This window comes from Amphiprion ocellaris, chromosome 8 (genome assembly GCF_022539595.1).
Source record: "Amphiprion ocellaris isolate individual 3 ecotype Okinawa chromosome 8, ASM2253959v1, whole genome shotgun sequence".
Taxonomy (NCBI): domain Eukaryota; kingdom Metazoa; phylum Chordata; class Actinopteri; family Pomacentridae; genus Amphiprion; species Amphiprion ocellaris.
The window spans coordinates 742,210-886,388 of record NC_072773.1 but is presented as its reverse complement, the minus strand read 5'-3'; the positions used below and the strand labels follow the sequence as shown (position 1 = coordinate 886,388).

Below are 144,179 nucleotides of genomic sequence, written 5' to 3'. Positions count from 1 at the left end.
TAAAACTTTTAGTTCCTGGATAGAAAACAGTGTTTGGGTGGAATAAACCTTTAGAACTAGAACTCCTTCATGTTCATGATGTTGCACGCCAGCAGGTGGCGCTGTTGGGACAAACTAAGGTCCGGTCAGTTTGGTTCTGAGGTCTCTGCTGAGTATTGGAGATATTAGAGAATCCAATCAGACGCCTCCGTTACATCACTACGTGTCATTTCCTGCTGAGGTTCCGACGGGTTCTGTTCTGGTTCCAGTGCAGGTATCGGCAGAACCGGCTGCTTCATCGCCGGCAGCATCGGCTGCCAGCAGCTCAGAGACAGCGGCCAGGTGGACGTCCTGGAGACGGTCTGTCAGCTGAGGCTGGACAGGTGAGTGTTTACCTGCCAAGCTGCTGCACAGGAAGTCTACACTGAGGCGTAACTGGTTCTGTCCTGCAGGGGCGGGATGATCCAGACCACCGAGCAGTACCAGTTCCTCTACTCCACTCTGGCCCAGTACAGCCGCCAACTGCAGCACCAGCAGGTACTGGAACCGCTTCAGTCCAAACCGCAACCAAACTAACCGAAAAGCAACTAAAAATCACCCAAACTAACTGAAAATCAACCAAACTTTAACCAATCTTCAGTCAGTCTTAAACTTAACTTCAAATAAACTAAACTTTAACCAAACTTCACCCAAATTGTGACCGAAAATCAACCAAACAACATTCAAACTTAAAATAAACTTTAACCAAAACTCAACCAATCTTCAACCAAACTTTAATCAAAGTTCAACCAAACTGTAATTGAAAATCAGTCTTCAACTAAACTTCAACTGAAGTTTAACTGAACTTTAACCAAAACTCAACCAAACTTTAATGAAACATCAACCAATCTTCAGTCTTCAACTAAATTTCAACTAAACTTCAACTGAACTGTAATCAAACTTTAACCAAACTTCAACCAAACTGTAACAGAAAATCAACCAAACATCAACCAATCTTCAATCAATCTTCAACCAAACTTCAACCAAAAAATAACCAGACTTTAACCAAGAATCAACCGAACTAACCAACTTTACCAACTTCAACCAAACTTTAACCAACCTTTAACCACCCTTTAACCAACCTTTAACCACTCTTTAACCAACCTTTAAAGAACCTTAAACCAACCTTTAATCAACCTTTAACCAACCTTTAACCACTCTTTAACCAACCTTTAAAGAACCTTAAACCAACCTTTAATCAACCTTTAACCAACCTTTAACCACTCTTTAACCAACCTTTAACCAACCTTAAACCAACCTTTAACCAACCTTTAACCACCCTTTAACCAACCTTTAACCAACCTTTAATCAACCTTTAACCAACCTTTAACCAGACTTTAACCAACCTTTAACCAACCTTTAACCAAATTTTAACCAACTTTTAACCAACCTTTAACCAGACTTTAACCAACCTTTAACCAACCTTTAACCAAATTTTAACCAACTTTTAACCAACCTTTAACCAGACTTTAACCAACCTTTAACCAACCTTTAACCAAATTTTAACCAACTTTTAACCAACCTTTAACCCGACTTTAACCAACCTATAACCAGCCTTTAACCAAACTTTAACCAACTTTTAACCAACCTTTAACCAACCTTTAACCACTCTTTAACCAAACTTTAACCAAACTTATCCAAACTTTAACCAACCTTTAACCACCCTCCCTCCAGTCTGGTCCTAGTAAACATTCTTATGTGATCCCAGAACTCTGTCGGTTCTCAGCAGGGTCTGAATATTGTATAAATGTCATTAAATAGCTGTTAAATCGAGTTTTATCTTCATCAGGACCAGAACCAGAACCAGCCCACCACACCCCCACAGAACCAGCAGAACCCAGAGGACCAGGTCAGTGTTCATCTGCAGAACCTCCAGCTGGACAGCAGACAGAGCAGGAGGAACTGATGAGAACCAGAACCTGAACCACCAGCAGCATCTTCAGAGACATCATCAGAACCTGAACACCAGCAGCACAACCCACAGAACCGACGGAGGAACCGCAGGGGGAACCGGCAGCATCAAGAGCCCCAGAACTGTGGAGAACCTGAGGATGTTCCACCGCAGAGAGAGAGAGAATGTGACGAGAACGTTCCTCCCAGTGTTCTGATCGGATCAGTTCAATAAAACAGGAAAGTTCTGCCTCCAGTCGTGGTGATTTCTCAACACATTTAGATGATTTATTTGGTTTAAAGGAACAAAGTTGATCAGTTTAGAGATGACTTCCTGTCAAAGACTCTCAGAGTCGATTCAGACAGGAAGTCAGGAGGTTCTTAGTTTCCTCGTGAAGGTTCAGAGATCAGCTGTTCACCAGGCAACAACCAGAAAGTTCAGAATATGAAAAAGACTGATTCCAAAGGAGAACACAAACATGTTGTGTGTCTTTGTGGTTGTTTTGTGTTACATTATGGTTGTTTGTGTTATTTTTTGCTTTTTGTGTTATATTGGTTGTTTTGTGTTACATTTTGCTTTTTGTGTTATATTGGTTGTTTTGTGTTACATTTTGGTTGTTTTGTGTTATTTTTTGGTTCTTTTGTGTTGTTTTTTGGTTGTTTTGTGTTATGTTTTGGTTGTTTTGTGTTATATTGTGGTTGTTTTGTGTTATTTTTTGTTTTTTGTGTTGTATTTGGTTCTTTTGTGTTGTTTTATGGTTGTTTTGTGTTATATTTGGTTGTTTTGTGTTATATTTTGGTTGTTTTGTGTCATTTTTGTGTCATATTTTGATTGTTTTGTGACTAATATTGGTTGTTTTGTGTTATATTTTTGTTGTTTGTGCTATATTTTGGTTGTTTTGTGTTATATTGTGGTTGTTTTGTGTTATTTTTTGTTTTTGTCTTGTATTTGGTTGTTTTATGTTATATTTTGGTTGTTTTGTGGTATTTTTGTTATATTTGAGTTGTTTTGTGAATAATGTTAGTTGTTTTGCGTTATATTTGGTTGTTTTTTATATTGTGGTTGTTTTGTGTTATATTTGGTTGTTTTGTGTTATTTTTTCGTTTTTTTGTGTTATTTTTTCGTTTTTTTGTGTTATTTTTTGGTCATTTGGTGTCTGTGTGGGATTTTTTTGTCTTCCATTTGTGGTTTTGTGTTTTGATTTGTCATTTTTTGTCATCGTTGTTCATTTTTGCTGCTTCATTTGTCTCTTATTCTGACAATCTTGTGTGACTTTGGGGACATTATTTATTCTACTTTGTGTAATTGTGATCACGTTGTGTATCTGTGGATATTTTGTGTCTTTTAAAAATAAGAACGATGGATGTTAAGATAAAAATCTTTTAGTTTCAGATAAGTGAAGTTTGAAATGAGTCGTTGGGTGTCTCTGTGGGAACAAACTAAACCATTTCTAGATTCTTTGTGATATTTGTCGGTTGAAGTCAACACACTGTGAGTTTTGCGTTTCTTCCTGCTGTGCAGCGGCGCCTCCTGCTGGCTGGAAGGACAAACTTCTCCAAAGACACAAAAACATGGGAAAGGAAAACAGAAGGAATCAAAAAACAGAAGAAGAAACATCAGGAGGAAGAGTTTGTCTCTTTGTGGTGTTTTAGTTCGTCTGTTTGTGGTCATTTTATGTCTCATTTTGTTTGTTTTGTTTCTCATCTTGTTTGTTTTTTCTCATTGTGTTTGTTTTGTCTCATTTTCTTTGTTTTTCATCTTGTTTGTTTTGTTTCTCATCTTGTTTGTTTTTTCTCATCTTGTTTGTTTTGTGTCTCATTTTGTTAGTTTTTTCTCATTTTCTTTGTTTTGTCTCATTTGTTTGTTTTTGGTCTCATTTTGTTTGTTTTGTCTCATTTTGTTTGTTTTCTCATTTTGTTTGTTTTGTCACATTTTGTTTATTGTGTGTCTCATTTTGTTTGTTTGGTGTCTTGTTTTGTTTATTTCTGTCTCCTGCTGGTTGTAATAAACTCGTTGGTGTTGTCGGTGCAGAGCTGCAGGTTGTTTTAATCAGAGTGAACAGCAGAGGTCAGTGTTTCCGTCAGTCTGCAGTATTTATTCTGGGAGTTTCCTCTTTTCTCTGCTGTTCTCTGCTTCATACGTGATCCCAGACATGATCCAGACATGAACCCCACCCAGAACACCGAACATGGAACACGGAACACGGACTGGAGGTTCTACGGTTCATAATCCTGATTCAGTCCAGTGTCTGAACATATTAAAATATTAAACTAAACTTACACTGAAAAATCACTGATTTTATTCACTCTATGATTCCTCTCTGTCTCTTTGTGTTTTATTTATTTATTATTATTTAATGACCTGTTGTCATTTTGGGTCTGGTTCTATTCATAATGTATCTTATTTTGGTAATTTTGTCCTTTTATTTACATTATTTTGTGTCTCTGTCATCATTTTGGGTCTTATTCTTGCTGTTCTGTGTCTCTTTGTGGTTGTTTTATGTCTTACTTCGGTTCAGTTTTGTCTCATTTTCATCATTTTCTCTCTTATTTTGGTCATTGTGTTTTATATATTTTAATTTTCTAAATATATTTTTATGGTTGTTTGTGTCTCATGTTGGTCAGCTTGAGTAGATTTGATTATTTGTGTCTGTGGTTGTTTTATGTCAAATTTTGTCATATTTTCATTTATTTGTGCGTCATTTTTATCCTTTTGTGTTTTATTTTGGTCATGTGTCAATTTGTGTTTCTTTGTGTTTTTTAGGTTATGTTGCGTCTCTTAGTTGTCATTTTTATGTATTTGTGTCTCATTTTGGACATTTTTTGTCTGTGTATTTTCATGTTGTGCCTCATTTTCTGGTTGTTTTGTCTCATTTTGATACATTTCTGTCTTATTTTGGTATTATGTAATTTTTTTTCACTTTTCTTTAGTCATTTTTGTGTATTTTGTGGTTAGTGTCCAACTCGATCCACTTATCCCTGTAAAACCAAAGCATAGAAAAATATGAGCAAAAATAACATATAAATAATTAAGAATATATATGTTGTATGTAATATGTATATGTTTTGTTTTTCATTTTGTTTGCTTTGTTTCTCATTTTGTTTGTTTTTTTCTCATTTTGTTTGTTTTTGGTCTCATTTTGTTTGTTTTGTTTCTCTTTTTGTTAGTTTTTTTCTCATTTTGTTAGTTGTATGTCTCATTTTATTTGTTTTTGTCTCATTTTGTTTGTGTTTGGTCTCATTTTGTTTGTTTTGTTTCTCATTTTGTTTTTTGTCTCATTTTGTCAGTTATGTCTCATTTTATTTGTTTTTTGTCTCATTTTGTTTGTTTTTGGTCTCATTTTGTTTGTTTTGTTTCTCATTTTGTTTTTTGTCCCATTTTGGGGCTGTGGCTCAGGTGGTAGAGCGGGTCGTCCAATGATCGAAAGGTCGGCGGTTCGATTCCCGCTCTGTCCTAGTCATGTGCTGTTGTGTCCTTGGGCAAGACACTTTACCCACCTGGCCTCCAGTGCTGCTACTCACACTGGAGGATGAATGCGTGTGAATGCTGGTGGTGGTCGGAGGGGCCGTAGGCGCAGATTGTCAGCCACGCTTCCGTCAGTCTGCCCCAGGGCAGCTTTGGCTACAAACGTAGTTTACCACCGCTGAGTGAGAATGTGTGAGTGAATGAATAATGGATTCATTGTGAAGCGCTTTGAGTGCCTTGAAAAGCGCTATATAAATCTAATCCATTATTATTATTATTATTATTATTATGATTTCTTCATTTTTTGTCTCATTTTCTTCGTTTTTTGCCTCATTTTCTTCGTTTTTTGCCTCATTTTCTTCGTTTTTTGTCTCATTTTGTCTATTTTCACACTTTCTCATTCATTGAATTCACTCTTAGAATTACACTGCTGAGGCTTACACTTTGTATGAGCATAATGTTATTATTTTTCCCCCGGGTGTTTTATTGTGAAGGGCTGCTTCGGAAGCGCTGCGCTGCATTGCGGAACTTTAACGGCGCTGTGTTCGGAAAAGGCGTAAACATCCCGCAAACATTAGCGCCTGAAAACAGCGACTCATTGCGCCTCTCTGCGGTTCATGTAAAGCCTGTCGGTGCCGTCGCCAGTCCCGGTACCGTCCGCAGTGGTCGCAGTGAGCGTCGGCAGAGCAGCAGCAGCAGCGTCGGGGCGTTAGCCAGCCAGCTAGTTAGCATTAGCCTTAGCTTTAGCACCAGCTACGGACCGGAACCATGATAGCGCTCATCAACAAGCTGCTGGACTGGTTCAAGGCGCTGTTCTGGAAGGAGGAGATGGAGCTCACCCTGGTGGGGCTCCAGTACTCCGGGAAGACCACCTTCGTCAACGTGATAGCGGTAAGAGGCGCCCTCCGCCGGCTAGCAGCTGTCAATTAGTCGCTCCATTGTTGTCCGCCGCCGGGGCTCCGGCTCGGTTCCGGTCTCATCCGAACCTCCGCTGAACGTGACGGTTAAACGGCCTCACACCTGCCCCGGTGGACGTTTGACCTCCACGGTCAGTGTCCCAGACAGAAGGCCGCCTCCCGGGTCTGGACCGCCATCAGAGGCCGGAGAGCGGAGCTGCGGGTCCGCTGATGGAGGTCCGGTCCTCGGTCAGAGTGACCTTCCACCGCCCGGGGAGCAGCACCGAGGGCCGGTAGAGAGGAAATCTGGTCATTTAGTGGCTCTTAGTGGGGTGGTTTTCTGTGTATTTTGTGGTCATTAATGTCTCTGCAGTCAATTAGTGGTTTTTTTTGTCAGTTTTAGTTGTTGTTTTGTGTGTTTTTTAAGACTTAAATGATTAAATTCAGGTGTTCCAGCAGCTGGATGTTCAACAAAAGGGTAAACAATAAGACAACAGTGAATATCAGAGGATAAAGTGAAGGTAGAATGAAATAAAACAAAGTGAAATAATTAAAGAAAATATAAAATTATAGAAAATATAGAAACAATAAACACAATATACATGACTGACAGTATTTTTTTATTTTTTAAGAATACGTTTTTTTATGACACTTAGTGGTGGTTCTCTGTTTTTTGTGCTTATTTTGTGTCTCTGTGGTTGTTTATTGTTTTTTTATCGACAGTTTGGCTGTTTTGTGCCATTTTGTGGTCATTTTCTGTATTTTTATGATCATTCTGAGGTTCTTAGTGGTTGTTTTGTGGACATTTTTCACTAAATTCAGGTGTTCCAGCAGCTGGATGTTCAATAAAGAGGTAAACAATAAGAAAACATAGAATATTGGGGTATAAAATGAAGGTAGGGACGGTAACTGAAAGGGTTAGATAAAAGATTAAAATATAAAAAATATACTGTAGAAAAAAATAAACACAATATACAAGACTGACAGTATTTTTTTATTTTTAGGAATAAGGTTTTTTGTGACTCGCGGTGGTGGTTTTCTGTGTTTTATTGTGGTCAATAGTGTCTCTGCAGTCATTTAGTGGTTTTTTTGTCATGAGTGTGACTCTTTTTGTGGTCGTTTTATGTATTTTATGATCATTTTGTGTAAATTTGATCAGTTTCAGTTGTTGTTTTGTGTTTTTTTTAGACTTAAATGACTAAATTCAGGTGTTCTAGCAGCTGGATGTTCAATAAAGGGGTAAACAACAAGACAACAGTGAATTTTAAGGTGGAAATGAAGGTAGAATGAAATAAAATAAGAGAAGAACATGGAAAATATATCAAAAAATCAACAGAATGTACAAGAGTGACTTTTTTTCATTTTTTTTAAATATACAGAAATGTGCAAATGAACAGAATTCTTTTTTGTGATCATTTTGTGTATTTTTTGTGGTCATTTAGTGCAAATTTGGTCATTTTGTGTCTCCGATTGGACGTTTTGTGTGTTTTTTGTTTGTTTTTCGTGTCTCTGCAGTCGTTTTTTGTTCACTTCGTATCTCAGATCCGACTGATTATCGGCTGTTAGTAGTAAGAGATTTCATTCCTATAAAACCTCCAGACTGAGCCGATTTTATCGAGTGTTTTCAGTGTGATTCTCATTCACACATCAATGTCCATAATGTGGTTTGATTTCTATGAACATAAAATGAACGAGACAGACGTTGTCGCTGAGCCCAGGATGTAGTGATGGTGCCCCTGGATAAAAATATGGAGTCGAAATACTAAATATTAATATTAAAATATACTAATACTAAATAAAAAAAAGTAAGTTTTTAATCTCTGAAGCTGAAGTCAGTTAATCTACACGACCAAATAATTTGTAGATAATTCAAAAAAGATAAATTAATATGAAACGCAATATAAGGAAGTAAAAACTAAAAATAAACAGAATATTCTTCACTCTGATAGAAAATGATTATTTATGAGCTGGATTTCTGTCAAACATCCAGTAACAGCTGATTAACGGTAAATTCTTCACAGTTTTATGGATTTTTTTGTGGCTTAAAGTCACAGTTTGGAGTGAATCTATTAAATCATTATTAGTAGTTCTGAAATAAAATCTCATGAGGATTTGGTGTGTTGCTCAGTGATGAACAATGTTAAATCTGTGATGCATTAAAAATGATAAAGGCTCATTTCTCATCTTGTTTGTTTGGTTTCATGTTTAAAAGATGTTAAGGGGTGTTTTTCTGTGTCTCAGTCTGGACAGTTCAGTGAAGACATGATTCCTACAGTCGGGTTCAACATGAGGAAGATCACCAAAGGAAACGTCACCATCAAGGTCAGTTCAGTTCAGATAAATTATTCAGAAACACCAGAATAACGTCACGTGGATTCAGAAATAGATGCTGATTTGCTGCTGTTCTCTCTAGAACACAGTTTCAGACTGAATATTTAGGATTTAAACAGTTCAAAGAAGTTTCCTTTACCACTCCTTACTGTTTTTATTTTAGCTCACTTATCTTAGTTTTGCTATTAACTGCATTTATTTTTGTGTTGTTGTCAGTTTTTCTGAGCAAAATGTGGCACAAGAATTTCTCAGGATTAATAAACTTCCATCTCATCTTTTTTGCATATTCACAACAATATGTGGAGTTGAAATGTGTATTTTTATTGACGTAGTTAAAAATGTCAAACTCCCATGACGCCCTCAGCAGCTCATCCACCGCTCCACGACCAGGACAGGGTCCACATTTCTCCTCCAATCCATCAGAGCCTCCCTTCCAGCCCCTGAGGGTAAACTTTCCTGGGGAGGCTGAGAAGTGTGATACCCCAGTAGTTGGAGCACACTCTCTGGTTCCCCTTGTTGAAGATGGGAACCACCATCCTGGTCTGCCACTCCACAAGCACCCGATGCCCATGCAACATTGAAGAGACGCATCAGCCATGACAGTCCAACAATGTCCAGAGCCTTCAGCATCTCAGGGCGGATCTCGTCCACACCTGGCGCTACTGAGGAGCTTCTTAACTACCTCAGCAACCTCTGCCATGGATAAGGTTGAAGATTCCCCCGAGTCTTGAGGCTCTGCCTCCTCCACAGAGGATGTGTTTACCAGGTTCAGGAGTTGCTCAAAGTGCTCTTTCCACCTCCCAACGCCCTGGCGGCTTCCGCCACCACTGGTGTCCACCAGTGGGTTCTTGGGTTACCACTGTGACAGGCCCCAGTGACCTTCAGGCCATAGCTCCTAACAGCTGCTTCTGCAATGGAGGCTTTGAACATGGACCACTCAGATTCCATGTCCCCAACCTCCCCCAGAATGCAGGAGAAACTCTACTGGAGGTGGGAGTTGAAAACCCCACAGACAGGGTCCTCCGCCAGATGTTCCCAGTTCACCCTCACTGCACGTTTGGGTTTACCAGGTCTGTCTGGTAGTCTTCCCTTCCATTGGATCCAACTCACCACCAGGTGGTGATCAGCTGACAGCTCTGCTTCTCTTTTCACCAGAGTGTCCGAGACATACGACCACAGGTCTGATGATACGACTATGAAGCCAATCATCAACCTTTGGTCTAAGATGCTCTGGTTCCAGGTACACTTACGAGAACCTTCCGCTCCAACATGGTGTTTGTTATGTCTAGTCTATGGCTAGCACAGAAGTCCAATAACAAAACGCTGCTTGGGTTCAGATGAGGCCGTTCGTCCCAATCACCTCCTCCAGGTTTCTCCATCTTCGCCCGCGTGAGCGTTGAAGGCCCCCAAAAGAACTATGGAGTCCCCAGGTGGTCCCCCCTTCCAGGAACTACCCAGAGACTCCAAGAAGGTTGAAGGCGGCTGGGCTCAGCCTTAGAGATAGGGGGAGAAGCTCAGACATCTGGAGGGAGCTCGGAGTTGAGCTGCTGATCCTTCACCTCTAAAGGAACCAGTTGAGGAGGTTTGGACATCTGATTCAGATCCTCCAGGGAGACTTCCATGGAGGTTTTCTGAACATGTCCTCCTGGGAGGAGACCCCAGGGTAGACCCAGAACCCTCTGGAGGGATTATATATCTCATCTGGCCTGGGAACACCCAGGAAGAGCTGGAAAGGGTTGCTGGGAGGAGGAACGTCTGGAATGACCTGCTTCAACCCAACCTCGGACAAAAGAAACAAAATGGGAGGATAAATGTTTTAGTTTCAGGTAATAAAATCAGTTTTTTGTCCTTTTTCTTTGTTTATCTTTAGCTCTGGGACATCGGCGGTCAGCCTCGGTTCAGGAGTATGTGGGAACGTTACTGTCGAGGAGTCAGCGCCATCGTGTGAGTTTCCCAAACCACTGTTTCATGTTTTCTTGGTGTTTTCATGTTATTGTCATGTTGTTTTCCTGATGTTTTCATGGTGTTTCCTCCTGTTGCAGGTACATGGTGGATGCAGCAGATCCGGAGAAGATCGAAGCCTCTAAGAATGAACTCCACAACCTGCTGGACAAGCCTCAGCTGCAGGGAATCCCTGTAAGAACACAAACCTGAGTGTTGTTATTAACCAGCAGCTAATTTAACGATAATTAATCGCTTCAGGTCTGTTTCTGAAGACTATAAATGCTCTAAGTGAATATATTTTCCTGTCAGTGACTCTGAGCTGCACTTTATCACTCTGAAACGCTAAAATTCATAAAAACATAAAACTCAACATTAGAGGTCCACCAATATGGGATTTTCAAAGGCCAATACCAATTTTTAAAAAAAAATTTCAGCCGATGCCTGATATCTAAAGCCGATTGTAGAAGCCGATTTTTAAGGCCGATATCCCTTTTTTTTTTTTTTTTTTAAAAAGCACATCGATTACAAAAGGCAATTTAAACACTAAAAGTATATACATGTATATATTACAAATTAAATACACTAGTAGAACTCTAACATTTATTGAACACAAAAAGTGAAAAAGTACAATAACATAAAAAAAATACTTAAAGTTTACAAAAAATACAATTGAAAAGTAACCTGAAAGTGGTTAGGGTTAGGCTTGTTGTTGCCTGGCTCACTCGCTCCGCTCATGCTCCGCTCTCTGAGTGCCGGGGGTCCTTCTAAGGGAAAAGCGGTCGCGGCAGCTGCCCGTACGGGTGACTGATCACAAATTGGCTTTTTATTTGTAAATATCGGCCTATGGCCGATATTGAAAAAAGTCCATATATCGGCCCAAAATATCGGCCAGCCGATGTATCGGTCTACCTCTACTCAACATTCAGTCACTCACAGAGAATCATCAGTAGACGGATCAATGAAAACAAGTCGCTTCTTAGAGTTGATTTAAATCTGAAACTCTGAACAGAACCCAGACCAGGTTAGCTTCACACCATCGGTTACCATGGTGATACAGCTTCACAGCATCGGTTACCATGGTGATCTGGGAGGGACAAACAGAGCCTCCTCAGTTACAGTGAAGGTTTAACCTGGTTTATGATCTCAGAACCTCCACCTTTATATCTGTTATGTTAGAAACTACTCAGAACCAGAGGCTAACATTTAAACTGAACCAGCTGATGTTTGCTCCTCAGGTTCTGGTTCTGGGGAACAAGAGGGACCTGTCAGGAGCTCTGGATGAGAAGGAGCTCATAGAGAGGATGTGAGTCCAACAACACCACAGTTCTGTTCAACTTTAGCTGCTGTTTACTTCCTGTTTCACCGTCTGACTTTTTCTGAACAGGAACCTGTCGGCCATCCAGGACAGAGAGATCTGCTGCTACTCCATCTCCTGCAAGGAGAAAGACAACATCGGTAACACACACACACACACACACACACACACACACACACACACACACACACACACACACACAGACACACACACACACACACACACACACAAGCTATCAAAAAGTTGAAACCAGCCTAAACCTGAAGATGGAACAGTTAAAAACTGTCAGACTCAGCTGGTTAAGAGTCCTCAAACTTTGTTCAAAATGACTCAAATTTTGTCCCAAATGACTCCAATTTTGTCCCAAATTTTGTCCCAAATGACTCAAACTCTGTTCAAAATGACTCAAACTTTGTCCAAAATTGACACGCAGTTCCTCCTGTTACTCCACAGACTGACTTTGCTCTTCGACAGAAAGAAACAAGTCATTTATTAGACTCATTTCCTTGTTTATGGCGCTAAGTTTTACCACTAAACTCACCACTAGCCTCACTTTAGCCTCAGCTCCAGTTTAATCTTCAGCTCCAGTTTAATCTTCAGCTGCAGTTTAATCTTCAGCTCCAGTTTAATCCTCAGCTGCAGTTTAATCCTCAGCTGCAGTTTAATCCTCAGCTGCAGTTTAATCCTCAGCTGCAGTTTAATCTTCAGCTCCAGTTTAATCTTCAGCTCCAGTTTAATCCTCAGCTCCACTTTAATCCTCAGATCTAGTTTAATCTTCAGGTGCAGTTTAATCCTCAGCTCCAGTTTAATCCTCAGCTGCAATTTAATCCTCAGCTGCAGTTTAATCCTCAGCTGCAGTTTAATCCTCAGCTGCAGTTTAATCCTCAGCTGCAGTTTAATCCTCAGCTCCAGTTTAATCCTCAGCTCCAGTTTAATCCTCAGCTGCAGTTTAATCCTCAGCTCCACATCATTCCAGAGCTTTCTTCTCTCTCTGCAGACATCACCCTCCAGTGGTTGATCCAACACTCCCGGACTAAGAGGAGTTCCTGAGAAATGACGTCAGAACAGGCCACGCCCACTGTCCCCCTAATGCCCCCCCCACCCCCACCCCCCCACAGATGCACTGATACTAAATCAGTTTGATCAGAAACCAAAGACTTGCAGACCTCACAGCAGATTTTAAATACAGAACACACAGAACTGAAGATAATTTATCAATAATTTATTGTCATCATTAAACAACAGTTTCTCTTCTATGAACTTTCTTGAAGCAGAAATCAGGTTTTTGAACTCAGACCAGCCTCCAACATGCAGGGTTTTATGAAAGTAGTCTCAATATTTCCACCTTAATGTGATCAGAAAGGATCAGCTGCTGTATCTATGGAGGTTCCAGCAGAGTTAAAGCAGAAAGAATGTTTGTCCAACCTGAAAAATGTGACTGAAAGTAGTTGGACATCTTGTTCCAGGGTCCTTGACTTACATGGGAATTCTGTTCCTACGGTGCAACGTAACGTGACGTAAGTCGGAACTCATTTAAGTACCTCTGTCGTCACCGAAAATCATGATCTAGGACGCGACGACGTATTCATCCGCTCCGCTCGCCAAATAGTTCCCGCACGAAATTAGTTTTAACGTCACAAACGCCGTATGTCAGAATGATGGAGCAAGACTTTCTTAATAAATTTATGTCAGATGGTGACGTAACCAAGAAACACCATAAGTCGAGGACGTCGTAAACCGAGGACCTGCTGTAATTTAGATCTTTGACGTATTCGGACAAACTGAACCTTTTTCTATCCGACTCTGTGGCTTATTATCAGTGTGTAGAGGTCGTTGATTCAACCAGTTTCTGTCTGATAGATGGTGTCATTCTAGAAACTTGTTTTAAAAATATAACACGCTTTTCAAACCTGCCAGCAGGGTTTGGGTTCATATAATAACCTGATTATCTCCTGTTTCTGTTATTTTACCTGCATGGAGGAAGTTTAATCCAAAGCAGTAAAATGATAGAAGATTAAAAATGATTACATTTATTAACTTGGGTTTCATTTATCGAAGTAGAACAGACATTTTTGTTCATCAAAGGTTCAGGAATTACAGGAAAATAGAGATTTCTGTCTGGTGTTGTGGATATTTTCCCTTAAAGAAGAACTGCTTGCTGTTCGTTCTTCTCTTTCCTGAAATCTGCCCTTCCATAGACGGAGTTCTAGCAGCTGGATGTCGTCATTCTTTCACTAAACCGGCTCTCAAACATTAAAACATCCTGCAGGTGTTTTTCCAGGAGCAGCTTTTAGCAGAAACTCTTATTTCCTGATATTTTCAGTTCATCACTGACTCTAAACCGACTCTAAACTGAAAACACTTAAGTAGAAAACACCTAAAATCTCCTGAAACATTCTTAGAAGATTCCTAAAATCTTCAGAAACATCGTTAGAAGATACCTAAAATCTCCAGAAACATAGTTAGAAGATACCTAAAATCTCCAGAAACATAAACCAAGCTCCTGCTGAGTGTAACTGAAATAATAAACCGGACCGATGAGTCCAGAATCGTTGGTATCGGTGCATCTCCACGGATCCACACAGCAGCTTCCAGGAGAAATGATCTTTATCTGCTGTCCAGAACTTTTATTCATCCAGAAACCTGCGAGAATCTTTTTCCTTTAACGGAGGTAAAAACCCACCGTTGGCATCGTTAGCATCGTTAGCTGCTGTGTGGTCCGTGCTGGTTTCCCATGATCCTCATCTCTCCTCTCCCTCCATCCATAGTTTCACTTTCTCTACTCCTTCCTGTCTGTCGTAAACTGCTCGTCCTCCGACTGTTTCCTATTTTCTTAATTTTAAATGTTCTCTCTCTTCCTGGTCGCCAAGCCCCGCCCCCTCGCCATCTCTCTGTCTCTCTCCGGCCGAGCGAGGGATTAAGAACCTTTTTATTGCACTGTTTTGATTTTTGTTTTTGTAAGATATTAATAATGAGAATAATGTTAATAATCTTCTTATTGTGACATAACCGGCCGTACAGGAAGTGGTACTTCACCTGCAGAAGGTTTCTGTTCATATCTCTGTAATAAGAAGCTTTTAATTTCTTTTATATTTTTATTTTATATTGTTCTTCTGTTGACTTGGTAAGTCTAACCAGTGTTTCTGCTCTGTCGCTGCTGATTGGACCGGAGGTGTCATGTGACCTCAGTGACCTCATCTGTTTCAGTTTTTTAATTTAAAATGTGTTGGTTTTAAAAGTTTTCATGTTTTCTTCTTGACACGTTTCCATGATTTATGACGACATGAACGACGGCGTATTTATGAGAGAGATAAAAGAAATGATAACATAAATTGAAGTTTTTTTAAACTAGTTTTATTTAAGTTTCCTGTAATTTATCAGATGGTCAGAAATTAAAGGAAAATTCAGCGATTAACACAGAAAAATGGCCTCATAAATATCTGTGTCTGTGGTCGCCAGTATTTAAATTTTAGATAATAGAAAATTTATTTAATAGTGTAATGAAATTATCGTTTTGATTTAAAATAAAACTCCATTTAGCGACAAACACTAATAACCTGTAAACACCAAGAATTGAGCTGAAATCAGCAGAAAAATATGTGCAAATAAACTTAACTTGCTGCTTTTTAATTTAATTACATCCAGTTTGTTTTTCCATTTCTGAAAGCAGGACTTGAAAGAATCCTGCCAATAATTTTAAGTTTTATTTTTATTACAAATGACCTAAAATTGGGCCGATTCTAAAATTAAATGCAAACATTTGGATTCTGATTTTAAAATTTACCTGTCATATGGCATTAATTTAATTTTTGAAACATAATGATTTTTTTTGTCCATATTAATGTTGACGGCCATAAACCCACCAAATGTTCTGCTTTTGGCTGTAGGAGTGAACATGAGAGTCTTCATGCACTCACACTTGCCCAAAATTACTTCATAATTGTCCAGAAGGACTCAAAACTAATCCAAAATTAATTAAAATGTGTTCAGAATGACTTAAATTTTGTCCACAATGACTCAAAGATGGTCCAAAATAATTGATATTTGTCCATAATGACTCAAAACCAGCTGCAAGAGTGAACATGACTCCAAAATGACCCACAGCTGCTCCGAAATGAATTAAAAACACGTTCGAAATGACTCAAAATTTGTCCCAAATGACAAAAAAATTGTCCGAAATGAAAATATGTCCAAAATAACTGGAATTTGTCCGAAATTACTCAAACGTACCTGCGAGACTGAATACGACAGTCTTCTTATGAACATATTTCTGTTATTTATTGGTGCTTCTTTGCTTTATGCTAATGATGAAAGAGAAGGTTTGTGTTTTGTTTTTTTTTACTTAAACCTTCAGCAAAACCTTCAACATAAATAATAAACTCATAAATATTCTGGTCTCTTAAAAACCTCTCTCAGAAATACTCGAGTCTCAAACCGTAGCACCGAATCATTGTTAGCATTAATGTGTTAGCATTACCATGTTAGCGTGCTAATGTCCTGGTCAGATCTGTGGACTCACATCACATCCTGGTCCCGACAGCAGCCAATCAGATGGCAGAACAAACAGGAAATGAAGGAGCGTCACCTGTTTGTACGTTGTTCCGTACTGAGCTCGTTTAGGTTCTGAGTGGTCAAACCTTCAGCGGTGCATCATGGGAGATTTATTCTGCACAAATTCTGCTTCACTGTCGGGACAAACAGAGCTAAAGAGGTTCGAGGCCTTCGTTAAACGCCCGATCAAAAGGTTTAGCCAGGAGCGGTCTGAACTTCAGAAGATGTTCCTCCTCAGCCAGCATCATCATTTAGCCTGTTTAGAATATTTCCACAACCTTTAGGTTCCCAGAAACCATGTTCAGAGGAACCACCAGTGATGTACAGGTGTGTTAAAGTTTGATCACCTGAGTTGGAGAAAGATTGAGGTTCCAGAAATAGAAGATCACAGTCTCGAAAACACAAGTTCAACATTCAAATAATCCTTCAGTCTATAAGTAGAGTTCTTTAAAATGCTTTTATTGATTCCCAGCTCCCAAATACTCCGGTTCTAATTCAACAATGTGAAACTATACCTACTAAGAACTTGGACTAAACCTGTTAGATTGGACCAATGAGACTGAAGAGTGAAAAAATTGAACCCCGAACAACGCGAGATCAAACTCAGAAGGAAGTGAGATTAAACTCCTACAAACCAAACTGTTAAGAACACAAGATTTAAACCCCAACAAGGGAGAACTAAACTAAAACAAGACGAGATTAAACCTTTAGAACCAGATCAGAGCTCCAACAAGGCAAATTTAATCTCCCAAGAGTGAGACTCTGAACCTTCAAAAACCTGAAAAAACATGAGATTGAACTTGTGAGAACACAAAGTTTAACCTCCAACAGAGTAAAAGTAAACTTGTAGGAACCAAGATGAAATCCCTAAAACGCAAGATCAAACTGGTAGGAACCAAGACTGAAGCCCCAACGGAACCGGATCAAATGAGAGATCAAACGCCCAACAATGTGAGACTGAACTTGTGAGGACACAGACTTGAACCTCCAGCAGATCAAAAACAAACTTGTAAGATGCAAGATGAACCTGAACAAGGCAAAGGAACTGAAACCCCCAAAATATGAGATCAAACTTGTAGGAACCAAAAGGCTCCCTAAAATGTGAGATTAAGCTTTCAAAAATGCAGGTTTTAACCGCTGAGGATGTGAGATGAAACCCTCCAGAAGATGCTTGAATCTTCTCTGGTTAGCGAAGGTTCCACACCAAACGCCTGTTCTCAGTGCCAAACTCTAAACAGAACCGTACGTGGTTCTAAGTCTGAAGCTCAGCTCTGTTGATCCCGACAATGAAAATCTGCTTTTATCTTCATAATCACTTTGAACCGTGAATCTGAAGCAGCTGGTGAAGGCCTGAAGGTTCCTGAAGATCCTGAAGGTTCCTGATGAAACAACAACAAGCACAACCGACTAAATGTCTGTAAACCAACAGCTCTGGAACGTTCAGACCTTCAGAGGATCGGTTCTCCAGCTGCTTCGGCGTTCAGGTTCTGGTGTTTTCTGAACCAACGAGGAGTCGTTGTCCACTCGAGATCTTCTGATCAGCCAGAAAAGTGATTATTAGTTATTGATGACGTCAGACAGGATGAAGTGCAGGGAGGACTTCAGGAACACATTATGTTGGAACCTGGTGTCCTGGAAAGACCTGAAGTCCTCCTGAAGGTCTGCTCTGGTTGGTTCTGGTCTCTTCTGTTGGCATGCTGAGGGCAGGGATTGTATATCTGTGGAACCTGATGAAGTAAATGGAAACTTTGGTGCAACTTTACCAAAAAATGGCCTTAATCCAGTGTGTCAACCTGAGTATTAACCTGCGGAAAAGTACTGCAAGTACTTCAAACAATGCAATAAAGTAGTTCAAGTGTCGACATTGTGCTCTAACATGGTGTTCTAGATGAGGTGGGATCGCATGGAGCTTACAGTACTTTTCTTACGGGTCGTACATTGGAATATGGTCATTGAGATACGAAGCCTGACCTGTTACGTTTGAAGGTGGATGATGAAGACCTGAGGTCCTGCAGGTACAAACTGAAGCTGTGCAGGATCCTTAACGGTCGTCCTGTGCAGTTAAATTCTCATCAGAAAGTCGTTAACTTGAGTTTCTGGCAGAATTGGCAGCAAAAAAAAGGCAAAATCCAGATGGAACGAGCAGCATCTGCAGCCTCTTAAATGACCAAACAGTCGAATCAACACTGAACCTTCAAACCTTCACTAAGGAGGGTTGGTGTTGATTTCTAATAACCAGACTGGAGGCTACTTCCTGTAGCACTTGAAAAATAACTCTGGAAACAGACCAGCGTCAGTTTAAGGTTTCCAGAGCTTTTGACCACATCGCCAGAGTATCTGCAGCCTTTGAGGAGTCTTAGAAAGTCACAAAAGTCTTAAGAGGTCTTCAGTTCTGAGATTTGATACCAACATGATTTAAAGTTGCAGCGTTAAATGTCAAATCAGTTGGTTTTACGTCCTACAGAGTCTTAATTTTTAGACAGAACCTCCTGGACCGTCACAACAGCGACTCTTCAACTCATTTTCCAGTTTGTGAAAGAAGATGTTGGAAAGTTTCCGCATGTGGCCACGAAATGTCCCCACATGCGGCTCGTTTATTAGGTTGTCCAAACAGAACTTCCTGTGTTGTGACACATGAAGGTTGGATCATTTCAGGTCTGAAGACGAGTAACGTTTCTAAAGTTATAATGGCTAGTAGATGGGTGAAAACGTGGCTGAAAGCTTCATAGGTTCTGGTTCCGTCTGGGTTTTCCTGCTGCTGGTTCTGTCGGCGGCTGCAGGATGAACTCGGTCAGACAGCGTCAGTCTGAACCTGTTTGTACATTATTGTTTGATTCAGTTGATATAATGTGTTTTAATAGAAACATGCTTGTGTATGATACTAATTAAATACTATGGAGAAACGAAGTGCTGGTGTGGTCTTTACTTCTGTGTAGTGCTTAGAGCAGGAGGAGATCCAGGTTTGTTTTGGTCGGAACCAAACCAAAGACTGGATATACTCCTGTATATATAAGTACATGTACATTTTTATTTTTTAAAACATTAACCATTTTATCAGTAAAATGTCCATAAACTCCCTTTGCTTCAGCTCGGTGATGTCTACAGATGTCTGTTAATACATAAATATTCAGTTTACTCTCAAATACAACAAAAAGTCTCCAGCATTCAGGTTCTTTATAGAAACTCAGCATCAGACTGTAGCTGCAGTGTTTCTGATCAGACAGCAGGGGGCAGCAAACACTCACAGATTAGTGGAACCAGAGTGGTGGTGTGATGTTTATAGGTTTAGCTTTAGGAGAATCCTTTGATTAGTTTGAGGTCATTATTTGGCCTCAATAGTTTCTCAGAACTTCCTCAATAGTTCCCCAGTAGTTTCTCAGTACTTTCCCAGTAGTTCAATTCAATTTTATTTATATAACGCCAATTACAGTCAGATTGTCTCGAGATGCTTTACAGAACCCACATGCCTGACGCCCAGAGCAGCCCTAAGGCGACACTGGCAAGGAAAACACTCTTTTAACAGGGAAAAAACCTTGAGCAGAACCCGGCTCTAATGTGGGGGGACCCATCTGCTGCTGGAAGGAGGGTTGAGAGGGACAGAAGAGGTAGAGGGATAGAGGTAGAGGGTTACAGTTGGTGGGAGAACAACCACAGATCTGAAGCATCCAGCTCTGGGACCAGGGACACTTGGAGAAAGGACACAGGGAGAAACAGAGTGAGTGTAATGCAATAATGGTATATATATTAAATATAATGGTAGATAGAGAAGGGCTCAGTGCATCAAGAGAGGTTCCCCAGCAGCCTAGGCCTATAGCAGCATAACTAGGGGCAAACTAAAGGGACGTAAAGAGGGGAAGTCAGTTGTGCAAATGAAAACACCAGCTCACCCCGTCAGGGTCCCCCAGTCAGTCCTAACTATAAGAGTTGTCAAAAAGGAAGGTTTTAAGCCTGGTCTTAAAAATAGAGAGGGTGTCCGCCTCCAGAACCCAAACTGGGAGCTGGTTCCACAGGAGAGGAGCTGATAACTGAAGGCTCTGCCTCACATTCTACTTTTAGAGATTCTGGGAAAAACAAGTAAGCCTGCAGTCTGAGAGCGAAGAGTTCTGCTAGGATAATATGGTACTATCAGGTCTTTAAGATATGATGGAGATTGGTTGTTAAGAGCTTTATGTGTCAGAAGAAGGATTTTGAATTCTATTCTAGATTTAACAGGAAGCCAATGAAGAGAAACCAGCATAGGAGAAATATGATCTCTCTTGCTAACTCTCGTCAGTATTCTGGCTGCAGCGTTTTGGATCAGCTGTAGATATTTCAGAGAGCTATTGGGACAACCTGATAATAAGGAATTACAGTAGTCAAGCCTAGAAGTAACAAATGCATGGACTAGTTTTTCTGCATCACTCTGAGACACGATGTTCCTGATTTTTACAATATTTCTCAGGTGGAAAAAGGAAGTCCTACAGATTTGTTTTATGTGCGAGTTAAGGACATGTCCTGGTTAAAGATAACACCGAGGTTCCTCACAGTAGTACTGGAGGCCAATGTAATGCCATCCAGAGGAACTATATGCTTTGAAAGCAATTTTCTAAGATGTTTGGGGCCAAATACAATGACTTCAGTCTTGTCTGAATTTAGTAGTAAGAAATTATAGGTCATCCAGGTCTTTATGTCCTTAAGACAATCTTGCAGTCTTGCTAGCTGATTAGTTTCATTTGGCTTCATAGATAAATACAATTGAGTGTCGTCAGCATAACAATGGAAATTAATACAGTGCTTCCTTATAATATTGCCTAAGGGAAGCATGTATAATGTGAACAGTATTGGTCCTAAGACAGAACCCTGAGGAACTCCATGATTAACCCTAGTATGCTCAGAAGAGTCATTGTTGACATGCACAAACTGGAACCTGTCTGATAAGTAGGATTTAAACCAGTCCAGTGCTGTCCCTTTAATGCCAATAGAATGTTCTAGTCGCTGTAATAAAAGTTTGTGGTCGATTGTATCGAATGCTGCACTAAGGTCCAACAAAATAAGTATAGAGACCAGTCCATTATCTGACGCTATGAGAAGGTCATTAGTAACTTTCACCAGAGCTGTTTCTGTGCTATGATGCACTCTGAAGCCTGACTGAAACTCTTCAAACAAGCTATTCCTTTGTAAATGTTCACATCATTGATTTGCAACTGTTCTTTCCAGAATTTTAGAGAGAAATGGGAGGTTGGAAATTGGTCTATAGTTGGCTAAAACATCTGGATCTAGAGTGGGCTTTTTAAATAAAGGTTTGATTACAGCAACCTTAAAAGCCTGTGGTACATAGCCTGTTACTAGAGAGAGATTAATCAGATCTAACATTGAGGAATTAATTAAAGGTAAAGCCTCCTTGAACAGTCTAGTTGGGATAGGATCTAAAAGACATGTGGATGGTTTGGATGTAGAAACTATTGAAATGAGTTCAGCGAGATACATGGGAGTGAAAAATTCTAAATATCCATCTGGTCTTACAGCCAATTCTAAAGTATCTGTACTCGATGATACATCTGTGACATTTGCAGGAAGGGCCAGATTAATTTTTTCTCTAATCGTAATAATTTTATTTGTAAAGAAGCTCATGAAGTCGTTACTGCTCAAAGCTAAAGGAATACAAGGTTCAACAGAGCTCTGACTCTTTGTCAGCCTGGCTACAGTGCTGAAGAGAAACCTGGGGTTGTTCTTGTTTTCCTCTATTAAAGATGAATAATATGTTGTCCTGGCATTACCAAGAGCTTTTTTATAAATTACTAGACTATTTTTCCAAGCTACATAAACTTCTTCTAAATTAGTGGAGTACCACTTCTTTTCCAGCTTTCGGGACGCCTGCTTTAAAGTCCGCAGCTGGGAATTATACCAAGGAGCAGGTCCTCTCTGAGACAGAACTTTCTTTTTTACAGATGCAACACTATCAAGTGTTGTACGCAGTGAGGCTGCAGCATTATTAACAATATAATCCACTTCTGTGGGGGTAAAATTATAATATTTCCCTTCCATTATATCAGTAAGTGGTGCTGGACTAAATAGAGAGGGTATTATTTCCTTAAATTTAGTCACCGAATTGTCAGACAGACATCTACTGTAATGATATTTATTCTTAACTCCTATACAATCTATTGTTGTAAATTGAAATGTTACCATAAAATGGTCAGAAAGAAGAGGGTTCCGGGGAAATACTGTTAACTGTTCGATTTCTATGCCACAAGTCAGAACGAGGTCAAGGGTGTGATTAAAACTATGAGTTGGTTTCTTTACATGTTGAGAAAACCCAATTGAGTCTAATATTGAATTAAAAGCAGTCGTAAGGCTGTCACTGTCCACGTCAACACGAATGTTAAAGTCACCCACAATAATGACTTTATCTGAGCTGAGCACTAAATCAGATAAAAAGTCTGAGAATTGAGATAAAACTCAGAGTAAGGAGCAGGAGGACGATATACAACAACAAATAAAACTGGTTTCTGAGCTTTTAAATCTGGATGAGAGAGACTGAGAGTAAGATTTTCAAATGAACTGTAACTGGGTTTAGGTCTCTGGTTCATTTTTAAGCTAGAGAGGTAAATTGCTGCCACTCCTCCTCCTCGGCCAGTGATTCGAGGAACATGACAGTTAGTATGACTAGTAGGAGTTGATTCATTTAGACTAACATATTCTTCCTGCTGCAACCAGGTTTCAGTCAAACAGAACAAATCAATCTGGTGATCAGTTATCAAATCATTTACTAACAGAGATTTAGACGAGAGAGATCTAATATTTAACAGACCACATTTAATTATCCTGTTTCTTCGCTCAGTTGAAATAGTATTCATTTTTATTAGATTTTTATGGTTACTATGTCTTTTGTTTATATTTGAATTGTTTAATTTATTGAACTTTGGTGGTCGGGGGACAGACACAGTCTCAATAAAGCTAACTGAAGGGTGACAGCTGAGAGGAAACTGCAGAGAGGTGTGGAAGACTACAACTCTGTATCCTGGTCTGAACTCTGGGTTGTCATGCTTTAGGAGTTCTAATAAAATCAGCCATATTTCTAGAAATGAGAGCTGCACCAGCCAAAGTGGGATGGATGCCGTCTCTCCTAATCAGACCAGGTTTTCCCCAGAAAGAGCTCCAATTGTCTATAAAGCCAACGTCGTTTGCAGTACACCACGTAGACGACCAGCGGCGAAATGACGACATGTGGCTAAACATATCATCGCTGGTCAGATCAGGCAGGGGTCCAGAGAAAACTACGAAGTCCGACATGGTTTTGCCAAAGTTACACATCGATGCCACACTAACTTTGGTGACCTCCGATTGGCGTAACCGGGTGTCATTACCGCCGACGTGAATAACAATCTAGTTTCTCAGTACTTTCCCAATACTTTCCCAGTGGTTTCTCAGTACTTTCCCAGTAGTTTCCCAGTAGTTTTAGTACTACTGTTAGTTTAATTCTACTGTTATTCCTGTACTTCTGTTTAATGAAAGGAGTTACAGGTGTGTTGTCATTTGAACATATTGCACAGAACCAAGTGTAGGGACTGAAAAGTTAGTTTTCATCCATGAAACTGGTCTAGAACGGTGTTCAAAACCAACCTAAAAACCAGTCCAAAACCCAGTCCAAATCCAGGCAACAACCAGTCCAAATCCAGGCAACAACCAGTCCAAAACCAGTCTAAAACAAATCTAAAACCCAGTCCAAATCCAGCCAACAATCAAGTCCATAACCAGTTGAAAACCAGTCTAAAGACCAAGTCTGAAACCACCTGAGGACCACGTGAGATCAGATATTTCAGATCCTGACAGAAGTCCCTCCTGAATCAGCTGAAGGTCCTGAACCACTGACAGTCAGTGTTAGTTTAGTGTGCGGTTGTGTTTAGTGTGTGGTTGTGTTTAGTGTGTGGTTGTGTGTAGTGTGTGGTTGTGTTTAGTGTGTGGTTGTGTTGCGTTAAGAGGACGGGACAGAACCTGGAGATCAGAGGTCCTCAGTCTGATACTGAACTCTGGTTCACTCTGGTTGGGGGTAGGGGTAGGAGTAGGGGCATGGGTTAGGGGGTAGGGATAGATGTAGGGGCATGGGTTAGGGGGTAGGGGTAGGAGTAGGGGCATGGGTTCGGGGTAGGAGTAGGGGGTAGAGGTAGGAGTAGGGGCATGGGTTAGGGAGTAGGGGGTAGGAGTAGGGGCATGGGTTAGGGTCTAGGGGTTGGGCTAGGGGGTAGGGGTAGGAGTAGGGGCATGGGTTAGGGTGTAGGGGTTCGGCTCGGGGGTAGGGGGTAGGAGTGGGGGTAAGGGTAGGGGTAGAGGGTAGGAGTAGGGTGGGTTAGGGTGTAGGGGTTCGGCTAGGGGGTAGGGGGTAGGAGTAGGGGGTATGGGTTAGGGGGTAGGGGTCGGGTTAGGGCGTGGGGGGTAAGGGTAGGGGTAGAGGGTAGGAGTAGGGTGGGTTAGGGTCAGGTTTGGGGTTTGGGGTTCTGGACTGAAGCTTCAGCAGAACCAGAGGGATGTTGTTGTTCAGAACCAGAACAGAACCTGGAGCTCAGAGGTTCTCAGAGACTCAAAAGCAAATGGACAAAAAATGGAGGAAAAAGCCAATCATGTGGTCAGCAGGCTGTAACGTGATGGAACTGATAAAACCTGGTTTATCTCGTCCATCCTCCCTCCCTCTCTCTCTCTCTCTGTGTGTGTGTTAGTGTGTGTCTGTGTGTGTTTCTACTTTATACCAATCAACAAAGAACCAGGCATCAGTGTTTCCTGTCTGCAGTGCAAAGTGGTCCAACCAGTGTGTGTGTGTGTGTGTGTGTGTGTGTGTGTGTGTGTGTGTGTGTGTGTGTGTGTGTGTGTGTGTGTGCAGCCAATCAGAGTTAACCTAACTCTCCATCGGGACCTCGAGCTTGTTGCCGTGACGACCATATCCCCCCTCCTCCTCCTCAGTCCTTTTCCTCGTCAGTTTTCCCACCGAACAAAACGGACATTGTGCTGCTGGTCTTGGGAGTGTGCGTCTGTGCGTGTGTGCGTGTGTGTGAGTGAGTGAGTGAGAGACATTCAGGTCAGATTAGTTTGTGTTCATTGAGTTTGTGCTCAGACACACACACACACACTCTTGTCCATTCAGCTGATAAGAGGTTTGAGTCGCACAAACACACACTTGTAGTGAAGAAGTTCTTCACGAGTCGGTTTCACACGGTGGGTGAGAGTTTCAGCGCTTCATCGCTACAGATGGATCAACAGGAAAATGGACTTTATACACAGTTTAACGATAAAGTCAGGTTTCTGTTTTTATATACTGTAGTTACAGTCATGAACTAAAGTTTCCTCCATCATAAAATTCATGTTTATCATCAGTCAGTAGTTTCCAGTGACTCCTAGAACTCTGAATTCATGATGGAATCATTGAAACATGAATCTTTGTCACTGAAACAATTATGAATTTTGGTTCTTTATAGATTTCTTAAAGGTTTTCTGGAAATATGGCAAAATCTGTTGGGTCTAAAATATACAAACAACTTTAATGACCAGTTCTGTCGGTGTATTAAGTTGTGTTCATCTAGTTTTCTTAGCTTCGTGGCTTAACTTCTCCTGAGTGATTCCAGTCGACTACAGCTGCTGACTCCTCTGAACCAGTTTAAATAGAACCATTAGATCCACTCATTATATTCAAACTCTACAGGGGGAAAGTCTGAGCAGCTCAGCAAAGATCTGAAGAAGAAAATCATTGACTGGAACTCAAAAGTAGCCTAAGTTGATGTTAAAAAAAAAAAAAAAAAAAGCCCCAAATTGGCTCAAAAACGGCCTAAACTGACTGAAGAGATGTCTGCATGGACATAAATTCACTCACCAATTGTCCAAAAGAACTAAAACATGTCTTAAGTTAATAAAGACTTTCTGAAAAACTGTTAAGTCGACTCAAAATTACTCAAAGCTGCACCAAGGTGTCTGAAAACATTTTGATAATGATTCAAAACCTGCCCAAATTGACTCAAAATTAGACCAAAGTGGCTGCAAATGTATCTAAAAATATTCATAAGTTGCCTGAGATGATGTCAAAAACATCCAAACTGACTGATGATGTCTACATGGACTCATAAATTCACTCAATTGTCCAAATTGACTAAAATGTGTAGAAATTTTAAAAACTTGCCCGAATTGATGCAAAAACAGTTAAAGTTGATTCAAAATTTGTCCAAATTTATGCAAAACTATTCCAGAGTGACTGAAAACATCTAGAATGACTCTATAACTGAACAAATTGACGCTAAAATTGTCCAGATTGACTCCAGAATTGTGCAAAGTGACTGGAAATATGTCTAATCGTTCAGGTCAGAAAGTCACTTGGAGCCATTTCAAAGCAGCTTCAGATCCTAAATCATCTGTTTGTCAGAATAAAGTTCATGGTCCAGTTGTGTTACTGCCACCATCAGGAAGAAAACACAAACTATCACCTGCTGCTGAGAGACCATTGGTCAGGATGGTCAAGAGTCAACCAAGAATCATGAAAAAGCAGGTCTGAATGAATGAGAAGCTGCTGGAACACAGCTGTCAGTGTCCACAGGGTTTTACATCAACATGAGCTCAGAGGATCCATGAAGAAGGAAGTTCTTCCTCTAGAAGCAGAACCTTAAAGCTCCACTCAAGTCTGCTGCTGATCACATGGACAAAGAAAAGACCTTCTGGAGGAAAGTTCTGTGGTCAGATGGAACAAAAACTGAAGGTGAAGCTTTTAACCCCAAGAACACCAAACCTACCACCAAGCATGGAGGTGGCAGTATCATGCTCTGGGGCTTTCTAGAAGAGCTTCTGGACTGGTTTCAGACTGCATGTTGGACTGGTTCTGGACTTTCTTGGGACTGGTTTATGTTTGGTTCCAGTCTTGGTTCTACTGGTTTTGGATGTGATTTAAAGTTGGTTTAGGGTTTATTTGACTCTGGATCTGGTCCTGGATGAGGACTGATTTCAGACTGTCTTGGACTCTTTTAGGAGCAGTTTAGGTTTGGTTTTGGTCCTGATTTTGTACTGTCTTTAGACCTTTTAGGACTGGTTTCAGACTATCTTGGGTGGGTTTTTTTTTTTAACCCTAAGAACACCAAACCTACCATCAAGCATGGTGGTGGCAGCATCATGCTCTGTGGAACTGGAGCTTTACACAAAGTAAATAATGAAGAAGGAGGATCACCTCCACATTCTTCAGGAGAACCTAAAACCATCAGCAGAAGGTTGATCTTGGACACAGTTGGATGTTTCAACAAGACAATGAGCCCAAACACACATCAGACGTGGTAAAGAAATGGTTCCATCAGGCTAGAATGAAGGTTCTAGACTGGTCTCCCCAAAGTCCTGACTCAGACCCATCAAGAACCTGAAGAACCAAGACAGAAAGACCACAAATGTAGTGGAACTGCACCAGAATTGGTGCAGTTCCACTACATTTGTCATCTTTCTGACCCAGACTTCAGCCAGTTTAATTCATACTATAATGCTTGTTTTATGCTTTCCATGTCTGTGAGGTCCGTGTGACTCTGCATGGAAAAACGTTACGTCATTTTCGCAGCCACGCCCCCTCCAGCGGCCCTTCTCACGCAGAAAATTTCCGCGTTGTGCACCTCCAAATTTTTCTAACTACGCGGACGGAGCTGCACGAAAAACATGGCGGAGGACCAGGACCTACTCGTAGCTGAAGTCTATAAATACGTGCACTTATACAGTTCATCACACAGAGATCACCGTGGTAACCGTGTCATGAACAATTCATGGTGTGAAATGAAAACTAACTGCTGAAATGCTTTTATTTGGTAAAATGCCGTGTTGTAAGTGGTGTAAACCATGGCAAAGTTCCTCTACTCTAGTTTAGTACCAGAGTAGACCAGGTAGACCAGGTGTTTGCGATACACTGCCCCCTGCAGTTTGGGAGCAGATGCTGCACGGAATATAAACGCACACACGTTCTCTAGAGCGGATTTTTGTGTGGCTGATTTCCGCGCGGCTCGTTCATACGGAACGTATAACCCAGCCTTAATGATGCTACCACCTCCATGCCTGATGGTATGTATAGAGTCCAGAGGAGTCAAAGATAAACAAGAAGCTCGCAGATTTAGTCATATTTCCAGAAGACCTTTAATAAATCTGTGAAAGAACCAAAACACATGATTGTTTTTACTGTGACAAAGATATGAGGTTGTTTGTCATTTTGTGTCCCGTTTTTGTTGCTTTGTGTCTCATTTTTGTTGTTTTCTCTCATTTTTGTCGTTTTCTGTCTCATTTTTGTTGTTTTGTGTCTCGTTTTTGTTGTTTTGTGTCTTGTTTTTGTTGTTTTGTGTCTCTTTTATGTCATTTTGTGTCTCGTTTTTGTCGTCTTGTGTTATGTCATTTTGTGTCTCTTTTTTGTTGTTTTCTGTCTTATTTTTGTTGTTTTGTGTCATTCAGTGATTTAATCACAGACGTTATCGTTGGGTGTTAAAACGTCTTAACGCTGCAGAAACAGTCGACAGGATTGATGGACAGTTGGAGGAGGCCTAACCCTCCGTCAGGATGGATGTGGGGCTCGAACCTGTGACCTTCCGGTTACGTAAGTGCGGCTGCAGTTGGTTCCCATCCAGTCTGTCCGGAGACGCCGCTGCATGACCAATGGAGGTCTAGTCGCCTCAGTGGCCTTCATTAGCGAACAGAGGCGGTCTGTTCGGCAGGAGGCTCTCATCCCTGCTAATGAGAACAAACCACGTTCTCCTGAAACACTCTGTTCCTCCAGCCACCCATCAATCTCCAACACTCGCCTTTCAGCTCCTCTTCCTCCAGCCGTCGCCTTTTAAAGAGGCGCTTCAACCACGTTACAAAAAGTTTAGCACCTCCAGGCCTCCTGCCAGCTCCTCACACTGCAAAATCTCCAAATCTGACCAAGTCTGTTTGTGTTATTTTAGTCAAAATGTCTCGTCCCACTTGATTCAAGATAAATTCTCTTAACAGGAGACATTTCATCAGATGGAGGGACTTGTTTTAAGACAGTGCATCTTAAATGTCTTGTTAAGTCAAACAATATGGAAATTATCTCGTTTTGAGTTGAATTTTAGAATAAAACTCAAAATAAGTTTAACCCTCGTGTCGTCCTGCGGGTCAAACTGACCCATTTTAAAGTTTAAAAATGTGCTTAAAAAATATATGTATTTTCACAGTGAAACTTCTGATGTCCACATTTTCAACATTTTTGGGAAATCTTTGAACATTTGTTGGTGGGAAAAAAGAAATGCTAAAAATGTTTCTTAAGAACATTCACATAAAAATCAACCAAAATCCAGTGAATTTTGATGGATTTTGGTTGATTTTTACGTGAATGTTCTTAAAGAAAATATTAGAAGTTTTACTGATATATATGGAATCACTTTAGATATTTTTAGGATTTTTTGGAAGATTTTTACTCATTTTTTGAAAATATTTACAAGAATTTTCTTGCCAAATTTGGGGAATTTTTTAAAATAAAACTTTTAAGGGAAACTTTTAAGGAATTCTTGGAATTTTCTTTCCAAAGGTTTTGCAAATTTTCAGAAATTTGTGGAATTTTTTATTGATTTTTCAGATTTTTTTCAGACAAGGAAACAATATTTTTTAGTGCCTGTAAATGAAGACAACAGGAGGGTTAAAACATCTCAGATTAGGAGGTTACATGAAAGTGAAAATCTATTTTTGAGTGAAAAACTACAATTTTTGTGTTTTTTTTTTTTGGCATATCTGGCTTATTTTAAGACACTTAAGCTTGACAATCCTGGTAAAAAATAGAGCTTAAAATAAATTTTCCCAGCTAATTTTAAGATCTCAATATTCTAAATATCGTATCTTATTTCTAGAAATCTTACCAAGTCATTTTTCACTTGTTCGACTGGCAGATTTTTCACTTATTTCAATCTTTTTTTTTTTCTTGTTTTGAGAGGGACATTTTTTCCAGTGCATCGCCATGCTCCGCAGCTTCTGGCTGAATTTTAATAAGTCTGGCAGCGGACGACTGTTTCCATCCGCTGTGATGTTAATATTAGCAGCTTTAACAGCAGGTGGAGCTAATTGTCCAGTTAATTAACATCTGAAGAGGAGAACCAGAATCACTGACCTGCTGGACGGTTTCATGAACCGGATCACGTCACTGATTCAAGGATCATTCAGACCTGGAGGATGTTTAACCTCCAGTAATCCATTTATTCAAGCCAAAAACATCAGCAGTGTGTAAATGTGGAGAAAAGAATGTTTATATTATTTTAAACACCAAATAAGTCTGGAGTTCCCCTAAAATGTCGTTTTTCTCATGGAACGTGTCCCACATGTTAGCTGAACCTGTTGATGACGTCTTTGTTGTTTTGTGTCTCGTTTTTGTCATTTTATGTCTTGTTTTTGTCATTTTTTGTCTCGTTTTTGTCGTGTTTCATTTTTCTTGTTTTGTGTCTTGTTTTTATCATTTTGTGTCTTGTTTTTGTCGTTTTCTGTCTCGTTTTTGTCTTTTGTGTCTCATTTTTGTCACTTTATATCTTGTTTTTATCATTTTTGTCTCGTTTTTGTCTTTTGTGTCTCATTTTTGTTGTTTGTGTCTTGTTTTTATCATTTTGTGTCTTGTTTTTATCATTTTGTCTTGTTTTTGTCATTTTGTGTCTTCTGTTTGTTATTTTGTGTCTCGTTTTTGTGATTTTGTGTCTCATTTTTGTCGTTTTGTATTGTTTTTGCCTTTTGTGTCTTGTTCTTGTGTTTTTTTGTCATTTTTGTCATTTTCTTTCTTGTTTTTATTGTTTTGTGTCTTGTTTTTTTCATTTTTGTCTTGTTTTTGTCATTTTCTGTCTCATTTTTGTCTTTTGTGTCTTGTTTTTGTCATTTTTTGTCGTTTTCTGTCTCGTTTTTTCCTTTTGTGTCTTGTTTTTGTCATTTTTTGTCTTGTTTTTGTCTTTTTTTGTTATTTTATATCTTGTTTTTGTCTTTTTTTGTTATTTTATGTCTTGTTTTTGTCGTCTACAGAAACTAGACACGGAAAAGGCAAACATTCCCTATCAGCAGCTGACTGGTGACAGTAGAACTAATGAAATGTTCTTTCTTCTCTCAGGGCTCCACGCTGTGCAGCTTTGTTCTACTGAAGCCTCAAAGGGAAAGCATACTTATTCATTTTAGAACTTTTTATGACGGATCTTTCTATTCCATGTGCAATTCCAGTGAGAATAATATAAAACATCTTGTTTCATACATGGGACATATCTGTGCATTCATTTATTGTTGTAGATCATGTCTCACTTGTAGTCACTTCTTTCGTTTTCCAGTTTTCAAGCTGGCAGAACCAGGCTCAGGGAGGCAGACGATGAGGTTAAAGGAGGACGAACAGGAACACACTCCTGAGTTTTTATAGAACTCAACCAATGAAAAGTGGATTTGGGCCTAAAGTTATCTGTAACCAAGGATGTGGCTGCTGTAACTGACAAGTAGACTGGTTTAGACTGGTTTAGACTGATTTAGGACTGGTTTTAGATTGGTTTAGACTGGTTTTGGACTTGGTTGTAGACTGGTGTAGGACTAGTTGTAGACTGGCTTTGGTTATGTGGATTTGTTTAGGACTTGGTTATGTCAGTGTTCTCTGGTTTGTATATTTTGGTCCTTATATGTAATATTTTGGTCTTTATATGTTGTATTGTGGTCTTTATATGTTGTATTGTGGTAGATTTAAGGTTTGGCTGACACTAAAACCTGCTCCTGTAGCCGAATGAAGCTAAAACTAGCTTCCAACCAGTGAAACCAGTTTGTAGGTTTTATCTCCATCTGACTGTTTGGGCTGGAAACATATTTTCCTCACAGCCCTTTAAATTTGTAAATCCCTCGGCGGGTTGCCGGGGGTAACCAGGCAGAGAGGGGAGAGTGAAGAGACTCACACTGATTAGAAAAGAGTTTCTAAATTAACAGAGCGAGTGTGTGCCGGTCTCCAATGGCGACAGGACAGTAGTGAGGACATTGATATGCAGAGCGGCAGCAGCAGGAAAATCCTCTCCTCAGAGAGATTCCTTTAAATGTAACCAACACAAAGAGCCTTGAGTTCCTCAACATCAGGTTCCCAGTTCAGTCTGAGAACCTTCAGAACTCCACAGAGTCAAAGTCTCATTAAACGTATGAAGGACGTCAATGAATTCAGCTGGATCATAAATCATGAGCAGGTGTTTATTATCAGTAATATTATCTGGAATGATCTGATCTCTGAACAGTTTTTCTTCACTGTGGTTCATTTTAAAGTCCTGCAGCTCTGTGGAACCAGAACATCATGAAGAAGGAGAGAAGTCAGAGACGTCTTCTGTTAGTAGAACTCAGATGAAATCCAGAATATACATAAATCAACTCCAAAGTTGATTAAAATAACTAAGTCCTGTCTAAAATGACAAAAATGTGCCCAAACCGACATAAAACTGGTCTAAAGGGACGTACAGATTGTTCAAAATTACTCCAAACATTTTGTCAAAAAATTTAGATAAAGTTGTCTTAAATGATATGAAATGAGTCTAAAATGACTAATAGATGGTCCGAAACAACTCAAGATTAGTTTAAAATGAAATGTATCCAAAATGACACTTAGTTGTTTAAAAGTTTAGTTTAATATGGAAAAAAGTGAAACAAAACAAGACAAAAATAAAAGAACTACAAGGTGACTGTGAGGTTTTGGGGTTCAGAGGGTCAAACATCTCTTGAATACTTGTGGACATTTGGCAACATGAGCTTGGCTTGGTTCCGCCTGCTAGAACCTTCCCTGTGGAACGTCTCTCAAGGTCGTTTTCAGGGCAGAAGAACAGTTCCTGCTGTAGCGTGGGTATTTCTGAGCGGTCCTGGTAAAGTGTTGAGCTTGTCGCTGATCCGTTAAATTTTAAAAGACGATAAAAACGGGATTATATAGATTCTTAAGATCCTCATCCAGCAGCAGTCTCCTCTGAAACGCTGGCAAGAACTCAGCCTCCTCATCGTCCCATTCAGGCCTTCAGGTTTCCATTGCGGTGTAAAATCCAACAGCTTCAGCTCTGCAAACCAACAGCAGCTACTGGACATAACTCCACCTCTACGTACAGAACAATGGAGGCTTGTTCTTGTGGAATATATGGAGAACTTCAGACGCGTTATCAGGTTTAACTATCAACACTTTAGGAATTGGAAATGAAGCTTGATTGTAAAATGGGGTAGAAACATGTCAAAGGTAGTTTTTCAACAAGACATAATACAAGGTGAGATCAAGAAGTTCAGTTCTGTAGTTATAAAAAGCTGTAGTCCAACCTGAGGAACGTCTGTCTGCCATCTTCATTAAGGCAAAGTCTCATCCAGGTCATGGTGCTTCAGTAGAAACCAACTGGACTTCTCTGGTACGTTCTTGAAGACATCTTCAAACAACGTCTTCAGAGTTGTTTTGATTTAAATTCATGTAGGACCACCTTAAAGGAAGCATCCTTGTGCAGTGCTGCTGTCACTAACCTGAATGGTGCTTCAATCAGGTGAGAGAAAAACCACCAAGTCGCTCCTCTCCACCTAACCTGCTCACCAGATTTCACTTCTTTCTCAAACTTAAATTCAAGTCGAAGAGGCACCATCCAAACAGAAAGAACCTCTAGGGAGCGTTAAAGAGTTACAGGAGCTCTGGGAGCAGAGCACCACTGCACAAGGACACTTCCTTTAAGGTGATCTTGGTTGTAGACTGGTTTGGACTGGTTTTAATCAGTGTTCTCTGGTTTGCATATTTTGGTCTTCCCATCACCAACACTGGGTCATGTGTTATATTTTGGTAGATTGAAGGTTTGACTGAATTCATTTAAATCAAAACAACTGAACTTGAAACCAACTGGACGTCTGTGGTAGGTTCTTGAAGACATTTCACCTCTCGGATGGTTGGTTTCTACTGAAGCTCCCATGATCACCATGACCTGGATGACTGAGAATCTACAGATGTCTCTAAACTTGTTTATCAGGCATCATGACGTTGTGTGGATTCATCTTAGTCACGCATTTTACTTCCTGTTTTCAGAGTCACACGGTTATTTTTCAACAGCTGCTTGAAAGTTCTCGGTGAGAATCCGATGCGTTACGTAGGACTGAAGAAGTTTCTCAGAATGTTGATGTTATAGTGAAACTCTTTGTTAGATGACATTCAAACACAGACAGCAGCTGTATTTAATATGAGTAGTCACAAGAAAACAAATGAACTGAAGCCAACGTGGGAATAAAACGTTTATTTTTTGTTGCAGGATGAAAACTGATTCAATGAAAGATACAACTGGTTCTTATTTCAACTGGTTCACTTGAATAACAAACCTCCTACATCCCCCCAGTCGTGTTTTAGCCTCCCAGCTAATGTATGCTAATGAGCTCCATCACCAAACTTTGCTTTCCAGCTTCAACTGCTCACTTTTTCAGAAAATCCAGAAATTTGTATGAAATGACTCAAACCCAGTTCAGCCTCCTTCCATCAAACATCAAACCTGTTTTACTGTAGAGCAGCTGGATTTTACAGATTCATCCAAACTTAACGTCCTGATTTATGTTCAAAATGAACGTTCAGATAATGAGTTTGTTTTATTGTTTCCTGTTTACCAAAGATGAGAGTTTAACAGATTAAATCAGATCAGATCAGCAGATCAAGAGAATCTGGAATCAATAAAATACTGAAAACATGAAACAACATCTTCTCGTTTTCAAGAAGCCGAGTTATTGATCAGTGGCTCCAGGAAATAGAAATCAGTTGTGTTTTTAAGCATATTTTGTCTTTTTCATTCTAAAAAATGTTTACCCACAAACTTCTTGATGCATTCAAATGGTTTACTTTTTCGGTTGAAGATATTCATCCAGCTACAGACTGAACTAATATCCAGAGAAATACTCCAGAAACCTCCTGACTTTACTGCTAGCTGATGTGAACAATGACACCATGTAGCGTAAACAGCTAGCATTAGCCCCCAGTGCATCATCATCTTAAACTCTTTCATCCTGTTGATGGACATTGGATGTTTGATCTGTTGGGTGAAACCTAGACCTGAATCAAGACCTTCTACATCTCATAAAGTGATTGATTTTGTTCTCGACGTTCTGACCTGAGCGGCGATTTGCTGCTTTGATGTGTCTTTCTGGTCGACTCACCACAGTCTTTGTCCTCTCTGAAGGTCTCAGTTGCAGCGATTCTCAATGTCATTCACCACCTGTTGTGGGTTCTGGTCTGAGAAGTCCTTCAGCTGGTGCCCCTCTGAGACCAGAACCAGGTTGGAGTTGAATGACACCGAGGACCACAACAGAACCAGGCCAAAGCGTTTTCAATGACATGATCTGCTCGATTCCTCTGAAACAGAGTCATTGCCAAATTAATTTACCCCTGGGTTGCATCTAGTAGAAGCTTCCACCCTCATGAGCCGAGACATTCTGGTCATCTGTTGGAGGTCCTTCATGCCTCCATAAAATCAGCTCTGAAAACCAACACAAAGACAGGATGTCCTTAACCCTCCTGTTGTCCTCATTTACCAAAAAATATTGTTTCCTTGTCTGAAAAAATCCAAAAAACAAGCAAAAAAAATCCCCAAATTTCTGAAAATTTGCAAAACCTTCAGGAAGAAAATCCCAATAATTCCTTAAAAGTTTCCCTTAAAAGTTTTTTTTTTAAGTCCCCCAAATTTGGCAAGAAAATTCTTGTAAATATTTTCAAAAAATGAGTAAAAATCTTTCCAGAAAATCCTAAAAATATCAAAAAAAAAAACTTCTAATATTTTCTTTAAGAACATTCACAAAAAAATCAACCAAAATCCAGCAAAATTTGCTGGATTTTGGTTGATTTTTATGTGAACGTTCTTAAGAAACATTTTTAACATTTCTTTTTTTCCACCAAAAAATGTTCAAAGATTTTCCAAAAATGTTGAAAATGTGGACATCAGAAGTTTCACTGTGAAAATATTTTTTTCCACATTTTCAAACTTCAAAACGGGTCAGTTTGAACTGCAGGACGACACGAGGGTTAAAGTCCTGGAAGTTACCGATTGAAGCCGTTGAGGATCTGAGTTCTTCTTGTTCCAACGCTGACGCTGCTTCTTGGTTTGTCCTCACCAGGAACTCAAGCCAAATGTCCAGTGGTGTTTTGATCTTTATGGAAATGTTTCACGTCATCACATCCAACATGTTGGCACCAAAAACTGACTGTTCGCTTCCTGTTTATATATCCAGACCCTCACCTCGGTCACCTATTAGCAGTTGTAGTATCTGATGTGTTACTTATCATATGGAACTTGGGAGGTATGGTCTATTACAATGGAATGCGTTCTCCTTTTAGAAGGGACCCTTATTAGGGTACCTATGTCCAAGATATTGAGTGACAGGGCTCTTGGGTCTAGGAGAAAGATTGACAGGGCCCTCTGTTTGCTATTTTGGTCTTTTAGCTGAAACTATTTGTTGTGACTGCATATTTGCCCTCCTTGTTTAGAGCATATAAAAGGGACCTCCAGTTGGGGTTCGGAGAGGTTCGTTTGGCTGAATTCTCCCAGACTGTCTTTGACTGATGCTGTTCTTCTTTATAATAAACATATTATTGAGTAAGTCAGTGTCAACAGACGTTTCTTCCTAACCTGCACATCACAAACATCAGAGAAACTATGACACAGTCATAATGTCTTGGCTCATGGACGGCACGGTAAACTTGGGTAAATTTGGGTAAATTTGTGTAAATTTGTTCGTCTGGATTTTAGTCTAAAGTGATCGTCCTGTTCAGCTCGATGATTAAAGATTGGACCTCTTGGTTTGTTGGAGCTGCAGTCAGTCGATGCAGGAAGCACCAGTCTGGATGTTCTCAGTGTGGACTGGAGGTTAGTGGGACTAGTTTCTACAGTCTGTCGGTGCAGACTCTGGGCTGAGGAGACAATAAGGCACAGTCGGCTCTGACTCGCTGTAATTTAACACTGTGACATCGAACATTACAAAGGCATGGTTGTGACATAAAATACAAGCTAGCTGGCTTCCCTTCATACAAAGATGTCATTAGTCGTACATCTAGCATTAAAAAAGCTACATTCATATCTTCAGTTGCTTTGTTTGTTCTAGTTGATCGACAGTCTGAGTGTGTTAAAGACATTAATCCTCTTAAAACTACAGTTTAAACGTCCTGTACATGGAGACCTCCTCAGTGTCGAGGGTTCGAGTCCTGTTAGCCTCCCGTCACTGCTTCAACACTTTCTTTATCTTTAGAAACATCGTTTTAGGATGGATTAGTAGCTTCATCAAGCACCGCATCCTTCACAGAACCACAGAAACCTTCGACAACGCCCTGATTTTCCTTCACACTGGTTCAAACGTTCATGTTTCAGCTGCACACAACAACCAGAGTCTGCTGGTCAAACATCGCTTCAAGTCAGAGACAGAAATAACCTCACCTGAATCCTTCTTCTGCTAATTAGTCACTGATGGATTCACCACAGATCTAAAGAATTAATAGAAGAAGCAAGACGGTGGATTGGTTTATGTATCTATAAACTTTTAACATCCTGTTGCCAAAGTTTACTTCAACAACAAGGACATGTTAGAAAACGTTTGGTTTGGGGATGTTTGTCATTATTTTCCTCTTTAAACTAATGTGGTTCTTATTTATTTTTGGTGGAGATGTTCAGAACGGTTCTAGATCCAAATCAAAATCTGAAACAAACCAGTTCTGGTAAAAAAAAAAAAGAACTCTAGATAGTCTAGAAGCACAGGAACTTTAATTATTTAGCCCCGCAGACGACAAATCAGTTCTCAAAGTTTATTATTATTTTAAAAGGCTGTTTATAACCTGCATCTCTTTATTGCGCTTCAGAAATCCAGGACTAGATGCACCAATGAGGTCCAGACAGAAATCTACTATAAGGTCCACCTGGACATTATTTAGTGTTGTCACATGAAGAAACTGTTGTAAAACAGCTGTCAGGGAATCAATTTCCTGAATCTTCTCAGGATTTTAGTTTTGTGGTAGAATATCATACTTGTTTTCCACCACTGTGGTTCGAGTGCCGGATGATCTCAGAACAGTTCTTTGTGTTGTGAAAGCCAGAAGATTTATCTGTCGCTCAGGAAAACTGATTCCACAGTGGATCAACTGACCACGACCAAGCTTTGTAAGATCCATTGATGTCAGGGTGAAATTATCATGAAGAAGATCTACTTTCTTCTAATTTTGCTGTTTCTGTGTTCTGAGGAATTAATTTGTGTTTCTGTTTTAAATAGAGCTCTGACTGGATCTTAAATCATCCTGCAGGTACCATGAAGATCCTCAGCCAGGTTCATGGAGGTTATTTCTGTCTCATTCACTTCACACAATGTTTGTTAGCCCAGAAATAGGTCGATGCAGGGCTGAGCTGTCGCGGTGCAACAGTCAAACTCACCAGCAAATTGTAACATAAAAACTCATTTTAAGATGTTTTCCATGTTTTAAACACACAGAACACGAGTTTGGCTAAAGATCAGCCCCACATCAAGCCTACTTCTTATTGAAGTAGCGTCCAACAGCAGCAGCCAACCCTCCTCCACCCGACTCGTCTTGCATTGAAACGGTTGCCCTAAGTTCACTTGATTTACATTTCCATTGAACACATAAAAACACTGAGCTTCACAGCTTCATCTAAGGAAGAAAGAGGACGTCCGGGGTTTTCCATCTACTCTGCATCCCGAGCAGGAGGTCTAGGAGATGAGTCTGTCCAGAGAGTCCTGGAACCGCCTCCTGCTCTACAACAGCTGGATGTGCAAGAACAGCAACTCTTCTAACTTCTAGAGATTAAACAGGAAGTCCTGCACAGACTGAAGGGAAACACTGAGTCCACATCGTACAAACACAGGTCTGAAAGAAAGAAAGGAAGAAAGAAAGAAAGAAAGAAGATCCTGAGGTGTTCAGGAGGAGAAGGAGATGGACAGAGAGGAGATGCTATCGTTGGAGGAAAGGAACTGATGTGTTAATGAGAACTAAGAGAAGGAGAAGATTCATGGCTCTAGCTGGAGATGGACAAGATGGCCGACGTGTCTTTAGCCTTGTCAAAGAAGATGGACGTCTCATTGGCTGCCTTCAGTTTGACCTGGGCGGAGCCTGGCGAGCCCTGAGCCGTGGTTGGCTGACACTCCTGGCAGCAGCAGCAGCAGCAGTCCATGAAGGCCTGACCGAGAGCCTGAAACAGACGGAAACAAGACCTTTAACTGCATCCATCCATCCAACAACAAGTTCCAGAGGGGTTGAGGAAGTCAGATGAGTTAAACTGGACTAGTCATCTACAGAACCATCAACACCCACAGAACAGAACTTTCTCTAGTTGAAATGTTGAAGAAACCTCTGAAGTCCTGCTCCTCACTGGATCAGTCAACAGTTTCCTGATGAGTTTATTGATCCTAATCACTAGTTTAATGACTCTTCAGTACAGCTGAGTGCTTATTTTGGAAGTCATGGTCCCATTTAGAGGAACATAGACGATAAAATAGGAGATGTTCTAAGGTTTAGGGACTCACTTTTTGGTTTAAAAGACCAATACGTCCAAATACCAAACTCAAGGCCTAAAAACGGTGATTTACAAACATCACTGGTGTCACAGCGATGCATCTATCGTCCAGAGCAGCTGATTACAGAAACACTTTTCCCTGACTAAACGTTCCACCAGAAAACTGAAGGTCAGGAGCTTCTTATTATTTCTCTCTGGTTGGGTTGAATCAGAACATTTACCTCACAGGAGGAAGCTGGATTCTTACACGAATATTTGAGATGATGATTTTCCTAGAATTTATCATTAGAAGCTTCAAGCTGAACAGTTTTGCTCGAACCAATCAGCATCCTGGGAGGAACTGTTGGGTGTTTTAGTTGGGATGGATGGTTGGTTTATCCCATCATCTGAAAGTAGCTGCTGCTTTCTAAACCATCTATAAACCTGCTGCATGAGGCTTTCAGTCCATTTGACTGTAAAATCTTTAATCATCTTTCACCTGCATGATGTGAATGAAATCATGTTTGTCTTTTAAGACCCCAGTGAGGTGAACATAGAAGTTTAGTTTTGCCTGAGGTAATTATTCCTGTTCATCTGGATTTATTAAAGATCATCACTGACCTGAAGATGATTTCTGGCTTCAGCTGTTGGACCAAGTGGACGTCATGTAAAGTTACAGCTGGTTTAAAACTAAATATCTGAGTCTGTTGTTCCAGTGAGAAGATACACCATCATTCAGAAGTTTAGGGTCACTTTGAAAAGTCCTTATTTATGAAAGAAAATCATTTTTTTTCAATGAAGATAACATGAAATTAATGATAAATCCAGTGTAGACATTGTTAATGTGGTAAATGACTATTGTAGCTGGAAACAGTTGATTTTTAATGGAATATCTCCATAGAGGTACAGAGGAACATTTCCAGCAACCATCACTCCTGTGTTCTAATGCTACATTGTGTTAGCTAATGGTGTTGAAAGGCTCATTGATGATTAGAAAACCCTTGTGCAGTTATGTTAGCACATGGATAAAAGTGGTAGTTTTCATGGAAAACATGAAATAGTCTGGATGATCCCAAACTTTTGAGTGTTGATATATAGACTGTAGATTTTTAGTTAGAAAAATCAACATGAACACAGTCTGGGAGTGTTTTGCAACCCAAAACTTTACCAAGAATCTAGTCTACTATCCTGAACTTTACCAAAAACTAGAGACTGACTCGTACTTCCTGCCAGTGTTGGTCTTCAGATGAAGACGTTCTGGTTGGACCTACCTTACACAGACACAGCAGCAACACCGGTGTCACCGACGACTTGAAGAACAGCAGGAAGTGATGTAACAGCGCCAGCATGGCGGCGGTGTCCTCGGAGACGGTGATGTGCGTGTAGGCCAGCGTGATGTTGCACACGTGTTCGGGCAGAGCGCACATGCCGTAGACCACGGCCAGCGCCAGCAGCGTGCAGTTCAGCTGACGCTCCACCGCCTGGTGCTGCTGCCGCTTCTGATTGGACGAGCGGTCGTCGTGGCTACGCTGCTTCTTCTGGGCGGAGCTGGAGTCACTGTTGACGTTGCGGGTGGCCATCTGGCAGAGGATGGTGAAGAGGACAGGGAGGCAGAAGTAGCAGCCGAAACACCACCACATCCGGCCCTGGAGACACAAACAGGAAGTTCAACAGACTCACATGGAAACCGGGTTCCCTCTGGAGGAACCCAAGAACCTTTTCCTTTAAAAATGACAGTGAATGAAGATGAAAATCAAACAACATGGTGGATGGTGTGTCTTAGCTGCAGCTTTTCGCTGCTGTTACAAAATTAAAATAATGTTGGGATTAAATGCTTTTTATGATTTCAAACTACTGTATTACTGTGTGACTGAACTCATGGAACCAAATGGACTCAGTAGATTTCCATGATTTAACTTTGACCATGAAAATATAAGAAGTTTGTTCTGAAACTGGCTGCTCAGAAACTGATAAAACCACTGTGAAACAAACGTCGTGTAACTCATGCTAATGTAACATGTTCATGTGCCTGTAGAAAAGCTAAACTGTTTCTTTATGGTGTCGTTTGCCCAGACTGTGTTCATGTTGATTCCTTGTGCAAGTCTTAAATTTCCCTCAGGATTAATAAAGTATCCATCCATCCATCCATCCATCCATCCATCCATCCATCCATCCATCCATCCAGTGCTTTTTACTCCACCCATCACACTGCTTGATTCTTGGAGTCTTTGTCTTTTTATCTTTCTGCTATGTGTCACATGTTTACACCCTGAGAGAAACAACATTTCAATCCCGTCTACTTCCTGTACATGTGGAAGAACTGACAATAAAGTTGACTTCCTGGTAATGTGAGCAACATGAACTTCCTGTAGAACCCTGTAGAACCTCCTTCAGGAACAGAGAGTCACTAAAGAGAGAACTGGGATCCATGTTTGAAGCACTCAGTGGAGTTCATATCCTGATTAATTTCTGAATTTATTTCATTTACCTACTTAGTTTCATCAGCCAAACAGGTTCAGGTTCAAGGCTCTCAAAGAATTCACTGCATCCTGATACCATCAGCTCTGGTTGGAGGTCATTAACCTCCTCAGAAGTCTTTGTCATGGTGTCCGTTGCTGCTAAACTCATCCAGGTCCTGGAGATCGTAGGAGCTTCAGGAGAAACCAACTGGACTTCTCTGGAAGACATTTCTAGAAACATCTTCCAGAGAAAGTCCGGTTGTTTTCACCTGAAGCTCCTGTGACTAAAAGGTGGTGTAGACAGCTTTGTGTCTCTTTGTGGCCTTTTTGTGTCTTTTTTTGGTCGTTTTGTGTCTTTTTGTGTTTCTTTTGTGTCTCTGTGGTCTTTTTGTGGCTCTTTGTGCTCGTTTTGTGTGTCTTGGGGCCTTTTTTGTGTCTTTTTTTGGTCATTTTGTGACTCTTTGTGGTCGTTTTATGTCTTTTTGTGGTTGTTTTGTGTCTGTGGTAATTTTGTGTCTTTTTGTGTTTTTTTGTCTCTCTTTGTGGTCGCTTTGTGTCTTTTTGTGTTTCTTTTGTGTCTCTGGCCTTTTTGTGTCTCTTTGTGGTCATTTTGCGTCTCTTTGTGTTTCTTTTGTGTCTCTGTGGCCTTTTGTGGCTCTTTGTGGTCTTTTTGTCTTTTCATGGTCAAATTGTGTCTCTTTGTGGTCATTTTGTGTCTCTGTGGTCGTTTTGTGTCTCTTTGTGGTCGTTCTGTGTCTCTTTGTGGTCGTTCTGTGTCTCTTTGTGGTTGTTCTGTGTCTTTTTGTGGTCGTTTTGTGTCTCTTTGTATTCGTTTTGTGAGTTGTGTTGTTCAGTCTCACCTGGTGGTACCTGAGCAGCAGCGAGTGCAGGGAGTCGGGCAGGTAAAGGGATAACGGTGAGGATGGTGTGATGGTGCAGGAGTCCACCAGCCGACCGGTGGACGGTGAGACGGCCTGGCTGAGCTGCCAGAGGAAGATCTCTGGACTGGACAGCAGCAGGGCAGCCAGCCAAACCAGCAGCAGCTTCAGCAGCACCGAGCGGCAGCGTTCCACCCGCCGAGCCTTCGGCTGCGATGAAGACGTGGCGGCGTGGAAACGATCGATGCCGAGAGCACAGAGGGTGAAGGAGGCGATGCCCAGAGACACGACCTGAAAGGAAGAGGACCAAGACGTCTGTCAGTGAGTAATGGAGGAGATGTTCATAGCAAAGACCTAATCTAAAGATGTCATTTCTGGTGCTGCTGGTCCGAATGCTTTCACCCAACCAAAGTCTCATTGGTCCGATCATCTCTGGTGTCTTTAATATGGACTGAAATGCTCCATTAGCACCCTCCAAGATCCCATTTTTTGACAGCAAGAGGAACTCAAGGTCCTGAAGGTTTGCTAACTTCAAACAACATCAGTTTTTATGCAGACGACACCCATTTTTATTTTAGCTGAGATTTTTTTCCTGTTGAACTGGAGACATCAAAGAATGGATGGCTGTTGCATTTTTACTTTTAAAGCCATAAAACGGACATATTTCTAACTGATGCGGATGCTACTGAGTCGAAAATCACAAAAAGCTTTTGAACACATCATTTTTGAAAGTACTTTAATAAGTTGTCACTGAACGCATCATTTTCACAGATACTTTAGTATGTTGGTCACTGAACGCATCATTTTCGAAGCTACTTTAGTATGTTGGTCAGTGAACACATCATTTTTGAAGATACACTATATTTCCAAAAGTATTTGCTCACCTGCCTTGACTGGCATATGAACATAAGTGACATCCCGTTCCTAATCCATAGGGTTCAGTATGACGTCGGTCCACCCTTTGCAGCTAGAACAGCTTCAACTCTTCTGGGAAGGCTGTCCACAAGGTTTAGGAGTGTGTTTATGGGAATTTTTGACCATTCTTCCAGAAGCACATTTGTGAGGTCACACACTGATGTTGGACCAGAAGGTCTGGCTCTCAGTCTCCACTCTAATTCATCCCAAAGGTGTTCTATGGGGTTGAGGTCAGGACTCTGTGCAGGCCAGTCAAGTTCATCCACACCAGACTCTGTCATCCATGTCTTTATGGACCTTGCTTTGTGCACTGGTGCACAGTCATGTTGGAAGAGGAAGGGACCAGCTCCAAACTGTTCCCACAAAGTTGGGAGCATGGGATTGTCCAAAATGTCTTGGTATGCTGAAGCATTCAGAGTTCCTTTCACTGGAACTAAGGGGCCAAGCCCAGCTCCTGAAAAACAAGCCCACACCATAATCCCCCCTCCACCAAACTTTACACTTGGCACAATGCAGTCCGACAAGTATGGTTCTCCTGGCAACCGCCACACCCAGACTCGTCCATCAGATTGCCAGATGGAGAAGCGTGATTGGTCACTCCAGAGAAGGCGTCTCCACTGCTCTAGAGTCCAGTGGTGGCTGCTTTACACCACTGCATCCCACGCTTTGCATTGCACTTGGTGATGTATGGCTTGGATGCAGCTGCTGGGCCATGGAAACCCATTCCATGAAGCTCTCTGCTGAAGCACTGTTCTGGAGCTAATCTGAAGCCACATGAAGTTTGAAGGTCTGTAGTGATTGACTCTGCAGAAAGTTGGCCACCTCTTGGCACTATGCTCCTCAGCATCCACTGACCCCGCTCCGTCAGTTTACGTGTCCTACCACTTGGTGGCAGAGTTGCTGTCGTTCCTACACACTTCCACTTTCTTATAATACAGCTGACAGTTGACTCTGGAATATTTAGGAGCCAGGAAATGTCACGACTGGATTTGTTGCACAGGTGGCATCCTATCACAGTTCCACGCTGGAATTCACGGAGCTCCTGAGAGCGACCCATTCTTTCACAAATGTTTGTAAAAGCAGTCTGCATGCCTAGGTGCTTGATTTTAGACACCTGTGGACATGGAAGTGATTGGAACACCTGAGTCTGATTATTTGGATGGGTGAGCGAATACTTTTGGCAATATAGTGTACTTTCATTAGGTGGTCAGTGAACGCCTCCAGGATTCCATTATTTTTGACAGCAAGAGGAACTCAAGGTCCTGAAGGTTTGCTAACTTCAAACCACCTCAGTTTTTATGCAGACGACACCCATTTCTATTTTAGCTGAGATTTACTTCCTTTTCAACGGCACTGAAGACATCAAAAAATGGATGGCTGTTGTATTTTTGCTTTTAAAGCCATATAATCTGATATATTTTTAACTGATGCTGATGTTACCGAGTCGAAAATCACAAAAAGCTTTTGAACACAAACAATAACAAACAGATGGTGTTCATGTTGACAGGAGGAAAATTTCACATCAGCAGACTTCCAGGATTGATCCATTATTTTAATAATTATTACAACCTCATGTCAGCGTTGATACGATTCACCTGAATCATCTCTCTTTGTTTGTTATTGTGCTTTTAGGGAGCGATGGACTTTTCTTTGCTGACAGAAAATCAGTAGCCAGCAGGAGGAGGTCTGGGTGGATGGACAGGTCAGCTAAACACTGAATTCCTGTATAAAACCGTGTCTTTTAACTGTTTTATACTAAACCTCAATCTTTCTGTACATCTATACAAGTTAGAGGTTTCATTTATGGTCTGAAAGATGAGATCTGGTCTTGATCTTAGGTGAACCAATCATTGCTGCATTTTATCAATCAGCAGACACCAGATTTAAAACTGGGTTTAAAAAAATAGGTGGAATCTAAACAGGTTCATCTTTACATTATTTTAGTCTGAAGTATTTTCACTCGCTGACTGTTTAATTTAAAAAGAAACAAGTCCAAAACTTCACATTTTGTTGCTAAAACCAGCAAATATTTAGCATATTAGCTTTAAGCATGTTTACACATTGATCTACAACTAAAATAAAAACTGTCAGTTAATATTATTTTATGGAAGTTTAATCACAATCTTTAATATCCAGCACTCAGCGGAGTATGTGTATATATATATATATATATATATATATATATATATATATATATATATATATATATATATATATATATACATATATATATATATATATATATATATATATATATATATATATATATATATATATATATATATATATATATGTATATACATACACATATATATATATATATACATCACCATTGCTGGTTATTCTCTGGATGAACCAATCAGCTGTTTGGTTCTAAAATATCAGAAAATAATGAAAAATGGGGATCAGAGTTTCCTCAGATGTCTGTTTAGTCCAAAGAGCTTCAGCTTAACGTCAGAGAGGAAAGAACCAGAAAATATTGACTGAATGAGCTGAAATCACAGAATTTAGAATCTGTTTTTTTTTACTGACTCAAACTGATGAAGTGTTTATCTAAACAGACGTTGATTAGTTCAGTAGGTAGCAACTAATAGATTGTTGTTGATGGACAGAAACACTGAGAGCTTTCAAATCCACAAACACATCTTCAAGTTTGTTCCTGTCGAAGCATAAAAACGGCAGCAACAACTTTAATAAAGTTAATATGAGAACAAACATGAGATTAAATGAAGAACCATTGAGTTAATGATGAACACTGATAGTTAAAAACAAACGAGGTTACTACCTGGTTAGTAGCTAACTAGATGAAGATCCGCAGGTTGACTTTAACACCAGTAACCTGAAGGATTCCTCTTTAATTTAAACATTTTTATTTCTAGTTTTAGTTCCCTGTTTGTGCACAACTTTATTTTGAAAGGATCCGTATGAACAAAGTTTATATTAATATCTCTGGAGTCCATCAGCCTCAGTTCTTCCTCTGGTTCCTCTAAAAGTTCAATATTAACAAACCATCACTGTCCTAAAGACGCTCCAACGTCTGACCAAAAGAAACAAAACAGTCCGGTTCCAGATCTGACAATGTCTTTGTTTTGATTTGGACATAGAGGTGCATCTTGGGAAACTGAATAAAATCTGTTTTAGCAGACAATGTATCTTTATATCCAGATTGTCAGAGACTTCTAGAACCCAGAAACATCTTCAGAACAGTTTAATGAGCATTTGGTGTTTTACACTGAAGTAACCATCGGTGGAGAACCTTTTCCTGGAGTAAACGGGTCAGTGAACGCATCATTTTTTTAAAGATACTTTGGTAAGTTGGTCAGTGAATGCATCATTTTTTTTTTAAAGATACTTTAGTAGGTTGGTCAGTGAATGCATCTTTTTTTAAAGATACTTTGGTAAGTTGGTCAGTGAATGCATCCTTTTTTGGAGATACTTTAGTAGGTTGGTCAGTGAACGCATCACTTGAAGATACTTTCATAAGTTGATCAGTGAATGCGTCATTTTTTGAAGCTGTTTAGATGTCGGTCAGTAAACGCATCATCAGACTTAGACTTTATTCATCCACAAGGGAAATTTTGTTGTCACAGTAGCTCAGAACAGTAATCTTAAATAGACCAGAGAAGTAGAATTATACAATAGTAGGATATAATAAAGAATAGACTAATTAGTAAAAAGTAAAAACAGAATACCGGTAGTTACTATCCATATAGAAAAATATGGAATATGTACACATTTACAAAATAGAAGAATTAGGAATAATATTAGGAATTTACACTATGTACAATATGGAACAGGTAACTATAATGCAGTGCCAGTTTACACACGAGTATAGACATAAATGAGTGAGTTATCTATCTATCACAGAGTGGGGAGTTATTGTACAGCTGTATAGAGTATGGTATGAATGTGCTCCTGTAGCTCACTGTGACAGCGCAGCTGGAAGAGTCTGTTGGAGAAGGAGCTCCTTTGCCTCTCTACAGTCCGGTGGAGTGGGTGAGCAGGATTGTCCATGATGGAGAGCAGTTTGTCCAGTGTCCTCCTGTCCCTCACTGTCACAAATGTCTCCAGCTGACAGCCAACCACCTGTCCAGCTTTACGGATCAGTTTGTTAATCCGAGAAATTGAAGCTATTTAGTAAGTTGGTCAGTGAACGCATCACTTTTTGAAGCTATTTAGTAAGTTGGTCAGTGAACGCATCATTTTTTGAAGATACCTTAGTAAGTTGGTCAATGAATGCATCATTTTTTGAAGATATTTTAGTAAGTTGGTCAGTGAACGCATCATTTCTTAAAGATACTTTAGTAAGCTGGTCAGTGAATGCATCATTTTTGAAGATACTTTGGTAAGTTGGTCAGTGAACGCATCACTTTTTGGAGCTATTTAGTAAGTTGTTCAGTGAACGCATCATTTTTTGAAGCTATTTAGTAAGTTGGTCAGTGAACGCATCATTTTTTGAAGCTGTTTCGTAAGTTGGTCAGTGAACGCATCATTTTTTGAAGATACTTTAGTAAGTTGGTCAGTGAACGCATCGTTTTTTGGAGACACTTTGGTAAGTTGGTCAGTGAATGTATCATTTTTTTGAAGATACTTTAGTAAGTTGGTCAGTGAACGCATTGTTTTTTGAAGCTATTTAGTAAGTTGGTCAGTGAACGCATCATTTTCTGAAGATATTTTAGTATGTTGATCAGTGAACGCCTCCAGGATTCCATTGTTTTATCTCCTGTTCTTCTCCAGATCGTTCTTCTTCTCTCCATCATTCTGTTGATAAACCCTCTCTGGTCATTACATCCTGACTGATCCTGCAGCACCACCATCTGGACTAACTTCCTGTTCACTCAAAAACGTTCATCATGTCTTCTTATTGATGCAGTGGTTTTGAGTGATGTTGATTATCTGGACAGGTTCGGTGATACTGTCCAGCTAATCATCATCTATCTGTGCACTTTATGTCTGAACAGAAGAACTCAAAACTTCCTGTTTTCACTAAAACAGATTCATGGTCCTCAGAGGATCAAGGTCTCCTTCAGGACCAAACCTGAGTCTTAAATCAACACAATCTTATTTAAACAACAAGCCCCACCCACCTCCATATAAGGCACCATGCGGCAGGTGATGTCACCAAGGATCCTCCTATGGGAGAGCTGGTTGAGGACCACCACAGGAAGACACAGCACCAGGACCAGGAAGTCCCAGAAAGCCATGCTGGCCAGCAGGTAGTTCCAGGCGGACCTCATGTAGTAGTTGTTCCAGACGACGCACATGACGGCCATGTTCCCGACCACGCCCACCGCCAGCACCAGGCCGGCCAGGAACAGCACGGCGTAGGCCGCATACGAGCCGTCGGCCAGCGGGTAGAACGGGTTGAAGAGTCCCGGGGCCTCATGGTCGGAGACGTTGCCGCGGATGTCGTCTTCACTTCCTGAAGCCACTCTGGTCCCGTTGCTGAACTCGGTGACCTGCGGCGCCGTGACCCAGTCGTTCTCGAAGGAGTGGCTGAAGGTGGACTGCTGCTCGTCCTCGTCGGCGCCGCGGCTCAACCGGCGGTGGCGGTCCACGTCCAGGTCCAGCATCTCAGGGACGGAGAGACTCTGCTCGGCATCCCGGGTTTTCTTCCAAAGAGGTTCCAGTTTGGCGTCCGGCTGACCGACGCTCTTCGCCTCTGTGAAGAACATCAGAGACAGCAGCAGAAACAAACCCAGAGACCAGGACATGGTGCAGAACTTCTTCTGGAAGGTTCCTGTCAGACCAGAACCTCTCGGGGTCAGACCAGAACCTCTCGGGATCAGACCAGAACCTCTCAGGGTCAGACCAGAACCTCTCAGGGTCAGACCAGAACCTCTCAGGGTAAATCCCAGCAGCGAAGACAGAAGGTCCCAGAAGTCCAGAACAAAATGATCTGCTGGACGTTAGCAACGTTCCCGTCACTTTTCAGCTAAACTGATCTCGGACCAGTGGTTCGGTTCATTCAACAATTCCAGTAAAAATGTTCAGATTACCTTCAAAGCTGCAGAATTTTACCAGAATGTGAAGCAAAGTTTAGGAGAGTTCCCAGATGGAGCAGACAGCCTGATGTTTGAGGACATCCAGTCCTGGAGGTCTGTGGTCCAGACAGATAAAGTTCTTCTGTTTCCTCTTCAGAGTTCCTCTTCAGATCAGCCTCCTCCCGTCCATTAGTAGTCCACACAGGTCGGAGCTCCAGAGGAGGACCAGAGGGGGCGGCAGGGCAAGGCTCCGTGTCCGTGTCGGGGCTGCTGTGTCTGGGCTGCGGGCGGCAGAGCGACTGGGCGTCCGTCCTGGAGGGTCTCTGGGAACCAGCAGCCCTCTGCTGCACGGCCCAATGGAGCTTTTGTCTGGAAGCACAACGACACACACACACACACACACACACACACACACACACACACACACACACACACACACACACACACACACACACACACACACACACACACACACACACACACACACACACAGTTTTGATAACCTCAGAGCTGCTGCTGCCCCCTGCTGCACATTTAAACTCACTGAAACATTTAATCTGTTGGTTTTCTTTATTATTCATAGAACTTCAACTGCTATAAAATCAGTGTCGACATATTTTATTCCATTAAAATACCACTATGTCTAAGTATGTATAGTTTTAAGGGTTTATTACGTCCAAACTACTTCATCTTGTCCAAATACTTTGACGTTTTAAAGTTTATTCCATCCAAATACTGCTTTCTGTCTAAGAACTTATAGTTTTAAAGGATTATCCTATCCAAAATATTACTATCTGTCCAAAAATGTATAGTTTTACATTTCTTTTTCAACTAAAAATACTACTTTTTGTTTGAGTACTTGTACCAAATTACTATTTTGTCTAGGTACTTTCTGAGTACTTACAGTTTTGAAGGTTATTCAATGCAAATAGCATTTTATCATTTACAGTGTATGGATTTAAAGATTTTATTCCACTCAGAATACTGCTTTCTTTCCAAGTACTTATAATTTTAAAGGATTATTTCACCCAATATACTAGATTTTGTCCAAATACTTTGACTTTTTAAGGTTAATTCCACTGAAAATGCTATCAAAAAAAATCTACTAAAAATACTACTTTCTGTCCAAGTACTTGTAGTTTTAAAGGTTCATTCTACCCAAATTACTACTTTATCTAAGTACTTTTAGTTTTAAAGGTTGATTACATCCAAAATACAAGCTTCTTTCCAAATATTCACAGTTTTGAAGGCTTATTCTGTGCAAATAGTATAACTCACAGGTTATGAATTTAAAGTTTTTTTCCACCCAAAGTACAACTTTTTTCCCAAGTATTTAGAGTTTTTTAAAGATTTATTCTACACCAAAAATTACATTTTGTCCAAATACTTTGACTTTTTAAGATTTATTCCATCCAAATACTGCTATCTGTCTAAGAACTTGTAGTTTTATAGTTTTATTCTACCACAAACTGTATCTCATTCTTTATTTTCAGAGTCTGTCGGCTAGAATGTTTTCTGGTGAAGAAAGAAAAACAAAGGAGATGTCGTCTACAGCTGTGGACTCAGATGGAGTTTAATGTTTTTATGATGCAGTTCATCTTTCTGCCAGCAGAGGTCGCTGCTGTTTACATCAGTGGAACTGAAGAACTGACCTCCAGGTTTTAGATGGAAGAAGAATCAGTTTGTGTCTCTGGAGCCTGAAAACAGCTTAGAAAGGAGTCAGCAGCTGTAGTTAACTCCAGTTAACCAACATAAATAAACTACAGGCTTCTTAAAACAGACTCTAGGGGGCGCCAGCATCTTTATTCTAGATGTTTAAAGATCTGAACCACTGCAGAATAAAGTCCTGAAGCTCAGAACATCATGAAGAAGAAACTCAGAGACGTAAGAAGGATGGAAACCAGAACGAAGAAACTTTTCTTTCATTATTTATTTTACAAAAATATAAAACTCTGGAGCTAATGGAAGATTTTCCACATTTACAGCCTCTGAAAACTCTGAGAAACTGTTTCTGTTTTCATGATTCACGTATGAACACAGGAACACGTGTTTTCCGTCCAGCTCAGGTCTGATGCCGGACGTCTCTGAGCTCCAGAGATTTAGTTGGATTTGAGGGAAGAAGGAATTTCACGGTTTGTTGTTTCAGTCTGTCGACCTTATAAGGCCTCAGCAACCCGACCGTCCACGATTCCTTTTATAGCAGCAGGACGAGTCCAGACTCACCTGATCACTGCTGTGTGAAGAAGAAGAAGAAGAAGAAGAAGAAGAAGAAGAAGAAGAAGAAGAAGAGGCTGCTTCAGTGTTCCAGCAACTCGACCAACAGAGAGAACCTCAGACTTCTGATCTTTATTTACTGTTAAAGTATGAATTAAAAGCTTAAATATTCACCAAATCTGTCGTAGAAACATCAGTAGATCCAGGAGAAACCAACCGGATTCTCTGGGAGGTTCTGGAAGATGTTTCACCTCTGAAGAAACATCTTCCAGAAGCTCTCAGACATCTGTTTGGTTTCTTCTTAAACAGTCAGATTCAGTGAATCTTTAAACTTTTAATTCTTGAAATCTGGAAGTTAAAACTTCTTTATTTCTGAGCTGACCGACACGTTTCCCTTTGACAGTAAATACACCACGCTACACCAGACAGTGAATGCATCACTTTTAAAGATACTTTAGTACGTTGGTCAGTGAACGCATCACTGCTTAGAGGACTTGATGATGCTAATGCTAGCAGGTTTAGCAACAGTTAAAGACAATGAGATAATTTTAATGTTTTAACAAAATAACTGAAATGTTTGTTTATTTGTTTCATTTCTCTGCTGAACAGAACTCCATCCACCGCTATGATCCGATGCTAACAGCTAACAGCTAACAGCGACTGTAGCCTGAAGTCCTGCTCTGCTGATGGTCAGCTGATGTTCTGATGTTTTTCGTTCCAGTTCTGGACCTCGTCGGGTCGAGAACCTCCAGAGATCGAAGCTTCACATGGAAACTCTGGTCCTCGTTAGACTTTTAGATTTCGACAGCTGCTGCCTGCGGCTAAATCTGGCCGACCCACATCAACACACAGATACACACACATTAACACACATCAACACACACACACACTAATACACATCAATACACACATACAGATACACACACATCAACACGCACTGATCCCCTCAGATCAGCTTCATGTCCTCAAACCAGAACTCTCAAGTTAAAGTTACTTCGTTTAAAACTGTTCAGGTTTAACTTTCTATTTTAAAGTCGTTTTCTTCCATTTTCTCGTCAACTCATCAGATAAACATAAATATCAGATCCAGATCTGACAGGTTTTTATTGTTTTGTTATTTTTATTAATGCTTCTTATGTCCCTTCATCCAGAAAGATCATTTCCCATAATTATTTTGAAGGAACATGTTGTCACTTCCTTTATTTAACTGTGGTTGGTTTAAAGAAATATAAAGTAACATCAGAGCCGTTTTCATTTTTTAAAGATGCTTCATGATATTCTCAGTGCTTCTTGTTCCCCTTTAACAGAATACTAATGAGTTGCAGTCCGGCCATTCTACACTCTACCATCCATCTACACAAGAATGGTAGGATGTAGAATGGTCTGACTTTAAGGAACCCAGAAGTTTAACATCCTGTGGTGGGACACTGGTGGCTAATGCTCTGACTGTCAGACCATTCTACACAGACGAATGGTAGACTGATTGGACTGTCTGGAACCAGGAACTTAACATCCTAAGGTGGGACGCCGGCAGCTAATAAGGGCTACAGCTAATGTTTGACAGCTAAGGCTCTGACTGTCAGACCATTCTACCATTCATTTGTGTAGGATGATAGAATGTAGAATGGTCTGACAGTCAGATGGTTGAGTCTGAATGTAGAATGTAGAATGGTCTGACTATGTGAAAAACCAGGAACTTATGCTCTAACTGTCTGATTGATTCTGACTCAACCATCTGACAGTCAGACCATTCATCTGTGTTGGATGGTAGACTGTAGAATGGTCCAACTGTGAGAAACCAGGAACTTTAGCATCCTGTGGTGGACGCTGGTGGCTAGTAAGTCATACTGTCAGGCCATTCTGCCTTTCATCTGTGTAGGATAGTAGAATGTAAAATGGTCTGACAGTGACAGAAACCAGGGCCGTTAAAAGCCTGTTGTGGGACGCCGGCTACTAATGCTCTGACTGTCAGACCATTCTACACAGATGAATGGTAGAATAGTCTGACTTTCTGGAAACAGGAACCAGGAACTGAACATCCTGTGGTGGGATGTTGGCAGCTAATAAGGCCTACAGCTAATGGTTGACAGCTAATGCTCTCTCAGACCATTCTACACAGATGAAAGGAAGGATGGTCTGACTGTCAGACCATTCTTCATCTGTGTAAGATAGTAGAATGTACATTTGTCTAACTATGGGAAAAACGAGGAACTGAACATCCTGTGGTGGGACGCCGGCGGCTAATAAGACCTACAGCTAATGATTGACAGCTAATGCTCTGACAGTCAGACTATTTTACAGCCGGACCATTCATCTGTGTAGAATGGTGTGACTGTGTGAGAAACCAGGAAGCAGAAACTTTGACATTCTGTGGTGCACACCGGCGGCTAATAAGGTCTACAACTAATGGCTGACAGTTAATACTCTGACTGTCAGACCCTTCTACATTCCACTATCCTATACAGATGAATGGTAGACTATAGAATGGTCTGACAGTGAGAAACCAGGACCTTTCTTATTCTGTGATGGGACGCCGGTAACTAATAAGGTCTACAGCTAATGGTTGACAGCTAATGCTCTGACAGTCAGACCATTCTACCATTCCTCTGTGTAGGATAGTAGAATGTAGAATGGTCTAACTATAGGAGAAACCAGGAACTTTAGCATCCTGTGGTGGGAGATAATAAGGTCTACAGCTAATGGTCTGACAGTCAGACCATTCTACACAGATGGATGGTAGACTGTAGAATGATCTAACTGTAGAATGGTCTGACTGTAGAATGGTAGAATGTAGAATGGTAGACTGTAGAATGGTCTGACAGTGACAGGAACCAGGAACTTTAGCATCCTGCAGTGGACGCCGGTGGCTAATGTCTGTGAGTTGACAGAAGACAAAACCAGAAGGTGTTTCTTTTCTCAGACTTCCTTTCTGAGATTTTAGTGAATCAGCTGAAGGTTTTTCCGAGTGTTTCAGCATCTCAAACACGTATTACGTCGACGTTCTTTAATTTCCTCATCGATCTGAACTCAACTCTGCTGGAATCTAAAGCTGAACTCTGCTGTTTGTTTTCTGTTTCTTTTCCACCGGAGGAAATTTTTATGCTTCACATAAAAAAAAACAAACAAACGTGTTCTTCTTTTCCCGTCGCCATGGAAACCACGGACCCCCGAGTTCCCGCTGTCACCGTGGCGACCAACCAGAACCTCCTGTTGTAAATCTGTTCCTCTGTTGACCTGTTGATCTGCTAGAAGACCAGAACCGTTCCTCTGTTAACCTGTTTCCTATGTGTAGTTTTACATTTAGCTGGTGTAGTACTCTGTAGTACTGTGTAGTACTGTATAGTACTGGGTATGGAGGACTGAAAGTACCAAAATACTACGTAAATGATTACAGAAAGGTGATGTCATCGACTGATGCCCCAGAAACATGTAAAGAAATACAGAAAAATGCTCAAATAAAATGCTAAATTAATTAAAAATTAGATGAGAAAGTATCATTTAATGCCTATATTTATGATTTATGTTGTTTGGAACACATTTACCAGCTTATTACTGTATTTACTGAGTTATTTATTGAGTGATTTGTACATTTATTGTATTATTTGTGTATTTATTGAGTTATTATTGTAGTTATTTGCATATTTATTGAGTTATTTGTGTACTTATTGTATTATTTGTGTATTTATTGAGTTATTTCTGTATTTATTGAGTTATTTCTGTATTTATTTTTTTAATTTATTTTTTGATTTTATTATCCCTTATTAATCCCACGAGGGGAAATTCTGATTTTTGCATCTCTCCCCAATTGGGGGAGTCAGAGCGATGGGTCAGCCGCAGTACAGCGCCCCCTGGAGCAGGAAGAGTTAAAGGCCTTCAAGGGCCCAACAGTGGCCGCATCGGGGCTTGAACCTCTGACCTTCTGATCAGTAGTCCAGAGACTTAACCGTTGCGCCACCACTGCCCCATTTATTGAGTTATTTGTGTATTTATTGAGTTATTTGTGTATTTATTGTGTATTTATCGTGTTATTTGTGTATTTATTGTGTATTTATTGTGTTTAATCCATCCGTCTGAACAGCTGCTGGCATTTCCGTCGTTTTTAGAAAACTGTGGTTTCACTGAAAAAACCATAAACTTCCTGAACTCAGCGCTTCTGCTTTCAGAGAAAACAGTTTAAATGTTGTCTTAGAGCAGAAAATAATAAAAAATAACGTTTATTAATCTGATATGAAGTCTGACCTGAGATCAGATTTAAAGTTTCACAGCTTCAAAGACCAAAATATATACACTTCAGAGAAAAATGTCTGTAATTTTACTTCCAGTAATGTTTGATCTGTATCGTTTTGTCTCATGTTTGTAGTTTTGTGGCCTATTTGAGTTGTTTTGCTTCGTTTCTGACTGTTTCATGTCTTGTTTTTTTGCAGTTTTCTGTTGTTTTTGTTGTTTTATTTAGTTTTTTGGACATTTCGTCTCACTTTTGTGTCTCTTTGTGATAATTTCGTGTCTTTGTTTTTTCTCTACATATTATAAATATTTTTGTCATTTTGCGTCTTTTTGTGACAGTTTTATCTCCTCATCCTGTAGATGTTTTTCTGTCTCCATGTTTCCTCTCTACTCTGCTCATCATCAGTAGATGTTCCACCATGCCGGATGGATCTCCAACAACCTGATCCTCTGGTACGGTGGCCGAGAGGTGCAAACCAAATTTACATAATGCAAAACACTTTTACAACCTCCAAGACAAATTTACAAGCGACAAAACACTTTTACAAGTTCGAAAACACTTTTACAAGTCCGAAAACACTTTTACAAAGCCAAATGTAACCGGAAAGGGAATGTCCCAACTCCGGGTTTGAACCGGAAGTGACAACGAGGAGCGGCTAATGCAACTTTTGGTTGTTGTTGATGGTGAACCAAGCGAGCGGGTGATGTTTTGCCCGTTTTGTGGGGAACATATGAACCGATTGACGCGGTTTTGTTTTTCGTGTGGACGGTCTTTAGAGTGTTTAAATGGCGCAGATCAGACCGACAGAGTGCATTAGCCGCTCCTCGTCGTCACTTCCGCTTCAGCCCCGGAGTTGGGACATTCCCTTTCCGATTACATTTGGCTTTGTAAAAGTGTTTTCGGACTTGTAAAAGTGTTTTCGGACTTGTAAAAGTGTTTTCGAACTTGTAAAAGTGTTTTGTCGCTTGTAAATTTGTCTTGGAGGTTGTAAAAGTGTTTTGCATTATGTAAAAGTGTTTTTAGATTTGTAAAAGTGTTTTCGAACTTGTAAAAGTGTTTTGTCGCTTGTAAATTTGTCTTGGAGGTTGTAAAAGTGTTTTGCATTATGTAAATTTGGTTTGCACCTCTCGGCCACCGTACTCTGGTCACTGTTTCTGCTGTATTTATTTGATTGGCTTTCCTCTCCAGAACCATCAGAAAGTTAAACCTGAGAATTTTTCAGTGTTCCTGGATACAGAATGTTTCCTTCTCAGACTCATGATGAACCTGATGACCTTCATGTAGCCGAGGATGTAAAACGGATCTAAGGAACCGACTCACTGTTGAAGTGAACTTCCAGGAAACTTTAACTTGGTTCTGCTTCTGAGAGGTTCTGGTCTGGAGCTTCGTTTAGAACCTGGTTCGTCGGGTTGGGGTTCTGGTGGAGGAGTCGAGATCCTTAAAGGTTCAAACCCAAAGACCAAAACCAGCTGAAAAACTGATCCAGACCAGGATAACCAGTCCAGAACTGTACTTGATGAGGTCCAGAACTATTCTAGACAAAGTCCAGAACTATTCTAGATGAGGTCCAGAACTATTCTAGACGAAGTCCAGAACTATTGTAGATGAAGTTCAAAAGTATTCTAGACGAAGTCCAGAACTATTCTACATGAAGTCCAGAACTATTCTAGATGAGGTCCAGAACTATTCTAGATGAAGTCTAGAACTATTCTAGATGAGGTCCAGAACTATTCTAAACGAACTCTAGAACTATTCTAGACGAGGTCCAGAACTATTCTAGATGAGGTCCAGAACTATTCTAGATGAGGTCCAGAACTATTCTAAACGAACTCTAGAACTATTCTAGATGAGGTCCAGAACTATTCTAGATGAGGTCCAGAACTATTCTAAATGAAGTCTAGAACTATTCTAGACGAACTCTAGAACTATTCTAGACGAGGTCCAGAACTATTCTAGACGAGGTCCAGAACTATTCTAGATGATGTCCAGAACTATTCTAGATGAAGTCTAGAACTTTTCTAGATGAGGTCCAGAACTATTCTTGATGAGGTCCAAAACTGAGTGCACAGCCTAGTCCAGAACCAGTTCTAAACCCAGTCCAGGACCAAAGGTTCTTGGTTCCAGGTTGAAGGTGTTTGTGGTCTTTATGATGGTTCAGAGTTCTGATGTTGGAGATTAGGTCAGAACCTGTAGAACTTCATGAACATGGAGTTGCAGCATTCAGGTGTTTTAGATGTCTTCAGGTGTTTCAGGTCTTTCAGGTCTTTAGATGTTTAGGTGTCTTCAGTAGTCTTCAGTAGTCTTCAGATGTCTTCAGATGTCTTCTGGAGTCTCGTGTCTCTGAACTTGTTGCTCGTTGGAGGAGCTCTGCGGGGGGCAGTGCGCATGCTCCGTGGGCATGTTGGAGCAGCTTTCATGTGTCGGTCTGAACACCTCCGCTCACTTCCTGCTTTTAACCCGCGGTGTTCGGAGGGAGGAGCCGAGCCGAGTCGAGCGGAGTGAGAGCAGCTCCGGAGAAGGTCCGACCTGCAGGACGGTCCCGGTCCCGTTTCTGCCTCCTGCTGAGAGCCCGTCCGGATCCGCCCGGCGGGTCCCTGAACGCACCACCTGAATGTGACAGGAGTCGGGCTGAACTTTGAGCGGCTCTCTGACGCCCTGAGGCCGGGGAGGGAGCCTCCTGTCCGGCCGCCGCTGCACCGACGCCCCGCTGAGCAGCTCCGGGACCGGCAGCATGTCGGACTCCGCGTCCAGCTTCCTGCACATCGGAGACATCGTGTCTCTGTACGCCGAGGGGTCCGTGAACGGATTCATCAGCACCCTGGGGTGAGTCCGAACCGGAGATCCACCTTAAATCAGCTGGTTCAGGTTTAATAAAGATCATCCACATTACTGATCTGAACTGATCAAAGTCCATCAATAAGAAAAATTTAACTGGTTTTAACGTCAAATAATTAAAAAGAAGAGAAGAAAAAGATGACAATTAAAAGTGTGAAAAGTTTCCCAACTGATTAGAAAATAATAAAAGTAGCAGAAATATTCAGTGTTCAGGAATGATTCAATAAAACCTCAAACATGTTGAATAAAGGAGCGTTTAATTCCAGTTTAACGAGTTTATCAGCAGCTTTAACTGATCACTTAATAATAAATCAATGAAATCATCAGACTGGTAATTATTTATGATTTATTCATGGTTTCTGTTAGTTTTAAAGCAGAAATTAGGAACAAAATCAAAGATCTGCATTAAAGAAGAGTCATTTTGCTGCTTTTCAAACTAAATATTTCAGGTTCTGGACATTAGAGCGTCACGTTTTAGTAAATTTATTATGTTTTATCAACCAAACGACTAGAATTAATAGAAATATTTGCTGTTTGTTAAAGGTTCTTTTCACCGCATCGATCAGATAGAAGTTTAGAATCAGAAGGAAAATAAAGTTTAACAGATAAATAAATAGAAATAGAAAAGATTCTGATGACAAATATCATTAATAAATACAGAATTACTTACAAAGGACTCCGTTTTATTACGTCTAACCTCCAGATGTTTGAAAAAGACTCATTAGAAGTGAGTTTAATTAGAAGAAAAATCCAAATAATTAAGTGACTGAAAAGTATAAATATTAAATCTGAGGTTTGAAGTATAAATAAATTAAAAAAACTGAATGAAGAGTCAGATAAATAAACAGGAACAGAAATAAATGAGTTTAGGTTGAATATAAACCAACTTAAACACCAACAGAGACCAAAGTAAAAGAACAAATCAGCTGTAAAATGATCAATAATGTTCAAAAATAAAGTTTAATATTTAAAACTCTGTTTCAGAACGACATCTATCAGCTGATTTAACCCAGAAAGGCAGGAATTAAACCAACATTTCTGTAAAATGAGATGTTTTAAGAATAATAATCAAATTAATTCAGATTTAATTACATCTGAAACTCAAAAACTTTGATAAAAAATCAACAAAAACTCAAACTGAGCTGCTGGAGTCCAACAGATGAAATAATTAGAATATTTTTTAATGATGTTAATGTGAATTAATATTCATTTAAGTAAACTGGAGCTTTGCAGCCAAAAGAAGCTTCATTTTCATGTTTTTTAGGATCGGATGATGACAGAATGTTGTAGAGGTCAACTTTTATGTCATTTTGGAGCTTTTTTATGTTTAAATGTAAAATTAACAAGGAGCTAAACGCTAAAACATTCTTTGTTCATTGTTTGATCATCAGAGTCAGTAAAAAACAAAACTGACCTGTTTTAAATTTTGAAAACATGGGAAAAAAAAATTTCACAGTGAAACTTCTGATGTCCACATTTTCAACATTTTGGGAAATTTTTGAACATTTTTTGGTGGAAAAAAAAGAAATATATATAAAAAAAAGTGAATTTCGCTAGGATTTTTTGACTGTTCTTAAAGAAAATATTAGAAGTTTTACTGATATATATGGAATCACTATAGATATTTTTTAAGGATTTTTTTTTGGAAAATTTGTACTTATTTTTAAAAAATATTTACAAGAATTTTCTTGACAAATTTTGGGGATTTTCTTAAAATAAAACTTTTAAGGAATTATTGGAATTTTCTTCCTGAAGGTTTTGCAAATTTGGGGAATTTTTTTGCTGAATTTTTGGATTTTTTTCGAGGAAACAATATTTTTTGGTGCCCGTAAATGAGGAGGCTTAAACGTTGTCTTTAATTCATTAAAATATTCTGTTTGTGACTCAAACTGTCGCTACATTAAAGTTTTCTATTGAAAAAAATGCTAAGAACAAACATTTTTCTGCAGGTTTGAACTACAAATGTTAGCGAACAGGAGCCAAAACTACACTGTAACAAATTGCTGTAAAAATACAGCATATTTTGTACAGTAATATACCGTTCTTTGTAAATACAGCTGAATACTGTAAATTCACATGTTTTTCAAGAACAAAACATTAACAGCAAGCTACCGTACAATCTTACAGCAGATTACAGTATTTTTCTGGTTTGGGTTGATTTGAGTGACTGTTGCTGCAGTCCGACTGTTACTCGTCTCAGCAAGTCTTCCTGCACATCACCACATTTAGCAAACAGCCAACACAAAGAAGTGACGAAATAGGTTTAAAATAGTATGTATCAGTGATTTTACTCATTTCTGAGGGAAGATGTGGAGAAAAGGAAGAACTGAGGACGACGATTTTCAGCCCTCAGACCTGCAGGGACCATCTGTAGCTGATCCATCCTGCTCCTGTTCACTGAACAAGGTAACTGTGATTATTAAAAAGTCAGCCTTACTTTTAATTCTGTCAGTCTATTTTATGTTTTATTCTTTGACAGTAACATAAATATAGCCAGTTAGTTACTGCTTGGTGTTAGCCACGAGTCGCTAGCATGAATGCTAACGTTTCCCACACTGTTAGCTAGCTAGCTAGCATGAATGCTAACGTTTCCCACACTGTTAGCTAGCTAGCTAGCTAGCATACTCTCCTTTGGCTGCAGAGTGGACAAAACTTTGGGTCTTTCTTTTAAACCAGACCAGGAAAATGAATTTCTAAGCAACCAGATCCAGCTAGGTTAAGCTATCTATCTCTGTCTTTTGTGTAATTTTCCATTAAATATCCAATGTGATGCTCCACTGATCTGTTATCAGATCTCCACATGTACTTGTCTGCATTCCACCATTTGGGTAATTTCAAGTTTTAAAAAGGTTTGTAGGATGTGTCATGTTGCTTTTCTCTCCACTTAGGAAAGGTAAACTTGCTTGTTATGCAAACGGCTGCAAAAATTTGATTTAAATGTGTATTGAACTAAACAGCTGTTTTAAGTGGAACCCTCTGTTTTGCTTAATAATTTGAGTTTCCTGTTTATTTTTGTTTGTATGTTTTTTTTGGATGAATGTGACAGAGTTCCATATTATGTTCAAGGGATCTTTGCCTACACACCTAATATATTCTTTCTTTGTCATTTCGTTGTAGACACTTTCTTGTTATTAACCCTGAGAGGGGAACAAAGGGCAGCCAGGAGAAGGTGATGTTCAAGAGGTCAGGAAGCTGTTCCAGAAAAAGGCATCTACTGTAAATCCACATGTAGCCTCCTTTATAAAAAGACTGATGGACTCTGAGTGGAACTTCATGTAAACCCACAACACCTCTCCACACAGGACCTCACTTTCACAAAGCAAAAGCCCCGTCTGCAACCAGATGTTCATGTTGTCATTTTAAGGTAACAAGTCTCAGTATTGTGTTGGGTTCAGTATAAAATACTTCAGTTCCAGGTTTGTTCCTTGGCTAGGTATTTATTGAACATGATTATGAGTTATGAAAGACTGATTCTGAAGGCAGGGTTCCTGAAATATTATATGCAATTTTTAAACAGATTGTTGACAACCTGTTAAACATCATTAACTGTTTTTATAGATTTTATTTTACAAGACTTGAATTACTTGACATTTGTTAGCTGCTGAATGTGTTCAATCAAACTCAGTGTACCTGAACTAGAACATGCACAATGGGAACCTGTTCACCATGAGGAAATCATTGTATGTTACTAAAATTGAATGGGTTAGATAGGTCAGTTTTTGAACTATGTTTGATACAGAGTTGGCTTTAATAAAAGCTTAATGTTGAAAAGTCATCTCTTGTCTGAGCCATTTCTATGCTATGCTATTTCCTGGGGCTTTCATTTTGAAAGCCCCAGGAAATAGCTCTCTAAACAGCATAATACCGTAATATTTTTTACAGTAAAAAACTGTTGTTGTAGAATACGGTAGGATTACTGTAAAATAACAGTGCGCTGCTGGCAACTTTAGCTGCCAGCTCTTTACTGTAAATTTACAGGGAAATTTCTTAGAGTGTAGCGTTAGCATGGCTAAATCACTGTTAATACAAAAGCAGCTAATGGAACAGAAGCTAGCATTAACTAAGCTAACCTACTAGCATCCAGTTAACTAATGAGCTACATAGCTAACATAGCATTAACAAGCTAAGGTAACAGCTAGAATTAGCCATAGGAGCTCAGATTAGCAAAGATTGATATATTTCTTTTAATAACTCTTTTAAATGAGTAACAGATGTTTATCCGTTCAGCTAACCAGTTACTAGTTGAGTTGGTTCAGATCTACTAGCAGGTTTAAGCTACATCCAGCTAACACCGTCTAAAACTAGCATCACATCGGCAGCGCTAAACAACTGTTCAACCAAAATTAGCGTAACTTGAACCGACAGTAACATTAACATTTAGTGATAACCAAACCAGCTAACGAGGTAAGATACACAGATAACATAGCATTAGCATGCTAATCCAAGAGCAGTGAAATGTTAGCCAACAGAAGTTAAACATATTAGGTCTGATTGCAGCTAAATAAGCTAATTAAGCTAATTACAGTATCAGGACAAAGTTCTAGATGACTACAAGTAAAGGTTGAGTTCAGATCTGTGGCTAATAGCGGCTAACAGTGGCTAGTAACGGCTAATAACAGCTAACAGCGGCTCGTAGCAGCTAATTGCGGCTAATAGCAGCTAGTAGTGGCAAATACTGAAGTAAACAGTCAAGTTTTAGAGCAGCTACTGAAATAATCAGCATCTCAAGCCTGAACATCAGCAGCTACAGACATGGATTATTGATGATTGATTGATTTAACCAGAACATTCTGACTTGTACTACAGTTTCATGACAAATCCATCAGTTTAAGGAGTTAAATTATAGTGATACTTGTTGTTTCTGGAGCTAAAATGGTCCAAATCAGCTTGTTCTTACCAAAAAATCTTCAAGTTTTTCTGACTTCTAACTTTGTAAAATAAATATTCTGGAATTTCAGAAAAAAAAATTATAAAAACCATTTTCTCACCTTTCAGTAGCGCTAACAGCTAACAGCTAACAGCTAACAGCTAGCAGCTATCTGCTAATCAGGTTGTAGAGTAAATCCTGTCAGGCTGATGTTGGAGGTTTTAACAGTCAGCAGCTATAAATGAGGATTTGTTGACATCAGAGTTTAATGAGTATTTTGGATCAGAACCAAATTTTTCTTTTTAGATTTTAGCGTCTTAACCCTTCTGTTGTCCTCATTTACGGGCCCCCAAAAATATTGTTTCCTTGTCTGAAAAAAATCCAAAAATTTAGCAAAAAAATTCCCCAAATTTCTGAAAATTTGCAAAACCTTCAGGAAGAAAATTCCAATAATTTCTTAAAAGTTTCCCTTATTTTGGTTGATGTTTTGTGAATGTACTTGAGAAACATTTTTAACATTTCTTTTTTTTCACCAAAAAACGTTCAAAAATTTCCCAAAAATGTTGAAAATGTGGACATCAGAAGTTTCACTGTGAAATTTTTTTTTTCCATGTTTTCCAACTTTAAAATGGGTCAATTCTGACCCGCAGGACAACACGAGGGTTAAACAACCAGTTTGCTGCTTTTCTTTGTAATATTTTATGAATGGGATATTAGTTCCTGTCCTCTCAGTTCAGCATTTTGTTTTTTCTTAGTGATGTTTTATGAACCAAACAACTAATCTTTGAATCAAAAATACAGTGTAACTGGCAGATTAATGAATAATGAAGAATATTCGCTGGTTTCAGTCTCATGTTTTACTACTAAAGGAGCCGGCATCTCCTCAGTGATGTTTTTGTCAGACTTTTAAGATTTTCTTGATGATTTTTATGCTGTTAATGAAGACTGAGCTGCTTCTTTACAGCATCAGATGTTGTTATTCCTCTGAGCTGCAGTTCTTCTGAAGCTTCTGTCGGTTTCTCTCTGATGTTTTGTCTGGAAGTCGAGTCGGTCGTAGGAATTTCTGGGCCTCAGCTGACGAACAAAACAACCAAACATCAGCCGATATCTCAGCCTGACCCGACACGCCCGAGGCTTCGGTTTGACAGGAAACATTCACTTAGTTAACGTCTTTATTCAGCCTCAGAGCTCTGTCCCCCCTCAGAGCTCCCTCAGAGCGCCCCCTACAGGCTTTACTGAGGGATTTTTATCTTTTGTGGTAGGAAGACAAATCGCTCTGCAGCACAGAATCTTTAAATGTGTTTAGTGATGAGAAATGAATGTTGTTTGATCAGTTTCTGAGTTTAAAGGTTCTGAGACAAAGACTTCTGAGGAGGTTCATGTCCTTCAACCAGAGCTGATGTGAGAACGTTTTTCCTACACCACTTTTAAGTCGTAGGAGCTTCAGGAGAAACCAGACGGACTTCTCTGGAAGACATTTCTAGAAATGATCTCCAGGACCTGGATGAGTTCAGCAGCAACGGGCACCATGACAAAGACTTCTGAAAAGATTAATGACCTCCAACCAGCAGTCACATACAGACTGAATGTAGTTTAATGGTTTGTGTTGTTTTGTGTCTCATTTTTATCATTTTATGTCTTGTTTTTGTCATTTTATATCTTATTTTTGTCATTTTGTGTCTCGTTTTTGTCGTTTTGTGTCTCATTTTTGTCGTTTTGTGTATTTTTGTCGTTTTGTGTCTCATTTTTGTCGTTTTGTGTCTTTTTGTCGTTTTGTGTCTCGTTTTTGTCATTTTGTGTCTCGTTTTTGTCGTTTTGTGTCTTGTCATTTTGTCTTGTCGTTTTGTGTCTCGTTTTTGTCATTTTGTGTCATATTTTTGTCGTTTTGTGTCTTGTTTTTGTCATTTTGTGTCTTGTCATTTTGTGTCTTGTTTTTGTCATTTTGTCTTGTCGTTTTGTGACTTGTTTTTGTCATTTTGTGTGTCATTTTTGTCATTTTGTGTCTCGTTTTTGTCGTTTTGTGTCTTGTCATTTTGTGTCCTGTCATTTTGTGTCTCGTTTTTGTCGTTTTTTACGTCTCGTTTTTGTCGTTTTGTCGTTTTGTGTCTCGTTTTTGTCGTTTTGTGTCTTTTTGTCATTTTGTGTCTCGTTTTTGTCATTTTGTGTCATGTTTTTGTCGTTTTGTGTCTTGTTTTTGTCCTTTTGTGGCTCGTTTTTGTTGTTTTGTGTCTTGTTTTTGTCATTTTGTGTCTCGTTTTTGTTGTTTTGCATCTTGTTTTGCGTCTTGTTTTGGTAGTTTTGTGTCTTGTTTTTGTCGTTTTTGTCGTTTTGTGTCTTGTTTTTGTCATTTAGTGTCTCGTTTTGTGTCTTGTTTTTGTGGTTTTGTGTGTCGTTTTTGTCGTTTTGTGTCTGATTGTTGTTGTTTAGTGTCTCGTTTTGTTTCTCATTTTGGTCGTTTTGTTTCTCTTTTTTGTCATTTTGTGTCATATTTTTGTCGTTTTGTGTCTTGTTTTTGTCATTTTGTGTCTTGTCATTTTGTGTCTTGTTTTTGTCATTTTGTCTTGTCATTTTGTGTCTTGTATTTGTCGTTTTGTGTGTCGTTTTTGTCATTTTGTGTCTCGTTTTTGTCGTTTTGTGTCTTGTCATTTTGTGTCTTGTCATTTTGTGTCTTGTTTTTGTCATTTTGTCTTGTCATTTTGTGTCTTGTATTTGTCGTTTTGTGTGTCGTTTTTGTCATTTTGTGTCTCGTTTTTGTCGTTTTGTGTCTTGTCGTTTTGTGTCTTGTCGTTTTGTGTCTCGTTTTTGTCATTTTTATGTCTCGTTTTTGTCGTTTTGTGTCTTTTTGTCATTTTGTGTCTCGTTTTTGTCGTTTTGTGTCTTTTTGTCGTTTTGTGTCTCGTTTTTGTCATTTTGTGTCATGTTTTTGTCGTTTTGTGTCTTGCTTTTATGGATTTGTGGCTCATTTTTGTCATTTTGTGTCTTGTTTTTGTCATTTTGTGTCTCGTTTTTGTCGTTTTGCATCTCGTTTTTCTCGTGCGTCTCGTTTTGGTCGTTCTGTGTCTTGTCGTTTTTGTCGTTTTGTGTCTCCTTTTTGTCGTTTTGTGTCTTGTTTTTGTCGTTTTCAGATCTGTAGGGATGCTTCTCTTGATGTGTTCCAGCTCCATGCTCTAGAAGCTCTTCGTGATGATGGGGTGAGGGCGACGGGCCGGTAGTCGTAGACGGTTGTAACGACAGGTTGTTTGGTGGATCAGAGGCTGGTTGTTGTCGTGAGAGGTTGAAGACCATCATGAACACCTCAACCAGTGGTCAGCTCAGGTCCTCAGATCGGTGCTCCAGTAGAGTCCCGAGCCTTCCGGTGCTTCTTTTTAACTCGTATTTCTTAAACGTCTATTAATATCTGCAGAGAGAAACTCTGGGAACATGAAGATGTGTTTTTTCTGTGACGTCGTTCAGACTCTGGCAGCTCTGATGATTGTATGGCAGGAAGAGGAAGTGGTACCGAGCATGTCCAAGAGAGATTTCACTGCCAGGCATGTGTGTGTGTGTGTGTGTGTGTGTGTGTGTGTGTGTGTGTGTGTGTGTGTGTGTGTGTGTGTGTGTGTGTGTGTGTGTGTGTGTGTGTGTGTGTGTTTTCCTGTGCGTTTGACTCCATCTTGACCTTTCCAGCTTCGACTTTCACTGATCTGAGCCTCAATAACAGGAACAATCAGTCGGTGTTGTTGGAACCTTCATGGACTCTGTCAACCTTCAGGATGTTTCTGAGTCTTTGTCCACAGTGGAGCCGCTGACATCAGCAGACAGTCGATGATGATTGGTTTTCTGGTCCAATCATTGGTCGGCTGCTACAGGTTCATAAAACAGAGTCTGTCTGGGTTCAGGGTAGACTTCCTTCAAACCATCCAAAGACACAAAGACTTCTGAGGAGGTTCCTGACCTCCAACCAGAGCTGATGTGCGAATGTTCTTCCTACACCACCTCCTATGACTAGTAAGAGCTTCAGGAGAAACCAGACGGACTTCTCTGGAAGACGTTTCTAGAAACGTCTTCCTGAAACTCCAGTTGGTTTCTCCTAAAGCTCCTACGATCACCAGGACCTGGATGTGTTTAGCAGCAACGGGCACCATGACAAAGATTTCTGAGGAGGTTAATCACCTCCAACCAGCAATCACATACAGACTGAATGGAGTTTAATTGCGTTGTTTGAGCAAATTACACTGTTCAGTACTTCATTTTCACAGCTTCAGGTATTAAAGAGAGACAAAACAACCACAAAGAGACACAAAACAACCACAAAGAGACACGAAACAACAACAGAGACACAAAATGACTACAAAGACACAAATCAGCCACCTCATTTAAAGGACTGCGTAGAACTGTAGTAGTACTGTAATGTAATAGTAATTTATAGTACTATGTAGTACTGTAGTAGTACTGTAAGGGTAATAGTAATTTATAGTACTATATAGTACTTTAGTAGTACTGTAATGTAATAGTTATTTATAGTACTATGTAGTACTGTAGTAGCACTTTAATGGTAATAGTAATTTATAGTACTATATAGTACTATAGTAGTACTGTAAGTGTAATAGTAATTTATAGTACTATGTAGTACTGTAGTAGCACTTTAATGGTAATAGTAATTTATAGTACTATATAGTACTATAGTAGTACTGTAATGGTAATAGTAATTTATAGTGCTATATAGTACTGTAGTAGTACTGTAATGGTAATAGTAATTTATAGTACTATGTAGTACTGTAGTAGCACTTTAATGATAATAGTAATTTACAGTACTATGTAGTACTGTAGTAGTACTGTAATGATAATAGTTATATATAGTACTATGTAGTACTGTAGTAGTACTGTAATGGTAATAGTTATTTATAGTACTATGTAGTACTGTAGTAGTACTGTAATGGTAATAGTAATTTATAGTACTATGTAGTACTGTAGTAGTACTGTAATGGTAATGGTAATTTATAGTACTATATAGTAATATAGTAGTACTGTAATGGTAAAAGTAATTTATAGTACTATGTAGTACTGTAGTAGCACTTTAATGATAATAGTAATTTATAGTACTATGTAGTACTGTAGTAGTACTGTAATGGTAATAGTAATTTATAGTGCTATATAGTACTGTAGTAGTACTGTAATGTAATAGTTATTTATAGTACTATGTAGTACTGTAGTAGTACTGTAATGGTAATAGTTATTTATATTACTATATAGTACGGTAGTAGTACTGTAATGGTAATAGTTATTTATAGTACTATGTAGTACTATAGTAGTACTGTAATGTAATATTTATAGTACTATATAGTACTGTAGTATTACTGTAAGGGTAATAGTTATTTATAGTACTATGCAGTACTGTAGTAGTACTGTAATGGTAATAGTTATTTATAGTACTATGTAGTACTGTAGTAGTACTGTAATGGTAATAGTTATTTATAGTACAGTATAGTACGGTAGTAGTACTGTAATGGTAATAGTTATTTATAGTACTATGTAGTACTATAGTAGTACTGTAATGGTAATATTTATTTATAGTACTATGCAGTACTGTAGTAGTACTGTAATGGTAATAGTAATTTATAGTACTATGTAGTACTGTAGTAGTACTGTAATGGTAATGGTAATTTATAGTACTATATAGTAATATAGTAGTACTGTAATGGTAAAAGTAATTTATAGTACTATGTAGTACTGTAGTAGCACTTTAATGATAATAGTAATTTATAGTACTATGTAGTACTGTAGTAGTACTGTAATGGTAATAGTAATTTATAGTACTATGCAGTACTATAGTAGTACTGTAATGGTAATATTTATTTATAGTACTATGCAGTACTGTAGTAGTACTGTAATGGTAATAGTAATTTATAGTACTATGTAGTACTGTAGTAGTACTGTAATGGTAATGGTAATTTATAGTACTATATAGTAATATAGTAGTACTGTAATGGTAAAAGTAATTTATAGTACTATGTAGTACTGTAGTAGCACTTTAATGATAATAGTAATTTATAGTACTATGTAGTACTGTAGTAGTACTGTAATGGTAATAGTAATTTATAGTGCTATATAGTACTGTAGTAGTACTGTAATGTAATAGTTATTTATAGTACTATGTAGTACTGTAGTAGTACTGTAATGGTAATAGTTATTTTTATTACTATATAGTACGGTAGTAGTACTGTAATGGTAATAGTTATTTATAGTACTATGTAGTACTATAGTAGTACTGTAATGGTAATATTTATAGTACTATATAGTACTGTAGTATTACTGTAAGGGTAATAGTTATTTATAGTACTATGCAGTACTGTAGTAGTACTGTAATGGTAATAGTTATTTATAGTACTATGTAGTACTGTAGTAGTACTGTAATGGTAATATTTATTTATAGTACTATGCAGTACTGTAGTAGTACTGTAATGGTAATAGTTATTTATAGTACTATATAGTACTGTAGTAGTACTGTAATGGTAATAGTTATTTATAGTACTATGTAGTACTGTAGTAGCACTGTAATGGTAATAGTTATTTATAGTACTATGTAGTACTGTAGTAGCACTGTAATGGTAATAGTTATTTATAGTACTATGCAGTACTGTAGTAGTACTGTAATGGTAATAGTTATTTATAGTACTATGCGGTACTGTAGTAGTACTGTAATGGTAATAGTTATTTATAGTACTATGCGGTACTGTAGTAGTACTGTAATGGTAATAGTTATTTATAGTACTATGCAGTACTGTAGTAGTACTGTAATGGTAATAGTTATTCATAGTACTATGCAGTACTGTAGTAGCACTGTAATGGTAATAGTTATTTATAGTACTATGTAGTACTGTAGTAGTACTGTAATGGTAATAGTTATTTATAGTACTATGCAGTACTGTAGTAGTACTGTAATGGTAATAGTTATTTATAGTACTATGCAGTACTGTAGTAGTACTGTAATGGTAATAGTTATTCATAGTACTATGCAGTACTGTAGTAGCACTGTAATGGTAATAGTTATTTATAGTACTATGTAGTACTGTAGTAGTACTGTAATGGTAATAGTTATTTATAGTACTATGCAGTACTGTAGTAGTACTGTAATGGTAATAGTTATTTATAGTACTATGCGGTACTGTAGTAGTACTGTAATGGTAATAGTTATTTATAGTACTATGCAGTACTGTAGTAGTACTGTAATGGTAATAGTTATTCATAGTACTATGCAGTACTGTAGTAGCACTGTAATGGTAATAGTTATTTATAGTACTATGTAGTACTGTAGTAGTACTGTAATGGTAATAGTTATTTATTGTAGCTCCTTGGTTCTTTAGCCTCATGAAGCAGCTCCTTGGTTCTTTAGCTTCAAGGCTTTCAGGAGATGTGATCCTGATAAAACAGTGGCTCGGTGGGTTTCCCTACTGAGCCGAAGATAACTGATCACTGAGGATGGACGGAGGATTCTCAGGTTTCCTCAAACATGAGAGTTTCTCTCAGTGTCCTGCTGAATTTGACTGTAGGGAAACCAGCAGGTTGGTCCAGTCTCACCTGGCAGATAGTCCCAATTCAGCAGACATCACATGTTCTCTGACAGAACGTTCTGTTCGCTACAGGCAGTCATAAAGCTGGAGTCCAGTTTGTCTGAACTAAACTAAAAAATCAAACAGTTTATATCAGAGAATGAGGAACTCTGGTTCTGTGTCCTTCAGGGAAGTTAATGATTAGAGATTAGTGGACATGATGTCAGTAAACATCGATCAGCTGTAGTTCACTTTTGACAAGTTTCGAGTCAATTTAAACCAATTTCAAGTCATTTTGGACAGGTTTTAAGTCATTTTGGAAAAGTTTCAAGTCATTTTGGACAAGTTTCAAGTCAATTTAAACCAATTTCGAGTCATTTTGGACAAGTTTTAAGTCATTTTGGAAAAGTTTCGAGTCATTTTGGACAAGTTTCCAGTCAATTTAGACAAGTTTCAAGTCATTTTGGACAAGTTTTAAGTCAATTTATACAAGTTCGAAATCATTTTTGACAAGTTTTAAGTCACTTTGGACAAGTTTCGAGTCAATTTGGACAAATTCTGAGTTACTTTGGACACATTTTGAGCCATTTTGGAGAAGTTTCGAGTCATTTTGAACAAGTTTCGAGTTGCTTTGGACAAGTTTTGAGTCAAATTGAACACATTTCGAATCATTTTAGACAAGTCTTTTTCGATTTTGACAATTTTGATGAATTATGAAAAAGTTTTGAGGATTTTAGACCAATTTTGAGTCTTTTGAGAAGTTTGAAGACTTTTTGGGGCATGTTTTTGAGTTTAGTAGAACCTGGTTATCCTGTTTAGAAACCAGAGGAGGCGTCACTCAGACCACAGTTCATGTTAAAGCAGAGAGCATTGTGGAAATGTAGCAGCAACGGGCACCATGACAAAGACTTCTGATGAGGTTAATGACCTCCAACCAGAGCTGACGAGAGAATGTTCTTCCTGCACCGGCTTTAAGTTGTAGGAGCTTCAGGAGAAACCAACCGGACTTCTCTGGCAAATGTTTCCAGAAATGTCTGCCAGAGAAGTCCGGCTGGTTTCTCCTGAAGCTCCTACGATCACCAGGACCTGGATGAGTTTAGCAGCGACGGGCACCATGACAGAGACTTCTGAGGAGGTTAATGACCTCCAACCAGAACTCACGACTACTTTCCATCTGAAAGCAAGTCTGGACTCATTGTCCAGCAGGTTTCAAGATGTTTCCTCTTGTAGTTTTTCAGATTAGTCGTCCCTGAAACACTGTTTAGATTCTAATGAACTCTCAGCTGCTAGACGTCCCAGAGTTTGGAATCTCTTAGAAATGTCCTTACTGTTGAAAGAAAATAATTTTTTTCAATGAAGATTGAAAGAAAATGAATTAAATGAATGATAAATCGTCAACAGATCCTGAGTTATCACCTTTATGTTGCTTCCAGATGATATTCAGGCTTAAAAACAAACAGAATCAGTGAATCTGACTGTATCTCTTTGACTAAAGGATCATTTATCTGCTGATGTGTTACTGATGCTATGATCTTCTGCTGCTGTTTTCCATTAAACTACTATCTGAGGGTTTATTAACTGTTGGCAGTAAATCAGGGAGCAGTTTTTACATTGCTGGGAGGAAGTTGTTTGATTTGTCCTCTGCTTATTTCACCCTCAACAACCAAACAGACATTCACGTTTAAAGTAATCTGATGAACTAGTTGGATTTTAATGCATTTTATTGAGTAGAAGTTCACAGTTTTCTACTAAAAGTGACTTTAGTTAGAAACAGGTTGAATTTAGTGTTTTTCTCAGCAGTTAAAGTTGAATTACAGTGAAATTAAACCAGAAGACAACAGGTTTAACGTGGAGCCGATGAGTTTCAGCTTCGTCCTGCAGGTTTTGTTTCTGTTTACTGTCGGTTAAAATGGAAAACAGATGGAAAAGTTTATTCAAATCCACTAATCCACATTCAAATGTGTTACTACCTACAGCAGCATCAAGAGGAGGAATAAAAACACTAAATACTGAAATAAAAGTCAGATTTTTATTGTTTCTCAAACACAGTTTATCAGCTGTTCATATTTCTCCTTTTAAATTTCCTTCTTTGGTGCTTTTTTAACCATTAATGGTCACAGATTCAGTTTATTCTGCTGCTGTTGAGTCGAACAAAGACATCTGAGTAGAAATTATTATTACTGCTGAGCTACAGAAAACTGTTTCATTCATCAAATGACAGTTTTTAAAGTAGTTTTAGGAAAAAATACCAAATGTTTGTTAGTTTCAGCCTTTAAAATGTTAAGATTTGACACTTTTCTCAGATCTGTTTCATATTATTCATATGAATCGTAATTTCTGAAGCAAAGCAGCACAATAAAGCAGAGACGTTATAAAACCATCAGGATTTCAAAAGAAAACTGATAAAATACAGTTTAGTTTATTTAAATAAGTACATCGTTGGAGGATACCTTATAGTTAAATGAGGTTTTTAACTGTTGGCTGAATAAAATCTGACATTTAATGATATTCTGACACCTGATGGAGAAAATAAAACACAAACGTACAGCAGGTATATAAGTTTATGATTTATACATATATATGTGGGTCATTCTAGAAAAAATAAAACAACAAAAATGAGACAGAAAACCACAAAAACTAGACAAAAAAAGACACAAAATGACAAAAACGAGACACAAAACCACAAAAATGAGACACAAATACACAAAAACTAGACAGAAAATGACAAACAAGACACAAAAATGACAAAAACAACACAAAACCACAAAAACGAGACACAAAAACACAAAAACCAGACACAAAATGAGACAAAACCACAAAAACGAGACACAAAAACAGAAAAACCAGACACAAAATGAGACAAAACCACAAAAACGAGACACAAAAACACAAAAACCAGACACAAAATGACAAAAACGAGACACAAAACCACAGAATTGTCAACAGGTTCTGCTAACATGTTGTGGGAAACGTTCCATGAATAATAATAATTATTTAAAATTTTATGTTGATTAAAAAATGTTCACACAATTACAGAGACATGAATGAAAAAATAAAACCAGAAAAAATAGATTTAAATGAGATTCTGTTTATTAGATCCAGTTTGGTCTTCAGGGGGGGAACTCCAGACTTATTTGGAATTTAAAATATTAAAAACATTCTCCTAGTTTTTATAGATTTGGTCTCAGGACAAGAACATTTACACACTACTGATGTTTTATTATTTAATACGTGGATTATGGGATGTAAAACTTCCTCCAGCTCTAAATGATCCCTACATATCTCAGCTTTAACTTCAGCAGAACTCTGAGGTTTTTCTGCATCTTCAGGCTCCTGGTGATTAATTCCTGAGAACAGGTCACCTGTCGGTCACTGAGTCAACACACCTGAGTGACAGCGAATGTAGCAATCAGGGTCCTGAAAGACACACCTGGACACACCTGACAGGAGGCCAAGAGCACTGATTGGCCGCTGTCATAGCGATGGCGTCGGACCTCAGGAGTAGAACGAAGGAACAGATGAAGGGAAAGAAAAGACGAAAATGTTTTTTAAAAGATGAAGAAAAGAAACAGGAGGCCATTTTAGAGAGCAGAGACAGTTTCAGAAAAACAGAAAAAGATGAAAGAATGTGGTGAAGACGTAAAGAATACTCAAAGGGCAGAATGAAACAAAGGAGAGAAATAAAGTAGATATTCTGTATTAAACAGGTTGTCTGCTCCAGTCTAAGCTGCTAACATGTCAGGCTAACTAGCTACCAGGCTACTGAGTAGGTTGTGCTCATTCACAGAGAACTGTTCACTTAAAAGTAGAAATCCGCCAATAAAACATGATTCTGAGCTTTTACTGTTGTTGAAGAAGCTTTTAATGTTCATATCAACAGGCTTTTCTTCTCCATTGTCAGCTACAAACATTTCCCGGCTAACTAGCTTAACATCTGTCAGCAGTACCAAGGGTTAGCATCAGTAGCTAACCGAGGTGACTCAGCAGATTGTCTTCATTTAAAATAGAGTTTTAGGTTAAAAAGAGAAATGTGATTTAAAAGTACAAACATTGACTAAATGACATATAACTTATGATGTACATCAATAGTAAACTGGTTGTTTAAATGCCCTAATGTAAGCTACAAACACATCGAGCTAACTAGCTTCATATGCTAACTGATGAGCTAGCATCATTAGCTAACAGTCTGTCCTGGATGTTTTCCTCATTAAGCTGTACAGTAATACAGAGACAGACTAGGACAAGAACCTGTTGACATTTTACACTTTATTTAATGTGATGTTTATTTATGTTAGTTTGGGTTATTTTTTAATCTAGACATAATTAGCTATGTACAGATACAGACGGCTAAAAATTTGAGCTTTTATCTACCTTTGTCTGAAATAAATGACCTTACAGCTGATCTATAATACCTAAAGTGTGCTTTATCTGTGAAATGGTGTCAGATATTTGATATATAATGACCCTGATTGAATCAACTGTAAAATAAAACATCTGTATTGAGATATAGTATCAGAAATATGACCTAAAAAAAGAAAGAAGCTCTTATCTACCACTTGAAAAACACCAACCGTTTTAAAGCTCATTAAAGCAGCATTAGCTCAGATATATTTCAGCTCCTCAGTCATTTGCAAATATCTCATTTGTTTACAGGTTTTGGTTTGAGCCTCCATGCAAAGTTCTGATTTATCTAATGTGTAGGTTCATCACAGTCATTCTGATGGTTCTTTAACGCTTTTGTACGCTTACTGTTAATGTTGTCAACCCTGAAACAACTCTATATGTACAGAACAAGACTTTTATTGTGAAATCGAAGGCAGTTCTGTTTTTCTTTATTTGAATAAATGTTGACTTCGACAGAAACACCTCAGTCCTGTGATGTCAGTTTTACAGGTACGGAGACACAAACACACCTGGCTGTCTGCTGGAGGTGGTTAAAGTGTGTTTTAATGGACAGGTGATTTACCTGCATGAAAGGAGGGATTTACCTGGTGTGTGTGTGGACATAAGCTGCTTATATGCACCTGTGAGGACTTGCCTGGATACAGCAGGTCCCCTTAATGCAGAAACAAGACAAACTCATCTTAGTCCAGGTTCCACATAACGACATGAAACAAAACCAAAAAAATAGACAAAAAAATTAGACAAAAAAAGTTACAAAGCAACAAAAAAATTGGATAAATGACACAAACGAGACAAAAAATTACAAAAACGAGAAACAAAATGACAAAAAAAAATTAGACAAATGACAAAAAACAAAACAAAAAGACAAAAAATTTGACAAAAAAGTTACAAAGCAACAAAACAGACAAACAGCTACAAGCGAGAAAAAAATGAGACAAAAACAAAAACGAGACACAAAACCACAAAAACAAGACACAAAACAACAAAAACAAGACTTAAAACGACAAAAACAAAACACCAAGTTACAAAAATGACACAAAACGAAAAAAACGGGAGATAAAAGCCATGCAAAAGTTAGACAAAAAAACAAGACTAAATATTACAAAAATGAGACACAAAACAACAAAACAATGAACAATGTAGTATTTTTCTTTGTGATCAAATTAACTTCTCATAGTCTAGAAATTATTTAAAATTTATAGTTGGGCCGGATTGGACCCTCTGGAGGGCCGGTTTTGGCCCGTGGGCCGCATGTTGGACACCCCTGCCTTAAGATAAGCCATTAAATGAGAAGACCTGGTTTGAAGACAGAGCTGTGTTTGGGGTCAGAGTCGGTCTCTGGGAGATGAATGTCCTCAGAGGTGATGGAAACTATGTTTCCTCAACACTAACTCAGATTTAGTCTGATGACGGCCGGCTGGGATCACTGCGGGGCCTTAAATAGTCATATTTACCCCTGAAACCACCAAAAACAGACGGCAGAGAGCTGAAAGTTGGAGCTGTATTTGGTTATAGACATCAGAGCTGCTGTTTCTCTGATCATTTCTGCTTAGCTGCTGGTTTAGGTTCATGGTGGAGTTCATATGATACCAGAAAACTGCTGCTAGCATGAAAATAAACGATTTTATGGATGTATTTTAACACTGACAGTCTTAGGTTAGAGATATTACCCTGACATTAGCCTAAACGAGATAAAGTTAGCTGCTCTGTTAGCCTAAACACATCATATTGGCCTAAATGAAACAATGTTGGCTCCTAAATTAGCAGAAACCATATAACTTTAGCAAAGTTAGAATAAGTAAGCTATGTTTAGCTGCTGGATAAACAAGAGAACACTTCACTATGTTAGCCTAGCAAGATAACATCAGTCAAGATAAGGTTAGCTGCTAATTTAACCTAAATAAGGCAATATTAGTCAAATCAAGATAGCATTAGCCTAAACAACATGAAGCCTGATGTTGATTTCACCTAAATAGCCTCACTAGGCTAACATTAGCCTAAACGAGATAAAATAAACTTCTGCTTTAGCCTACACAAGATAACTTTAGCTTATCAAGATAGCAAAAGTCTAAACAGGATCACTAGCAAGATTTGCAACTACTTTGGTCTGACAAAGATAATATTAGCCACTATGCTAGGCTAAACAGATAACATTAGTTGCTACTGACTGTAAAGCAGACATCATAAGCTGCTATATTAGCCCAAAAAAGATAATATTTGTCAGTAAACTAGCCAAAGTAAGGTAACATAAGCTGCCAAATGAGTCCAGACAAGGTAACATTAGCCTAAATAAGATAATTCAGGCTACTATGTTTAGCCTAATAAAGAAAAGATGAGCTGCTACGATACCATTAGCTGCCATGTTAGCCTGGATAGCATTAATTGGTACACGAGCCTAAATGAGATGTTGTTAACCACTTTAATGGCTGGTACGCTAGCCTACATGAGATAGCATAAACAACAGCATGTCAGTGACGTTCTGCTGGAAACTTGAAGCTCCGACACATTTCAGGTGAAAATGACACGTTGGTAGAAAACCTGATGCTGATCTGATCAGTCTGATGATCTGAAATACTCTCTCAGCTTATAACGGAACTTCTTATGGTTTTAAAAGTTAGTATTTACTTCCTGTTGAGCTCTCAGACTCTCAAACTGTTTAATCTGTAGAAGTGATTCAGCTTCAAACCGTCCTGAACATAAAGAGTCTATAAATAGTCAAGGAGTCGCCTCTAACTTCATCACAGCGTCGCTTCCTGAGCTGCTGCTGCTTTAACAAGTGGCTTCACACCGACTTCAGAACATCAGTTTCACTTTAATCTCACTTCAGTTCAGAGAGAAAGAAGCTAGAAACCCAACAGATCAGTTAGCAGCCTGGATATAAACATATAAAGATATAAATCTATAAGGATATAAACATATAAAGATATAATTCTATAAGGATATAAACGTATAAAGATATAAATCTATAAGCATATAAAGATATAAATCTATAAGGATATAAATGTATAAAGATATAAAGATATAAATCTATAAGGATATAAACGTATAAAGATATAAATCTATGAGGATATAAACGTATAAAGATATAAATCTATAAGCATATAAAGATATAAATCTATAAGGATATAAACGTATAGATATAAATCTATGAGGATATAAACGTATAAAGATATAAATCTATAAGCATATAAAGATATAAATCTATAAGGATATAAATGTATAAAGATATAAATCTATAAGGATATAAACATATAAAGATATAAATCTATAAGGATATAAATGCATAAAGATATAAATCTATAAGGATATAAATGTATAAAGATATAAATCTATAAGGATATAAACATATAAAGATATAAATCTATAAGGATATAAATGTATAAAGATATAAATCTATAAGGATATAAACGTATAAAGATATAAATCTATAAGGATATAAACATATAAAGATATAAATCTATAAGGATATAAAGGTATAAAGATATAAATCTATAAGGATAGAAATGTCTAAAGATATAAATCTATAAGAATATAAATGTATAAAGATATAAACATAGAAGGATGTTTGAACAGCTGCTCTGTGAAATCTTTTACACATTTTATTGGTTTAAATGGTTTTATTGCGTTGTGTCCCACTTTATTTTTCTTTTAAACCAATGACAGCTGCAGCCTGAAGCCGTGTTTCTCAGTGAACATATGAATCCATTAATTAACCCCCATCATGATACATACGTGTTGCTGAGGACATGTTTCATGTTTGCGTGTCTGCAGGTTGGTGGATGACAGATGTGTGGTGGAACCAGCTGCTGGGGATCTGGAGAATCCTCCAAAGAAGTTCAGAGGTACCGAAGACTGTGTTCATGTCAATAATAGTCAATCATTACATCAATACTAATCAATCATCATATCAATACTAATCAATCATATCAATACTAATCAATCATTATATCAATACTAATCAATCATCCATCCATCCATTATCTATACACCGCTTAATCCTCACTAGGGTCGCGGGGGGTGCTGGAGCCTATCCCAGCTGACTCGGGCGAAGGCAGGGGACACCCTGGACAGGTCGCCAGTCTGTCGCAGGGCTACATATATAGACAAACAATCACTCTCACATTCACACCTACGGGCAATTTAGAATAATCAATTAACCTCAGCATATTTTTGGACTGTGGGAGGAAGCCGGAGTACCCGGAGAGAACCCACGCATGCACAGGGAGAACATGCAAACTCCATGCAGAAAGATCCCGGGAAAGCCGGGACGCGAACCAGGGACCTTCTTGCTGCAAGGCGAAAGTGCTAACCACTACGCCACTGTGCAGCCCCTAATCAATCATATCAATACTAATCAATCATTGTATCAATACCTACCGATCAGATCAATACTAACCAAATGGTTGAATTCAGTTTCATTTTGTGACATTAGAACTTCCTGTTTCTAGTGGATCTGGTTAAATACAGTCATAAATAATAAATTAGGTTCTATGTGACGTAGATTTAGTAAAATGTTCAGAAACACGACGTTCTTCCATTTCCATGTCGTCCTTCTCATTACAATCAGTTTCATCTGATTTTGAAACAACAACCAGACAGTTCCTGGTGACAGGAAGTGGAATCCTTAGAGTCGTATGTAGACAGGTCTAAAGTGGGTCTGCAGTGGTCAGAACTGGTCCTGGGTCAGATGGAAACCAGACAACCTACTGGGAGACGACTGTGACAGATCTGAGGCTGGCTGGGATCTTCTGAGGCTGATGGACCAGTTTCCATCAGAGCTTTCCATCTGTTCTGTCTGAACCAGTTTAGAAGTAGAACATCAAACTTTAAATCAGAGCAGAGGAGGGTCAGCATTCATCAGAGCCAATAATCTATCAGGAGAAATTAAAACGCAATAAAACAGATGAGACAAAGAGAGGAAATGAATTCTATTTATTAATAAAACACCACCCTATTAAACACAGACATCATCTGACAGATTGATTAATTATTGATGGATTTATTTCAGGGTTTGCTTCCTTTTAGCTGCTCGCCGTCATTCAGACTATAAATAATCCGTCCTAGTTACTGCTGTCTGGACATCATAGCGCCACCAGCTGGACACATTCTCCACCTGTTGTCTCTGAAACACTGCAGATGATACGAGAACATTTAAAGTTCCTGAAGATCTCCTGGAGTCCAGTTAAATCCATCATTAAGAAACAGAATGAAGATGGAACATGAATAAATCTGACTAGAGCAGGACGTCCTCAAGACCTGAGAGACTAGAGAGGGAGGCAACCAAGACTCCTATGACTCCTCTGAAGGAGAAAGAGACTAGAGAGGGTGGCCACCAAGACAAACGACAAAAACGCTACATAAAACAACAAATAAAGCAAAACACAATGACGAAAATGGACAAAAAACAAGAAAAACAAGACAAAATATTCCAAAACTGAGACAAATGACAAGAAACAAAACAAAAACCAGACAAAAAATTAGACAGGATAAGTTACAAAACAACAAAAACATGAGACAAATGAGAAAAGTCAGAAAAAAGATTAAAAAAACAACAAAAATGAGACACAAAATGACACAAAATGAGACAAACAACACAAAACAAAACAAAACAAATACAGACAAAAAATTGGACCAAAAAAGTTACAAAGCACCAATAAATGGACACAAACGATACAAAAAAAATGACAAAAAATAGACAAAAAACAGAAGTGAGACGAAAAGGAAACACAAAATGACAGAAACATTAGACAAATGACAAAAAAAGACAAAAAACTACAAAAAAACAACAAAAACAAGAAAAATAATTCCAAAAATGAGACACAATAATAATAATAATTTTCTTAATTAAAACTAAAATTGTGTTAAACAGAAGCCAGATGTTTTATTTTAAACGTTTTCAATCAAAATACTGAATTAAAATCATCATTAGTTCCATTTTTATTCACTTCAAATTCCCTTAAAAACATGAAACAGGACGAGTTTCTGAACAGCAGCTAAAAGTTTGGACTTTTTTTTTAGGTAAACTCCTTCTAGAGTTAAAACTAATCTTTTGATTTGACAGTTTATAGTAGGAAATAATGATAATAATGCAGTTTTTTCTTCAGTGTTTGCTCTTGTTAGTCATTAAAATGTAGAATTCCAGCTGATGATGTGTGAACGGCTCCATCCTACATCTGTTCTAGTCGAGTCTTTGTATTCAGAGCTGATAAAGCAACTTTAGATGGTTCAGTCTGACTGATTACCTCTGAGCTCTGTTTGCTCTACAAACACCAGAAACTGTTAAATATCCAGGATGTGATGGAGGAGAGTCAATATTTACCTCCTACTGTCTCCACTTTCACTGTTAGATTCCTGAATTCATCCACAACTTTGTTTGTTAGAATTTATCACATTTACAGTAAAATACGTCCACAAGATAAAGTTAGCTGCTACGTTAGCCTGTAAACAAGAAAACACGGTTCACTGTGATAGCCTAGCAAGATAGCATCAGTCAAGATAAAGTTAGCTGCTACCTTAGTCTGTAAACAAGAAAACACTGTTCACCTATTAGCCTAGCAAGTTAGCATCAGTCAAGATAAAGTTAGCTGCTATGTTAGCCTAAATAGAATCAACAAGATAGCATTAGCCTAAACAACATAAAGTTAGCTGCTATGTTAGCCTAAATAGAATCAACAAGATAGCATCAGCCTAAACAAGATAAAGTTAGCTGTTGAATTAGCCTAAACAGCATCAACATTAGCCTAAACAGCATAAAGTTAGCTGCTATAGAAACACAACATATTACCCTAAATGAAACAATCTATGCTCCTAAATTAGCATAAATGATATAACTTAAGCCTCTACATTGCTCTAAACCAGAAGACATAGGCTACCATGTTAGCATAGGTAAGCTAAGTTTAGCTGCTAGAATAGCCTGAACAAGATAACATTAACCAAAACAAGATAATGTGAGTTGCTACATTAGCATGTAAATAAGAAAGCACTGTTCACTGTGTTAGCCTAGCAAGATAGCACCTATCAAGATAAAGTTAGCTGCTAATTTAACCTAAATAAGGTAACATTAGTCAATGCAAGATAGCATTAGCCTAAACAAGATAACACCTGACATCGATGTAGCCTAAATAGCCTCAACATGAGCCTAAACAAGATAAAATAAGCTTCTGCTTTAGCCTAATAAGATAATACAAGTCTAAACAAGATCCAAAGCAGGATAAGATTTGCAACTACTTTGTTCTGAACAAGATAATATTAGCCACTATGCTAGGCTAAACAGATAACATTAGTTGCTACTGACTGTAAACAGACATCATAAGCTGCTATGTTAGCCCAGAAAAGATAACATTTGCCAGTAAATTAGCCAAAGAAAGGTAACATAAGCTACCAAATTTGTCCAAACAAGGTACCATTAGCCTAAATAAGATAATTCAGGCTACTATGTTTAGCCTAAACAAGAAAAAATAAGCTGCTACGTTACCATTAGCTGCTACGTTAGCCTGGATAGTATTAATTGGTACATGAGCCTAAATGTGATAATCTTAACCACTTTAACAGGATGATATTAGCCTAAAAAAGACAATGTTCGCTAGTACACTAGCCTCAATGAGATAGCATAAACCGCTACATTAGCCTAAACAACACCATGTCAGTGATGTTCTGCTGCAAACTTGAAACTCCAACACATTTCAGGTGAACATCAATCAGTTTATGACGGAACTTATGGTTTTAGAAGTTAGTATTTATTTCCTGTTGAATTCAAGAATATGTTTTATTTACAGTAAAATACGTCCACACCTACTTAAATTATCATCATGCAGCTGAAACCATTCCTGCTGCCCAGATCAAGAACCCTAACATCTTTACTAATGTGTTAACTTGTGTTCTAGCGCCACCAGCAGGTCGAAGTTTTCACCTTTAAATTATTAAATGATCATACGGTTCTAAAATGTTGCCTTCAGGGGGAAGCGTGGTCGACGACTGAATCACTTTCTGGAGTCGTGTTTGATTTCTAATGAATGAAGCAGAACTTTTAGTCAGTAGGAGGAGGTCGGGGTGGATGGAGGCCGATCAAGCACTCACCCAACAGGACTTAACTACACGTACATACACTACTGTTCAAAAGTTTGAGGTCACAAAAGTAGTTTTTTTTCAATGGCGAATGGAAACAAAGCCATCTTATAGCGTCGTGTGATGATGTATTCGTCCGCTCCGCTCGCCAACTCCTTCCACTTAACCAGTTTATAACGTAACGATGAAACGCTTGTACATCGTAAACCGCGGATCCACCCGTAACCAGTTCTGACGAAATGCCGTAGGTCTAGGACGTCGTAAACCGAGGACCTCAGTAAATGTATATCAGCTGTAGTTCCTGGTTGTTCCACCAGGTGGAGCCCCCAACCAGAGCTGATGTGAGAATGTTCTTCCTACACCACCTTTTAGTCTTCTCTGGAAGACGTTTCTAGAAACGTCTTCCAGGGAAGTCCGGCTGGTTTCTCCTGAAACTCCTACTATCACCAGGACCTGGATGAGTTTAGCAGCAACGGGCACCATGACAGAGACCTCTGTGGTCGTTAATGACCTCCAACCAGAGCTCCAACCGTGACACATACACTATATAACAGTTTCTGTTGTCAGTAAATCAATGGTGATCGATAAAGTTGCCTTTATTTAAAGAAAACTCTCTGGATTATCATCCCAGCATCTCCTAGGTGACCTGAGGTTTCAGAATGATCTGTTAAAAGGCCTCTATCAGATCAGAACTCCGTTTTAAATCTTTTGGTTCCAAACGTTCTGTCAGATACCTAACGACTTCCTGTCTTCTTCCAGACTGCCTGTTCAAGGTCTGTCCGATGAGCCGCTACTCGGCCCAGAAACAGTTCTGGAAAGCCAAACAAGCCAAACATGAGAAGGACAAGATCGCTGACGTGGTTCTGCTGCAGAAACTGCAGGTAACAGATTTTTGTTAAAGAGAAGAACCCAGAACAAACAGAGTAGTCTGATAGTTTAGATGTTCCTCAGCAGAAGTTAACACTAGCTAACTGTGTCTTGCAGCATGCGTCCAACCTGGAGCAGAAGCAGAACGAAACCGAAAACAAGAAGGTCCATGGAGATGTCGTCAAATATGGAACCGTCATACAGGTAAAAGAAGGTTCTATGAGAACACACTGGAAAAGACTGAATGAGTCAGAACGATGGAGAAACAAACCCTCTGGGAGGTTTACTCTTTCATTATAATATTCTTGTAATAATATTATTGACTTCTATGAAAAGGTTGTTGAAAAGCATCAGTCAGGACAATACAAGAACATTTAAAGTTCCTGAAGATCTCTGGAGTCCAGTTAAATCCATCATTAAGAAATGGAAGGAAGATGGAACATGAATAAATCTGACTAGAGCAGGACGTCCTCAAGACCTGAGAGCCTAGAGAGGGAGGCCACCAAGACTCCTATGACTCCTCTGGAGCTCCAACAGTCAAATTAAATCTGGACTAGAGTTCACCAGAAGACATGTGGAGACTCTGAAGACACCTGGAAGAAGGTTCTTTGGTCTGAGGAGACCAGGATGGAGCTTTATGTCCATCAGACTAGATGATATGTTTGATGGACACCAAACACTGAACATCATCACAAACACACCATCCCCACTGTGAAGCACGGTGGTGGCAGCATCATGATGTGAAGGAAGGTGGTGGCAGCATCATGATGTGAAGCATGGTGGTGGCAGCATCATGATGTGAAGCATGTTGGTGGCAGCATCATGATGTGTAGCATGGTGGTGGCAGCATCATGATGTGAAGCACGGTGGTGGCAGCATCATGATGTGAAGCATGTTGGTGGCAGCATCATGATGTGTAGCATGGTGGTGGTAGCATCATGATGTGAAGCACGGTGGTGGCAGCATCATGATGTGTAGCATGGTGGTGGCAGCATCATGATGTGAAGCACGGTGGTGGCAGCATCATGATGTGAAGCATGTTGGTGGCAGCATCATGATGTGAAGCACGGTGGTGGCAGCATCATGATGTGAAGCATGGTGGTGGCAGCATCATGATGTGAGGACAAACAGTCAAAGATCCTCAGAGATGTTTGAGAACATCGAGGTGGACGTTCTGAATCCAGTAAAACTGAAGCTTCTTCTCTAGAAACAGTAAAAGATTAAAACTTCCAGCAGTGAATCTCTACAGGCATTGTACCTGTGCAGTACAACCTGAACTTAAATACATACATGTATTGTGTAAATACTCACTCCATGTAGGACCACGCCAGTTGCCACGGTAACCAGGTGACTCAGCCCCTCCACTCCCCATTTTACAGTCAGACCTTATCAGAGACACACACCTTTCACTGTGTTGACACGCTGCTATCTGTTAGAGCTAATATTGACCTGTCATCACAGTGTGTGTGTGTGTGTGTGTGTGTGTGTGTGTGTGTGTGTTTAAGGTGTGGTTACCTGAACCTACCTGTGAATCTCCAGAACAAAAGATAACTGAAAGGAACTTTTCACCACTTAGAGTGTTTAAAGGATAAACTGACGTCTTTTTGCTTCCATTAACTGATTAGAATCTCAGCTTCTTATTTTCATAGGTTCTCAGATGTTTTCCTGAACTCCTGGATCTTCTCCAGGTTGAATAACTCTCATGGTTCCTTTTTGTTTTGAAGATCATCTTTTATTTAAGAGCAGAAAGTTTCTTCAGCTGGGAGTTAAAATCTTTCCTTCTTGTTCACTTCTGCAGTCCTCAGTCCTGTTGAGCTGCTTTCTATGGGGTATTATTGTAGTGAAACTCTTAGTAAATGTGTTCAAGAATCTGTAAATGCCTCCAGAGATCTGTAAGTTTATCTCTGAACGCATTTACATATCTCACTGTGTTTACAGTTTAACACTGATCAGCAGAATTGTTTTGAAAACCTAACTACAGAAACACAAACTTTAAAAAAACCTTCACAGATCTCAGGACGCATCACAGATTGTTCTACAAACTTCACTACAGATACACAACTCTACACACCGTTACAAATAGTTTCAGTAATACCCATATAGTTTTCTCTGCAGTCTACAGGTTTTGAAGTGTATAAATCAGTAGATGCAGGAGTATACAGTTGAAGGCTAAATTATCAGCCCCCTATGAAATTTTCGATTTTTTTCAAAACATTCCCAAGTGCTGTTAAACAGATTCAGAAATTTTTACCACAGCTTTTCCAAACATCCTGGTTTTTATTTTGGATGCTTACATTATTTTACTTTGCACACAGAAACTAAATTATTTAATAAAAACCAAAAACTGCCAGGTTCAGTATTATTATCTCCCTTAAGAACCGACCTTTTATTGAGCCAAACCACAAACCACTGGTGTGTAATCATGTGCTTTAACTTTGATTACAAGCTGTGAGCATTACAATCAATCAATCAATCAATCAATCAATCAATCAATCAATCAATCAATCAATCAATCAATCAATCAATCAATCAATCAATCAATCAATCAATTAATCAATCAATCAATCAATCAAGGGTTGTCCTCCACTTTACACACAGTATAAACACTTCATTCAGGATTTAAGCTGTCAATGGAGAAAGAATCAAAGCAGGAGAAGATCTACAAAGTTCTCACAGCGTTTCCAGGTGTCCAGAAGTGGAGTGAAAAGTCTCATCAAGAGATTCAAAGAGAACCACACAGTACAGAACAAGTCTGGCAGAGGGAGGAAGCCAAAGATCTCAAATGTTCTGGAGAGAATACCTATGAGAGATGTGTCCAAAGACACTAGAACAACCAAAACACTAGTTAGTGAGTTAGAGAAGTCAGGAGTTGTAGCGTCAAAGAAGACACAGAAATGGACTGAACCCAAACCTTAACTTCTACAGACATGTCCTGACATGTCCTTTAACTCGCACATAAAACAAATCTGTAGGACTTCCTTTTTCCACCTGAGAAATATTGTGAAAATCAGGAACATCCTGTCTCAGAGTGATGCAGAAAAACTAGTCCATGCATTTGTTACTTCTAGGCTTGACTACTGTAATTCCTTATTATCAGGTTGTCCCAATAGCTCTCTGAAACATCTACAGCTGATCCAAAACGCTGCAGCCAGAGTACTGACGGGAGTTAGCAAGAGAGATCATATTTCTCCTATATTGGTTTCTCTTCATTGGCTCCCTGTTAAATCTAGAATAGAATTCAAAATCCTTCTTCTGACATATAAAGTTCTTAACAACCAATCTCCATCATATCTTAAAGATCTGATAGTACCATATTATCCTAGCAGAACTCTTTGCTCTCAGACTGCAGGCTTACTTGTTGTTCCTAGAATCTCTAAAAGTAGAATGTGAGGCAGAGCCTTCAGTTATCAGGCACCTCTCCTGTGGAACCAGCTCCCAGTTTGGGTTCTGGAGGTGGACACCCTCTCTATTTTTAAGACCAGGCTTAAAACCTTCCTTTTCGACAAAGCTTATAGTTAGGGCTGACTGGGTGACCCTGATGGGGTGAGCTGGTGTTTTCATTTGCACAACTGACTTCCCCTCTTGACGTCCCTTTAGTTTGCCCCTAGTTATGCTGCTATAGGCCTAGACTGCTGGGGAACCTCTCTTGATGCACTGAGCCCTTCTCTAACTACCTATGTATTTACTATATATACCATTATTGCATTACATTCACTCTGTTTCTTTCTGTGTCCTTTCTCCGAGTGTCCCTGGTCCCAGAGCTGGATGCTGGATGCTTCAGATGCGTGGCTGTGTTTTATGGTCCTTGTGTCCCACCCCCCCACCTCTCTATCTCTACCCCTCTATCTGTATCCCTCTATCTCTACCTCTACACCTCTATCTCTACCTCTCTACTTCTTCTGTCCCTCTCAACCCACCCGGCCAGCAGGCAGATGGGTCCCCCTCACATTAGAGCCGGGTTCTGCTCGAGGTTTTTTTCCCTGTTAAAAGGGTGTTTTCCTGCCACTGTCGCCTTTTGGCTTGCTCTGGGGGTCAGGCATATGGGTTCTGTAAAGCGTCTCGAGACAATTTGACTGTAATTGGCGCTATATAAATAAAATTGAATTGAATTGAATTGAATTACAGAAGAGACACCTTCAGGCCAGACTGAAGTCTGCTGAGGACAACCTGGAGAAAGATTATGAAGACTGGAAGGCCTTTGGTCAGATGAGAGCAAACTAGAGACGTTTATGTTTGAAGAAACAAGGGAAGAACTCCGTCCCCACAGTTAAACACGGTGGTGGCAGTATCATGCTGTTGGATGCTTCAGTGCTTCTGGAACTGAGAATCTGCTCAAGGTTGAAGGAATCATGAAGAAAGAAGGATATATGAAGATTTAGAAAGAAAGCCTCCAGCAGTCAGCTGCTAAACTGGGTCTGGGTCGTCGCTTTGTCTTCAACATGACGACTCGAAACATCCTCCGCTCCTGGTGAAGATCTACCTCCAGAAGACCAAAATCAACGTTCCTGACTGGCCTGCACAAAGCCCTGACCGGAATCCCATTAAAATCTGTGGGGCCAAATGAAGACCAGGGTCCATGCTAGAAGACCATCAGATCTGGAGGAGCTGAGAGATTTACTAAAGAAGAATGGGGTGGGGTTCCTCAGGAGATGTCAGAGACTTGTTACAAACTACAACAAACGACTGCCAGCTGTTATCCAGCAAAAAAGAAACACAACTGACTGTTAGCATCAAGGGGTCTAATAGTGTTGACCCTGGTAGTTTTTGGTTTTTGTTAAAGAATTTAGTTTCTGTGTGTAAAATAAAATAATGTAAGCATCCACAATAAAACTAGGATGTTTGGAGAAGCTGTGATAAAAATTCCTTCATCTGTTTCACAACACTTGGAAATGTTTTGAAAAAAAAACTAAAATTTCATCAGGGGGGCTGATAATATAGTCTTCAACTGTATGTGTTTTAAGGTGTATAAATGTCTAGTATTTCTATGTTAAGGAGTATAAATGTGCAGTATTTGTGTTTTAAGTAGTATAAATGTGTAATATTTGTGTTTTAAGGAGTATAAATGTGTAATATTTGTGTTTTAAGGTGTATAGATGTGCAGTATTTGTATTTCACAGTATATAAACGTGTAGTATTTGTGTTTTAAAGTATATAAATGTGTGTCTAAGCTGTGTTTTGTGGTCTGCAGCTGCTGCACATGAAGAGTAATAAATATCTGACGGTGAACAAACGTCTGCCGGCGCTGCTGGAGAAGAACGCCATGAGAGTAACTCTGGACGGGACGGGGAACGAAGGATCCTGGCTTTTTATCCAACCCTTCTGGAAGCTACGAGCCAACGGCGACAACGTGAGACACCACAGCGCCACCGTGTGGACAGACGCAGGAAAATACAAACACAGAAATATGTTTAAAAATTAGAAAATAAAATATTAACGGTCATTAAATCGAAATGTTAATTTAAAAATTCATTTTCAAAATTAGAAACTATCAAAATCTATTTATAAATATGAAAATCTATTATTCATAGTAATCTATAAATATCAAAACCTCTTCCAAAAATTTCTAAATTATCAAAGTATTTAAAATCTAAAAATCTTTATATATATATATATATATATATATATATATATATATATATATATATATATATATATATATATATATATATATATATATATATATATATATGTATATATATATATATATATATATATATATAAAAAAACATATAAATATCAAGTGAATTTAATAAAAATATGAAGGTGAGGTTATGAATTTAGAACAATGCAAAAAATTAAAACACAAAGTTACAGAAAGAAATTTATAAAATATCTTTCAATAAAAAAATATCTAAAATAAATATAGAAATCAATAAAAGGTAAAAAATATCAACAACTGTAAAATTCAGACATCTATAAACATAAAAAATATCAAAAAACAATGAAATATAAAAATCTACAAAATATAAAAACTGAAATATCAAAGTTAATTTAATAAAAATATTAAAATATTCACACAGTGAGGTAGAGAACTGGCAAAAATAAAATAAAAATTAATTAATTAGTCTAAAAATCAATAAAAGGTAAAAAAAATATAAAAATCTGTAAAGGAACTAAACTATAATATACAGACATCTATAAACAAAAAATATTTTTTAAAAAAATGTGAAAAAGTAGTCCGGCAGGTTTCCAGGGTCACTTAAATAAAACGTATTTCTTCTAAAAACAGCATGTGTTCAAAAGAGTGATTTATTTGCATAAAAAACCCATTTCCACGAAAAAGTCACACCACGTAATCACTTGGCACTACTTCCTGTCCCGTCGTATCAATGCGCGCCGTCCTCCAGCTGACTGCTGCGTACATGTGTTGATATCAACAACACATGTACGCAGCAGTCACTCTTTTGAACACATGCTGTTTTTAGAAGAAACACGTTTTATTTAAGTGACCCTGGAAACCTGCCGGACTACTTTCGCCGCGAGCAGAGCCGGACCAGAACTCGGCTCACGGGACACTGTCGGGGGTAAGACAGTGAGAGTGTACGTTACTAATGATAGGGATGCCATAGAGATTCATGTCAAAAATCCCGAACTATCCCTTTAAGTCTTCAGTAGAAAATCAGACAAAAACTGATCCAGAGCAGAGTTTAAAGAAAATAATGCAGTAAATATTAATAGTTTAACACTAGTAGTACTTGATAGGGTACTTTTACTCCACAATATTTATCAGTATATTTATATTTACAGCTTCATTACTCTGAAAATATTGAATCTATTTATTTAGTATCAGAACTGTTGATAAACTGATTAAAACCAGTTCCAGCGTTAACTCGTTAACTCCTGGTTAATATTTAACCCTCCTGTTGTCTTCATTTACAGGCACAAAAAAATATTGTTTCCTTGTCTGAAAAAAAATCCAAAAATTCAGCAAAAAAATTCCACAAATTTCTGAAAATTTGTAAAACCTTCAGGAAGAAAATTCCAATAATTCCTTAAAAGTTTCCCTTAAAAATTTTAGTTTAAAAAAAAAAAAATCCCCCAAATTTGGCAAGAAAATTCTTGGAAATATTTTCAAAAAATGAGTGAAAATCTTTCAAAAAAATCCTAAAAATATCTAAAGTGATTCCATATATATCAGTAAAACTTCTAATATTTTCTTTAAGAACATTCACATAAAAATCAACCAAAATCCATCGAAATTCACTGGATTTTGGTTGATTTTTATGTGAATGTTCTTAAGAAACATTTTTAAAATTTCTTATTTCCACCAATAAATGTTCAAAGATTTCCCAAAAATGTTGAAAATGTGGACATCAGAAGTTTTACTGTGAAAATGTATTTTTCCCCACATTTTCAAACTTTAAAACGGGTCAGTTTGACCCGCAGGACGACATGAGGGTTAAATGTTCTCAGAGGAGCCTTCCTGTTCTCCAGATGTTCCTGCTGGTTCTCCTATAGTTTTCCTTTTCTTCAGATGTTCCTGCTGGTTCTTCTGTAGTTCTCATGTTCTTCTCTTCAGGTGGTGGTTGGAGATAAAGTGATCCTGAACCCAGTAAACGCCGGACAACCGCTGCACGCCTCCAGCTACGAACTCACCGACCATCCAGGATGTAAAGAGGTGAACCAGAGGACGGTCCTCATGTTCTACACAACGTTTACTTGATGTTTATAGTTCATGTTTCACAGCTGATGGTCCTCGTCTACACTGGTGGACCTTTAGAGGTACATCAGGGGTTCTACAGGACATTTACATCCAATAGTCCTACAACAAAACTAGATCCTGAACGAAGACACACGAAACAACCACAAAGATACAAAATAACCACAAAGCGACGCAAAACGACCACAAAGACACAACAAAACCACAAAGTGATGCAAAAATGACCACAAAGACACAAAATAACCACAAAGACACAAAATAACCACAAAGATACAAAATAACCACAAAGCAACGCAAAATGACCACAAAGACACAAAATAACCACAAAGAGATGCAAAAATGACCACAAAGACACAAAATAACCACAAAGACACAAAATAACCACAAAGATACAAAATAACCACAAAGCAACGCAAAATGACCACAAAGACACAAAATAACCACAAAGAGATGCAAAAACGACCACAAAGACACAAAATAACCACAAAGATACAAAATAACCACAAAGCAACGCAAAATGACCACAAAGACACAAAATAACCACGAGACGCAAAATAACCACAAAGAGATGCAAAATGACCATAAAGACACAAAATGACCACAAAGACACACAAAACCACCACAAGGAGACACAAAACTATCACAAAGATTCACAAAACTATCACAAAGATACAGAAAACTACCACAAAGAGACACAACACGACCACAAAGAGACGCAGGACGACCACAAAGAGACACAAAACCACCACAAAGAGACACAAAACCACCACAATGAGACAAAACAACCACAGAGAGACACAAAAGTACCACACAGAAACACAAAACCTCCACAAAGAGACACAAAACCACCACAGAGACAAAAAAACCACAAAGAGATACAAAATGACCACAAAGAGACACAAAACTACCACACAGAAACACAAAACCTCCACAAAGAGACACAAAACCACCACAGAGACAAAAAAACCATAAAGAGATACAAAATGACCACAAAGAGACACAAAACGACCACAAAGAGACACAAAACAACCACAAAGAGACGCAAAACGACCACAAAGATACACAAAATGACCACAAAGAGACACAAAAAGACCACAAAGAGAAGCAAAACGACCACAAAGAGACGCAAAACAACCACAAAGTGACACAAAATGACCACAAAGACACACAAAACCACCACAAAGAGACACAAAACAAATACAGAGACACAAAACAACCACAAAGAGACGCAAAACAACTACAGAGACACAAAACTACCACAAAGAGACACAAAACGACCACAAAGAAACACAAGATGACCACAAAGAGATGCAAAACGACCACAAAGAGACACAAAATGACCACGAGGAGACACAAAACTATCACAAAGATTCACAAAACTATCACAAAGATACAGAAAACTACCACAAAGAGACACAACACGACCACAAAGAGATGCAAAAAGACCACAAAGAGACAAAACAACCACAAAGAAACACAAGACGACCACAAAGAGACGCAAGACGACCACAAAGTGACACAAAACCACCACAAAGAGACACAAAACCACCACAATGAGACAAAACAACCACAGAGAGACACAAAACTACCACACAGAAACACAAAACCTCCACAAAGAGACCCAAAACCACCACAAAGATACAAAATAACCACAAAGAGACAAAATAACCACAAAGAGACAAAATAACCACAAAGCAACGCAAAATGACCACAAAAACACAAAATAACCACAAAGACACACAAAACCACCACAAAGAGACACAAAACAACTACAGAGACACAAAACAATCACAAAGAGACGCAAAACAACTACAGAGACACAAAACTACCACAAAGAGACACAAAACGACCACAAAGAAACACAAGATGACCACAAAGAGACACAAAACGACCACAAAGAGATGCAAAACAACCACAAAGAGACACAAAACAACCACAGAGACACAAAACAACCACAAAGAGACACAAAACAACTACAGAGACACAAAACCACCACAAAGATACAAAATAACCACAAAGCAACGCAAAATGAACACAAAGACACAAAATAACCACAATGAGACGCAAAATAACCACAAAGAGACGCAAAATGACCATAAAGACACAAAATGACCACAAAGACACACAAAACCACCACAAGGAGACACAAAACTATCACAAAGATACACAAAACTACCACAAAGAGACACAACACGACCACAAAGTGACGCAAAATGACCACAAAGAGACACAAAACCACCACAAAGAGACACAAAACCACCACAAAGAGACAAAACAACCACAAAGACACAAAACGGCCACAAAGAGACACAAAACAACCACAAAGAGATGCAAGATGACCACAAAGATACACAAAACGACCACAAAGAGATGTAAAACGACTACAAAGAGACACAAAATGACCACAAAGTGATGCAAAACGACCACAAAGACACAAAATAACCACAAAGTGATGCAAAAATGACCACAAAGAGACACAAAATAACCACAAAGAGACACAAAACAACCACAAAGATACAAAATAACCACAAAGCAACGCAAAATGACCACAAAGACACAAAATAACCACGAGATGCAAAATAACCACAAATAGACGCAAAATGACCACAAAGACACAGAATAACCACAAAGACACACAAAACCACCACAAGGAGACACAAAACTATCACAAAGATCCACAAAACTACCGCAAAGAGATTCAAAACAACCACAAAGAAACACAAGACGACCACAAAGAGACACAAGACAACCACAAAAAGACACGAAACGACCACAAAGAGACATGAAACCACCACAAAGAGACAAAACAACCCCAAAGAGACACAAAACTACCACAAAGAAACACAAAACCTCCACAAAGAGACACAAAACCACCACAAAGAGAAAAAACAACCACAAAGAGACACAAAACGACCACAGAGAGACACAAAAATACCACAAAGAGACACAAAACAACCACAAAGACACACAAAACCACCACAAAGAGACAAAACAACCACAAAGAGACGCAAGACGACCACCAAGATACACAAAACGACCACAAAGAGATGTAAAATGACCACAAAGAGACACAAAATGACCACAAAGAGACGCAAAACAACCACAAAGATGCAAAATGACCACAAAGCGACGCAAAACGACCACAAAGAGACACAAAACAACCACAAAGATACAAAATAACCACAAAACAACAAAAAAATGACCACAAAGACACAATATAACCACAATGAGATGCAAAATAACCACAGAGACGCAAAATGACCATAAAGACACAAAATAACCCCAAAGACACACAAAACCACCACAAGGAGACGCAAAACTATCACAAAGATCAACAAAACTATCACAAAGATACACAAAACTACCACAAGAGACACAACACGACCACACAGAGACACAAAACAACCACAAAGAAACACAAGACGACCACAAAGAGACGCAAGACAATCACAAAGATACAAAATAACCACAAAGCAATGCAAAATGACCACAAAGACACAAAATAACCACGAGACACAAAATAACCACAAAGAGACGCAAAATGACCACAAAGACACAGAATAACCACAAAGACACACAAAACCACCACAAGGAGACACAAAACTATCACAAAGATTCAAAAAACTATCACAAAGAGACACAACATGACCACAAAGAGACGCAAAACAACCACAAAGAGACACAAAGCTACAGCAGCCAACAGAAAGGTTCTGAACAGGTTGTTATTGTAAAGAGAACTGGTTCTCACCTGATACCTGGGGTCCGTTTCACGAAGCAGGTTTAGTGAAAACTCTGAGTTTGTTAACCCTGAAATGAGGGAAACTCTGAGTTTTCCGTTTCACAAAGGGAGGTAACTCAAACCCGAGACAGAGGAGTAACTCTAGCCTGTTTCACAAAGAGGGGTAACTGAAACTCTCGGTCAGTTACCATAGTAACAGACTCTATGAATCTAACCTGGTCAGGACCAGGTTTATCTCAGTAAACCTCGAGTTTCTCTCAGTCTCCGCCCTCTTTCAGTCACACGTGATTTGATTTCCTCATTCATTCATTCAGTCAGCTGGCGAGTTTTGGCGAAGTCTAGTTCTGCCGTCTATAAATGTCATGTCCTTGTGTGTGTGTGTGTATATATATATATATATATATATATATAGTTGGCTGAGTAGAAGTCTGTGTTAGTTTAAATAGGCTTAATTGTTTAACAGAACATGATATGGATGCAGACATTTAGGCTGTGTGGGATAAAACCACTGCACAGTCAAACAGCCACTTAATATTTAGGCTACTTTACAATGTAAAACATGATCAAAATGAGGAAGCTCCATGAGATTATGCCGACTTCTTACCTGTTTTAAAAATGTTTTTATATTTCATCTTAAGCTGCTGCCACATGTGCTTCTCCCCTGCAGGATTGCACCTAAATGAAATAACTTAATAGTCTACTATTCAAACAGTTTTCCTGTAATATTATTGTGATTTAAACTTACGCATTGACAGGGCAGCAATGTTCTCCCACACCGTCTCCCTCTCTTTTACAGCTGCAGGTGTTGCACTTCATTCTAAAAATGTGTTCAAACTCGCTATATAAGCGCATTAAGATTTCCAATTCAAACGGTGTAGTCCTCCGCTTCCCCGTTGCCATGGTGACTCGTCGAATCGGCGCTCCATTGATACTGGCTTTTCAGAGTTGTGGTGCACGCGCTTAACTCCGGGTGAAACTACTCAGAGTTGATTAAACCAACTCAAATCAGCCGTTGTGAAACCGGAAACTCAGAGTTTTCTGTCTCAGAGTAGATCAACTCAGAGTTCAGGGTTAAACTCAGAGTTTGTTGAACCTGCTTCGTGAAACGGACCCCTGACCTTCTTCCTCCTCATGGTTAAACCTCCTGCTGTGCTGCTGTGGGCCCCTACAGGTGAACTCTGTGAACTGCAACACCAGCTGGAAGATCAACCTGTTCATGATGTTCAGCGACCACCGGGAGGAAGTCCTCAAAGGAGTAAGTTCGTCTTTTATTCCTCTCACAGCTCAGAGTCAGCACAAATAAAACCAAAGACCTCTGAACCAGAAGACGTCATTCATGGTTCCTCTGATGTTTTACAGAAATAAAACACTGAATGAGGTTTTCGCCTTTTATTGAAATTTACTTTGAAGGAATCTGTTCTCACTTCCACATAAATGAATCTTTTTTTTGGTAATTCTTATCCATAAAGTCTACTTAAACTGACCTGGATTCAGCTGAACATCAGTAAAAGGATAAAACCTGGAGGACTGAATATTTTTACCTCCTGATGATCCATAAGAGGGTCAGAAGATCTCAGGTCCTTATGAGGAGCTGCAATCGGCAGAAGATCTTCTGGAATTCCTGCTGCTTTAGTTTCTGTCCAGACGTTGAACCCAGTGGAGGATGATGAAGAGATGAAACTGCTATAAATAGTTAGATCTGCAGCTGCTGCTTTATACGGTCACCACCCAGGAACTAGTCTGGACCCTCCTCACTCTACTACTGACAGAAAACCACCTATTGGTGTTTACGTTTATGTTTGTTTATGTGTTTGTTTGTTTGTGTTTCAGGGCGACGTTGTGCGTTTGTTTCACGCCGAGCAGGAGAAATTTCTGACCTGCGACGAGTATAAAAGCAAACTGCACGTTTTCCTCCGAACCACCCTGAGACAGTCGGCAACATCAGCCACCAGCAGCAACGCTCTGTGGGAGGTGGAGGTAAACAACAAACAATAAACAACAAACAACACAATAACAACCAGCAGCATCGCTCTGTGGGAGGTGGAGGTAAACAACAAACAAACAACAAACAACACAATAACAACCAGCAGCAACGCTCTGTGGGAGGTGGAGGTAAACAACAAACAATAAACAACAACAAACAACACAATAACAACCAGCAGCAACGCTCTGTGGGAGGTGGAGGTAAACAACAAACAACACAACAACAAACAGCACAATAAACAACACAAGAGATACACAACCAGCAGCAATGGCAAACCAACAACACACACAAACACACGCAAATGTAGTAACAAAAAAAACACCAAACTACAAAAACATAACAGATAAACGAACTGAATTCCCTACCAACCTTCTCTGTGTTCTGATTGGTCCGTCAGGTCGTCCATCATGACCCGTGTCGTGGGGGGGCGGGGCATTGGAACAGTCTCTACCGCTTCAAACACCTGGCGACAGGGAACTACCTGGCTGCTGAGGTAACCATGGCAACGAACCGACCAATGAAATTAGACGTAAAAGAAAAAAGTCTTCAGAAAGTCTTAAATGTGTAAAAGTTTGTTTTAAAACCAAAAGAATCAGATTCATTCACGAACATCTGGGTTTAAATGGTTTGATTGTCTGACGTGGATTACATTAGTTTTTTTTCTGGAAGAAGTAAATATTTAGTTTCATTAAAACAAAATCTGTTTTAATGAACTGTTGTTGTTGTTGTTTAGGAGAACCCGGGTTATAAAGGAGACAACGCAGAGCTGACATCATCAGTGAGTTTTTGTGTTGTGTGTTGTTGCTTGTTTGTATGTTGTTGTGTGTTTTATTTTTGTGTTTGTTTTGGATTTGTGCAGGTTTTTGTTGTTGTTTTAGTTTGGTTATTTATTTTGTATTTTTGTCAGTTTATCTTCTTGTGATTGTGTTAGATTTTTTGTGTTTGTGTGTTGTTGTTTGTTTATGTGTTTGTGCTGCTGTGTTTCCATGTTTTTGTCTGTGTTTGTTTGTTTATTTGTGTTTGTAGACTTTTCTTTGCCTTTGTATTTTGGAGTCTGTTTTAATATTTGAATTATGTGAGACTGTGTGCTTGTTTGTTTTTTATATTTTTGTGTGAAAAGTGCATTCTTGGGTTGTTTGTGTTTATTTGTGTGCATTTGTTTGTGTGTTTTTTTGTCCATGTTGTTAATGTCACAGTATGTGGTGTTCCTCAGGGCTCCGTCATCGGTCCTCTCTCCTTCAGTTTCATCACCAGTAAACTAACATCATTATCTGCAGACGACTCGCTGTTTTTTATCTCATATTTCTGCTTCCTCTGACATCCCATAGATGGATGGTAGTCGTAGCAACAAGCGTTCCCACGGTGAGAGGATCAAGTATAAGCTGGTGGCGGTTCCTCACGGCAACGACATTGCTTCTCTGTTTGAACTCGACCCGACGACGCTGCAGAAAACCGACTCCTTCGTTCCGCGGTGAGACCAGAAGAAAAGTTTCTGCTTTTTTAATCTCTGCTGGGTTCCAACGGTTTATTTTGTAGAAATTATTTTATTACATATAAAGCAGATTTATTGAGATTTAATCGGAGCTAATTGTGTTTCAGGAACTCGTACGTTCGACTGCGACATCTCTGTACCAACACCTGGATCCAGAGCACCAATGTTCCCATCGACATCGACGAGGAGCGACCCATCAGACTGATGGTGAAGAACCCAGAGTTCATCAGAACAGTCCCTTCATGTCTTATATTACTGTAAGATTATTATTGGATGGATTTATCTCCTCCTTCAGTTGGGGACGTGTCCAACCAAAGAGGACAAGGAGGCGTTCGCCATCGTCTCGGTTCCAGTGATGGAGATCAGAGACCTGGACTTCGCTAACGATGCTAGCGCCATGCTAAGCACGGTGGTGGACCAGTTCAGTCAGGGCTTCATCAGCCAGAACGACAGAAGGTACAGTGCCACCTAGAGGAGAGAAGACAGGAAGCTGGGGACCGGTTAACGCTCTGATGTTTCTTTTTGACAGATTCGCCATCAAGCTGCTGGAGGACGTTGTGTTCTTCGTGGCCGACGTCATCAACAGCGGCCAGTCGGTTCTGGACGTCATCATGACGAAGGCAAACCGAGAGAGACAGAAGCTGATGAGGGAACAGAACATCCTCAAACAGGTGAAGAAGAACTAACATTCTCCAGATCTTCTACTGAACCAGACAACCAGCTAAACAACGCTCTGTTTGTTTAGATCTTCGGCATCCTGAAGACCCCCTTTAAGGACCGAGGAGGAGGTGAAGGTCCTCTGCTGCGTCTGGAGGAACTGGCCGACCAGAAGAACTCTCCATACCAGTACATGTTCAGACTCTGCTACAGAGTCCTGAGACACTCCCAGGAGGACTACCGCAAGAACCAGGTGAGGATGAGATTGTTGATGTTCTTCAGGTCTTTGGCTCTGGTACTGACTGTAGGAACGGTTCCTCTCCAGGAGCACATTGCCAAGCAGTTCGGCGTCATGCAGAGTCAGATCGGATACGACATCCTGGCTGAAGACACCATCACCGCTCTGCTGCACAACAACCGCAAGCTGCTGGAGAAACACATCACCAAGACCGAGGTGGAGACCTTCGTCAGCCTGGTCCGCAAGAACCGAGAGCCCAGGTACGAACCCATCACAGGGTCCTGATTAGAGGGTGGCTGAGGTCTGGAGGTCTGCTTCATCATGAGGGTCCAAAACCACCTCCAGTGAAGAAGTCCATCCATCCATCCATCCATCCATCCATCCATCCATCCTCTATCATCCATCCATCCATCCATCCATCCATCCGTCATCCATCCATCCATCCATCCATCCATCCATCCATCATCCATCCATCCATCCATCATCTATCATCCATCATCCATCCATCCATCCATCCATCCATCCATCCATCCATCCATCCATCCATCCATCATCTATCATCCATCCATCCATCCATCCATCCATCCGCCATCCATCCATCCATCCATCCATCCATCCATCCATCATGCATCCATCATCCATCCATCATCTATCATCCATCATCCATCCATCATCTATCATCCATCATCCATCCATCCGTCATCCATCCATCATCCATCCATCCATTCATCCATTCATCCATCCATCCATCCATCCATCCATCCATCCATTATCCATCCATCATCCATCCATCCATCCATCCATCCATCCATCCATCATCCATCCATCATCCAGCCATCATCCAGCCATCCATACATCCATCCATACATCATCCATTATCATCCATCATCCATCCATCCATCATCCATCCATCAAGCATCCATCATCCATCCATCATCTATCATCCATCCATCCATCCATCATCCATCCATCCATCCATTCATCCATCCATCCATCCATCCATCAAGCATCCATCATCCATCATCATCTATCATCCATCCATCCATCCATTATCCATCCATCCATCCATCCATCCATCATCCATTATCCATCCATCATCCAGCCATCCATACATCCATCCATACATCATCTATCATCCATCCATCCATCTTCACACCTGTAAACTTAAAACAGAATTAGTGCTTAAAGAGTTTATTTTTAAAAATCCAACTTGCAGCAACCACACCAGATTCTCAGTCAGTTATTAAGATAAATGGATCTATTTCATCCACATTAATTCAGTTTAACTGATTAATTATGTTAGAATGAATTATTGTTGTACAAAGTTTGATTAAGGCTGTAAGAGTTAAAAAATGGATTTAAGTTGAAGGTGACATGACGGTTCTACTTACTGACTCTTGTTTTCTGTTCAAGTTTTCTTCCAATGCTGACCTACCAGCGGTCACTAACCCTGTGTAACCGGTTTAAACCAGTTCTTCTCTGTGGTTTCTTACCGTGACATTTTGTTTGTGCAGGTTTCTGGACTACCTGTCGGACCTCTGCGTGTCCAACAACGTGGCCATCCCCGTCACCCAGGAGCTCATCTGTAAATGTGTCCTGGACCCCAAGAACCAGGACATCCTCATCAAGACAGAGTGAGCATCAGATGGTGTCGCTTTACTTTACGCTGGTGTTCATTCCTTCATACAGAGATATAGCTGACCAAAGTTATTCATCTATCTGACCAGCAGGGGGCAGCATAGGTTTCTGTTTTCACTCCTGTGAAACTCAATCAGAATCCTTAACTGGTTCTCAACTTCTCTTCATACAGATTTTTGTTTTGTTTCTTCCAGACGTCGCTTGCCGAGAGAGTCGCCCCCTGGTGGTGTTCAAGGAGAATACATGGGGATGGACGACTTTGGGGAAGAGGATGAGGCAAGGCTGGCTGTATTTTAGTCCAACAAATCAACCAAACGTTGTTCAAACTCAAGAAGAGAAAAATACCAAAAACACCAAAGACGTCTGGTTGATTATTGGAAGAATGTGTTTTAATTGATCCATATTTAACAGAAATGGTAACTGGTGACGTAAACTCCCTCCAACATGTCTTTGTTACGGCCTTAGTTCAGATGAATCAATATACATCTGCATATGTTATTTAATAATCTACAGTGCTGCTGTGAGGTTGAGGTTGTGTCATCAATGGACTATATCCACTGGAACAACACAAATCTTAGTACAAAAGTAATAAATTGGTCTCAGTGTATCTCCACATAAACTAGCCTCTATCTTAGCCTGAACAAGGTAATTTTAGCTGCTATGTTGAACAAGATAATGTCCACCTCTTTGTTAGCATAAACAAGATAATGTTAGCCCCTGTGTTAGCATGAACAAGACATTAGCTGCTAGGTTACCCTAAACATGACTGCATTAGTCTAATCAAAATAATGTTAGCCGCTATGTTAGCCCAATAAAGATGATGTTCCTCGCCATGTCCGGCTATGCAAGACAATGTTAGCTCATATGTTAGTTGAAGTAAGATACCATAAGCTGCTATATTAACCTAAACACGATAATATCAGAAGCTCTATTACTGAAAACCAAGTCCCCAATAATAATGTTAACGTTTCAGTATAAATGTTGTGGCAACATGTCATTAATATGAAGTATCTAGTTACAGACAAGAACACACATGTTGCTAAGGAAGAGGAAACTGTCTTTCCCTGCTCTGCTTCAGTGTTCGTGATGTTCTTGTCTCTGAAGGTGTGGCTGGTGTGGACCGATAAGACCAATGAGAAGCAGGAGAAGAGCATCAGACAGCTGGCTCAGGAGGCCAGACAAGGCAACGCTCATGATGAGAACGTCCTCACCTATTACAGGTACAACATCAGGTCATCATAAAAGCCCTCCAATGGTTTGTAAAAAGGTGAATGTGATGGAGCCCTTGTGTCTCCGTGGACCTCCTCAGGTACCAGCTGAAGCTGTTTGCCCGGATGTGTTTGGACCGGCAGTACCTGGCCATCGATGAGATCTCCAAGCAGCTGGACGTGGAGCTTATCTTCCTGTGCATGATGGACGAGATGCTGCCCTTCGACCTCCGGGCGTCTTTCTGCCGCCTCATGCTTCACGCCCATGTAGACCGAGACCCTCAGGAACTGGTGACCCCCGTCAAGTTCGCCCGCCTCTGGACCGAGATCCCCACCTCCATCACCATCAAAGAGTGGGTAGAGCTATTCGTCTGTTTTTGTTGAAGGAACATACTACAGGTCAAAGCTGTTGGAGCCTGGGTAGCTCAGATGGTAGAGCATCAGACTTTTAATCTGAGGGTCCAGGGTTCAAGTCCCTGTTCAGGTGTATATTTACCTCTTCTAGTCTTTACATTGTAAATTGTTGAGTTGAAGTCAACTTCGAAGTATCTCAGGCATAAATCCAGAGTTCTCTTGCTTGTGGACCTTAGCTGGGCTCAGTCTAGGTCCTTCGCTGAACCAATGTTCAGCAGGTTATTTGGTAATATGAGGAGTTTACACAGACAATGTGAAACCTCCAATCATACCCAACACATGAGGCGATAAAAAGTGCTGCAGCAACAGGATTTCAAACTTGGTTTCATGGATATGACTCTTTCTCTGCAACATCTGGTGAAGTCAGCACCTCCAGTGGACGTCCTAGTAGTTGGGAGAAAGAGTTTAAGGCTCTTGACAGACTTGATAAATCATTAATTTGCTTTCTTGCATTCTAGCTACCAAAACAATGGAAAAGTCTTGGGCGTATCCTCTTAGATCCTGGTAGAGCCGTCAGAAGAGATTAGACTTTTTATCTGAATTCAGGTCACATGATGAGGGGATTAAAAATGCTTCAATGGATCTTTCTGGTTAGTCAACAAGTCAACTGGACTTTGGAACTTGTGAGTAGACTTTGGCAGAAAGTGCTGAAGGTCCTTGGTCCTATTAGTAAGCTGTGGATTGATCTGCTCACATGTTAACTACCGCATCACTGCAAAAGCTAAAGGGAAGATCAGTTTCTCAGAGCCTGGGTAGCTCAGATGGTAGAGCATCAGACTTTTAATCTGAGGGTCCAGGGTTCAAGTCCCTGTTCAGGTGAGTCTTTGCATCATAAATTGTTGAGTTAAAGTCGAACCCAAAGTGTCTCAGGCATAAATCTGAAGTTCTCTTGCTTGTGGACCTTAGCCTGATTCACTCTGCTCAGTCCAGGTCCTTCGCTGAACCAATGTTCAGCAGGTTATTTGGTAATATGAGGAGTTTACACAGACAATGTGAAACCTCCAATCATACCCAACACATGAGGCGATAAAAAGTGCTGCAGCAACAGGATTTCAAACTTGGTTTCATGGATATGAATCTTTCTCTGAAACATCTGATTCAGTCAGCACCTCCAATGGATGTCCTAGTAGTTGGGAGAGAGTTTAAGGCTCTTGGTGCACATGATGAATTCTGGTTTTGATTTCTGTGTTTAATCTGACACTCCAAACCATGAGTTGTTCTTAACTTTACCAAACACTGCTATCTGTTAGCTTTAGCTGATATTTCTACTGTAATTCTCAGTTATGACTCCAACATGGACGACAGCAGAGACAACAAGAAGAACCGATTCTCCAACACCATGGCCTTCATGGAGGAGTATCTCAACAACGTCCTGCATGACGAGGTGCCATTCCACAATGAGGAGAAGAACAAGCTAACGTACGAGGTCGGTTCATGCTTCCTCCCTCATTTTACAGCATCTTCCGTCCTCCAGTGTTCCTCTGGTCTCCCATGACGTCTTCTGTTCCCTCCAGGTGGTGAGTTTGGCCAGACATCTCATCTACTTTGGTTTCTACAGCTTCTTCGAGCTGCTTAGACTCACCAGGACTCTGCTGGGCATCATCGACTGCCGACCGAACCCAGGACACGCCGCGTTCATGTTCCACGATGACACGTCAGGTAAGTCAGCCGATCAGATGTCCTCATTTTTTCTCATTATCTCATCAATAAACACTGCAGGATGTTGTTGTTCACACAGTCTCAAAATGACCCCCGTAGTCTAAATAATCATCTATTTTCTGGTCCTTTTGTGTTTTATGTGGTCAGTTTGTGTCTCTGTAAGGACATTTTTTCTAATTTGTGTTCAGTTTGTTATGTTGTTTTTGTTTTGTCTTTTCAGTCCTTTTTCTCTCACTACAGTAACTTTGTGTGTATTTCCAGTGTTTTTTTTCCATGTTTGTAGCTATTTCCTGCCTCTTTTTGATCATTTTGTGTTTCTTTGCTGTCTTTTCTTTTCGCTTTCTGGTCTTTTGGGGTCTTAAGTGGCCACGGTGCATCTTTTATGGTCATTTTTTTTTCTCTTTTGTGGTTGTTTTGTGTTTTATGTTGCCTTTTGTCTCTTATGTTTGTCTTATGTAATTTTAAAACAATTAGTTCTTTTTTCTGCGTTTATTTAATCTTTTTTTCTATAATGTGTTTCATTGCAGTTGTGTTTTCTGGTGGTTGCAGGTCTGTTTTTTAGACCCTTTTCTCTGTTTCCTGTAGTTTTGTCTATGTTAATGGTCGTTTCTCCTCTATTTGTGCTCATTTTGTCTCTTTTTTGATCATTTTGTTTGTCCTTTCCATGTGTTGGTGTTCATTTTGTGTGTTTTCCATCGGTTCTCATCTGTTTCTGGTCATGCTGTGGTTCCTCCACTCGGGTTAATAACAGAGACTTTCTGTTCGGTCTGAAGGGAAGAACGTGAAGCGCTCCATACATGGGATGGGTCAGATGATGTCCACCATGGTCCTCAACAGGAAACAGTCCATATTTGGAGGTGCAGGGGCCAGAGGGGCAGGGATGGGGGCAGGGCTTGTGCTTGACGGACAGCGAGGCAGTAAAGATTGCATTGACAAAATGGACCTGACAGTGATGGACACCAAGCTGAAGATCCTGGAGATATTACAGGTAACTGATACAATCAGTGCAGTTAGATGACATATAGACTCAGTAAATACTTCATCAGGTTTCTGTACAGTCTCATGTAACGGACCCACTATATAGCTGATGATATTAGATAGTTAAATACCAACAACTGACACTGTTGAATCATTTGAACCTGATTATTACAGTATAAACGTGTCTGTATGTAGTTTATTAAGTTGTAAGTGAACTCTGGTCTTCATCAGTTCATCCTGAACGTTCGTCTGGACTACCGCCTCTCCTTCCTGCTGTCCGTCTTCAAGAAGGAGTTTGTGGACGTTTATCCGATGGCTGATGCTGATGCCACCACCAACATGGAACAAGCAGGTACACCCTTATAATAGACTTATATTTAGAGATGAGAGCAACTGAGACTGATTGGAGTCAGAACAAATCTCAGAATGATGAAGAACTCTGTCACACAGGTGTCATAAATATGAATGATTTTCATAATAAATACAGTATTATTGATCAGTATTTGATTAGTTTATAATACAAGTTCAGCAATCTGGGCTTTATCCATTACTTTCATTGTTGATTTAAATCTCAGACACATGGTTGTAACTGCAGCTGATATGTGCCACGAGGATATAGGATCCATATCACGGTTGATCTCAGTTTAATTTTTGACAGAGGTCACTAAACATCACAGAAGTCTTTGTCATGGTGCCCCTTTACTAGCTAAATCAAAATAACGATCGCTGCTTACCAACATAAACACTTTGGTCTTTACGATATCAAACAGTACGAGGCTTCACCTGGTGGAACAACCAGGTACTACAGCTAATCAGCAGCGCTTGTACAGGAGGTCCTCGGTTTACGGCGTCCTCGACCTACAGCATTTCATCATTACGTCAGAACTGGTTACGTGGAACTAGTTGATGAGCAGAGCGGATGAATACGTCGTCACGGCGCTATCAGACGGCTTTGTTTCCATTCTCTGGTTGTACTCCACGTTGGATTGTGCTACATTCACTAACTTTTTGTCCTTCATTATGGCTCCCAGCGTAAGTCAGACTCTTCTGATGCTTGGAAGAAATGGAAAGCCGTCTCCATGGAAGTGAAATTAGAATAAAGCACTCAAATTGTAAAAACAGTCAGCATGTTCTGTTATCTTCTTAAAATGATTCATACATGCGTGAAATTCGTTGGTATTCAGGACTTTATGAAGAACTGATCAATATCGTGATGCACGGAATTGTTTACATTTTCACCGGAGTTCCGACCTATGGCGAAAACCAACTTACATTGATCCGTAGAAACAGAACTCCAACACAAGTCGAGGACCTGCTGTAGTCAGTAATACCAAGAGAAATATTTTTGAGTGATAAATCTAAAATCCTGTTCAAGATGATGAGTTACATTAGCAGGAGCCACAGGAAATGTTTGGTTTCCCACCACCTCTGTGAAGGTTTATTGTTTTAACAAGGTTTTATTGGTCAAGTCCCTACACCAGGACCAGGACCAGGATCAGGACCAGGACCAGGACCAGGGCAGCGTTCAAATACCCGGAGCAATGATCATTTCATTTGAAATACAGTAATAAAAATGCCCCCCAAAATCTAAAAAACCCCAAAATCTTTTAGTATGAAGTACTTAGTATCTGCTGGTACCCAGAGGTTAAGAGGTTACATCCCAGGACTCCACACCAACATACTTCAATTAGAAAATCAACTCACAGCAGTGGAACCAACTGTTCTGCTGCACTAACACGGACCTCAGAGGGATTTTAACTTTTTACACCCTGGCATTAAAACCAAGCAGGTATTTAAGTGCTATCATCTGCCATTTTTAAGGTTGCTGAGCGTCTCACATTCAGTGAAGAGGTTGACTGGTAGCACTATAACTCTAATTTACAGTTTTTATAAGGTGGAAATAGAAACATCATGTTCTGCTGGAGGTTTTCTCTGACCTTTAGGATGTTTCTGCAGGTGGAAATTAAAAATATAAATCAGGGCTACAGGGGTTAATTTCCCTCAAGACTTTTACATGTTTAAATAAATTGGATGTAATGACTACCTGTCATTTATTAGTATTTACCTCAGCACATCCTGCAGTGTTTGATAAAGGTGTGTTTTGTTGCTTCTCCTAATGCTTCAGAAGTCCTGGCCGACTTGGTGACGACAGGTAGATGTTTTAGAGTGATAAGATCAGAAACCTGTTCATTCCTAATGTTTCCTGTTTCCATTGAAAGTATAACTAATGATCAACCTGTTCCTCCATGAATAATCTAATTAACTTCTGTGAATTTCCCTTTTTGTCCTGCCTCAGCCACCATCAACCTGCAGCACATTGGAGAGCAGGCGGAGGCCATGTTTGGAGTTGGGTACGTGATGATTTTACAGACTTACTGATGAGGTTTAGGTCATAAAATGAATATCATTGTGTGGTTGTGTGCAGTAAAGGGAACAGCATCCTGGAGGTGGACGATGAAGGCGGTCGTATGTTCCTGCGGGTTCTGATCCACCTCACGATGCACGACTACGCTCCTCTGGTGTCCGGAGCCCTGCAGCTGCTCTTCAGACACTTCAGCCAGAGACAGGAAGTCCTGCACACCTTCAAACAGGTGCTCACATCACCCACAAATAATCACTGAAACACAATCCAGCAGGTTGGACATTAAAACAGTGGAAGTCTCATGTTGTGTCACAGAGAGTTCAGCTGGTGGAGCATCAGTCTAAGGATTCAGGGTAGATCCGGTCTGATAAAGTCTACATCTGACAGCTTTGGTCATAACCGCACATGTCTGAAGTTTTCATATCAGATTTAACATATTTTCACTGTCTATAATGATTTTAAGTCCCTGTAGAGCCTGGGTAGCTCGGCTGGTAGAGCATCAGAGTTTTAATCTGAGGGTCCAGGGCTTAAGTCCCTGTTCAGGTGTGTGTGATACCATTAATGATGGATGGAAGGACTTCGACAAACTGTTCAATGTCCTCCTCGTATTTCATTTTAGGTGGATGTATACAACTGCTAGAAGGTTCCAATAGATTTTTATTGACTATCCACAAACCTGCTTATTGTGAATCTTTTGGAATCAAAGCAGAAGCATCACGTTAATCCTCAGAGTTCTTTGTGCTTCTGCAGGTCCAGCTGCTGATCTCGGCTCAGGATGTAGAAAACTACAAACTGATCAAGGCGGATCTGGATCGCCTCAGAACGCTGGTGGAGAAATCTGAACTGTGGGTGGAGAAGAAGAGTTCTGGTGGAGGAGATGGGAAGAAGGACAAGAAAGACAAGAAGGAGAAAGGAGAGGTAATGAGCAAAAAGGCAGAAGTGTTGTCATTAACTTCATCTTCATACACAGTGCTATTCCAGAGCCATCCATCTAGATAAGGTTGTGTCATAGGTTCAAAGACGTGACTGTTGGTAGTTCTTCATCTCACCGTACGAGTATCTATTATTTAGTCTTCTAAAGACACTCAGTGTTTGTGTTTGATGATGACTATTTGGAATTGTTGGGTCGTATAATAATAGCTATTGGTTTGTTGAAGCAGATCTTACCTCAAGCAGGTAGATCTTTCAAATCCATCAGAGTAACTTCATAGTTATAGTTATCTAAAGCCCTTAATACCATTATTTAGAGAGTCTCAAGCCTTTCACAGTGAGCTGACTAACATCGATGTGGGATCATGAATCTGTCCTCAAAGCACTCAAGAGTTCAATGAATTTTTAATTCAAAGTTTAAAAAGTGGAGATCAGTTTAATGTGCCGACTCTTCAAATGGGGCTTATTAATTGTTGAGGCTCGGTAGCTCAGACTTTTAGTATGAGGACCAGGGTTCAATATACTGTTCAGGCGAATTGTTTAAGATTTAAAATTCTTTAATTAGTACACTGGGTAAAAAAATAAGTGTAAAGAATGCAAGATGTATTGGCAGGTAAAGTGCAGTATCATCAGCGTACAGCTTTAGTTCTATCGAGTTCAAACAAGGAGCTGCAGTTAACATTGCTTCATAAATACTGTCTTTTTAGAACTAATTAATAGCTGATCTTCATGTCCAGTGAAATTAGAATGTGTTAACAGCTTAGTAACAACTGTTTATCCACTAACACACTGATTTAAACCAGAAAAAAAAAACATTTTCCTAAAAACGACTAACTTTATTAACAATCAGAATGCTACTAATGAAACTAATCAGATAAAACTATGCTGACAAATATACTGTTTGGACTTCTGCATCCTGGTTTTGGAGTCACCTGGTGTGGGTCTTTGTGGTGTCTTACTGGGCTACATGGGTTCATATCTGGGACTTTGGCTGCATGTCGTGCCTCACTTCCTTTATTTCTTTTTGTTTACTGTGAAATAAAGGCAAAACAGAAATTTAATATTTAATCACTGTCTTACTCAGATTACTCAGAAAACCAACTAAAACAACAACCTAAGAAGCAATGAGCCAATTGTATTCTGTGTATATCGATACGATACATTTTAGCTGGATGAGGTCATTTTTAGTTGGTATGGAAGTTGTGGTTCCTGCTGGATAATCAAAGCAGTTAAAAATGATTTCCATGGATGGATGTCTACAGTTTCTACACTTATTTCTACTTTTGGGGCCAATATACAGTATGTAGCTAGCTGTGCACTTCTTAATTCTGCCTACAAACTTCTTATAAATTGAATATTTTCATGACAAACCGGGAATCTGAGCTCAAACAATTCAGTTAAACTCCTAAGGTTTTATTCATATAGAGCACCAACTCACTAATCTCCAGGCACTTCACACAGTGAGGTTGATTACATTATTACATTATCATTATAGAAACACAACAAATCCAAATGATTCCCTCACTCTGACTGGTCGAGGCAGACCATCGCCCTCCCTGAACCTGGTTCTGCCAGAGGAAGGTTTTTTCTTCCTGTCGTCTCCAAAGAGCTTCTCAAAAAGAATCACTGGATCTACTGGGTTTCTCTCTGTGATATAAAATGTTTAAAGTCTTCACCTTGCTGTGCTAGCTGCCCTGAGATGACTTACATTGAAGAATAAAACTCCTTTAAATCAACCGTCAGCTGGTCTCATCCATGTTTCATAGTTCAGAGTCAGTAGAAGCAGAAACAGCTGATCAGTCATGTGAGTTAAATGTTCACCACATTATTCAGAAAAGGTATTTCCATCACCAAGAAAGTACAATAACCATTTTTAGACAAAGGCAAAAACCGACTCCTCTAGTTTGAAATTTTTTTCAAAATTCACCTCAGAATACGTCCCTAAAGAGCAGCTGTAGAAAGATAAATTAACTGTTTTTGCAATCTTTCGCTGAAATATGTCAAATGCAGAATTAACACCTAAACTGGTTCTTCCTGGTTTTACTTTGTTAGTAAAATAAGACTTTCTGTAAAAGCTGGACGAAGGTACGACACCGTCAGTCATTGGTTTGTGAATTTCTGTTCTGAAGCTCTAAGTTTGGAATTTGTTCTTCACCCTCTTGGTTTTTTGAAAGCGGACATGACAAGAAAGCAAATTCGAAAGCATCCCGTTTTAGTTTTTAATTTCCTGTAAATGGAACCATAATTTACTAAATCGGTTGAAGAAAACCTAAAGCTAGAGACTGAGACCATAAACTCATTAGGAAACCATTTACTGAATTAACTAATCAAGTGAGAATTTCAGACTTTTTCTCATAGATTTCTGTGTTATTTGACTTATTTTAGTCGCCCCCTGCTAGCAGTTAGAAAGAATGCAGGTTTAAATAATGTCAGAGGCTGTGCCCTTCTTTTATATACAGATAAAGTTAAAAATCACCACCTAAGGGGACATTCTTCAGTGTTTGTGGATGACTGAAGTTTGGGGTTGCATGAGTTTGTGTTGGTTTAAATGTTGTACAGGGTCACAAACACTCCACTGTGATGAATAATAGAATGAAGTGTGTATGTTGTGGTACCAGAGAGAACTGCATGTTTTACCCTCTGCGTCCTGCAGGGGGCGTCAGAGGAGGCAACGCCCAAGAAGGAGAAGCTGGAGAAGGGTAACGAGAACTACCAGAAGGTCAAAGAGGTGAGAAACTCTCTGGGTTCCTTCAGCTGGAAATCACTTTTTCTCCTTTTTGCTTCCACTGTTGGTGTTTCTGAACATCACCTGTCAATCAGTCAGTGTGGGCGGGGCTTCTGTTGATGAGGTCATCCAGGTGCTGATGGTGGTTTCACTGCTCACAATGATTCATGAGATTATTTTTCACTAAAGACAGAATAAAACGTCACAAATATGAACAAAGAGGGTTTGAATTTTACAAACACGACCGAAGAACAAAGTCCCGGATTTTTATTAAATGGCACGATAAAGTTCAGCCAATCAGAACTTTTCTTTTTCTCTGATATGTTCAGCTGTTAATCTGTGTTTTATTGACCTTTTCAGTGATTTGATTTGATTTCAGCGAATCAAACCGTCCTCATTGGAGTTTAATCACCTGTCAGTCTTCATCCCATGTCTTTGAAACTTGTTAAAACTCTCTGATAAAATTTTAATGTGCTTTACTTTTTTTTTAAAGGTATTTTATTATTTGAAGTGACAGTTTGAACCCAATAATTTAATTTCCGTCATGTTTCTTTCACATTTGGGCTCGAACACCAAACCATAAAATCCTAATATTGATCATTTATTTCATACTAGATTATTACAATATTTTTAAAAATGAGCATTAATTTTCCATGAATTCACTACTGAACTAAAATCTGTACTTATTTTGCGTGGCTGTTTCGTATTTAAATTGCTTTTGAATATTTTGAAGATGTAATTCTTTTTTTAAATACAGTATTTGTTTTAATAGCTGCTGTAACATATTTTAGATTTAATCTCCAGCATCACTTCAAAATGTTCTTGTTACTGTTTTTCAAATCAATTTTTCATATCGTCATACAGCAAAGATTACAAAAAGCTTTAAATTCCAAGACAGGTTGTTAAATCAAACCAGTTTTTTGTATCATTTGCAGATATAGTAAGTTTGAACATTTAATAAGCACCATACATTCTGTCCAGTATGTAAACTACAATGGACCCAACACAAAGCCTTGAGGGACACCACTAGTAACATTTTTATTTTTTAAATAAAGTTATTTTATTTACCGCACTGGTAGATATTGGCAACAGAAACCTGAAACATCTGCAAAGAAATGACATTTTTAATAGGTAAAAAACAAAACAAAAAAAAAAAAACGACAGTGGGCCCAATAGAGCCTTGAGCATCTACAATAGCCCACAATTATAGTTTTAATTAGTTATTTTCATAAACATACGAGGAATTATATGAGCTTGTACCAAGTAACCTTCAATAATTGTTTGTTTTGAAGTTAGACTACCGTTCAGAAGTCTGGGGTCACTTAGAAATGTCCTTATTGCTGAAAGAAAAGCATTTTCAATGTAGAACACATTAAATGAATGATAAATCCAGTGTAGACATTGTTAATGTGGTAAATGACTATTGTAGCTGGAAATGGCTGATTTTTAATGGAATATCTCCATAGGGGTACAGAGGAACATTTCCAGCAACCATCACTCCTGTGTTCTAATGCTACATTGTGTTAGCTAATGGTGTTGAAAGGCTCATTGATGGTTAGAAAACCCTTGTGCAGTTATGGTAGCACATGGATAAAAGTGGGAGTTGTCTGGGTAACCCCAAACTTTTCAATGATAGAGCAAGTTATAAAACATTCTGGTAAAAGGAACTTGTACCATCCACAAATAAAGTACATTTTTGCACCGTATGTAATAAATATACAGTAATGGGCCCAACAGTGAGCCCTGAGGAACACCACAACTAACAAACATACTGGTACCTTTACAGTTAGCTTCATACATTTATATCTCCATGTACTGACCTGTATGGAACTGTTAGTGGTATATTGTTATCATTATTATATATTCAACATATGACAGACTGAGTCCTGTTAACTTTATCTATAATAAACTTAAAACACGTCATTAATCTTAACTTTATTGTATGACCTGAGAAGTTAACCCTTGTGTCGTCCTGTGGGTCAAATTGACCCGTTTTAATGTTTGAAAATGTGGCAAAAAAATATATTTTCACAGTGAAACTTGTGATGTCCACATTTTCAACATTTTGGGGAAATTTTTGAACATTTTTGGTGGAAAAAAAGAAACATTAAAAAATGTTTCTTAACATTCACAAAAAATCACAAAAATCATTTTTTCCTGAATGTTCTTAAAGAAAATATTAGAAGTTTTACTGATATATATGTAATCATTTTAGATATTGTAAAACATCTTTGGAAGATTTTTACACTTTTTTTGAAAATATTTACAAGAATTTTCTTGCCATATTTCAGGTATTTTCTTATTTTAAATGAAACTTGTCGGAATTTTCTTCCTGAAGGTTTTGCAAATTTACAGTTTGAGAATGTGGAAAAAAATAGCACTGTAGATATTTGTACGATTTTTTTTGGAAGATTTTTACTAAAGATTTTTCTTGCCACATTTGGGGGAATTTTTTAATCAAACTTTTAAGGGAGGCTTTTATCGAAATATTGGAATTTTCTTCCTGAAGGTTTTGCAAATTCAAAGTTTGAAAATGTGGTAAAAAAATATATGTATATTTTCACAGTGAAATTTCTGGTGTCCACATTTTCAACATTTTGGGGAAATTTTTGAACATTTTTTGGTGGAAAAGTAATTTTCAAAAAAAAATGTTTCTTAAGAACATTCACAAAAAATCAACCAAAATCCTGCGAATTTCACTGGATTTTGGCTGATTTTTTGTGAATATTCTTAAAGAAAATATTAGAAGTTTAACTGATATATATGGAATCATTTTAGCTATTTTTAGGATTTTTTGGAAGATTTTTACTCAATTTTTGAAATTATTTATAAGAATTCTCTTGCCAAATTTGAGGGATTTTCCTTTTTTCCCCAAAACTTTTAAGGGAAACTTTTAAGGAATTATTGGAATTTCCTTCCCGAAGGTTTAGAAAATTCAAAAGATTGAAAATGTGGTTAAAAAAAAAAAAATTATTTTTATATATATATATATATATATATATATATATATATATATATATATATATATATATATATATATATATATATATATATATATATTTTTTTTTTTTTTTTTTCCACAGTGAAATTTCTGGTGTCCACATTTTCAACATTTTGGGGAAATTTTTGAACATTTTTTGGTGGAAAAGAAATTTTCAAAAAAATGTTTCTTAAGAACATTCACAAAAAAATGAACCAAAATCCAGCGAACTTCACTGGATTTTGGTTGATTTTTTGTGAATGTTCTTAAAGAAAATATTAGAAGTTTTACTGATATATATATGTAATCATTTTAGATATTTTAAAAAATCTTTGGAAGATTTTTACAATTTTTTTGAAAATATTTACAAGAATTTTATTGCCATATTTCAGGTATTTTTTTTTTTTTTAATGAAACTTTTAAGGGAAACTTGTCGGAATTTTCTTCCTGAAGGTTTTGCAAATTTATCATCATAAGAATTCTCTTGCCAAATTTGAGGGATTTTCCTTTTTTCCCCCAAACTTTTAAGGGAAACTTTTAAGGAATTATTGGAATTTTCTTCCTGAAGGTTTTGCAAATTTTCAGAAATTTGGGGAATTTTTTGGCTGAATTTTTTGATTTTTTCAGACAAGGAAACAATATTTTTTTTGTGCCCATAAATGAAGACAACAGGAGGGTTAAACGGAGAGTAAATGGTGTTTTTGTTGTGCTGAAGGTGTTTTTCTGTAGGAAACGCTGTAATTAAAGTTTAGAGTGTCACAGAGGTCCATGTTCTCTGCAGATCCTGGAGAGGCTCAATAAGATGTGCAGCAGCGGAGTCTGGAAGAAGCAGCAGAGGCTGTTGAAGAACATGGGCGCTCATAAGGTGATGCTGGACCTGCTGCAGGTGTCCTACGACCAGGTAGGAAAATACAGAAAACACCTTTAAATGAATGGACAGAGTTCTGTGTCTCAGTCAGCAGAATGAAACCAGAACATGTTTGTGTCTCTGCAGAACGACGTGAAGATGCAGGAGATCATCAGGTACACTCACCTGTTCCTGCAGAAGTTCTGTATGGGGAACCAGGAGAACCAGACACTGCTGCACAAGAACCTCAACCTGTTCCTCAACCCCGGGGTACGAAGCTCTGAGAACCCAACGATGGTCTGGTTATCCATGCAGTTAGAGAACTGAGAGAAGCTGGTCCAGATTCAACATCTTTAACTGGAAGTTATTAAGATGAAGCTAAACAGGCTGAAATATGAGACTTTTTACCAATTTTATGGTTACTGAGTGGTATTATCATTGTATTTCTGCAGTTTTTGTTGATCTCAAGACAAATATTTGAATTTGACCGGCAGAAATCTGAGATGTTTTACTAGTTTTATGGTTACTGAGTGGTATTATAGCTGCATTCTTGCAGTTTTTGTTGACTTTAAAGACAAATATTTGAGTTTGACAGGTGGAAATCTGGGACTTTTTACCAGTTTTATGATTACTGAGTGGTACTGTTGCGGTATTTTTGCAGTTTTTGTTGACTTTAAAGGCAAATATCCAAGTTTGATGAGCAGAAGTCTGAGACTTTTTACTAGTTTTGTGGTTACTGAGTTGTATTATCGTTGTGTATTTACAGTTTTTGTTGACTTTAAGAGAAATATTTGAATTTGACAGACCGAAATCTGAGGCTTTTTACTAGTTTTAGGTTTGATCATTGTTGGATTGGAATCTAGTGCAGCCCTCTGGCACATTTAGTTTACTTTTGTTTCCTGTAGTGGTAGCAGGACTTCTGAAGTTGTTGAGAAATCTTTAGGTTCCAGCTGAAACAATCTGTCAGATACTGAAACTGAACCAATAAGAGTCTTGATGGTTGTAAATCAGCTGTTAGGAGGTTATGGACCGTTTCTATCCAACAAGTCAAACCACATGAAGACAACGAGCTGTAGAATCATGAATGTCTGATGTTGGCTGTTGCAGCTCCTGGAGGCGGAAACCGTCCAGCATATCTTCAGTAATAACTACCAGCTGTGCAGTGAGATCTCTGAGAGCGTCCTGCAGCACTTCATCCACTGCCTGGCCACCCACGGCCGCCACGTCCAGTACCTCAACTTCCTCCACACCATCATCAAGGCCGAGGGGAAGTACGTCAAGAAGTGTCAGGACATGATCATGACCGAGGTGAGGACGGATGCCGTTCACGCTGAAACTCATCGATGTGTTTGTTTAATATTTAATGTCCAGAGTTGTGCATCAGCGACGCAGTTCAGTTTATCTTCTGTGTTTGCAGCTAACAAACGCCGGTGAGGACGTGGTCGTCTTCTACAATGACAAGACTTCCTTCAACTCCATGCTGGGGCTGATGGCGGAGAGCAGGGAGGGCGTCGGCGAGAACAGTCCACTCAGGTGACCAGAGGAAACGAACGTTAGAAGTTTATCCAGCCTGACCTTCAGATGAATCCACCAGTAGCTAATTACTTTCACATCGTCCTCACAGCGTGGTTAAAAAGAAAAACAATGTCTTTGGTCAGAGTCTTCGACTACAGAAGGGCATCATCAAATCTAGGAAATAATTCACGTTCTTCACCAGAAAGCTCAGATTCTCATTTCTTCACGGTGCAAAGTTTCTGTTTTGGCATGATGATGATTTCTAAATCCATGAGTTTGTACCAAGTTTCAGGGTGAGATCATGTTTTTTAGTATTATTGTAGTTCTTGTTGTTTTTAGCTATGGATGGAAGGATCTGGGTTTTCAGGTGTTTCCTAACTAACTGGTATCAACCAGGAGCCATTAAGAATCATCAATCATTAACTGATTATTGATCACTCAAACTGATCCCACTGGGCTGATGTTGCTGTTCTAGTCAACAGATGCATCATTAATAAACACCTGAGCTCTGGTTGGAGGTCATTAACCTCCACGAGTCTTTGTCATGGTGCCATTACTGCTAAACTCATCCAGGTCCTGGTGATCGTAGGAGCTTCAGTAGAAACCAGACGGACTTCTCTGGAAGACGTTTCTTGAAACATCTTCCAGAGAAGGTTTCTCCTGAAGCTTCTACAACTGAAAGGTGGAACATTTCAGGTCATGAACCTCCACAGAAGTCTTTGTCATGGAGCTAAACTCCCACAATGCTCTCCATTTGGTTCCACCTTTCTTTCAGTGTGGCTGTTTTTTGGTTCTTCTTTCCTTTAGCAGAGAGACGCCGGTTTTAAATAGTCATCTTAACCAACAGTCGAACACATTGTTGATCAAAGTTCAATTTTTTATTAACAGAATGATGAACAGTGGACTATTTTCAATACATTGATAAAGTTTTTGGTAACCATGGACACACAAAACGTGCACATAAATTATCTCAGGTACGTTAGCTATTTGTAGAAACACTATCATGGATAACTTTGTGTCGTCTGCATAGTGTGAGTTCTGTTGGAGGTCATTAACCTCCTCATTAGTCTTTGTCATGGTGCCCGTTGTTGCTAAACTCCCACAATGGTCTCTGCTTTAACATGAACTGTAGTCTGAGTGACGCCTCCTCTGGTCTCTACAGTTTAGAGACCAATCTAGATGGCAACGGTTGACTTGAGGCAAACAAACTTTATTGGAATTTCCTGTTTTGATACAAATAATCAAGTCTGAAGCATCATCCTGACATTTTTTCACTTATTTGAAGCTAAACAAGAAGAAAGTTTTAAGGTTTGAGAACGTCTGAACAATCCTCTGGTCCTGAAGGATCCAGACAGACCATCATCTTCCACAGAATCACGTATCCCCAGGGATGTTTTGATGCTAAACTCTGGTGTTTCAGGTACCACATTCTCTGGTGGAGCTCAGAACAAACTGCTTTATTTTATTTTTACCTTCTTTAACCCTTCAGGTACCACATCTCTCTGGTGGAGCTGCTGGCTGCCTGTGCAGAAGGAAAGAACGTCTACACGGAGATCAAATGTACATCACTGCTGCCTCTGGAGGACGTGGTCCGAGTGGTGACCCATGAGGACTGCATCACCGAGGTTCTGACCATCTGTTTACACATCCATCTGTACAGAGATCTACCTGGTGCTCTAACTGGAGCTCTACCTGGTAAAACTAAAGCGTCTGTCTGCGTCTGCAGGTGAAGATCGCCTACGTGAACTTTGTGAATCACTGTTACGTCGACACCGAAGTGGAGATGAAGGAAATCTACACGTCCAACCACATCTGGAAGCTGTTTGAGGACTTCACAGTGGACATGGCTCGCGTAACTACATGTTAACTAGAACATGTTAAATATTAAACGATAACTAGGACATGTTAACTAGAACATGTTAGCTAGAACATGTTAACTACAACATGTTAACTACAACATGTTAACTACTACACTCAATCCAATTCAATTCAGTGTTATTTATATAGCGCCAATTACAGTCAAATTGTCTCGAGATGCTTTACAGAACCCATATGTCTGAACCCCCAGAGCATCCCTAAGGAGACAGTGGCAGGAAAACACCCTTTTAACAGGGAAAAAAACCTCGAGCAGAACCCGGCTCTAATGTGGGGAACCATCTGCTGCTGGCCGGGTGGGTTGAGAGGGACAGAAGAGGTAGAGAGGTAGAGATAGAGGGATAGAGATAGAGGGTGTGGGGTGGGGGGGCAACATGATAACTACTACATGATAACTACATGTTAAATACAACATGTTAACTACTACATGATAGCTAGAACATGTTCACTACAACATGTTAACTACTACACGGTAACTACATGTTAACTACAACATGTTAACTACTACATGATAACTACAACATGTTAACTACAACATGTTAACTACAAAATGTTAACTACTACATGATAACTACTACATGATAACTACAAATGTTAACTACTACATGATAACTAGAACATGTTAACTACAACATGTTAACTACAACATGTTAACTACTACATGATAACTAGAACATGTTAACTACATGTTAACTACAACATGTTAACTACTACATGATAACTACTACATGATAACTACAACATGTTAACTACTACATGATAACTACAACATGTTAGCTACTACATGTTAACTAGAACATGTTAATTACATGTTAACTACTACATGATAACTACAACATGTTAACTACTACATGATAACTACTACATGATAACTACAACATGTTAACTACTACATGATAACTACATGTTAACTACAACATGTTAACCAGAACATTTTAACTACAACATGTTAACTACTACATGATAACTAGAACATGTTAACTACAACATGTTAACTACTACATGATAACTACTACATGATAACTACAACATGTTAACTACTACATGATAACTACATGTTAACTACAACATGTTAACAGAACATTTTAACTACAACATGTTAACTACTACATGATAACTAGAACATGTTAACTACAACATGTTAACTACTACATGATAACTACTACATGATAACTACATGTTAACTACTACATGATAACTACATGTTAACTACTACATGATAACTACAACATGTTAACTACTACATGTTAACTAGGACATGTTAACTACAACATGTTAACTACTACATGATAACTACTACATCTTAACTACATCTTAACTACTACACAATAACTAGAACATGTTAACTACATGTTAACGAGAACATGTTAACTACATGTTAACGACTACATGTTAACTACTATACGATAACTGCAACATGTTAACTACAACACGATAACTACATGTTTACAACATGATAACTACAACATGTTAACTACAACATGTTAACTACATGTTTACTACACGATAACTACATGTTAACTACTACATGTTAACTACAACATGTTAACTACTACATGATAACTACTACATGTTAACTACAACATGTTAACTACAACATGTTAACTACTACATGATAACTAGAACATGTTAACTACATGTTAACTACTACATGATAACTACAACATGTTAACTACTACATGATAACTACTACATCTTAACTACATGTTAACTACTACACGATAACTGGAACATGTTAACTACATGTTAACGAGAAAATGTTAACTACAACATGTTAACAACTACATGTTAACTACTATACGATAACTGCAACATGTTAACTACAACATGATAACTACTACATAATAACTAGAACATGTTAACTACATGTTAACTACAACATGTTAACTACTACATAATAACTAGAACATGTTAACTACAACATGTTAACTACAACATGTTAACTACTACTGTGATGCTTTTGCCAGAAATGTTGTTAAAAATCAGTTTTGATGTTATGCTATATCTTCATAATTCAAGCTAAATCTTCATTTATGTTGTGGAAACTGAACTAAGTAGTGATGCTAAAGGCTAAGCAGCTAAAAACTGACTGATTTTATGTTATGAAGCTTCTTTAAGTCACACATTTCATTTTATTCCAGTCATGAATAAACCAGCATCTTTGTACCAACAGACAACAGATTCTGTTTTTAGTGAACTTTCAATTTTAGTTCTGCTTCTGGTCTGTTTCTGTTGTTAGTAATTATTAATTTGCACATCCTCCGTTAGTTCCAGAGGTTTCCACTTCTGTAACGCAGATTTTTTTTTCCTCTGTAGGTTTGTAATAAACGTGAAAAACGTCTTTCTGATCCAGTTCTGGAGAAATACATCATCAACGTGGTGTTCGACACCATCAACGCCTTCTTCAGCTCTCCATTCTCCGAAAACAGCACGTCTCTGCAGGTAGAGCTCACAATAAACTGGTTTATTTTATCCTCCTTTAAACTGGTTTATTTTATCCTCCTTTAAACTGGTTTATTTTATCCTCCTTTAAACTGGTTTATTTTAACCTCCTTTAAAATGGTTTGTTTTATTTTAACCTCCTTTAAACTGGTTTATTTCATCCTCCTTTAAACTGGTTTATTTTATCCTCCTTTAAACTGGTTTATTTCATCCTCCTTTAAACTGGTTTATTTTATCCTCCTTTAAACTGGTTTATTTCATCCTCCTTTAAACTGGTTTATTTTATCCTCCTTTAAACTGGTTTATTTTATCCTCCTTTAAACTGGTTTATTTTATCCTCCTTTAAACTGGTTTATTTTAATCTTCTTTAAACTGGTTTATTTTAACCTCCTTTAAACTGGTTTATTTTAACCTCCTTTAAACTGGTTTATTTTGTTTTAACCTCCTTTAAACTGGTTTATTTTATCCTCCTTTAAACTGGTTTATTTTGTTTTAACCTCCTTTAAACTGGTTTATTTTATCCTTCTTTAAACTGGTTTATTTTAAACTCCTTTAAACAGGTTTATTTTGTCCTCCTTTAAACTGGTTTATTTTGTTTTAACCTCTTTTAAACTGGTTTATTTCATACTCCTTTGAACTGGTTTATTTTATTTTAACCTCCTTTAAACTGGTTTATTTCATACTCCTTTGAACTGGTTTATTTTATTTTAACCTCCTTTAAACTGGTTTATTTTAACCTCCTGTAAGCTGGTTTATTTTATCCTCCTTTAAACTGGTTTATTTTGTTTTAACCTCCTTTAAACTGGTTTATTTTATCCTCCTTTAAACTGGTTAATTTTATCCTCCTTTAAACAGGTTTATTTTGTTTTATCCTCCTTTAAACTGGTTTATTTTGTCCTCCTTTAAACTGGTTTATTTTGTTTTAACCTCCTTTAAACTGATTAATTTTATCCTCCTTTAAACAGGTTTATTTTGTTTTATCCTCCTTTAAACTGGTTTATTTAGTTTTAGCCTCCTTTAAACTGGTTTATTTTATCCTCCTTTAAACAGGTTTATTTTGTCCTCCTTTAAACTGGTTTATTTTATCCTCCTTTAAACTGGTTTATTTTATCCTCCTTTAAACAGGTTTATTTTGTTTTATCCTCCTTTAAACTGGTTTATTTAGTTTTAGCCTCCTTTAAACTGGTTTATTTTATCCTCCTTTAAACTGGTTTATTTTATCCTCCTTTAAACTGGTTTATTTTGTTTTATCCTCCTTTAAACTGGTTTATTTTGTCCTCCTTTAAACTGGTTTATTTTGTTTTAACCTCCTTTAAACTGGTTTATTTTGTCCTCCTTTAAACTGGTTTATTTTATCCTCCTTTAAACTGGTTTATTTTGTCATCCTTTAAACTGGTTTATTTTGTTTTATCCTCCTTTAAACTGGTTTATTTTAACCTCCTTTAAACTGGTTCATTTTAACCTCCTTTAAACTGGTTTATTTTGTTTTAACCTCCTTTAAACTGGTTTATTTTATTATTATTTATTATTTTCTTGTTTCAGACCCACCACACCATCGTCACCCAGCTGCTCCAGTCCTCTGTCAGACTCCTGGACTGTCCATGGCTCCAGCAGCAGCACCGAGGTCAGGTGGAGGCCTGCATCAGGACGCTGGCGCTGACAGGTAGACGGTTACCATGGATACACACTTGTTATTATTGTTATTAAATGTTACATCAGGATGCTGGCGCTGACAGGTAGACGGTTACCATGGATACACACTTGTTATTATTGTTATTAAATGTTATTATTATTATTATTATTATTATTATTATTATTATTATTATTATTATTATTATTATTATTATTATAACATCAGGACGCTGGCGCTGACAGGTAGATGGTTACCATGGATACACAGTTATTCTTGCATATTACTGTTAGCTAATCATTTACTGCTGTAAGCTGGCTATTACTGTTAGCTAACTATTTAAGACTTTGGCTATCAGTTTGATAATCATTACTTAATAAATTTAGTTAACTATTTATTACTTTTAGCTGGCTGTTTATCACTTTAAGCTAGTATTTATTATTTTTAACTAGCCATTTATTGTTTTTGGCTAACTATTGGTCACTTGGACCACTTTTTTTTAAGTATTATTTTTATTAACGAATTAGTGATAACAAAAAAGAAAACAATCATATCTCTCACCCCATACTCAATCCCCCCTCCCCCCTAGAAAACAAGAACCAAAAAAACACAACATATTCACCAATACACACACACACACACACACACACACACACACACACACACACACACACACTTCTGACTGATGAGGAGAGGTTCAGGAAAAAAAAAGGGAATTCATAATAACTCTTGACAAAGAACCCAACAAATATACAATAAGCGTTCCATGGCAATCCTGAAACATCTTTGTACAGAGAAGCGAGCAATAAAAGAAAAATAATCAAGAATACAAATGTGGTTAGGATAATTCCAAGGTGTTGCAGAAGGGGATCCCATGTTTTCTCCAGTTTGAGTTGGAATTTAAGACTGCTGTTTCGCAGTTTTTCTAAATGAATAACTGAAACCAATTCCTACAACCAATGTTTGAAGCATGGTGGAGTTGGTGTTTTCCATTTTTTTAAAATAATTTTCTTTGCTAGCACCATGCCCATTAAGAGAGCTGCTTGTATTTATGCAGGGAGCACAGATGAATCCTCTGAGGCTCCAAAAAGAGCAAACTCCCTGTCAGGAGGGAGCTTCCTCTTATAAACCTCAGAGGAAAAAAACAGAAATTCTGACCCAGAACTGGTAGATTAACAGACAATCCCAAAATAAATGCAACATTGTACCATCACTGACTTTACATTTATCACATTTAAGAGAAACAGAGGGGTAGAACTTATGAAGCTTGTCTTTAGAATAATAAAAACGATGAATTACTTTAAACTTTATCAACCTATGTCTGCTATTTATTGAACAACTATGGATACGGGAAAAAGCATTTTTCCACAGTTGATCAGAAAGAACAACAGTTTCTCTTTCCCATGCTTTCTTAATACTATCAGCAGATAGTGAGTCTTCTGAAAAATATCTTACAAATTTAGTGATGAGCTTCTTACTGCTGGGTAAAAGAGAAAACAATTCAAAAAGGGCATGTTTCTCACATTTTGACTCAAAGTGAAGAATGTTTTCTCGCACAAAGTGCCTCAGTTGCATATAACGAAAAAAACGGAATGAGGTATATCATATTTGGACCTTAACTGCTGAAATGATGCAAAGTTATTACTTTTATTACTTTTAGCTAGCTGTTTAATACTTTATGCTCACCATTTCTTAGCTTTTTCTAACTATTCCAAATTTGAGTTTAAAATCACGATATTTCATCAGAACATTTCATTCTAAATGTCTCATTTAAATATTTTCATAAAAAGAAATCAACTAGATTCTGTAAAAACCAAAGATCCAATCTCCTCTGTGATCCATCAGTGATCTGTGATAAAGGTTCCCTTTTCAAATGAACTGCAGGATGTTTGGACAGAAATAACAAATTAAAGCTGTAAATAGTTCAATATCGGCAGTAGGAGACAAGATCAGTTCCAGAGTTTTAACATCTGAGGAAACATGTTGGTTCCTGGTTTTTATGTTTTTGTAAAATCATTTTTTTCTCTGGTTTCCATCATTCTGACTGACAGAAGACATCTCTGGGTTCTTCATGTTCTGGTTCTTAGAGCTGCAGAACTTTAGACTGAAAACAGAAACTGTTCAGATGTTTCTTCTTCCACTGCTGGTTTAATTCTAAAGTTGAATTTCTCCTGTTTTTAGCTAAGAGTCGCTCCATTTCTCTTCCTCTGGACCTGGAGGCTCAGATCGGTTCCATGCTGTCCAGCTCGGCTCTCAGCTCTTTGTCTCGATCGAACCCCAACTACAAATCCTCGTCCCGTTCATCCCGGCCTACAGCTCCCAGCAACCCCTGGGACTACAAGAACATCATCGAGAAGCTGCAGGTAGAAACACCTCAGAGAGAACCAGAGTACAGAAAATTAACGACCAAACTATCAAACATGTCGACCGGCTGCGTTATTTCTACCAATAAATGATTTGAACCAGGAGAGTCAAACTGATTCTAGTCCATGTTCCACATTTAGCCCAGTCTGATCTCCAGTAAAACCAGTAAAACCACAGCAGAATAACCTATAAATAACCACAACTCCTGATGGTTCCTTTGGTTTAGTGCAGAAATGTTCATATTTAAGGAATTATCTTTTTACTAAACATCATGAAAACACCCTGAAATTTATGAAGAGAAATAAATTCAGTTTCAGCAACATTCAGCCTCAGTTTATCATTTCTACATTACAACTTCCAGATCACAGTGGCATCAGTGTCGACAAAGAAACACAACATTTAGTCACCTGGAACTGAACCAGAGAGGATTTACTGGAGGATCGGAACCACAAAAAAAGACAAAAAAAAAAAAAGATGAAAAACAACAAAAACAGGACAAAATATTACAAAAATGAGAAACAAAATGACAAAAAATGAAACAAATGACACAAGGCAAAACAAAAAAGAGACAAAAAAACTGGACAAAAAGTTACAACGCAAAAAAAAAAATGGACAAAAAAAACATAAGCGAGACATAAAGGAAACACAAAACGATAAAAACAAGACACAAACGACATGAAACAAAACAAAAACAGACAATAAAATTCAACAAAAAAGTTTCAAAACAACCAAAAAAGGACAAACAATACAAGAGACATAAAAAAACACAAAACAACAAAAAACATAAAACAATAAACAAAGCGAAACACAAAATAACAAAAATGGCCAAAAAACAACAAAAACAAGACAAAATTGAGACAAATGATGCAAAACAAAACAAAAACAGACAAAAAATTTGACAACAAAAGTTGCAAAACAACAAAAACGAGACACAAAACAACAAAAAATGAGACAAATGGCACGAAACAAAACAAAAAATTTGACAAAAAATTACAAAGCGGCAAAAAAATGAACAAATGACAAAAGCGAGACACAAAACAATGAAAAAAGCAAACCACACAATGACAAAAATAAGACAAAAAACACGAACGAGACAAAAAGGAAACACAATAAACAAAAAATACAAATAAATGTGAAAAAACATTTTAAAAATGTAGAAAAAAACAACAAAAACGTAGAAATACAGAAACCATTTACATAAATCAGCTTTAAATTCTGTAGTTACAGTCTTCAGACTTTGCTTTAATTCTGTAGTTTTTCTTGTTTATTTATGTGTTTATTAATTTCTTCATGTATTTATTCCTGGTAGTTTAATTTCTCTAAGTATAAATAAATGAATCAATAAAGACAAAAATCTATTTAAAAAAATGCAGATTTGAAGTAGAGAATTTCTGTATTTACAGTCTTCAGGCTGTGGTTTATTTCAGTAGTTTTTCTTATTTATTTATGTGTTTATTAGTTTATCTCTATGTGTATTTATATTTTATTTATGTATTTATTAGTTTATCTCTACATGTATTTATATTTTCTTCAGGACATCATCAACACTCTGGAGGAACGTCTGAAGCCGCTGGTGGACGCCGAGCTGTCAGTTCTGGTGGACGTTCTCCACCAGCCGGAGCTCCTGTTCCTGGAGGGGACGGACGCTCGGCAGCGCTGCGAGTCTGGAGGCTTCATCTCCAAGTAGGTCCAGGTCCAGCAGAAATCCAGCTAGATCCAGCAGGACTGAGGCATGATGGGAAATGTGTTCTGTCCAGGTTGATCCAACACACCAAAGCTCTGATGTCCTCAGAGGAGAAGCTGTGCATCAAAGTTCTGAGGACGCTGCAGGAGATGCTGATCAGGACGCTGGACTTCGACGACAAGGTCGGTTCATGGGTGGAGGGTTGGTTTCATGGATGATGGAGGGTTGGGTTCATGGATGGTGGAGGGTTGGGTTCATGGATGATGGAGGGTTGGGTTCATGGATGGTGGAGGGTTGGGTTCATGGATGATGGAGGATTGGGTTCATGAGTGGAGGGTTGGGTTCGTGGATGATGGAGGGTTGGGTTCATGGGTGGAGGGTTGGGTTCATGGATGATGGAGGATTGGGTTCATGAGTGGAGGGTTGGGTTCGTGGATGATGGAGGATTGGGTTCATGGGTGGAGGATTGGGTTCATGGGTGGAGGGTTGGGTTCATGGGTGGAGGGTTGGGTTCATGGATGGTGGAGGGTTGGTTCATGGGTGGAGGGTTGGGTTCATGGGTGGAGGGTTGGGTTCATGGATGGTGGAGGATTGGGTTCATGGGTGGAGGGTTGGGTTCATGGATGATGGAGGATTGGGTTCATGAGTGGAGGGTTGGGTTCATGGATGATGGAGGATTGGGTTCATGAGTGGAGGGTTGGGTTCATGGATGATGGAGGATTGGGTTCATGGGTGGAGGGTTGGGTTCATGGGTGGAGGGTTGGGTTCATGGATGGTGGAGGGTTGGGTTCATGGGTGGAGGGTTGGGTTCATGGATGATGGAGGATTGGGTTCATGGGTGGAGGGTTGGGTTCATGGGTGGAGGGTTGGGTTCATGGGTGGAGGGTTGGGTTCATGGATGATGGAGGATTGGGTTCATGGATGATGGAGGGTTGGGTTCATGGGTGGAGGGTTGGGTTCATGGGTGGAGGGTTGGGTTCATGGATGATGGAGGGTTGGGTTCATGGATGATGGAGGGTTGGGTTCATGGATGATGGAGGGTTGGGTTCAGGTTCGCGGCTGTCAGGAGTTTTCTGTCTCTTAGCAGGAACTTCACATCTTTTTCTGATTGTTTCTTTGACTTTCCATGTGTCTGTAGTAGTTTTCAGTTGTCACACGTCCTGTTAGCTGTTTTTACTCATTATTTCAAGTTGTTTTTTCCTTGTTTGAAGTCTTTGCATCTGTCTGTAGTTGTGTTTTCAGTCGGGCTGAACCTGAATATCCGAATATTCGGTCCCGACGGTGGTATCCGGATATTAATTTTGAGATCCGAATATTCCACCCGACCCCCCCGCCCCACCCCCGTCGGACGTTACGGAGCGGACCGAATATTCGGATATTCGTCATTAATAGGGCCCGAATATCCAGAGCCCAGAAACTGCTATTCCGGCCAGCCCTAGTTTTCAGTCTGTTTTTGCTTGTTTCTGTTGGTTCCTTTCAGGGAATCTCACTGAGGAAGGTTCTACTGCAGAACTACCTGTTTCCAAACAGGAAGAACAACCCCAAGAATGACCTGGCTGAACTGGGAGCTGCAGGTAAACGAAGCCTTTCATCAGGTCAGGGTTGATTTGGTAAAATGTCTGATGAACAACCTAAAGCTGAGCAGCAGAGGAACTAAACTAGTTCAGAAATCACCACAAAGAGATTAAAAGAAAACACTACAGAGACAAGAAACAACCTGAAGGAGGTTAGTGTGAATGTCTGAATGTGTGACGACATGAGAACATGAAAACATGAGAACATGTCTGATAATCCGTTGGTGCTTTTTGTCATCAGGCGGGGAACAGGAACGTGATTGGACGGCGGTGGCGGCGGTTCAATGCCGTCTGGACCGAGAAGGAGGAACGAAGCTGTTCACTGATCTGGTGATGAGCACCAAGAACGACAAGATCTTCCAGGAGAGCATCCAACTGGCCATCTGTCTGCTGGAGGGAGGCAACACCGAGATCCAGGTAACTCACCTGGACGCCAGGTATCTCACAGACTGAGGCAGGAAGAGGTTTAACCCAACTGGTCTGTAACTGATCTGAACATTCAAACCAGGAACCACATAAACACGAAGAAATGTTCATAAATCCAGAACCTTCCTGAGAATCAGAACATTTCTCAGTTTTATTCAGTTTCACCATCAGGAGGCGCTAGATCTGCTTCTTAGAGGCACCAAAATACCTTAAAGTGTTTCAGGATTTGGTTTATATTTGGTTTTAAACTGGTTTCAGACCCAGTTTCAGACCCTGTTTTGGACTCAGTTTTATTTTAGACTGATATTTAACTTGGGTTGTCCTCGATGTTGGACTTGGATGAAGACTTGTTCCAGACTAGTGAGTAGACTCTGTAGAACGTGTTCTAATGGGAACTAGCTTCAGTCCTTCTGTGGATCCAGAGTTTCTCAGACTGAGACCAGAACTCTGTCACTGGACCACTGGTATTGCTCTACATGGACTGTACTGATGTATGAACAGAACCTCTGTGCTCCTCCAGAACTCCTTCTACAAACTGATGATGGGCGACAACAAGTCGGAGAAGTTCTTCAAAGTTCTCCATGACCGGATGAAAGAAGCTCAGACAGACATCAAAGCTACAGTTTCTGTGAATGTTGGAGAGATGACGCACAAAGCCAATGAGAAGGAGCTGGAGAACGGTAGTAAAGTCCTGTTAGAACCCAACAATAAACCAGAACATTCATCAGTTTCCACTGTTCTCTGGGTTCCACTGTTAAATGTCAGATAAACTCGTTATATTAGTCATATTAAAATAACGTTTTACAGGAGGCTCTACAACGCTGGTACTTCCTGGTTCAGGAGGTCACCCCTTATTGGTCCAGGGTCAGTCCATCGCCCCGGTAACCGGTGCCTCCGCCCTGCCGACTCAGCCAGTCGTAGAGCAGCGAGAGGTGGAGACGGAGATGGGACCAGCGGTGATCATCATGAAGCCTATTCTGAGGTTCCTGCAGCTGCTCTGTGAGAACCACAACCAGGACCTGCAGGTAACTAGCTAACTAGCTAAGTAACTGTTTGGCTAACTAACTGACTATAGATAGATAGATAACTACAAAACTGACTCACCATCTAACTTACTAACTAGATAGCTAACTAACAAGCTAACCAGCTAATTAACTGGCTAGCTAAATAACTACCTAAATAACTAACTAGCTAAATAACTACCCGACTAACTAAATAACTAACTAACTAACTAACTAACTAACTAACCAACTAGACAACTAACTAACTAACTAGCTAAATAACTAGCCTACTAACTAACTAACTAACTAACTAACTAACTAACTAGCTAGCTAACTATCCATCTCTCCTTGTATCTGCAGAACTTCCTGCGTTGTCAGAACAATAAGACCAACTACAACCTGGTCTGTGAGACGCTCCAGTTCCTGGACATCATGTGTGGTTCCACCACCGGAGGTCTGGGTCTGCTGGGCCTCTACATCAACGAGTCCAACGTCCACCTCATCACCCAGACCCTGGAGACCCTCACCGAGTACTGCCAGGGGCCCTGCCAGGAGAACCAGGTAGAATCACACGAGGGAGAACCAGGTAGAACCACACGTAGGGGAGAACCAGGTAGAACCACACATGAAGGAGAACCAGGTAGAACCACACATGAGGAAGAACCAGATAGAACCACACATGAGGGAGAACCAGGTAGAACCACACATGAAGGAGAACCAGGTAGAACTACACATGGGAGAGAACCAGATAGAACCACACATGGAAAAGAACCAGGTAGAACCCCACATGGAGGAGAACCAGGTAGAACCACACATGGAGGAGAACCAGGTGGAACCCCACATGGAGGAGAACCAGGTAGAACCACACATGGAGGAGAACCAGGTAGAACCCCACATGGAGGAGAACCAGGTAGAACCCCATATGGAGGAGAACCAGGTAGAACCACACATGGGAGAGAACCAGGTAGAACCACACATAGAGGAGAACCAAGTAGAACCACACATAGAGGAGAAACGGGTAGAACCACACACATGAAGGAGAACCAGGTAGAACCACATGTAGGGGAGAACCAGGTAGAACCACACATAGAGGAGAAACAGGTAGAACTACACACATGAAGGAGAACCAGATAGAACCACACGTAGGGGAGAACCAGGTAGAACCATACACGTGAAGGCGAACCAGGTAGAACCACACATAGAGGAGAACCTGGTAGAACCACACATAGAGGACAACTTGGTAGAACCACACACGTGAAGGCGAACCAGGTAGAACCACATATGGAGGTGAGTCAGATAGAACCACACATGGAGGAGAACCAGGTAGAACCACACACATAGACTAGAACCAGGTAGAATTTTATTTGGACTGTTTCAGAACCTGTTTATGGGTTCTGTAGACGTGTTTGTAGACCAGTTCTAGTCACAAGCAGAAATTCTGTCCAAAAGTGTGTTTAAAACCAGCATAGGCTGCTGGACCTTCTCAGATCGTTTTTTTTTTTGTTTGTTTTTTTTACTGAATTATGACTTGGTTCTGGACAGTTTGAGACCTGGTTTTGGCCTGGTTCTGTGTTTGGTTTCCATTCTTTATGGACTGGGATGTGGACTGGTTTTAGAATTTGTCGGACAGTGTTAGACCGGTAGTCCAACTGGTTCTAGTTCACTGAAGGGATGCCAGTTGGTACCAATTCCACAGAAGCTCTTGTGATTCTCAGCAGATCCAGATTGTTTAGTGCCTACAGCATCTCCACATCCTTCATTACCTGCAGAACCACAGGAACAGAACCACAGGAACAGAACCACCAGCACATGTTCATGACTGGCACCAGGAGTTGGTTTCTTCTTCATTGGTTGTTTGTGGGGCATCGTCTCTAACCTGAGTGTTTACTGGGTTTGTTCCAGACGTGCATCGTGACCCACGAGTCCAACGGCATCGACATCATCACCGCTCTGATCCTGAACGACATCAGTCCTCTGTGTCGCTACCAGATGGAGATGGTTCTGCAGCTGAAGGTACCTGGATCCCGACCAGGAGAACGTGTGGCGTTCTAATTAGTTTAGAAATAAAGGCCATTCAGTGTAAAATCAACCAAATCTGAAAGATCTCCAGAACCTCCTCAGAACATCTGGTTCTTCATCTGCAGTAACTTTATTAATGATCAGAGTTCTACCTTCATACTGGGAATATTTCCAGAGTTCCAGGTCCTTGAAGTCCATAGAGGAGAATGTCCACTGGAGAAAGTTCTAGAGTAGACCTACCGACAACTGGACAGTTGTCGGTAGGTCTACTCTAGAACTTTCTCCAGTTGTCGGTAGTTCTACTCTAGAACTTTCTCCAGTTGTCGGTAGGTCTACTCTAGAACTTTCTCCAGGGGATGTTCTCCTTTCCTGCCTCCAGTCTTTAAGTTTAGTCTCACTTAGAACATTCCAGGTCCTTGAAGTCCATAGAGGTGGGTCCAGATTTATCTCTTTTTAATTGACTTTTTCCATCATTTCAGAGTCTGAAGCTGAGATGTTTCCTCACTAAATCTCTGGTCACGTATTCTGAATGTGGGTTCAGTCCAGATGTTGACGCTGATGTCTTCTCTCCGGTTGCCAGGACAACGCCTCCAAGCTGCTGCTGGCCCTGATGGAGAGTCGCCATGACAGCGAGAACGCCGAGCGAATCCTGTTCAACCTGCGGCCGCGAGAGCTGGTGAGACTCTGAGGAGGAAGCAGGTAGGTGGTGGAGGTGGAGGTGATCTGACTGTGCTGTCTGCAGGTGGAGGTCATCAAGAAGGCCTACCAGCAGGAGAACGAGTGTGAGGACGCAGAGGTGTCTCCACGGGAGGTCGGACACAACATCTACATCTTGGCTCAGCAGGTGACCCAGTGCTGGCTTCTCATTGGCTGCCAGGAGGAGCACATGGTGTTCTCTGATTGGTGTTTCCATGATCAGTGGCTGCAAACAAAGTGTTTGTATGTTTGTTTGTTTGCAGCTGGCGAGACACAACAAAGTCCTGCAGAACCTTCTGAAGGCCACCAAGAAGAGCAAAGAAGGAGAAGAAGGCATCTCCTCCATGGTAACCCTCCATTCATCCATCCATCTATCATCCATCCATCCATCCATCCATCCATCCATCCATCCATCCATCCATCCATCCATCCATCCATCCATCCATCCATCCATCCATCATCATCATCCATCCATCTATCATCCATTCATCCATCCATCATCCATCATCCATCCATCCATCATCCATCCATCTATCCATCCATCCATCCATCCATCCATCCATCCATCCATCCATCCATCGTCCATCCATCCATCCATCCATCATCCATCCATCCATCCATTCATCCATCCATCCATTCATCCATCCATCATCCATCCTTCCATCATCATCCATCTATTCATCCATCCATCTATTCATCCATCATCATCCATCCATCTATTTATTCATCCATCATCCATCCATCCATCCATCCATCCATCATCCATCCATCCATCCATCCATCCATCCATCCATCCATCCATCCATCCATCATCCATCATTATCCATCAATCCATTCATCTATTCATCCATCCATCATCCATCCATCATCCATCCATCGTCCATCCATCCATCATCCATCTTTCCATCATCCATCATCCATCCATCCATCCATCCATTCATCCATCCATCATCCATCCTTCCATCATCCATCCATCTATTCATCCATCCATCTATTCATCCATCATCATCCATCCATCTATCTATTCATCCATCATCCATCCATCCATCATCCATCCATCCATCATCCATCCATCCATCCATCATCCATCCATCATCCATCAATCCATCCATCTATTCATCATCCATCATCCATCCATCATCCATCCATCATCCATCAATCCATCCATCTATTCATCCATCCATCATCCATCCATCCATCCATCCATCCATCTGGTTTTATTCTCTGACTCTGACTGTTCTTGTTTCTGCAGCTGAACCTGAACAACCGTCCTTTGTCCCAGATGTTGAAGTCTTCAGCTCCAGCTGCTGTGGTGGAACAGGATCCTCTGGAGTTCTACGACCAGCTCACGTCCCAGATAGAGGTCCAGAACCTGCTCACGTTACTATTATTCTTATTATCTGCTGCCTGATAGAAAAAGAAAACTCTGACAGTTCTCATTTTCTATGACCGACCTTCAACAGCAGTCTGCCATTTCAGGATTCCAGGACTTTTTATTTCTACTTTATTTAAAGACACAGTCTGTTGTCCTGCAGCTCCACATGTTCTTCTCAAACTGGGCAGGAACCAGAGACAAACACTGGAAAGGAAAATTTGGTTACAAAAAGAAATGTCAGTTGTTGGACTTCACAGTTAATTGAATAATAATCACAGTTTTAACTTCTCTCAGTTAAATCAACATCTGTGACACTGACGTTTAAAATGCTCCTGACCAAGTAGATGAATCAGAACACCTTATTCTGAACTAGATCAACTGAACCCTGTCCAGAATGACTCAAAGGTTGTCCAGACTGTCCTAACGTTTGTGCAGCAGTAGGTGGACGTGGCTTGTCTTAGTTTGGGAACATGTTTTCTCTGAGTGCAGATTGTCCGTGAGGACCGCAGCATGGAGCAGATCGTCTTCCCGGTTCATCCCATCTGTGAGTTTCTGACTGAAGAGTCCAAGTTCAGAGTCTTCAACACCACCGAGCAGGACGAGCAAGGATCCAAGGTGACCCACTTCTTCGAGCAGACGTCCTTTCTCCACGGGGAGATGGAGTGGCAGAAGAAGCTGAGGAGTGAGTACTCAGGTGTTTGGAGGTCCAGGTTCAGGGCTCAGGTGCTTACTGGTCTCTGTGTGCAGGTATGCCGGTGCTGTACTGGTTCTCCAGGAGGATGACTCTGTGGGGAACCATCTCCTTCAACCTGGCCGTCTTCATCAACCTCATCATCGCCTTCTTCTACCCCTACGACTCCGGACAAGGTACAGATACTGTTAACGATCAGATGGTAAACTGAATGTTATCTGCAAGCACTGACTGACGTTCTTCACCATTTTCTGACATTTTACTCACCAGACGATTGATTGATTGGTTGATTGATTGATTGGTTGGTTGGTTGGTTGGTTGGTTGGTTGATTGATTGATTGATTGGTTGACAGTAATAGTTATCTTCAGGCCTGTTCAGTGATTAGCAGCACCAGTCATACTCCCTTTAGAACACATCCTGAGAGCTGATGCTGGCATGTCTCTGTGTGCCTTCTTATCCTCTCTCGACCTCGCTGAACTTTGACAACCACTTTGACTGTGTGTTGTTAGAACATCGTGTCAGTGGTATCCAGATGTTTCCAGCTGTTTGTATTGATTAAATCCAGTTACAGAAAAGTCTTCCAGGTCTAATGTTGAGTTTCTCCAGCAGGAGCAATCGACGACTCGCTGCTGCTGATGCTGTTCTGGATCCTCACCGGACTCTCCGTCTTGGCGTTGTTCTCGCAGCGTTACGGCCTCCAGCCGCTCACCCTGGCCCTGATCCTCAGGTCCATCTACCACCTGGGCATCGGCAACACCCTCATCCTGCTGGGATCGCTCAACGTAAGGAACACTGCGTCACCCAGATGCCACCTGGGCTTTACCGTTAGGTTCCGATTCCACCAGCCTGATCATCTGCTGCTCACTTCCAGCTCATCAATAAGGTGGTGTTTGTTGTGAGCTTTGTGGGGAACAACGGGACCTTCATCATGGGCTACAAGGCCATGGTGATGGACGTGGAGTTCCTGTACCACCTGGCGTACGTCCTCACCTCCACGCTGGGCCTCTTCGTCCACGAGCTCTTCTACAGCATTCTGGTAAACACACATCTTCACCAATGTCTGTCCTGCTTCGGTTTCAGGGTCAGTTCATGCTTTCTGCATCCATGTGCACTGACCAACTCCGAAAGCACATGAGGTTCTAGTCGTACTATAGTTGGTATGAGCTGGACCGTCGCATTACCCTTCAGAGAGAGAGAAATGGGAGGTTGGATATTGGTCTATAGTTAGCTAAAACATCTGGTCCTAGAGTGGGCGTTTGGTGTAAAAGTTTGATTGCAGCAACCTTAAAAGCCTTAAAAGAGATTAATCAGAAACTAACATTGAAGAACTGGTTAAAGGTAAAGCCTCCTGGAACAGTCGAGTTGGGATAGGATCTAAAAGAAAAACCAGAGTTCCTCCAAAGTCCTGCAGTGACTACAGCTCAGTCTACATCTCTCTGAAAGTATCTGAACTTCTGTCCTTGCTCTGAGTGCAGCTGTTCGACCTGATCTACCGGGAGGAGACTCTGTTCAACGTGATAAAGAGCGTGACTCGTAACGGCCGGTCCATCCTGCTGACGGCGCTGCTTGCCCTCATCCTCGTCTACCTCTTCTCCATCGTGGGCTTCCTGTGCCTGAAGGAGGACTTCATCATGGAGGTCGACCCGCTGCTGCAGATCGCTTCAGGTACCGGACAAACACAGAGACCTTAGCTAGCTAACGTAGCTTTAGCATCGGGGATGACTCTGACTCCTTAGACCTGTTCTCCAGATGTTCCACAGAGCGAAGCCTCTCAGGATTTCCTGGAGTCGTGTTCTGCAGATGGCGTGAGCTGCACCGTGGAGGCCGAGGCCATCACTGCCACCGAAGAGGAAGGTAATGAGAGACGTGATTGGTTCATCCATTCCTCCTGGACCAACACTGAGTTTAAATATTTAACTAACTGTGAAATCTATCCAAGTAAAGCGTCCTTAGAGCCGGTTCACCAAGTAGACCAGGCTTCATCCAGTTAGCCTGATCTATTGTTGGACTATTTCAGCTCTGTAGTACAAGTTTATCAAATAAACCAACATTAGAACCTGGATCCATCAGAAATACTTTATTGATCCCTGAGGGGAAACTCAGGGATCAATCACTTCACCGCTCATTTATATTTTTGTTATTGACGCTGGAAAACTTTGAGAAAGATTTTGAGAATTTAAAATATGTAAAAAACAAGACACAAAACGACAAAAGCGAGACACAAAACGACAAAAGCAAGACATAAAACTACAAAAACAAGACGCAAAATGACAAAATCAAGACACAGAGCAACAAAAACGAGACACAAAACAAAAACAAGACACAAAATGACAAAAATAAGACACAAAACAACAAAAATGAGACATAAAACAACAAAAACGAGACACTAAATAACCAAAAAAAAGACAAAAAGGAGACAAAACGATTTTAAAAAATTAGACTTTAGGTACACAAAATGACCATAAAGGAACAGAACAGGAGGTAAAATTATCTTCCTGAGTTTGTAAATAGTTTTAAATCTACATCATGTACAGGAAAACAAAACTACAGAAAAGAGAAAAAAGCTGTCCCCAAGAGACAAGAAACTACAAAAAACAACTGGTGACGGTGTTTCTGTTCCAGATGAAGCTAACTCAGAGCGAGCCTGCGACACTCTCTTAATGTGCATCGTCACCGTGTTAAATCACGGACTGAGGAACGGAGGAGGAGTTGGCGACGTTCTCCGGAAACCGTCCAAGAACGTATGAGACTCACCTCAAGCTGAAATACTGCCATCATCAGGTAAGGAGTAGCATCAACAGAGAGATAACTACCTTCATTCATGGTCCAGGAGCCGCTATTTCCTGCCCGGGTGGTGTACGACCTGCTCTTCTACTTCATCGTCATCATCATCGTCCTCAACCTGATCTTTGGAGTCATCATCGACACATTCGCCGACCTGAGGAGCGAGAAGCAGAAGAAGGAGGAGGTCCTGAAGACGACGTGCTTCATCTGCGGTGAGAACAAATTCATCATCAGACTTTTATAGGATCACTTCACCTCTCACTGATGGTGTGTTCTTAAAGCTGGAAAACTTTGACGAACGGTGTTGACAAAACAACAAAAGCAAGAACCAAATTGACAGAAACGGGACACAAAATGACAAAAGCAAGACATTAAATGACAAAAACTAGACACAAAGTGACAAAAACGAGACACAAACGAGAGGAACAAAACAGATTAATCCCGGATCAGCCTACTCCGTCCATCGTCCTACTGACCCGTTTGTGTCGCTGCAGGTCTGGAGAGAGATAAGTTCGACAACAAGACAGTGTCGTTTGAGGAGCACATCAAGCTGGAGCACAACATCTGGAACTACCTGTACTTCATCGTTCTGGTGCGTGAGAAGAACAAGACGGACTACACGGGACCGGAGAGCTACGTAGCCCACATGATCAAGGTAGGAACCTGCAGGAGAACCAGAAAACATGGCCGTGATACGACCACCAACGGCTTCTTCTCTTTCAGAACAACAACCTGGACTGGTTTCCGCGGATGCAGGCAATGTCGCTGGTGGTAACTGACGGCGACGGGGAGCAGAATGAGATGAGAATGTTGCAGGACAAGCTGGTGTCGACCATGAAGGTGGTGACGACTCTGACCACCCAGCTGACGGAGCTAAAGGAACAGGTGAGCAGTTTGTACATTTCAATGTGAAGAACTCTGGAACCAAAAGTTCTGGACAGATACAGTTTAGTGTTTTAAGTAATCCTCATGATGTGTTGCTAGATTCAAAAACATCTACAGGATGAGGAGATGGTAGGAGCTTCAGCAGAAACCAGCTGGAGCTGAACCTCCAGTTGGTTTCTCCTGAAGGTCCTACCATCACCAGGACCTGGATGACTGAGAACCTCCACAGAAGGAGGAGGAGACGACATTAATTCAGAGTTTAAACATCTGAGGAGACGTGAAGATAGAAAAACATCTACAGGATGAGGAGGGGAACTGACCACAAAGAGACGTGAAATGACAAACATTGGAAACAAAATGACAGAAACAAGATACAAAACGACAAAAACGAGACGCAAGACGACAAAAACGAGACGCAAGACGACAAGGACAAGATGCAAAATGACAAAAACGAGACAAGACGACAAAAACGAGACACAAGACGACAAGAATGACATGCAAGACGACAAAAACAACAAAAACGAGATGCAAGACGACAAGAACGAGACAAAAAAAACACAGAAATGAGACGCAAAACCACAAAAATTAGACACAAAACCACAAAAACGAGAATCAAGAAGACAATTGATTGATTTAAACAACTTTGGATAAGAAGACAAACACGAGATGCAAGACGACAAAACGAGACTCAAGACGACAAACACGAGATGCAAGACGACAAAAATGAGACATGAAACCACAAAAACGAGACGCAAAATGACAAAAATGAGACGCAAAACCACAAAAACGAGACGCAAAACCAAAAAAACGAGACTCAAGGAGACAGACACGAGACGCAAGACAACAAACGAGATGCAAAATGACAAAAACGAGACGCAGGCCGACAAAAACAAGACAAGAAAACACAAAAACGAGACACAAGATGACAAAACAAGACGCAAAATGACAAAAACGAGACAAGATGACAAAAACGAGACACAAGACAACAAACAAGGCAAAAGATGACAAAAACAATGCAAAATGACAAAAACGAGACAAGACGACAAAAATGAGACAAGACAACAAAAACGAGACGCAAAATGACAAAAACGACAAAAAAACAAAAACGAGACACAAGACGACAAAAACGAGACACAAGACAACAAAAACGCGACGCAAGACAACAAAAACGAGATGCAAGACGACAAAGAGACACACAACGACAAAAACAAGATGCAAAATTACAAAAATGAGACACAAGACGACAAAAACAAGACGCAAAATGACAAAAACGAAACACAAGAAGACAAAAACGAGACTCAAGAGGACAAAAATGAGATGTGAAATCACAAAAACGAGACGCAAGGCGACCAAAAAAGGACAAAAACGAGACAAAACAATAAAACTTTGACTTTGTGAACACAAAATGAGCACAAAGGAACAGAAAGGAGGAAAAACGATCTTCCTGAGTTTGTAGCGGCTGTAAACATGTAAATAGTTTTATGTGCAGGAAGACAAAACTGTCCCAAAGAGACAACAAACTACAAAAATGACAAACAGAACTACAAAAATAAGACACTACTGAATGTAACACTGTTCCTTGGACACATTAAAAGACTAAAACAGGACAGAAGTGTCTGTAAATACTTAAATAAGTGTCGTTAAACCTGAAGTCCACATGTTCAGATGAGATCTACCTTCAGACGTTCTCTGGTTGTTGAGATGAACGGTTCCTTCAGGTGTTCTCTGGTTGTGTTTCCAGATGACGGAACAGAGGAAGAGGAGGCAGAGGATGGGCTTCGTGGACGTTCAGGCCGGAGCTACTGGAGCTCTGCCTCCCAGCGCAGCCGGAGGAAACCACCAGATCTACAAGACCTGACCCAACATCTGCAGACCATCCAGCTGGACGGATGGACCAGAGGAACACTAGAACACAGCTGGAGGAACATTGTAGGAACATCAGCACTTAGAACCTGAAGCTTCATCCACGCTTCAGGAGTTTAGACCAAGTTTACCCACAATCTGCTGTCAGTTTTCTCTGGAATCCTTCATGAACTCCTTCCTGCAGCCGTTCTAACCCCAACCTGCTCTAGACGTTTCATTTAATACACTGAAACTTTAATAAGTTCTCCTTTAATGAACACAGAACCAGAATTAGTGACATCAGCTGAGGAGGACTCAATGTGTCTAACTACAAAACAACAAAAACAAGATACAAAACGACAAAAACGAGACACAAAATGACAAAAATTAGACACAAAACAACCAAAATTAGACAGAAAATGACAAAAATTAGACAAAAAAACAAAAATTAGACACAAAGTAACAAAAAATTGACAAAACAACAAAAATTAGACACAAGACAACAAAAATTAAACACAAAACAACAAAATTTAGACAAAACAAAAATTACACAACACAACAAAAATTAGACACAATGACAAAAACAAGATGCAAAACGACAAAAATTAAACACAAAATGACAAAAACAAGACAAAACGACAAAAATTAACCCTTTGATGCATAACCTGGGTCAAAAGTGACCCAAATCCAATGGAAAATGGGTATCTCCTGATGTGGTCTACGCATCAAAGGGTTACACACAAAATGACAAAAATGAGACACAAAACGACACAAAACACATGATTAGTGGCATCAGCTGATGGGAACTCAGAAAGTTTAACTGCAATGAGTCCAACTAACGCTAAGGTTCCTCACATCTGCACCAGAGTCCAGAGGTTTTAAAGCTCCTTTAATTCATTACAAAACTACAAATGTCTAATTTCTCAGATTTTTAGTTCATGATCTGCTGTTAATTTGAGGTTTCTTCCTGTTAAAAGGAGTTTCTTCTTCCTCTGAGGGTTCAGGTCTGAGGGGTTCTGTCAGGCGTCTTGATTGGAGCTAAAGAAATAAAACTGAACTGAACTGAAAGTCAGAGAGCTGCAGGCTTTAGTTAGACGTGGAGACCAGCTGTAGACGAGGCGTCCAGCCAGCGGGGGGCGCTGCAGGATGGAACCAATGTGAAGGTTCATGATTCTAGAAGCTTCTCATCAGATTCTGCAGCAACAAATAATCATTTCTGAATACTTTTCTCTGAAAGGAAGCATCAAGCAGCACCATTAAAGCAGCACCATTACAGCCCCAAAATGTAAAAATTAGATGTACATTGTTTAATTTGTGGTTTTATAAAAACCACATCTAGAGATGCAGCTGAAGGATTCTAAACCTCCTCTGACTAGAATTCAGTTTCACCTTCAGATAAACTAAATGTGTAAAAGTGATTTAATCTGTAAATAAAAGCAGAAATCTTCCAGCTGTTTGAACCAGTCGTGTGTTTTTATTAATAATCTGGAACTTGTAGTTTTTAGGAGCTCTGTGTTCTGGTTGTGTTTATTTGTGATCCACTTAAAGAACCAGAACATCCTGTGTGTTTTAACCAACTAGTCCATTCACTGGAGAGGAGAACGTCTAGAACATCTGGATATCTAGAAGGAAGAACACGTTTCCTCACCTGGTGATGTTTGTGAAGCTGCAGTGGTTTCAGGTTTATTTAAGGGATACATGTGGATTTAAGGTTAAATATTAAACATGTTAGACGGTTTCAGGTTGTAGTCGACAACAGCTAGAAAGCATAGTTTGGATGATTTCATAAAACGTAGAAGATGTAAAGATGTTTTTTAGCTAAAAGGAGAAGGGAAATCCTGATCGCAGCAGTAGGAATGTTCTGGAAGAAGATGAATGTGTTGGAATAATTTAATAAAACAGAAAAAAACAATTTGGTTCAAAAAGTCTGTTTTCATTTACGTATGAACAAGTAAGTAAAATAAGACTGACGTAGTAGGGACATTTCGGACGACATACTAAACTATGACGTTTTTGTGACATTTTGGACGACATATTAAACTATGACGTTTTTGTCCAATTTTGGACGACATACTAAACTATGACGTTTTTGTGACATTTGGGATGACATACTAAACTATGACGTTTTTGTCCAATTTTGGACGACATACTAAACTATGACGTTTTTGTCCAATTTTTGACGACATACTAAACTATGACGTTTTTGTGACATTTGGGACGACATACTAAACTATGACGTTTTTGTCCAATTTTGGACGACATACTAAACTATGACGTTTTTGTCCAATTTTGGACGACATACTAAACTATGACGTTTTTGTGACATTTGGGACGACATACTAAACTATGACATTTTTCTCCAATTTTGGACGACATACTAAACTATGACGTTTTTGTGACATTTTGGACGACATATTAAACTATGACGTTTTTCGTCCAATTTTGGACGACATACTAAACTATGACGTTTTTGTCCAATTTTGGAGGACATACTAAACTATGACGTGTTTGTCCAATTTTGGACAACACACTAAACTATGACCTTTTTGTGACATTTTGGACAACATACTAAACTATGACGTTTTTGTGAAATTTGGGACAACATACTAAACTATGACGTTTTTGTCCAATTTTGGACGACATACTAAACTATGACGTTTTTGTGACATTTGGGACGACATACTAAACTATGACGTTTTTGTCCAATTTTGGACGACATACTAAACTATGACGTTTTTGTGACATTTGGGACGACATACTAAACTATGACGTTTTTG

The 144,179-nt window shown here is 39.4% G+C and overlaps 4 protein-coding genes and 2 non-coding genes across 12 annotated transcripts in view; 5 read left to right on the top strand and 1 right to left on the bottom strand.

Annotated features, from left to right (window-relative positions):
- The window catches only part of LOC111584476 (protein tyrosine phosphatase non-receptor type 7), a 20,377-nt gene extending 18,213 nt beyond the window's left edge, over window positions 1–2,164 (top strand). For all 5 annotated transcript variants that reach the window (XM_035940686.2, XM_035940687.2, XM_035940688.2 and 2 more), the window contains 3 exons: window positions 249–362; window positions 432–516; window positions 1,808–2,164. In XM_035940686.2, the coding sequence (XP_035796579.1) occupies window positions 249–362; window positions 432–516; window positions 1,808–1,924 (316 nt within the window). In that variant the 3' untranslated portion in view covers window positions 1,925–2,164. The remainder of the gene's footprint in view (window positions 1–248; window positions 363–431; window positions 517–1,807) is intronic.
- A 3,715-nt stretch (window positions 2,165–5,879) lies between these two features.
- Window positions 5,880–19,318, top strand: LOC111584472 (ADP-ribosylation factor-like protein 8A). The gene is made up of 7 exons (XM_023293624.3): window positions 5,880–6,265; window positions 8,512–8,592; window positions 10,472–10,545; window positions 10,644–10,737; window positions 11,781–11,848; window positions 11,930–12,000; window positions 12,858–19,318. The coding sequence occupies exons 1-7, from the start codon at window positions 6,143–6,145 to the stop codon at window positions 12,908–12,910; spliced, it is 564 nt and encodes a 187-aa protein (XP_023149392.1). The 5' UTR covers window positions 5,880–6,142; the 3' UTR covers window positions 12,911–19,318.
- A 17,969-nt stretch (window positions 19,319–37,287) lies between these two features.
- Window positions 37,288–50,423, bottom strand: gpr37l1b (G protein-coupled receptor 37 like 1b). The gene is made up of 4 exons (XM_023293626.3): window positions 49,186–50,423; window positions 43,166–43,474; window positions 41,118–41,492; window positions 37,288–39,543 (listed from the first exon to the last, which is right to left on the bottom strand). The coding sequence occupies exons 1-4, from the start codon at window positions 49,810–49,812 to the stop codon at window positions 39,370–39,372; spliced, it is 1,485 nt and encodes a 494-aa protein (XP_023149394.1). The 5' UTR covers window positions 49,813–50,423; the 3' UTR covers window positions 37,288–39,369.
- Window positions 50,424–58,960: 8,537 nt separating this feature from the next.
- On the top strand, window positions 58,961–142,852 carry itpr3 (inositol 1,4,5-trisphosphate receptor, type 3). 3 transcript variants are annotated; one of them, XM_055012751.1, is made up of 60 exons: window positions 58,961–59,344; window positions 79,928–79,998; window positions 84,980–85,101; window positions 85,205–85,291; window positions 90,276–90,434; window positions 92,607–92,705; window positions 97,658–97,741; window positions 98,317–98,463; window positions 98,868–98,963; window positions 99,204–99,248; window positions 99,799–99,941; window positions 100,070–100,169; window positions 100,258–100,418; window positions 100,492–100,633; window positions 100,708–100,872; window positions 100,945–101,117; window positions 102,372–102,491; window positions 102,690–102,771; window positions 103,600–103,715; window positions 103,805–104,056; window positions 105,399–105,543; window positions 105,632–105,776; window positions 106,550–106,764; window positions 106,986–107,106; window positions 109,051–109,105; window positions 109,180–109,345; window positions 109,867–110,034; window positions 112,700–112,774; window positions 116,533–116,652; window positions 116,746–116,868; window positions 117,706–117,906; window positions 118,016–118,131; window positions 119,603–119,738; window positions 119,840–119,965; window positions 122,305–122,430; window positions 123,973–124,093; window positions 126,242–126,423; window positions 127,959–128,107; window positions 128,182–128,290; window positions 129,589–129,682; window positions 129,924–130,099; window positions 130,629–130,788; window positions 130,916–131,133; window positions 131,470–131,670; window positions 133,012–133,122; window positions 133,709–133,804; window positions 133,871–133,972; window positions 134,088–134,171; window positions 135,077–135,187; window positions 135,689–135,881; window positions 135,947–136,066; window positions 136,501–136,673; window positions 136,763–136,927; window positions 137,367–137,556; window positions 137,641–137,745; window positions 138,514–138,632; window positions 138,722–138,887; window positions 139,170–139,330; window positions 139,399–139,560; window positions 141,302–142,852. In XM_055012751.1, the coding sequence occupies exons 1-60, from the start codon at window positions 59,253–59,255 to the stop codon at window positions 141,416–141,418; spliced, it is 8,079 nt and encodes a 2,692-aa protein (XP_054868726.1). In that variant the 5' UTR covers window positions 58,961–59,252; the 3' UTR covers window positions 141,419–142,852. The 3 variants fall into 3 exon arrangements, with proteins under 3 accessions (XP_054868726.1, XP_054868725.1, XP_054868727.1); XM_055012750.1 differs by having other exon boundaries at window positions 136,498–136,673; XM_055012752.1 differs by lacking the exons at window positions 58,961–59,344; window positions 79,928–79,998; window positions 84,980–85,101; ... (3 more) ...; window positions 97,658–97,741; window positions 98,317–98,463 and adding an exon at window positions 98,492–98,670 and having other exon boundaries at window positions 136,498–136,673.
- Window positions 104,118–104,190, top strand: trnak-uuu (transfer RNA lysine (anticodon UUU)). Its single transcript has one exon. It is a non-coding gene; the product is annotated as a tRNA-Lys (tRNA).
- trnak-uuu (transfer RNA lysine (anticodon UUU)) lies at window positions 104,864–104,936 on the top strand. The gene has a single exon. It is a non-coding gene; the product is annotated as a tRNA-Lys (tRNA).
- Window positions 142,853–144,179: the final 1,327 nt, after the last annotated feature.

Coding starts and splice junctions, on each gene's coding strand:
- LOC111584472 (XM_023293624.3), top strand. CDS start 6,143: ATGATAGCGCTCATCAACAAGCTGCTGGACTGGTTCAAGGCGCTGTTC. Junction 6,266..8,511: donor CCTTCGTCAACGTGATAGCG/GTAAGAGGCGCC, acceptor TCTGTGTCTCAG/TCTGGACAGTTCAGTGAAGA. Junction 12,001..12,857: donor CAAGGAGAAAGACAACATCG/GTAACACACACA, acceptor CTCTCTCTGCAG/ACATCACCCTCCAGTGGTTG.
- gpr37l1b (XM_023293626.3), bottom strand. CDS start 49,812: ATGTCCTGGTCTCTGGGTTTGTTTCTGCTGCTGTCTCTGATGTTCTTC. Junction 43,475..49,185: donor GCATGGTGCCTTATATGGAG/GTGGGTGGGGCT, acceptor TCTTCCTTTCAG/GTCGTGTCTCTGGGCATCGC. Junction 41,493..43,165: donor TGCTGCTCAGGTACCACCAG/GTGAGACTGAAC, acceptor TTGTGTCTCCAG/GGCCGGATGTGGTGGTGTTT.
- itpr3 (XM_055012750.1), top strand. CDS start 59,253: ATGTCGGACTCCGCGTCCAGCTTCCTGCACATCGGAGACATCGTGTCT. Junction 107,107..109,050: donor CACCAACATGGAACAAGCAG/GTACACCCTTAT, acceptor GTCCTGCCTCAG/CCACCATCAACCTGCAGCAC. Junction 117,907..118,015: donor AGGACATGATCATGACCGAG/GTGAGGACGGAT, acceptor CTGTGTTTGCAG/CTAACAAACGCCGGTGAGGA.